Below are 144,179 nucleotides of genomic sequence, written 5' to 3'. Positions count from 1 at the left end.
CGGGTGGTGTCTGGATTTCAGGGGACCTGCAGCTTGAGTGCCCCTATCTTCCTATTCCCAGAGGCCCCATACAGTTTCCTCTTGGGCTGGGGATGTGGGCAAGGGTGGGCAGTACTGGCGGTCTCTCCTGCCCTGCAGTCTCAGGAGTGCCTACCTGTCTGGGTGCTGAGCTCTCTCTCCCATGAGGTTTGGGAGCAGGGAGCTGTGGGCCAGGATCAGTGAGGTTCTGGCCCCAGCTAGAAACCGGAAATGCCTGGTCCCGGAGGATTTTGCCTCTGTGTGTCCTGAGTCCTCCAGGCAGGTTACTTGGAGCAGAAAAGTTGGTCTTACCTCTGGTCTCGGTCCAGGAGTCGCTCCTCAGAGCCAGGTGTCAGCTCTCCGTGAGGGCAGCAACCAGAAGGCACAATTTTTTTTCTTAGTGGGTCACTAGGGATGATAGTGAATGAAACTATTTCTCTTTCTTCCCTTGATTTATGGACCCATGATTCCTGGCTATGGGATAAACTACACCATATATTGGGTGATGATTTATAGCATATACCACTTGGAGAATGTGCCTCAACCTTCCAGGTTGCTGCCACCTAATTGGCACTGTTACTGTGTCTTCAAATAGCCATTCCTTCTTTCTATTAGCTGCTTCATTATGGTGGAGAATGTGGTAAAAACAGTGGATTCCATGATTGTCGGTCCACTGTTGTACTTCTCTGGCTGTTGAGTTCCTTGGTCAAAATCAAGGTACAGTATACAAGACCATGATGGTGAATAAGGCATTCTGTGTGTCCATGGATGGTGCTTTCGCAGAAGCATTATATGTATGAAAGACAAATCCATTACCAGAATAATCTACTCTATTACGGAAAAAGTATTGTCCTTTTATTCAAGGAAGTGGTCAAAAAGAGTCAACCTGCTATCAGGTCTATGGCTGGTTACCCTAGAGAATAGTGGGCTCACTATTGGGTTCAGTGTGGGTCCCTGCTATTGGCAAATCAGGCACACAGCAACAACTGTAGCCAGTTCAGATTTGATAAGTCTATGCTGTTAAGGCCATGAATAATCTATATCTCTACCTCCATGGCCACTTTGTTCATGGGCAGTATTGCAAACCAATATGGTATTTTTGTGGAATAGTCAGACTACTAAAGTAATTTCTAAGTTATAAACCAGGGCTGGAGAATTAATATATCCTTGAGGTAAAACTGAAAAGATATACCTTGACAACTGAAAGCAAATTTTTCCTTGTGGTCCTTATGGACATGTATCGAGAAAAAAGTTTTTGCTAGATCAATAGCTGCATACCATGTATGAGAAGATGTGTTAATCTGTCCTCATAAGGACACCACATCTGATTAAAGCTGCAATCATAGTCACTACTTGATTGCGTTTTCAATAGACAACTCTCACTCTTCACATTCTCCACAATCCACCTGTCTTGGGCACTAGCCAGATAGAAGAGTTAAAACAAGATGTTGTGGCAACTACCAGTCCCTGCACATGCACATTTAAAATCCTTAATGATGGCACTAAGTTCTGTAACTCCTCCAGGGATGCAATATTGGTTTTGATTCACAATTTCCCCTGTCATGAGCTATGCTAATGACTGCCATTTAACCTTTCCAAACATAATATCCCTTATTTCACAGGTCAAGGATCTAACATGAAAATGTCAACTTTTAAGCATATATATCCCAATTATACATTCTGTACTGTGGATATTACCACAGAATAGTTCAGAAACCCACTGGACCTATTGGGAGTTGAACTTCAGGCAAAACTCTATCAATCACTTTACCTCCATAAGACCCTCCTTTAACTGGAGGAGTACAATGTTTCTTGAGGTTTTCCAAAATTAGTGTCAATTCAGAACCAGTATCCAGTAGATACAAGGAGGCCTGATTATTTCCTTTCCCCTAGTGTACAATTATCCTTGTAAAGGGTCATAGATCCCCCTGGAGAAAGGTTAACAGTAAAATCTGTAAGCACTTCATTAAAGTCCTTCATGGTCACCTGGTCATCCCTTTATTTCCCTTTATTCAAGAGTTTCTGGGTCTACAAACTGCCTCTAGGCTGGAAATTGGTTTGTGGCCTGATATTCCCTTTTGCCATTACTGAATGCAGTCTCTTTCATTGTCGGAGAAATTTTCTGCTTAAACAGATCAAACAAAAATGCAGTAGGTTTCTTATCTATTTTAGGTCTGAAAACACCGTGATTGATTAGCCAGTATGAAAAGTCCATATGAGTCATGCTATCATAAAATTAACTTTACTACCAGCATGGAGGTGAGGGGATACCAGACTTTCCTATTGTAAGATGAGATCCAGACAGTAATTTTATCATTATTTTATTGCTTAAAGCTTTTTAGACTTGGTAATCTATCTAGAATTCAAGGTATCTAGAACAAGACCATGAAAGTTCTAATTCACAATTCATTAGCCCCATTTTCACTCTAAGAGAAGATTTATTTAAACATTAATACTAATTCTATTGTAAAGCACTCTGAAGTTCACAAAGCACTGGTAACTCCTCAGATATTAGGTGAAATACTCAGAGCAAGCATTATTATCCATGCTTTAGAAATGAGAACTACGAAGCTTGCAGAGATTAAATAACTTTCCAAAGATCCCATAGCTATTTAGTGGTACAGATAATGTTCTGGTAAAGATCTGCTTAATGTTAAGCAACATATTTTAATTATTAATTTTTATTTTAACTAAAATGTTTTCAGTTTTATTTTGAGATTACTTAAAGGTTAGACTTTGTATAAATTTCTTGCCTCATCCTTTTACCTTCTAGGGGATTTGGGATGAGACTGAGCACTGGGTTAGTACAGTCATGGACTTTATTTGGAATTGTAATATTTAATTGTTAGAGTAAAGTGATTTTGTGTTTTCAGAGGAACATATGGAAAAGACTATTAACTATCTTTTAGAGGCCAGTTAATATTAAGTTCATGGAGATCAATTCTTGTACAAGTTCAGATAACTTGCTAGTATAATTTCAAAGAGATTGCTTGCTTTAATATGTACATTTTTTCTATTCTAACTTCAGAAATTAATCCATGCACCACTATTACATTATTATATATGTTTACTGAAAATATGATTAGGAAGTTCCATATTCTCCCCTATTTATTTCTTATATTATAGATGAGCAATTTTTACAAACTAGAGACACATATTACTATGCTATTATTATTAACTAAATACTACAATTTATATTAGGGATCATGTATCTTGTACATATGAACTATGTGTTTTGACATATGAATGGCATATGTGTATCTTTACTATCATATAACATTATTACAGCCCCCAAAGAACCTGCAGTCAATATATTCATCTACCCTTTCAACTTTTGTTTCTTTTTCCCTCTCTGAAAAACACAGGTCTCATAATTTTGTTTTCTAGAATATGATTCATTTGATTTCATGCTGTACAGCTTCTTCAGATTGGACTCTTTCAATTAGCTATGTATTTTAAAGATTACTTTATATATTTTCATAACTTTCATGCCTTCATTTTATTGTATGGACATCCAAATTGTAATAACTATGAATAAAGATGCTACATTCATGGGAAAAAAGGGATGGTTTTTTCAAACATATATTGGCCTTATAAAGCATTATCTTTTTTCTTTTTCTGAATATTTATTTACATTTCAAATGTTATCCTCTTTCCTTGTTTCACCACCAGAAGCCTACTATCCCATGCCCCTCATCCTGTTTCCATGACAGTACTTCCCCCAACTCTGTCCCACCTCCCTACATTAACAATACCCTACTCTGGAGCATCCAGCCTTGACAGTATTAAGGGCCTCTCCCATTGATGCCTGACAAGGTCATCCTCTGAATCATATGTGGCTGGAAACATAGGGCCATCCATGTGTACTCTTGGGATGGTGGTTTATTCCCTGGGAACTTAGGGGGATCTGGTTGGTTGATATTGTTATTCTTCTTATGGTGTTGCAAACTCCTTTGACTCCTTCAGTCCTTTCTTTAACTCCTCTATTGGGGACCCAGTTCTCAGTTCAATGGGTGGTTGCAAGCATTCACCTCTGTGTTTTTCAGGCTCTGGCAAAGCATCTCAGGAGACAACTATATCAGGTTCCTGTCAGCATGCACTTCTGACATCTGCAAGATTGTATGGGTTTGATGTCCATATAGGGGATGGATCCCCAGGTGGGACAGTCTCTGGATGGTCTCCATATTTCCTTCTGTGAGAATATTTGTTCCCTCTTCTATGAAGGACCCAAGCCTCCACACTTTGATCTTCCTTCTTTATGAGCTTCATGTGGTCTGGAGTTGTATCTTGGATATTCTGGTATTTGGTCTAATATCCACTTATCACTGAGTACTTACCATGCATGTTCTTTTGTGATTGGGTTACCTCACTCAGGATGATATTTTCTAGTTCCGTCAATTTGCTAAAGTATTTCATGAAGTCAATGTTTTTAATAAATGTGTAGTACTCCATTTATATAAACATACCAGCATCTAGTTATTATAAATAAGGCTGCTATGAACATAGTAGAGCATGTGTCCTTTTTATAGGTTGGAATATATTTGAGGTAAATGCCCAGGAGTGGTATAGTTGGGTACTCAAGTAGCACTATTGCAGTTTTCTGAGGAACTACCAGAATGATTTCCAGAATGGTTGTACCAGCTTGCAATCCCACCAACAATAGAGGAGTGTTCCTCTTTCTCCACATCCTCACCAACATCTGCTGTCACCTGAGTTTTTTACCTTAGCCATTCTGACTGGTTTGTGTGAGGTAGAATTTCAGAGTTGTTTTGATTTGCATTTCCCTGATGAATAAGATTGTTGAACATTCCTTTAGGTGCTTCATGGCCATTTGATATTCCTCAGTTGAGAATTATTTGCTTAGCTTGTATTCAATTATTAATAGGGTTATTTGATTCTCTGAAGACTAACTTCTTCAGTTCATTGTATATATTGGATATTAGCCCTCTGTCAGATGTAGGATTGGTCAAGATTTTTTCCCAATCTGTGATTTGCCATTTTGTCATAATCCTTTGCCTTATAGAAGCTCTTCAGTTTTATGAGGTCCCATTTGTTGAATCTTATCTTAGAGCATAAGCCATTAGTGTTCTGTTCAGGAATATTTCCCCTGTACCCATGGGTTCAAGGTTCTTCCACACTATCTCTTCTATTAGTTTCAGTGTATCTGGTTTTATGTGGAGGTGCTTGATCCACTTGGACTTGAGCTTTGTACAAGGAGATAAGAAAGGGTTGATTTGCATTCTTATACATGATGACCTATAGTTGAACCAGCATCATTTGTTAAAAATACTCTCCTTTTTCTTCTGGATATTTTTAGCTCCTTTGTCAAAGATCAAGTGACCATACGTATGTGGGTTCATTTCTGTCTTCAATTCTATTCCATTGATCTACCTGCCTGTCTCTATACCAATAACATACAGTTTTTATCACTACGGCTCTGTAAACAGGCTGAGGTTAGGGATGGTGATTCCTCCAGAAGTTCTTTTATTGTTCAGAATAGTTTATTGTCCTGGATTTTTTGGTACACCAAATAAATTTGCAAATTGCTCTAAGAATTTAGTTGGAATTTTGATGGGGATTGCATTTAATCTGTAGATTGCTTTTAGCAAGATGGCATTTTTACTATATTACTTCAGCCAATCCATGAGCATGGGAGAGCTTTCCATCTTCTGAGATCTTCTTCAATTTCTTTCCTCAGAAACTTGAAGTTCTTGTCATACAGATCTTTCACATGCTCGGTTAGAGTCACACCAAAGTATTTTACATTATTTGTGACTATTATGAAGGGTGTCCTTTCCCTAATTTCTTTCTCAGCCTGTTTATCCTTTGAGTAAAGAAAGGTTACTGATTTTTTAATTAATTTTTTATTCAGCCACTTTGCTGAAGTTGTTTATCAGGCTTAGTAGTTCTCTGGTAGAACCTTTGGGGTCACTTACATATACTATCATATCATCTTCAAATAGTGATATTTTGCCCTCTTCCTTTCCAATTTGTATCCCTTTCACCTCCTTTTGTTGTCTAATTGCTCTGGCTAGGACTTCAAGTACTATATTGCATAGGTAGGGAGAGAGTTTGCACCCTTGTCTAGTCCCTGATTTTAGTGGGATTGCTTCAAGTCCCTCATCATTTAGCTTGATGTTGGCTACTGATTTGCTGTATATTGTATTTGCTATGTTTAGGTATGAGCTTTGAATTCTTGACCTTCCCAAGAATTTAACTATGAAGGGGTGTTGAATTTTGTCAAATGTTTTCTCAGCATCAATGAAATAATCATGTGTGGTTTTTTTCTTTGAGTTTGTTTATACAGTGGATTTTCATAGATTTCCCTGAGATGAAGTCTAATTGATCATTGTAGACGATCGTTTTGAAGAGTTTTGGATTTGGCTTGTGAGAATTTTATAGAGTATTTTCGTATTGATATTCATAATGGAAGTTGGTCTAAAGGTCTCTCTATTTCTTCGGTTTTTGTAGGATTTAGCTATAAGCCTAATTGTGGCTCCATAGAGTAGTGCTCCTTCTGTTTCTATTTTGTAGAACAGTTTGGAGAATATTGGTATTCGGGCTTCTTTGAAGGTCTGATAGAATTCTGCACTAAAAGCATCTGGTCCTGAGCTTTTGGTGGTTGGGAGATTTTAATGATTGCTTCCATTTCTTTAGGGATTATGGGATGGTTTAGATGATTTATCTGATCCTGATTTAACTTTGGAACCTGATATCTGTCTAGAAAATTGTCCATTTCATCCAGATGTTCCAGTTTTGTTGAGTATAGGCCTTATTTTAGGTGTATTTTTTATAGGTGTATTTTGCTGCTTTTTTTCTAGAGCTTTCAGGTGTGCTATGACGCTGCTAGTGTATGTTCTCTCCAGTTTCTTTTTTTGAGGCACTCAGTACTCTGAGTTTTCCTCTTAGCACTGCTTTCTTTGCATCCCACAAGTTTTGGGATGTTTTGCCTTCATTTTCATTTAAATGTAAAAAGTCTTTAATTTCTTTATTTCTTCCTTGGCCATGTTATCATTAAGTAGAGTGTTGTTCTGCTTCCATGGGTACGTGTGCTTCCTGTTGTTTTGTTGTTACTGAAGACCAGCCTTAGTTCATGGTGATCTGACAGGATGCATGGGATTATTTCAGCCTTCTTGTATCTGTTGAGGCCTGTTTTGTGACTGATTATATTGTCGACTTTAGAGAAGGTACCATGAGGAGCTGAAAAGAAGGTATTTTCTTTTTTAGGATGAAGTGTTCTATAGATACTTGTTAAATCAATTTGGTTCATTTTTTTTATGTTAGTTTCACTGTTTCTCTGTTCAGTTTATATTTCCATGATCTGACTTTTGATATGAATGGGGTGCTGAAGTCATCCACTATTATTGAGTGAGGTGCGATGAGTTCTCTGAGGTTTAGTAAGGTTTCTTTTATGAATGTGGGTGCCCTTGTATGTGGAGCATAGGTATTTAGAATTGAGAGTTCATCTTGGTGAATTTTTCCATTGACGAGTATGAAGTGTCCTCCTTTATCTTTTTTGTTTGTTTGATTTTTGCTTACAAAAATTTTTATTGGATATATTTCTTTATTTACAATTCAAATGATATTCCCTTTCCCGGTTTCCTGTTCATAAGCCCTCTATCCCCTTCCCTTCCCCCATAAGGGTGTCCCTCCCATCACCCCCTTACCTCCCCCGCCCCAACATTCCCCTGCATTGGGGGTGCCAAAGGCTTCCCCTTACACTGGTGCCGAACAAGGCTATTCTCTGCTACATATAGAATTGGAGCCCTGGGTCAGTCCATAGTCTTCGTGTAGTGGTTTAGTCCCTGGAAGCTCTGATTGGTTGGCATTATTCTTATGGGGTTGCAAGCCCCTTCAGCTTTTTCAATTCTTCCTCTAATTCCCCCAAAGGGGGTCCTGTTCTCAATTCAGTGGTTTGCTGCTAGCATTCACCTCTGTATTTGACATGTTCTGGTTGTGTCTCTCAGGAGAGCTCTATATCGGTCCCTTTCAGCATGCACTTTCTAGCTTCATCAATCTTATCTAGTTTTGTTAACTGATTATATTTGGGCCACATGTGGGGCAGGCTCGGAATGGCCTTTCCTTCAGCCTCTGCTCTAAACTTTGCCTCCATATCCCCTCCTATGGACAATTTTGTTCCCCCTTTTAAGAAGGAGTGGAAGCATCCACATTTTGCTCATCCTTCTTCTTGAGCTTCCTGTGGTCTGTAGATTGCATCTTGGGTAATTCGAGTTTTGGGGCTAATTAATGAGTGAATACCATGTGTGTTTTTCTGTGATTAGGTTATCTCACTCAGGATGATATTTTAGTTCATCCCATTTGCTTATGAATTTCATGAAGTCACTGTTTTCGATTGCTGAGTAGTACTCCATTGTATAGATGCACCATATATTTTTTTAATCCATTCCTCTGTTGAAGGGCATCTGGGTTCTTTCCAGCTTCTGGCTATTATAAATAAGGCTGCTATGAACATAGTGGACCATGGTGGAAGATGCTTTTGATGTGTTCTTGGATTCAGTTTATGAATATTTTATTTAGTAATTTTGCATCAATATTCATAAAGGAAATTGATCTGAAATTTTCTCTTTCTTTGTTGAGTCTTTTTGTGGTTTTGATATCAAGGTGACTATAGCCTCATAGAATGAGTTTCGCAATGCTCCTTCTGTTTCTTTGAAAGTCTGGTAGAATTCTAGGCTAAAGCAATCTACTCCTGGGCTTGCTCCCTCTTCTTTTATTTTTTCTTTCTTCCTTTCTCTCTTTCTTTCTTTCTTTCTTTCTTTCTTTCTTTGAGGGGGTTTGGGAGACTTTCAAAGACTGCTTCTATTTCCTCAGGGGTTATAGGACTATATAAACTGTTGTATCTATCTAAAAAAAATCATCCTTTTATTTAGATTTTTCATTTTTGTGGAGTACAGGTGTTTTAAGTAAGATCTAATGATTCTTTAAATTTCCTCTGTTTTATGTCTCCCTTCTCATTTCTGGTTTTGTTAATTTGGATACTGCCTCTCTACCTTTTAATTCGTTTAGATAAAGGTTAGTCTATCATTTTGATTTTCTCAAATAACTAGCTCTCAGTTTTGTCGACTCTTTGTCTTGGTCTCTTTTTTTTCTAATTTGTTGTTTTCAGCCCCAAGCTTGACTATTTCTTGTCATCTGCTCCTTTTGGGTGTGTTTGCTTCTTTTGTTCTAGAGCTTTCAATGTACTTTTTTTTTTTTTTTTTTTTTGTTTTTTTTTTTTTTCATTTTTTTTTGCCAGGTTTTTTTTTTAATTATTATTATTAACTTGAGTATTTCTTATATACATTTCGAGTGTTATTCCCTTTCCCGGTTTCGGGGCAAACATCCCCCTCCCCCCCTCTCCTTCCTTATGGGTGTTCCCCTCCCAAACCTCCCCCCATTGCTTCCCTCCCCGCAACAGTCTAGTTCACTGGGGGTTCAGTATTAGCAGGACCCAGGGCTTCCCCTTCCACTGGTGCTCTTACTAGGATATTCATTGCTACCTATGAGGTCAGAGTCCAGGGTCAGTCCATGTATAGTCTTTGGGTAGTGGCTTAGTCCCTGGAAGCTCTGTTTGGTTGGCATTGCTGTACATATGGGGTCTTGAGCTCCTTCAAGCTCTTCCAGTTCTTTCTCTGATTCCTTCAACGGGGGTCCTGTTCTCAGTTCAGTGGTTTCCTGCTGGCATACGCCTCTGTATTTGCTGTATTCTGGCTGTGTCTCTCAGGAGCGATATGCATTCACATTTTGATCATCCGTCTTGAGTTTCATTTGTTCTAGGCATCTAGGGTAATTCAAGCATTTGGGCTAATAGCCACTTATCAATGAGTACATACCATGTATGTCTTTCTGTGATTGGGTTAGCTCACCAGGATGATATTTTCCAGTTCCAACCATTTGCCTACTTAATTTCATAAAGTCATTGTTTTTGATAGCTGAGTAATATTCCATTGTGTAGATGTACCACATTTTCTGTATCCATTCCTCTATTGAAGGGCATCTGGGTTCTTTCCAGCTTCTGGCTATTATAAATAAGGCTGCGATGAACATAGTGGAGCACGTGTCTTTTTTGTATGTTAGGGCATCTTTTGGGTATATGCCCAGGAGAGGTATAGCTGGATCCTCAGGCAGTTCAATGTCCAATTTTCTGAGGAACCTCCAGACTGATTTCCAGAATGGTTGTAGCAGTCTGCAACCCCACCAACAATGGACGAGTGTTCCCCTTTCTCCACATCCTCGCCAGCATTTGCTGTCACCTGAGTTTTTGATCTTAGCCATTCTCACTGGTGTGAGGTGAAATCTCAGGGTTGCTTTGATTTGCATTTCCCTTATGACTAACGATGTTGAACATTTCTTTAGGTGTTTCTCGGCCATTCGGTATTCCTCAGCTGTGAATTCTTTGTTTAGCTCTGAACCCCATTTTTTAAGAGGGTTATTTGTCTCCCTGCGGTCTAACTTCTTGAGTTCTTTGTATATTTTGGATATAAGGCCTCTATCTGTTGTAGGATTGGTAAAGATCTTTTCCCAATCTGTTGGTTGCCGTTTTGTCCTAACCACAGTGTCCTTTGCCTTACAGAAGCTTTGCAGTTTTATGAGATCCCATTTGTCGATTCTTGATCTTAGAGCATAAGCCATGGGTGTTTTGTTCAGGAAATTTTTTCCAGTGCCCATGTGTTCCAAATGCTTCCCCTAGTTTTTCTTCTATTAGTTTGAGTGTATCTGGTTTGATGTGGAGGTCCTTGATCCACTTGGACTTAAGCTTTGTACAGGGTGATAAGCATGGATCGATCTGCATTCTTCTACATGTTGACCTCCAGTTGAACCAGCACCATTTGCTGAAAATGCTATCTTTTTTTTCCATTGATGGTTTTGGCTCCTTTGTCAAAAATCAAGTGCCCATAGGTGTGGGTTCATTTCTGGGTCTTCAATTCTGTTCCATTGGTCTATCTGTCTGTCTCTGTACCAATACCATGCAGTTTTTATCACTATTGCTCTGTAATACTGCTTGAGTTCTGGGATAGTGATTCCCCTGAAGTCCTTTTTTATTGTTGAGGATAGTTTTAGCTATCCTGGGTTTTTGTTATTCCAGATGAATTTGCAAATTGTTCTGTCTAACTCTTTGAAGAATTGGATTGGTATTTTGATGGGGATTGCATTGAATCTGTAGATCGCTTTTTGGTAGAATGGCCATTTTTACTATATTAATCCTGCCAATCCATGAGCATGGGAGATCTTTCCATCTACTGAGATCTTCTTCAATTTCTTTCTTCAGAGTCTTGAAGTTCTTATTGTACAGATCTTTCCCTTGCTTGGTTAAAGTCACACCGAGGTACTTTATATTATTTGGGTCTATTATGAAGGGTGTCATTTCCCTAATTTCTTTCTCGGCCTGTTTCTCTTTTGTGTAGAGGAAGGCTACTGATTTATTTGAGTTAATTTTATACCCAGCCACTTTGCTGAAGTTGTTTATCAGCTTTAGTAGTTCTCTGGTGGAACTTTTGGGATCACTTAAATATACTATCATATCATCTGCAAATAGTGATATTTTGACTTCTTCTTTTCCGATCTGTATCCCCTTGACCTTCTTTTGTTGTCTGATTGCTCTGGCTAGAACTTCAAGAACTATATTGAATAAGTAGGGAGAGAGTGGGCAGCCCTGTCTACTCCCTGATTTTAGTGGGATTGCTTCAAGTTTCTCTCCATTTAGTTTAATGTTAGCCACTGGTTTTCTGTATATGGCTTTTACTATGTTTAGGTATGGGCCTTGAATTCCTATTCTTTACAGGACTTTTATCATGAAGGGGTGTTGAATTTTGTCAAATGCTTTCTCAGCATCTAATGAAATGATCATGTGGTTTTGTTCTTTCAGTTTGTTTATATAATGGATCACGTTGATGGTTTTCCGTATATTAAACCATCCCTGCATGCCTGGGATGAAGCCTACTTGATCATGGTGGATGATTGTTTTGATGTGCTCTTGGATTCGGTTTGCCAGAATTTTATTAACTATTTTTGCATCGATATTCATAAGGGAAATTGGTCTGAAGTTCTCTTTCCTTGTTGGGTCTTTGTGTGGTTTAGGTATAAGAGTAATTGTGGCTTCATAGAAGGAATTCGGTAGTGCTCCATCTGTTTCAATTTTGTGGAATAGTTTGGATAATATTGGTACGAGGTCTTCTATGAAGGTCTGATAGAATTCTGCACTAAACCCGTCTGGACCTGGGCTCTTTTTGGTTGGGAGACCTTTAATGACTTCTTCTATTTCCTTAGGAGTTATGGGGTTGTTTAACTGGTTTATCTGTTCCTGATTTAACTTCGGTACCTGGTATCTGTCTAGGAAATTGTCCATTTTCTGCAGATTTTCAAGTTTTGTTGAATATAGGCTTTTATAGTAAGATCTGATGATTTTTTGAATTTCCTCTGAATCTGTAGTTATGTCTCCTTTTTCATTTCTGATCTTGTTTATTTGGACACACTCTCTGTGTCCTCTCGTTAGTCTGGCTAAGGGTTTATCTATCTTGTTGATTTTCTCAAAGAACCAACTTTTGGTTCTGTTGATTCTTTCTATGGTCCTTTTTGTTTCTACTTGGTTGATTTCAGCTCTGAGTTTGATTATTTCCTGCCTTCTACTCCTCCTGGGTGTATTTGCTTCTTTTTGTTCTAGAGCTTTTAGGTGTGCTGTCAAGCTGCTGACATATGCTCTTTCCTGTTTCTTTCTACAAGCACTCAGCGCTATGAGTTTTCCTCTTAGCACAGCTTTCATTGTGTCCCATAAGTTTGGGTATGTTGTACCTTCATTTTCATTAAATTCTAAAAAGGTTTTAATTTCTTTCTTTATTTCTTCCTTGACCAGGTTATCACTGAGTAGAGCATTGTTCAATTTCCACGTATATGTGGGCATTCTTCCCTTATTGTTATTGAAGACCAGTTTTAGGCCGTGGTGGTCTGATAGCACGCATGGGATTATTTCTATCTTTCTGTACCTGTTGAGGCCCGTTTTTTGACCAATTATATGGTCAATTTTGGAGAAAGTGCCATGAGGAGCTGAGAAGAAGGTATATCCTTTTACTTTAGGATAGAATGTTCTATAAATATCCGTTAAGTCCATTTGGCTCATGACTTCTCTTAGTCTGTCTACATCTCTGTTTAATTTCTGTTTCCATGATCTGTCCATTGATGAGAGTGGGGTGTTGAAATCTCCCACTATTATTGTGTGAGGTGCAATGTGTGTTTTGAGCTTTAGTAAGGTTTCTTTTACGTATGTAGGTGCCCTTGTATTTGGGGCATAGATATTTAGGATTGAGAGTTCATCTTGGTGGATTTTTCCTTTGATGAATATGAAGTGTCCTTCCTTATCTTTTTTGATGACTTTTAGTTGAAAATTGATTTTATCTGATATTAGAATGGCTACTCCAGCTTGCTTCTTCTGACCATTTGCTTGGAAAGTTGTTTTCCAGCCTTTCACTCTGAGGTAGTGTCTGTCTTTGTCTCTGAGGTGTGTTTCCTGTAGTCAGCAGAATGCAGGGTCCTCGTTGCGTATCCAGTTTGGTAATCTATGTCTTTTTATTGGGGAGTTGAGGCCATTGATGTTGAGAGATATTAAGGAATAGTGATTATTGCTTCCGGTTGTATTCATATTTGGATGTGAGGTTATGTTTGTGTGCTTTTCTTCTCTTTGTTTTGTTGCCAAGACGATTAGTTTCTTGCTTCTTCTAGGGTATAGCTTGCCTCCTTATGTTGGGCTTTACCATTTATTATCCTTTGTAGTGCTGGATTTGTAGAAAGATATTGTGTAAATTTGGTTTTGTCATGGAATATCTTGGTTTCTCCATCTATGTTGATTGAGAGTTTTGCAGGATACAGTAACCTGGTCTGGCATTTGTGTTCTCTTAGGGTCTGTATGACATCAGTCCAGGATCTTCTGGCCTTCATAGTTTCTGGCGAAAAGTCTGGTGTGATTCTGATAGGTCTGCCTTTATATGTTACTTGGCCTTTTTCCCTTGCTGCTTTTAATATTCTTTCTTTATTTTGTGCGTTTGGTGTTTTGACTATTATGTGACGGGAGGTGTTTCTTTTCTGGTCCAATCTATTTGGAGTTCTGTAGGCTTCTTGTATGCCTATGGCATCTCTTTTTTTAGGTTAGGGAAGTTTTCTTCTATGATTTTGTTGAAGATATGTACTGGTCCTTTGAGCTGGGAGTCTTCACTCTCTTCTATACCTATTATCCTTAGGTTTGATCTTCTCATTGAGTCCTGGATTTCCTGTATGTTTTGGACCAGTAGCTTTTTCCGCTTTACATTATCTTTGACAGTTGAGTCAATGATTTCTATGGAATCTTCTGCTCCTGAGATTCTCTCTTCCATCTCTTGTATTCTGTTGGTGAAGCTTGTATCTACAGCTCCTTGTCTCTTCTTTTGGTTTTCTATATCCAGGGTTGTTTCCATGTGTTCTTTCTTGATTGCTTCTATTTCCATTTTTAATTCCTTCAACTGTTTGATTGTGTTTTCCTGGAATTCTTTCAGGGATTTTTGTGTCTCCTCCCTATGGGCTTCTACTTGTTTATTTATGTTTTCCTGGAATTCTTTCAGGATTTTTGTGTCTCCTCTCTATGGGCTTCTACTTGTTTATTTATGTTTTCCTGGAATTCTTTTCAGGCATTTTGCGATTCCTCTCTGTAGGCTTCTACTTGTTCTCTAAGGAGTTCTTCGTCTTTCTTGAAGTCCTCCAGCATCATGGTCAAATATGATTTTGAATCTAGATCTTGCTTTTCTGGTGTGTTTGGATATTCCATGTTTGTTTTGATGGGAGAATTGGGCTCGATGGTGCCAGGTAGTCTTAGTTTCTGTTGCTTGGGTTCCTCACGCTTGCCTCTACGCCATCAGATTATCTCTAGTGTTACTTTGTTCTGCTGTTTCTGAGAGTGGCTAAACTGTCCTATAAGCCTGTGTGTCAGGAGTGCTGTAGACCTGTTTTCCTGTTTTCTTTCTGCCAGTTATGGGGACAGAGTGTTCTGCTTTCGGGCGTGTAGTTTTTCCTTTCTACAGGTCTTCAGCTGTTCCTGTGGACCTATGTCTTGAGTTCACCAGGCAGTTCACTTGCAGCAGAAAAGTTGGTCTTACCTGTGGACGCGAGGCTCAAGTTTGCTCGCGGGGTGCTGCCCACGGGCTCTCCGCGGCGGCAGCAACCAGGAAGATCTGTGCCGCCCCTTCCGGGAGGTTCCGTGCACCAGGGTTCCAGATATCTTTTGTTGTTTTCCTCTGGGATCAGTACTGTGTGCAGCGTGCAGTCTCTTCTGGTTTCCCAGGCGTGTCCACCTCTCTGAAGGTTTAGCTCTCCCTCCCACGGGATTTGGGTGCAGAGAACTGTTTATCCAGTCGGTCCCTTCAGGTGCGGTGTCTCAGACGCAGTGGACCTGCTGCTCCTGGGCCCTCCTCTACGGGTACCCAGAGGCCGTTAACAGTTTCCTCCTGGGCCAGGGATGTGGGCAGGGGTGGACAGCGTTGGTGGTCTCCTCCGCTCTGCTGCCTCAGGAGTGCCCGCCCGACCAGGCGGCGAGAACTCCCCTCCAGGGGGCCTGGGAGCAGAGAGCTGCTGAGGGCAGGGATCCGCCAGCCCCGGAGTCTGGCCAAACACCGGAAGTGTCCGGTCCCAGAGGAACTCCGCCTCTGTGAGACCTGAGTTCACCAGGCAAGTCGTTTTTAGCAGAAAAGTTGGTCTTACCTGTGGACCCGAGGCTCAAGTTCGCTCGTGGGGTGCTGCCCACGGGCTCTCCGCGGCGGCAGCAACCAGGAAGATCTGCCTCAATGTACTTTTAAATTGCGAATCCTCCAATTTCTTTATGAAGGCACTTACTGATGTGAACTTTCCTCTTATTATCATTGTTACTGTATCCCATAAGATTGAGTGTGTTGTGCTTCATTTTCATTAAATTCTAGAAAGCCTTTAATTATTTTCTTTAACCCAGTGGTCACTGAGAGAAGAATTGTTTAGTTTGCGTGAGTTTGTAGGATTTCTGTTGTTTATGTTGATGCAGTCCAGGTTCAATCCGTGATGGTTTGATAAGATACAAGGAGTTATTTCAGTTTTCTTGTATCTGTTGAGGCTTGCTTTGTGACCAACTATGTGTTCAGTTTGGAGAGGGTTCCATGAAGTGCTCAGAAGAAGTTATTTCCTTTTGTCTTCGGATGAGGTAGTCTGAAGATTTGTTAGGTCCATATTATTCATAACGTGGGCTAGTTTCATTATTTCCCTGTTTAGTTTCTTCCTCAATGACCTGTCCATTGGTGAGCCTGGAGTGTTGAAGTTTCCAACTATTAATATGTAAGGTTCAATGTGTGATTTAAGCTTTAGTATTATTTCTTTTATGGATGTGGTACTCTTGCATTTGAAGCATCGATGTTCAGAATTGAGATATCATCTTGGTGAACTCTTCCTTTGATGACAATGAAGTATCCTTCCCCATCTCTTTTGGCAAAGTTTGGTTAAAATTCTATGTTATTGGATATGAGAATGGCTACTCCAGCTTGCTCTTTGGGTCTGTTTGCTTAGAAAACTTTCCAGCTCTTTATTTTGAAAGTAATGTCTGTCTTTGTTCCTGAACTGTGTTTCCTGCATACAGCAGAATTATGGATTACTTATTGCAAGACATCTGTCCAGGCCCTACCTTTAGATTTAGAATCTTTGTTGAAAGCTCAGGTGTTATTTATTAAAGGCTAGGTTCACAGCCAAAACTATAAAGCTTTATCTTAAAAATTTATATGGTCCTTGGCTTTAAAATCATGGTTCCATGTTCAAATATTAATTTTGATATAACTTATTTGCCTATTATTTTCTTCATTTTGCATTGTTATTTTATATTTAACATTGGGATATACAGTCAACTTTTCATTCATAGGTTAAGTTATTTGCCACAGCATATTTTATATACTGCTGGACTTGATTTCCTGCTCAAATAGATTCCAAAGTTCCTTCGATATAACATATGAAATAGTCAAACATCAACCACTGTTATGAGATCATATAAATATTTAGAACATGGCCCAACCAGAAAAGGCAGTAGTTTATTTTAAAAATTGGTTTGAATTGTTCTAGACATTACATAAATGCTGTTACGAAAGGTTTAAAAATGGCAACACAACTCTGTGTACAATAGTTACTGAACAGGCACAAAGCCCCAAGCTCAGCTCCAAAATTTGGTCACCCCATTTCTTAATCATTCCAATAAATATATATCTAATCCTACAATTTTCCAGAGTAAAAGGAGAGGCATATCCTATGGTTTATCTTCTTGGAAATTTAGCCTCATCTAATTAATTATTATCACAAACATGATTACCACACAGTCTAATCATAAGTTGTATTTTAGCTTCAGCTTACAATAATTTCCTCCTGCACCTCCTGGATCGTATATCCTCTCCTTATGCAATCTATGTCTTAGCTATACTAACTCACCATTTAAAAGGTAAATCAAACTTCATCACTCAATTACTTTAGCCTGTTATTCCAAATCCAAATACTTAAGACCCACTGTGGTGCCACACACTCGAAACCTCAGTAGAGCCTATTAAAGGGCAGTATGGTCTATCTAGTGAGGCTCTGTTTTCAAACAAAACAAAACAACATCATGAAGTTAAAACTTACCATCCTTACAATAGCCTATGATTTATATGCAAGCTGTCACAACTAATGACTTGATGGCATAGCTTTCCATGAAGAAGAATGCCCCATTCTTTCCTCTATTTAACTAAGGATACATAATTATGTGTTTGCTCATTCCAAGCTCCATTAGACTGAACTTCATCAGAGAGACTCCTCTGTACTTTATGACATTCTCTTCTTCCTAGAGTACAAGCCACTAGCTAACTGCTTGTTTGTTTACTTATCAGTAACATATATAGGCATGTGCATAAATGTAAACCCAAACATAACATATTTTCTTGGTTTATTTATTAGTTATCCCAAGGAATAGATATGATTATAGCTTAAAAATGCTTGAAATAAATACTTGTCAAAAATGAGTGAAAGGGGTCTTTCTCCCAGGTATGTAGTTAATTTCTATTAGGAACCAAAGATTGTCCAAAGCAAAATAATATTTCTTTTGAAATTACACATAACCATAATAATTCTGTAAATGAAAGATAATTATCCTCTTTTTAACCTTTACGATTCCAAGAAATTAAAACTTGAATACAGCTATAGATCATACCAGTCATAAAGCTAGAGTCTACAATGTTTAAAAATCAAGCTTCAACCCTCAGAAACATTGTGTGCCTCTAATAATCACAGACCGCAGTCTGTAGATTTAGGATTAAACACCAAACACCAGTGATAATCATCTAAATAGCTGTTCACAGACTTTTATAACACCTTGTCAAATCTCAGTGATTAGAATTTAGACAAGAACATCATGCTTCTACAGAAAATATTTTATTCTAGGTTGCCAAGCTGTGGAATAACAGCCTTCATCAGAAAAAATGAGTGATGCCTCACCCTTCCAAAATGGAATACGACATAGGCTTTCACAAAAATCACATATATATCTTTAAATATTTACATACTGTACATATTTTCACATACTCCTAAATACATAAAAATTAGGAAACTCATGTAGCACTTGAGTTTCAGATCTGATTTGTTCATCCCTTTGGCTTCTTTTGACACCTAGACCTTCAGAGTGAACAAAAAGAGCACATTTTCCAGGCAGTCTATTTTCTCACTCTACATGTTGTTAATCTCACACACACTAAATTCTGAAATGTTTTGACCAAAGCTTAAAGGTTATTCAGGAAGAGGAATAGTAGTCCTGGAACAGGATGTTGTTCACTAAGGGAACAGTCAGTTCCTTCCTTTCTGGGCCCAGGATGAAGAAACATATCTTTATTTAGGCAAGTGTCAGTCACTCAGAGAATTCTATCCTCAAATGAAACCCTTGGCAAAGATGATTCCTTTGTGTCTTAAAAACACCTAAACTTCATGATTTGTTTTTATTATTATGAGAGTTCTTTACTTTCCAAAGCTTTACTCTATGAAGCCATAGTGTCTGTAGAAAGCAGTAGAGGAAGAAGGTAATCTAACAAAAGCAGGAATAAGTGGCAGCAATATAAAGAGCTGCAGGAATTCAAAATACCATCCCTACCTCTGCTCCATGCAAAACTGCCAAGATTGCAGGGGAAGAAGCCCTATCCACTAAGGCAGTGGTGAGTGCATGGGAGCAGGTCATCTCCAAGACAAGCCAGAGACCAGGGTGTCTAAGTGGGCAACTAACTGAGACTCCTAGAAATCAGGGATATGCATCCTGTAGTGACCACTTTCTATAGCCAGGCAGGACTCCCAGTGGAGAGATAAAGACAGCAACCCACCCACAAAACCTTCACCTAAAATGTGTCCTGCCTACAAGATATGCAGAGACAAAGGCAAAGCAGAGAAAGAGGGAATAGACAACCAATGACTGCCCCAAACTGAGACCCATCTCATGACCAAGCACCAATCCCTGACACTATTCACAATACTCTGTTATGCTTGCACACAGGAACCTAGCATAACTGTCCTCTGAGAGGCTTCTCCCAGCAGCCAATGGAAAAAGATGCAGAGATTCACAGCCAAACATTAGATGGAGCTAGGGAGTCTTGTAAAAGAGTTGGGGGAAGGATTGCGGGACCTGAAAGAGGACAGAAAATCCACAGGCAAAACAAGAGGGTCAACTGACCTACAACTTTGGGGGCTCCCAAAGACCAAATATGGGCCGGAACTAGGCCCCTGCTTATCCACAATATATGTGCAACTTGGTCTTCATCCAGATTCCCCAAACAATTAGTTCAGTGTCTTCCCTGAATCTATTGCCAACCTGTGGATCCAGTTTCCCTAATAGTCTGTCATGTCTGGCCTAAGTGGGAGATGATTTGACTGGTCCTGCAGTGACTTCATGTGTGGGGGATGGGGGTATTATCTCTTCAGAAGAGAAGGGGAAGAGGTAATTAGGGGGAGGATCTATATAAGGGAGTACTAAAAAAGGTGCTGATACTGGGATAAAAAGTGAATAAATAAATTTGAAAAATGAAAAAGTATTTGCTGGTAAATGGAGTACATATAAAATGTTCCACTCATGTAGATGATGCAGTTTTTCTACTATGATAAAGGCTGGTGCTAGGGATAAAATCTCCTTTAATTTCCTGTTTCTTATACCTGTGTTACTTTATTGCTTCATTCAGACTCCTGACATATCATGAGCAGAACAGGAAGAGGTATTTGAGACAACTTGAAGGTGTGGTGTAATATAAAATGTATTTGGCCTATTTCCCAGAGCTTCTAAAGCACTTGGATTTGCTTAATGAGGTAGAATTACCTGTTATTCTTTCTTAACAAACAGAGTTGGATCTGTATTTATGTAAATGGGATGACAGTGGTGGATACCCCAGACAGAGGCATGGTGCTTGTTGCTAGAAATACTGGTTAGACTAGAGTTAGAGCCTAGGTGAAAGTGGGGATGAGCTGGAGTCTATACACTTTTGACTGTGTGCAAGATTCAGTGGACTTCTGCAGTGCCCGATGCATTGGAGATGCCTGGACAGTGAGGACTCAACCAGGGCATGGACTTTGTGTCTCTTCCTGATTCCTTGCCCTGTGAACCATATCATTTGCAATATTGCTTATAAGACCCAGTGAACCAGGCTTTTTGTTTTTTCTGTCTTTACAAGATAATTAAACCCTAAGAAAGAATAATGGAAACTCCAATTTAAAGCTGCAATGCCTAAATGAATGGCACTGGAAAATATCATCCTGAGTGAGGTAACCCAGTCACAAAAGAACATACATGGTATGTACTCACTAGTAAGTGGCTATTAGCCCAAAAGCTTGGAATACCCAAGATACAATTCACAAACCACATGAAGCTCAAGAAGAAGGATGACCAAAATGTGGATGCTTCAGTCCTTAGAAGGGGGAACAAAATACTCATAGAAGGTAGAGGGTGGGAGAGACTTGGGAGGAAGAAAGGAGGAGGAGGGAGAAAGTGGGGCAAGATCGGGTAGGAGAAGAGACAAAGATGATATACAGAGGGTCAGATATTTGAACAGAGGTGTGCACCAATCAGGGATGGGGAACTGGGGGTACCCACCAACAAGTCCCAGATGTCAGTAAAGCAAGAGGCTCCCAGGACCCAACAGGGATGAGATTAGCTGGAATGCCCAACAAAGGGGAAGGAGAATCTAAACATATCCAGAGGTTAGGTAAGGCCCCCAGTTGGGGAATGGAGTCACTTACTCTCAAAATTTTAACCCAGAATGGCTTCTATCTAAAGAAAATATGGAGTCAAAGAGTGGAACATAAACTGAAGGAAAGGCCATCCAGAGACTGCCGCACCTGGGAATCCATCCCATTTGTCACCAAACCCAGCCACTATTGCTGATGCCAAGAAGTGCTTGCTGACAGGATCCTGATATGAATGTCTCTGGAGAGGCTCTGCCAGTGCCTAACAAATACAGATGAGGATGCTTGGAGCTAACTATTAGACTGAGTGTGGGGAACCCAGTGGAGGAGATAGAGAAAGGACTGAAGGAGCTGAGGGGTTGGAAACACCATAGGAAGAACAACAATATCAGCCAACCAGAGCCAGCAGAGCTCCTAGGGGCTAAACTACTAATCAAAGACTACACATCGCTCTAGTCATGTATGTAGCAGAGCATGACATTGTCTGGCATCAATAGGAAGAGAAGCCCTTGGTCCTGTAAAAACTCAATTTCCCCAGTGTAGGGGAATGCCAGGGTGGTAAGGTTGGAGTGGGTGGGTGGAAGGGGGAGCATCCTCATAGAAGCAGGGGAAGAGGAAATGGGAGAGATGGGAAATGGAAAAGAGGATAACATTTGAAATTTAAATACATAAAATATCCAATAAAAAATGCTGCTATGCCTAAAGTATGGGAGACCTCATGTAATATAGTAGTAATGTACTAAATAGGGGATGTGTTGTATGAATTTTTAACCAGTGCTATCAGTGTTACAATTAAATTGAAAAAAAAAAAGAATCCAACAGTTGTTCACTGAAGAATAACTCATGTCTTATTTTATTTTCTTGTTTCTGAGATAAAAAAAAACCTGGCAAAGCAAATTTGCCTTAATGAGAAAAGGTTTGTTTCAATTTACAGTTCAAGGGTATAATTCATCACAGTGGGGCAGTCACAGCAGTGGGAACCAAATCACCTGATCACATTGCATCCCCAGTTAAGAAACAGACAAATGAGTGCTCTTGCCCTTCATAGTGTCATCACTTGTATAGAGCCCAAGAACCCCTGCCTGGGGTGTGGTTCTGCCCAAAATTAAGATGGATCTTCCCACTGCAATTACCGTAATCAAAATAATCCCTCAAAGGCATACTTAGAGGCCCATTCTCTGGTAATTTTCTGTCAAATTGGTGAATAAAACCAGCTGTCACAGTTGGCATGAAGGATTGGGGGGAATATCAGACTTGTATTTTGGATACAAAAAATGTATTATGTAAATAGAATATGCTTTTTATATCTCTTACCAAAAGTAAATAAGCTAAACAAATATCAGTAGAAGTTTGGCCCTGGAGAGGAGCAGACACTCCTGGGAAAACAGAGGAGACTACTATATGCCCACAGCCCTGACTCTAGAGGAAAACGCCTAGCACCATCTGGGTCCCCTGCACACAGGGACCCAGGAGCAGTAGGGGCAGGCCCTTCTGGTTGGCGCCCTCAGGGAGAGCTGAAAGGCAACCCCAAGGAGTGACTTCAGGCCCAAGACCAGAGGTAAGACCAACTTTTCTGTTCCAAGTGACCTGGCCCAAAGCTCCCTGCTCCCAAACCCCGTGGGAGAGAAAGCTGCTCACACAGAAGTGTGGGCAATCCTGAGACTGGATGGCAAAAGAGACTGCCACTTCTGCCCACTTTGACCACATCCCTGGCCCAAGAGGAAACTGTATAGTGCCTCTGGACACAGGAAGATAGGAGCAGTCAAGCTGCAGGAGCCCTGCTGTCCAGACTGTGCCTGGATCTGAACTGAATCAGTCAACCAGCTCCCTGCAACCAAATCCCTTGGAGGCAGGGGTGGGGGTGGGGGGGCAGTGTTGACCTTCAGAGCGGGAGACACTCCTGGGAAAGCAGAGGAGACTACCCTCTGCCCACATTCCTGACTCAAGAGGAAAACGCCTTGTGCCATCTGTGGCCCCTGCTCACAGGGACCTAGGAGAAGTAGTGGCGGCCCTTCTGGTTCCCACCCACAGTGACAGCTGAAAGCAAGGCAGCAGGAATGACTACACACCTGAGGGCAGAACACTCTGTTCCCATAACTGGCTGAAAGAAAACAGGAAAACAGGTCTACAGCAATCCCGACACACAGGCCTACAGGATGGTCAAGCCACTGTCAGAAACAGCAAGACAAGCTAACACTAGAGAAAACCTGATGTCGAGAAGCAAGTGCAGGATTCCAAGCAACAGAAACCAAGACTATATGGCATCATCAGAGCCCAATTCTCCCACCAAAGCAAACTCTAAATATCCAAACACAACAGAAAAGCAAAATCTACATTTAAAATCACATTTTAACATGATGATGGAGGATTTAAGAAGGCCATAAATAACTTCCTTAAGGAAATACAGGATAAAACAAATAAACAACTAGAAGCCCTTAAAGAAGAAACACAAAAATCCCTTAAAGAACTACTGGAAAAAACAACAGGGGTTGGGGATTTAGCTCAGTGGTAGAGCGCTTGCCTAGGAAGCGCAAAGGCCCTGAGTTAGGTCCCAACTCCGAAAAAAAAAAAAAAAAAAAAAAAAAAAAAAAAAACCAGGAGAAGAAAATGAACAATACCATCCAGGAGCTAAAAATGGAAATAGAAAAATAAAGAAAGCACAAAGGGAGACAACCATGGAAAAGAAAACCTAGGCAAGAGACCAGGAGTCACAGATGCGAACATCACTAACACAGTGCAAGAGATAGAAGAGAGAATATCAGGAGCAGAAGATTCCATAGAAAACATTGACACAACTGTCAAAGATGATGTAAAACAGAAAAATCTACTAGCCCTAAACATACAGGAAATCCAGGACACAATGAGAAGATCAAACCTAAGGATAATAGGTATAGAAGAGAGACTCCCAACTTAAAGAACCAGTAAATATCTTCAACAAAATCATAGAAGAAACTTCCCTAACCAAAAGAAAGAGATGCCCATAAACATACAAGAAGACTACAGAACTCCAAATAGATTAGACCAGAAAAGAAACTCCTCCTGTCAGATAATAGTCAAAACACCAAATGCACAAAACAAAGAAAGATATTAAAAGCAGTAAGGGAAAAATGTCAAATAACTTGTAAAGGCAGACCTATCAGAATTACACAAGACTTCTCACCAGAGACTATGAAAGGCAGAAGATTCTGGACAGATGTCATACAGACTCTAAGAGAACAGAAATGCCAGCCCAGGTTACTGTATCAACAAAAGTTTTCAATTAAAATAGATGGAGAAACCAAGATATACCATGACAAAACCAAATTTACACAGTATCTGTCTACAAATCCAGCCCTACAAAGGATAATAAATGGTAAAACCCAACACATGGAGGCAAGCTATACCCTAGAAAAGGCAAGAAACTAATATTTTTGCAACAAAACAAAAAAAGAGAAGCACACAAACATAATCTCACCTCCAAATATGAATATAACAGGAAGCAATAATCACTATTCCGTAATATCTCTCAATATCAATGGACTCAATTCTGCAATAAAAAGACACAGATTAACAAACTGGATACAAATGAGGACCTGGCATTCTGCTGTCTACAGGAAACACACCTCAGAGAAAAAGACAGACACTACCTCAGAGTGAAAGGCTAGAAAACAACTTTCCAAGAGAATGGTCTGAAGAAGTAACCTGCAGTAGCCATTCTAATATCGAATAAAATCGATTTTCAACCAAAAGTCATAAAAAAAAGATAAGGAAGGACACTTCATATTCATCAAAGGAAAAAAATCCACCAAGATGAACTCTTAATCCTAAATATCTATGGTCCAAATACAAGGGCACCTACATACATAAAAGAAATCTTATTAAGCTCAAAGCACACATTGCACCTCACACAATAACAGTTGGAGATTTCAACATCCCACTCTCATCAACAGACAGATCATGGAAACAGAAATTAAACAGAGACGTAGACAGACTAAGAGAAGTCATGAATCAAATAGGCTTAACAGATATTTATAGAACATTCTATCCTAAAACAAAAGGATGTACATTCTTCTCAGCTCCTCATGGTACTTTCTCCAAAATAGACCATATCATTGGTCACAAAACAGGCCACAACAGATACAGAAAGATAAAAATAACCCATGCATCCTATCAGACCACCACGGGCTAAGGTTGGTCTTCAATAACAATAAGGGAAGAACGCCCACATATACATGGAAGTTGAACAATGCTCTACTTAATGATAGCCTGGTCAAGGAAGAAATAAAGAAAGAAATTATAGACTTCTTAGAATTTAATGAAAATGAAGGTACAACATACCCAAACTTATGGGACACAATGAAAGTTGTGCTAAGAAGAAAACTCATAGCTCTGAGTGCCTGCAGAAAGAAACAGGAGAGAGCATATATCAGCAGATTGACAGCACACCTAAAAGCACTAGAACAAAAGAATGAAATATGCCCAGGAGGAGTAGAAGGCAGGAAATAATCAAACTCAGAGCTGAAATCAACCAAGTAGAAACAAAAAGGATTATACAAAGAATCAACATAACCAAAAGCTGGTTCTTTGAGAAAATCAACAAGATAGATAAACCCTTAATCAGACTAACCAGAGGGCACAGAGAATGTGTCTAAATTAACAAAATCAGAAATGAAAAGGGAGACATAACAACAGACCCAGAGGAAATTCAAAAAATCATCAGATCCTACTACAAAAGCCTATATTCAACAAAACTTGAAAATCTGGAGGCAATGGACAATTTCCTAGACACATAGCAGGTACCAAAGTTAAATCAGGAACAGATAAACCATTTAAACAACCCCATAACTCCTAAAGAAATAGAAGCAGTCATTAAAGGTCTCCCAACCAAAAAAGAGCCCGTGTCCAGATGGCTTCAGTGAAGAATTCTATCAGACCTTCATAGAAGACCCCATACCAATACTATCCAAACTATTTCACAAAATTGAAACAGATGGAGCACTCCCGAATTCCTTCTATGAAGCCACAATTACTCTTATACCTAAAGCACACAAAGACTCAACAAAGAAAGAGAACTTCAGACCAAATTTCCTTATGAATATTGACACAAAAATACTCAATAAAATTCTTGCAAACTGAATCCAAGAACACATCAAAACAATCATCCACCATGATCAAGTAGGCTTCATCCCAGGTATGCAGGGATGGTATAATATACAGAAAACCATCAACATAATCCACTATATAAACAAACTGAAAGATAAAAACCATATGATTTCATTAGACGCTGAGAAATCATTTGACAAAATTCAACACCCCTTCATGATAAAAGTCTTGGAAAAAACAGGAATTCAAGGCCCATACCTAAACATAGTAAAAGCCATATACAGCAAACCAGAAGCTAACATTAAACTAAATGGAGAGATTTGAAGCAATTCCACTAAAATCAGGGACTAGACAAGGCTGCCCACTCTCTCCCTATTTATATAATATAGTCCTCAAAGTCCTAGCCAGAACAATCAGACAACAAAAGGAGATCAAAGGAATACAGACTGGAAAGGAAGAAGTCAAAATATCACTACTTGCAGATGATATTATAATATATTTAAGTGACCCGCAAAAGTTCCACCACAGAACTACTAAACCTGATAAACATCTTCAGCAAAGTGGCCAGGTATAAAATTAACTCAAGCAAATCAGTAGCCTTCTTCTACACAAAAGATAAATAAGCTGAGAAAGAAGTTGGAAAATGACACCCTTCATAATAGTGCCAAATTATATAAAATACCTCAGTATAACTTTAACCACGCAAGTGAAAGATCTATATGATAAGAACTTCAAGTCTCTGAAGAAAGAAATTGAAGAAGATCTCCCATGCTCATGGATTGGCAGGACTAATATAGTAAAAATGGCCATTTTACCAAAAGAGATCTACAGATTCAATGCAATCCCAATCAATATTCCAATCCAATAATTCATAGAGTTAGACAGAACAATTTTTAAATTCATCTGGAATAACAAAAACCCAGGATAGCTAAAACTATCCTCAACTATCCTATGACTTCAGGGGGAATCACTATCCCAGATCTCAAGCAGTATTACAGAGCAATAGTGATAAAAACTGCATGGTATTGGTACGGAGACAGACAGATAGACCAGTGGAATAGAATTGAAGACCCAGAAATGACCCACACACCTATGGGCACTTGATTTTTGACAAAGGAGCCAAAACCATCCAATGGAAAAAAGAACATTTTCAGCAAATGGTGCTGGTTCAACTTGAGGTCGGCATGTAGGAGAATGCAGATCGATCCATGCTTATCACCCTGTACAAAGCTTAAGTCCAAGTGGATCAAAGACCTCCACATCAAACCAGATACACTCAAACTAATAGAAGAAAAAGTGGGGAAGAATCTCGAACACATGGGCACCAGAGAAAATTTCCTGAACAAAACGCCAATGGCTTATGCTCTAGGATCAAGAATCAACAAATGGTATCTCATAAAGCTACAAAGCTTCTGTAAGACAAAGGACACTGTTGTTAGCACAAAATGACAACCAACAGATTGGGAAAAGATCTTTACCAATCCTACAACTGATAGAAGGCTTATATCCAAAATATACAAGAACTTACAAAAGTAGACTGCAGGGAAACAAATAACCCTATTAAAAAATGGAGTTCAGAGCTAAACAAAGAATTCACAGCTGAGGAATATTGAATGGCTTTGAAGCACCCAAAAAAAAATGTTCAACATCTTTAGTCATAAGGGAAATGCAAATAAAAGCAATCCTGAGATTCTACCTCACACCAGTGAGAATGGCTAAGATCACAAACTCCAGCGACAGCAGATGCTGGCAAGGATGTGGAGAAAGAAGAACACTCCTCCATTGTTGGTAGGATTTCAGACTGATACAAACGTTCTGGAAATCAGTCTGAAGGTTCCTCAGAAAATTGGACATTGAACTACCTGAGGACCCAGCTATACCTCTCTTGGGCATATACCCAAAAGATGCTCCAACATACAACAAAGACACAGACACATACTCCACTATGTTCATAGCAGCCTTATTTATAATAGCCAGAAACAGGAAAGAACCCAGATGCCCTTCAACAGAGGAATGATGGATACAGAAATGTGGTACATCTACACAATGGAGTAGTACTCAGCTATCAAAAAACAGTGGCTTCATGAAATTCATAGGCAAATGGATGGAACTAGAAAATATCATCCTGAGTGAGGTAACCCAATCACAGAAAAACACACATGGTATTCGCTCACTGATAAGTGGATATTAGCCCAAATGCTCAAATTACCCGAGATGCACAGACCACATGAAATTCAAGAAGGATGACTGAACTGCGGATGTTTTACTCCTTCTTTAAAAGGGGAACAAGAATACCGTTAGGAGGGGATACAGAGGCAAAATTTAGAACAGAGACTGAAGAACGCCCATTCAGAGCCTGCCCCACATGTGGCCCATACATTTACAGCCACCAAACTAGATAAGATAGATGAAGCAAAGAAGTGCAGGCTGACAGAAACCGGATGTAGATCTCTCCTGAGAGACACAGCCAGAATATGGCAAATACACAGGTGAATGCCAGCAGCAAACCATTGAACTGAGAACAGAACCCCCGTTGAAGGATCAGACAAGGGACTGAAAGAGCTGAAGGGGCTCGAGACCCCATATGAACAACAGTGCCAACCAACCAGAGCTTCCAGGCACTAAGCCACTACCCAAAGACCATACATGGACTGATTCTGGGCTCCAAATTCATAAGTAGTGATGAATAGCCTAGCAGTGGAAGGGGAAGCCCTTGGTCCTGCCAAGGCTGGACCCCCAGTGAGCGGGATTGTTGGGGAGAGGATGGTAATGGGGGTATGGATGGGGAGAGGAATACCCATATTGAAGGAGGTGGGGAAGGGTTAGGGGGATGTTGGCCTGGAAACAGGGAAAGGAAATAACATTTGAAATGAAAATAAGAAATACCCAATTCAATAAAGATGAAAAAAAAAAAAAGAAATTTGGCCCTGGTTCTTCCTCTCAGTTCCATGCTCCCAGAAATAAGACTCAGACTCAAAATAAATTTACATATACCTTGTGCATACAGTTAGGCTCTTTGACTAGATCATAACTTATATAATGCATTTACTATAGTCTACATTCTGCCACATCGCTGGTTACCTATGTTCAGGTACTTTGTGTCCTTCTTATCACATCTTTCCAGGTAAATCTTCCATGCCTGGCTCTATATTCTCTCTATCTTCCAGAGGGCCATCTTCTATTCTACCCATATCTGTAGGCCATAGGTTTTTTTAATTGACAGGCGATGCATCCATATCACACAGTTATTCTCTCCACGATTCCCCCTTTATAGTCCAACAAAAGTCTCTTTTTCATTCTAATATGAATTTAATACAATTATAATAATTATGAAAACTATAAGGTATGATATATATTTACAGTGTCCAGTCTGTAGTATTTGACAATTAAGGAAAACTTTCTATTATTTATCCTATGTTGGTATATTCAAAGCTTTTTGCCTAACTCAAATTTTATCCTAACTTGAATTATCAACCTAAAAAGTACTTCTAGATCTAAAGCATCTTCTTAAATTCTAAATAACTCAAGCATAATTATTAGGCTATAATTATCCAGTCTTTAACCCCATCAGAGACTTGAGAAGGGAGTTAATATTACCTAAGTATGCAGTAAATGCAGGTAAGCATTTCAAAAACTATAGAAAAGACAGACAGTTGGTTGCCTGAACAGCTATACACTATTTTTAAACATTGGAGCATCATCTTCAGCTTTATGGTCAATAATAACTGACAGACATTTTTGTGAAGCATGAATTATAAAGGACTTGCTTATCTTGTCTTAGCAATACAGACCACTATACCCAGCAAAACTCTCAATCACCATAGATGGAGAAAACTAGATATTTGAAGACAAATCTAAATTTAAACACTATCTATCCACAAATTCAGCCTTACAGAAGATACTAGAAGGAATACTCCAATCCAAGAAAACACAGGAAATAAGTAATTCCATACTAGCAAAAACAAGGAAAGCACACACACACACACACACACACACACACACACACACACACACAATTCATCAATATCAAAATAACAGGAAATAACAATCATTGGCATTAATAACTCTCAACATCAATGAACTCAATAAAAAAGACACAGTCTAACAGAATGGATGCAAAAACAGGATCCATCATTCTGTCACATACCAGAAACACACCTCAGCAATAAAGATTCACATTACCTCAGAGTAAAGGCCTGGAAAAAAAAGTCTTCCAAGCAAGTGGACCTTAAAAACAAGCTGGAGCAGCCATTCTAATATCTAATAAAGTGGACTTTCAACCAAAATGAATCAAAAAAAGAGAGAGAAGGACACTTCATACTCATCAAAGGAAAAAAATCTACCAAGATATCTCAATTCTGAATATCTATTCCTCGAATAGAAGGGTATCACCATTTAAAGAAACATTGCTAAAACTTAAATTCTACCTGAAACTTCACGTATTAATAGTGGGAAATGTTCATACTCCTCATCAATTGACAGGTAATCTAGAAAAAAAAACTTAAGAGAAATAATGAAACTAATAGACATTATGAATCAAACAAAAACCTAAAAGATATCTGTAGAATAGTTCACCCAAACACAAAACAATATAGTTTCTTTTCAGCATCTCAGAGATACTTCTCTAAAATTGACTGTATATTTGTCACAAAGCAAGCCTAAACAGATACAAAAAATGAAATAATGCCTTGTATCTTATCAGACAACCATGGATTATATTATCAACAACAGCAACAGAAACACTGGAAAGCCTACATACTCGTGGTAATTTAATAACTCTCTATTAATGATATCTGGGTCAGGAACAAATAAAGAAATAAATTAAAGACTTCCTAGAATTCAATGAAAATGAAGGCACAACATACCCAAATTTATAGGGCACAATGAAAACAGTATTAAGAGGAAATTTCATCCCATCAATTGCCTTCATAAAGAAATTGGAGAGATCTTAAAAGCACACTTCAAAGCCAGCATACTTAAGTGGAGTAGATGGCAGGAAATAATCAAAATAAGGTCTGAAACCAATCAGCTAGAAACAAAGAAAACAATACAAAAACTCAATAAAAGCAAGATCTGGTTCTTTGAGGAAATCAACAAGATAGTCAAATGCTTAGCCAAACTAACCAAGAGAAAGAGAAACAGTGCCCAAATAAACAAAATCAATAGGGAAAGCATAACATAACAACAGACATTCAAAGAATCATTAGGTCTTACTATAAAAGCCTGTACTCCGCAAAACTGGAAAATCTCAAGGAAATGGATGATTTTATAGACAGATACCACTTACCAAAGTCATATCAAGATCAGGTAAACAGCCTGATAACCCCTAAAGAAATAGAAGCAGTCACTAAAAGTCTCCCAACCCAAGAAAGTCCAGGACCAGATGGTTTTAGTACAGAATTCTACCAGACTTTAAAAGAAGAGCTAATACCAAACTCTTCAAATTCTCAAACTGTTACACAAAATAGAAACAGAAGGAACACTGCCAAACTCATTCTATGAGGCCACAGTTACACTGATACCTAAACCACACAAAGACACAACAAAAAATGAGAACTTCAGATGGATTTTTTTTACCAACACTAATGCAAAATACTCAGTGAAATACTTAAAAATTAATCCAGGAACATATCAAAAACATCATACAACATGATCAAGTAGGCTTCATCTCAGGGATGCCAGGATGGTTCAGTATATGAAAATCCATCAATGAAATTCGCCATATAAGCAAACTGGAAGAAAAATCACATGATTATCTGACAGATGCTAAAAAGGTTTTGGTAAAATCCTACACCCCATCAAGTTAAAGATATTTAAAAAATCAGGGATACAGGGCACATACCAAAACACAAGCAAAGCCAATAGCCAACATTAAACTAAAAGGAGAGAAATTTAAAGCATTTCCACTAAAATCAAAAACAAGACAAGGCTATCCACTCTCCATGTCTATTCAATATAGTACTTGAAGTTCTAACTGGTACAATAAGAAAACTAAAGAAGATCAAGGGAATAAAAATTGGAAATGAAGAAGTCAAACTATCACTATTTGAAGATGATATGATAGTATACATAAGCAACCTCAAAAATTCTACCAGACAAGTTCTACAGCTGATGAATAGCTTCAGCAAACAGGCTGGATACAAAATTAACTCAAAGAAATTAATAGCACTCATTTATACAAATAATAAGTTAGATGAGAAAGAAATTAGGGAAACAGTCCTCTTTATAATAGCTGAAATGATAAGAAAATATCTTGGTGTAACTCTAACCAAGAAAGTGAAAGATCTGTACGATAAGAACCTCAGGTCCCTGCAGAAAGAAATTGAAGAAGATATCAGAAGATGGAAAGATCTCAATTGCTCACACGAAATATGAACATGAACATGTTTCTCCAATGAGCATAGTGAAAATGGCCATCTTACCAAAAGTGAGCAACAGATTCAACATTGTCCCTATTAAAATTCCAGCACAATTTTTATAAACCTTGAAAGAGCAATTCTCAACTTCATATGAAATAGAAACAATATAGCCAAAACAATCCTGTACAATAAAAGTACTTCAGAAAGAATTACTATCCCTGACCTCAAGCTGTAGCACAAAGCAATAGTGATAAAAACTGCATGGTATTGGTACAGAAACAGATATGTTGATCAGTGAATCTAATCAAAGACCTGGAAATAAATCTATAGACCTATGGACACTTGATTTTTAATAAATAAGCTAAAAGTATGCAATGGAAAAAAGTAAGCATCTTTAGCAAATGGTGGTGGTTTAACTAGATGTCTACATGTAGAAGAACGGAAACAGATCATATTTATCACCCTGCACAAAACTCAAGTCCCAGTGGATCAAGAACTTCGATTTAAAACTGGGTACACTAAATCTCATAGAAGAGAAATAGGAAACACCCTTGAACACATTTGGTATAGGAGGCAGTTTCCTGAACTGAACACCAATGGCTCAGGCTCTATGATCAGTAACTAATAAATCAGATCTCATGAAACTGCAAACATTTGTAAAGCAAAGGACACTATCAATAGGACAAGTCGGCAGCCTTCAGAATGGGAACGGATCCTCATCAACCCCACATCTAACAGAGGGCTAATATCCAAAATTTACAAAGAACTCAAGAAATTAGACACCAACAATCCCAATAACCCAATTTTTAAAAATGGGATACAGAGCTAAACAGAATTCTCCACAAAGAAATCCCAGATGGCTAAGAAGCACTTAAAGAAATTTTCAAAGTCCTTAGTCATGAGGGAAATGCTCGCGGGTTCCATCTTACAACCATCAGAATGGCTTAGACGAACTCTCATGAGATAATGCATGCTCCTCAGGATGCGGAGCAAGAAGAACACTTCTTTACTTCTGCTGGGTGTTTATGCTTATGCAAGTACTCTGGAAATCAATTTTGTGGTTTCTCAGAAAATGGAATATTTCTACCTCAAGAACCAGCTATACCACAAAAACATCATGAATTTTGCAAGCAAAAACTTGAGGATCATTCCGAGTGAGGTAATCTAGTCCCAAAAGGACATGCATGCTGTTTATTTATTTGTATGTGGATATTAGCCATAAAATGCAGGTACTCCACAGACCCAAAGAAGCTGAACAAGAAGGAAGGTCCATGTGAGAAAACGTGAATCTCACTTAGAGGGGGCAATAAAATTGTCATAAGAGGCAAATGGAGGGGGGGAACTAAGAGAGAAAGGGAATGGGAAGGGGGTTCAGAAACAGGTGTGGGGAAGGACAGGAAGAATGTCTAGATGTCCATGAAACTGAGAGGGGGGAAGAAGGTGGGTGGAATCTCCAGGATGAGACAGAGACCTGGGATAAGGAAGGCACCCAAGATCAATGTTGATTCACATCATTAAAATATAGAACCTGAAGCAGTCACCTCCTATAGCAAGGCAGGAATCCCAGGGGATCAGCAGAGACAGCAAACCACCCACAAAACTTTCAACCCCAAATTTATCCTGTGTATAAGAAATTCTAGCACAGGGCATGGAAAAGAGACTTGGGAAATGGACAACCAATAACCGGGCCAACTTGAGAAACATCCCATGGGCAAGCACCAATCCCTGACATATTAAGGATATTCTGTTATGCTCGCAGACAGGAGTATGATGTCCTCTGAGAGGCTCTCCCCAGCAGCTGACTTAGACAGATACAGACACCCATAGCCAAACAGTGGATGGAGCTTGTGGGCTTCTGTAGAAGAATGTGAGGAAGGATTGCAGGCCACCAAAATGGATAACTCCACAGGAAGTTCAACAAAGTCAACTAACCTGGACTCTTTGGCTCTTAGACTCTGGAACACCAACCAAAGAACATACACTGGCTGGACCTAGGCCTCTCAGTACATATGTAGCACATGGACACTTTGGTCTTCATGTGGGTTCCAAACAACTGAAATGGGGAATCTCAAAAGCTGTTGCCTGTATATGAGATATGTTTTTCTAGCTGGTCTGCCTTGCCTGGCCTCAGTGGAAGAGGAAGTGCCTAGCTTTGCACAGACTTAAAGAGCCAGGGTGGAGGAATACCCAGGGGTTGTCCCTCCAGTTCTGGAGAGAAGAAAAGAGCACAGGGGAAGGATTGTGGGAGGGTATGATGGGGAGCAGTGAGCAGGATGTAAAGTGAATAAGTAAAAAATTAAATTAAAAAGAAAAAAAACAGGTTCTACTGACTGAGATGCCATGATCAAGATAAAGGTATAGGGAGAAAGAGTCTAGATTAATACAACTGTCTCAGGATTCAGTCGAGGCCTGGCCCTAGAGATAGTGTATATCATCAAGCTATTCATTACATCCTTTTCCAACTTTCTGAACAGTAACAGGCATACATCTGTTCTGATGAAGACACAAGACAGTCTCTTTAATATTTCTCTAATGCTTCTCTGTTTACATAAGGACCTCATGTTCTCCACAAGCTAGGAAGATGTGGTGGTCCCTCGCAATCATCTACAGGGCTCAGGGATCCCAAATGGAGGGGAACTGTAAGGGGGAAAGCATAGAGTTTATCTGGTCTCTATATCTATATGTGCTGGCTAGAGAGTCAATACATGCATACATATCTTTCTTATCCTACTTCCAAATCCTCCTGAACTCTGCTACAGCTGCATAATGTGTCTTCATTCTGTAACTGATCTATAAATATATAGATTTCCAGAGTGTATGTTATATTTTTAATTATTTATTTGTTATTTTGATTATTAACATTCCAAATGTTATCCTCCATCCCAGTTTCCTCGTTGAAAACCTCCTATCTCATCCCCTTCCCCCTGCCTCCATGAGAGTGTTCCCCCACCCAGCCATCCACCCACTCCCGCCTCACCATTAGCATTCCCCTATGCTGGGGCATCAAGTCTTCACAGGACCAAGGACCTTCCCTCCCTTTGATGCCAGATGAGGCCATCCTCTGCTACATATGCAGGTGGAGCCATGGGTCCCTCCACGTGTATTCTTTGGTTGGTGGTTTAGTCCCTGGGAGCTCTGAGTGGTCTGATTGTTTGACATTATTGTTCTTCCTATGGGGTGGCAAACCCCTTCAGTTCCTTCAGCCCTTTCTCTAACTCCTCCATTGGGGCCCCCTGCTCAGTTCGATGGTATATTACATGAGAATTATCACAGCAATTGGGATTGGTAGGCTAGAACCTGAACTCACCTCACCCAGATTACCAATGTGAGTGAGTTTTATAACAAACTGTGGTCACTGAAATTGCTAAAACTTGTAAACTTGTTATTTAATAAATTCTGGCACTGTAGAAAGACGCAATCATCTTAACCTATGGTTTTTAAATAACACAATCATGGTACTGTCCTAATTTACATTTCTAAGAAAAACACACTAGAATTCTTTCTCCACCAACATTTGCCACCCTCTGCATTTTTGATAATAGTCATCCTAATATGTGTGAAGCAATACCTCATTCTGGTTTGGGTTTTCATGTTCCTGTATGAGTAGTAATGTTAAACCCTTTTCATATACCTGTTCATCTGTTTTCATTGAAGACATACCCATTAAGGTCCATTGACCATTCTTAAAATTTGGGTTTTCTGTTAAGTGTTGCACCAAATGTACTTAAATACCTGCTATGTAGATAGGACCACTTTAATTAGTACATTTAAACCCACCTAATTCTCAGGGACCAAGGAACTTTAGATCCTTATTACCTGCATAAAGCGCAAAGCCAAACAAAAAAGAGGAAATCTTGACATCAAATTCCTTTTTGGGGGAGGTATATTTTATTTATTTACATTTCAAATGTTATCCAATTTCCTGGTTTCTCCTCCAGAACCACCCTATTCCACCCTTTTCCTCATGTGTCTATGAGGATGCTCCCCTCACCCACCCACACACTCCTGCCTCCCCGCCCTGGCATTCCCCAACACTAGGGCATCGAGCCTTCACGGGAGCTTCTCCTACCATAGATGTCCCACAAGGACATCAGATTCTTTCTTTTCACCCCAAGGCTTGACATCCTTTCAGCTCCTTCTTTCTTTGTATTCATTGGTGCTTGCCTTAATCATTTGCAAAGTCTTCTTGCAAACGGCAGCTATTCACCTCTGAGGCTGCACCTCAACTTCATTATTTACTGAATGGCTTCAAAATACTATTTCAGCTATCACACGCTTTAGGCTGTACTTACTTCTTCTCTTTTGCACTCTTGTACTTACCTTTTCTGTCTGTATCAGGCCTCCATGGACTACTTAAATTTCTAGTTGAAGACTATATTCCTCATTCAGTGTCCTCTTCATCCATTTACATTTGTCATTTCACCTTCAATTCTGCCTTTCATCCTTTAGGGTGAGCCAAATTTTACACATCTCACATTGCAAGCTTACACATTCCTAGAAAGTAGCAAATGACCCTGAGTTTTTTCTGGAGAGGCAGACTTGTTCCAGGTGAAGTGAAACACACCAGGAGTTCAACACATACATATATATTGAAATAGTACATTGAAGCCCACTAATGTATATAACTTATGCAGGTTCATCAAAGTATAGAATTCAAATGAAATTCACCATTTAAACTACAAAATTTGGTAGTCATTGAATTTTTGAAAATATCACCAGAATACTTTCATCAGAAGAAATAGAATATTATTCCTCATTCTGTTTCAATTTCTCAACTTTTCTCCTCACAAATACTGGAATATATTCAGTGATTCTCTATTAATAACATTACACATGCAATAAATCATGCTACATGTGGTCCTTGGTGGTCATCTTCATTTAGAATAAAGCTTTCAAAATTCAACTGTGTGTATTCTTTTTAAGGTTGAATAGTATTTCATTTTAAAATGCATTTCTTTACCTATTCCACAGAAAATGAACATCTAGATTATTTCTACATTTTGTTATTCTGATCATGAGCTGTTCTTTGCAAATTTTTAGGTGGCTTTATTATGTTTTCAATTCCGTTTTATATACTTGGAAGTAAAATTATTGAATCACATGGTGATTGTATAGTTAATCCTCGAGGAACTGTCAAATCATTTTGTGGCCACACCTGTTTACCCAGCCATCAGCAGTACAGAAAATCTGATTTCTCCAGGTTTCCACTGAGACATATAATTATCTGAGTTTATTCTAGCTGTCTAGCAAGAAGTGACATATCATTATGTTTGCTCTTGACAACCCCTAGTTCTAAAGATAGGTAGAATTTTTCATGGGCAGACTTTCTCACTTACATATAATACTTGGAGAATTGTCTTTTCAAATCCTTTACCCATTTTTAATGTTCATGGCTTTGGTGGTTCTTGTAATTGAACTTTCCTACTGCGCTACATGCCCAGCACAACTTTTCATTTCTTTGTCAGTTTTTACTTGAGTTATTTGACTTTTTGTGGCTCAGTTCTAAACTCTAGACCCTTATCCACCATATAATTGAAAAAACAGCTTAAGTCTGAAGTACATGTCTACCCATTTTTACTGTATTTGGCCTCCTGGAAGACTTTTAACATTTGAAGTTGTTTTTTGTTAACATGAATTCTGTATGGTATATTTATGACATTTTCATACAATATAATGTATCCTAAATTATATTTATCTTTATGAATATTGATTTTCCCTTTCTTAACCCTTTTCCTCTGCCCAACTATCCCCCCTTCAGTTGTCATCCTTTTTTTCTTTCATTGTTTTGTTTTGTAACTTATTCGATTTAATTAGGGTCACATGTAGGAACATAAGTGTGAGGTTATTTGCAGGAGCCTATACTACTGAAGAAAATGTTTCTACCCCCTCCATCATCCATTAACTGCATTTAAAGTCTCAGGCATCGATGGGTCTGTGAGATCCCCTCAACACTCCATGACAGAATGTCAGAATGTTGGTATGACCAATCTGAGACAATAAACACTGCTGCTGAGACTATAAGAGTGCATCAGCTGTGTCAAACCCAGAGGAAATTGTCTCTCCACATTGGGTATATAGGTGCGGGAGCATTGGCTCAGTAGTTAAGAGCACTGACTGCTCTTCCAGAGGTCCTTAGTTCACTTCCCAGCAACCACATAGTAGCTCACAACCATCTGTAATGGATTCTGATGCCCTTTTCTGGTGTGTCTCAAGACAGCAACAGTGTACTTACATAAAAAAAAAAAGAGTAAATAAATCTATAAAAAAAACTAAAGGCTAACATAAATACTATAGTCCTTGATTATGTTAATGCTTTTCTGGATTCTTAGAAATGTGAAGGAAAAAGTTAAATTTTTACAAATATTTTACTAGGCTTTTCTCCTAAACCTTTTGCGTAGTTTATTGTTTAATATTTGTAACATCAGGAAGTGACAAATAGAGCATCTTCCTGAGCCTGGTTTTGACAAGCATCCCATTAGCACTGAGTTAGGAATGAGTTAGAAGGAAGTACTAGTCCTTCGAGAAAGACTTCCAGTGAGTCATCAGACAGGATACATTGAATCCAATAATTTTTCCCAAAGGAGGATTTTTATACCTTCACTAGGATAGAGCTGTTGCAATATTACAAGGGTTTTCTTCAAATGCTTCTTTAAGGCTTACTGTGTTTGACTATTTGTAGAATTCCAAAACTGTTCTGTTTTGCTTGTACTATATTTATGGAGAGTAAAGCATCAGGTTCCTCTCTTCACCTTTTTTTCTAGAATAGCTTTCTCCTTGTATCCTAGAACTCTCATTTATCATTCAATTCCTACCTTCTTTGCCCAGAATCAAATTACTTTACAAGATTGTCTGCTCTCATCCTCACACCTGTGCATTACCAGCCCTTCTACACATCTGTCTTTATCCTTCTACCCAACGTTCTCTTCATAAAGCCACTAATAATCACTATATCCATGTGCATTTGCTTTACCATAGTTTATTCTTAAAATAACTTCAACATTATGTTTCTTTTATATTACTCCCCAAATACTCAGCTGTCATTACAATGGTGGGCACATTATAGGCACTTATAATATGTCTTAAATGAGATAATAAAGCAATTATGCTGCTCCCATTGTTTCTCAATCTAACATAGGCATCTCATGCATGGCTCATCTCTTTCTTGCCTATATATTTTCCTCAAGATTTAGTGATAGATAGGCAGTTGTCCCCTTTCCTACTTTCAGAATGCTCCTGGGAATTTCACTCATTTTCAAGGTTTTATTTATTCTTTTTATGAAGAAGTCAGAAGAGTAAATTCTAAACTATAAGATGGAGAAGTAGAGTTAAAAGGATTTTTATTGCAATAAAACTATTCTGTTTAACTCAATAATGCCAGATACTCATCATTTTATGGTTGCCCAAACCCACAGATCTCAGAAAGCAAAGGGTGAACTCAATACAAACCACAGACTTGCCTGATAAGCATATTTAAATCTATACTCATGAATGCTAACAAATGTACTAATTTTCTCTTATGGTGTGCTGACAAACAGGGAGGCTACACATGTGCAAGCCAGAGATGTAGAGAAGTCTCCTTACTTCTGTAAATCTAAAGTGAGTTAAATTCAATTCCTTAATCACCCTCTTTGCCGACAGGCATCTTCATGTTCTCCCAAGCGAATACTCCAATCTTTCACCACAGGTCTCAGCCAAAAGGTAGGAGTTCTTTCAATTCCTATCAAAATTCTCATTAATAACACTTTTAACCAATCATGTTGACAAAATTATTATTATTATTATTATTATTATTATTATTATTATTATTATTATTATTTGTATAGATATTTCACCAGGATAAGCATCTAGGCGTCACTGCATGCCTGGTGCTTGTAAGGGCTTGTATTCCGTGGAACTAGAGTTGTGGAACATGGTTATAAGTTGAAGAAAACAAACCTAGTTCCTCTAGAAAAGTGGCTAGTGCTCTTAACCACTGAACCATCTATCTCACCAGCCCCAAAAAATGTATTAAAGAAATTTCTTCTACTGCTTGAGAAAAAATTGATGGAAATCAAGCAAGAAGTTCATTACACTCACGATTCCTTGAGAAAGAGCAGAACCATACAGGGCCATAGGGGCAGTTCCCAGAGCACGGCAGAGAGGAAGAAACAGCCACATACAACGATTTCACTGTGGTTTTAAAGGGGAGGTACCAAGTACAAAGCAAGCTTGCGATTCATGAGTTTGAGTGATTAGCAGTTTGTCCATGGCGGGAGCTACCTAGTACCTGGCCCGGTGATTAAGACACGGGATAAGCCCAATGTGTAAGAGTCTGGCAAGGTAAAACAGAGTGTTGGGTCTGGCCTTTGCATTGGTTTGTGGTTCAAATGCACACTCAAGAATTTATATTTATTCCAGGGATCTGCAATTGATTCAGAAGGCTAGCAGCCAAGCCAAGGTGGTCTGGGAATATTGTATCATTTGTTTGTCCAGTGGAGAATGTCTGTCCAGCATGAGTCTGTAGGGAGACTTATAGCATCAATTCAGACACCACAAATACGGTGAAGCATGATCTATACTTTTATAAAAACTGCAAATGCTTTAATGCTGTGCAAATTGTGAATGTGCCTGGATGTAAAGAAGACATATAACCATCAATGGACAGCTTTGGCATGTGAAAGAAAGCAGCCTGAGAACTCATCATTACATTATCTGCTTCTGTTCAGGGAGCTTCTATCTTTAAAATGCTGTTAATAAACAAGTGCCTCCATCTTCGATTTCTAACATACAAAGCACTAAAAGGTGTGCGTCTCTAAAAAATAGTGGCATTTTATTTGACTGGTTTGTGTGGACTTTTTAGTTATTTTTCTGTCTCAGGTACATGAACAGTTCAGCATCCCTGAATAACAGAATGCTTTGGATCTCACCTGCTGGTTTTAATCAAGTGGGCACAGTAATAATTCGGGCAGTTCATCATGATCTTCCTCCTCTTCCTCCTCTTCTACTCCTCCTTATCCTTTTCCTTCTCTTCTTTCTTCTCCTCCTCCTTCCTCCTCTTTAATTTGTCTTTGGGGTAACTTTCAGATTGTAATATAACTCAAATAGAAATCCTGACCTGAGGACATAGGTAATGCCAAGAAATGTGTTTTTTTTAACAACACATAAATTCTGCTGATATAAAAATCTCTTATAAATGGCATAGTGTGAAAGCTGATGTGTGTGAACCTTAGAAAAGCCAGCCTGAAGAGGCCCCACCTACACAGTGCAGTGTGTGGGTTCTGGGAAGGGCAGATGGCATATGTGATAAGTCTCCTCTTTGACAGCTATAGAAAGATATTCTTCATTGCAGTCAAAGAAATGTCAGCTCTGTGTTCTGAGAAAAAAATAGTACAGCAAGATTGAAGAGCTAGAGCGCTTCTGTAGTTTCTCATTTTTCCAGCCTCCCATCCCATTAAATCTAAGTTTCATGTGCTTCCCTATATTCTTACATTGTGACCTAAAGAACATTAGCACTGAGGCTTCATCACTTTTAGCATAGACTTAGCTCCTCGTATGAGACTGCTAAACCCTAGAAAGCAATATAAACTTGGACAGAAGTCATGGAGCAGATGATGAAGATGACTTAAAAAACATAGGAGTCAGCCTGTTTTTATACAGACTGCAGTAAAATAGTTTACATTTTACTTTTTCTTTGATCTAGCTCCTAACTTATTATACAATCATATATAAATCATTTGACAATGTAACCTTTTGTATAGACTACATGTTTTTACATACAAAAGCATTTAATATAACCCAATTCTTCGCTTTTGTGTTTTTAGTGCTTTTGCACACACTCAACATATATCATGTTGTTATTTCCATGTAAGTCTATTTCAGCAGGAACAAAAAACCTAAATATATCTTGGTAGAAATTGAGTTTTATACAGGTCAGTAATAGCTCTTTGGTTGTTGCTGTCAATGCTGTTTTTAGATAAGACCTTACTGTGTAGCTCAAGATGGCCTCAAAACCTGAAACCCTATTTTCTTGGCTTCTGAGAGCAAGAATAATGTACATCATAGCCAGCATTATTTCCTTAACCAACTGTATAAGAATATCTACATGAAATAGATGGTAATTCAGCTTTAGTCAAGCACTGGGTCGATAAATATGCAATACAACAATAATAGCAATGGATAGATAATACCAAAGAGTGCTGTAGGAATGGGCCAGACTAACCCTTCTGAGACAACCACCTTCCACTACTGATCTGAGGCTAAGGAAGCAAGCCCTGTTCTTTGCTAGCAGCTTCTCTTTTAGAGCTGTGATCAAATCACTACACTGCAGAGTGTCTCTGATGGACAGGCAAGAGAAGACAAAAGGAAATGCTCTACCAATCTACTAGGAGGTCTAAGGCAGGCATGAAAGGTTGAGCTGTTTTGGCCATTAGCATGTACTTGAGCAGAGCTGCCTCCTCTTTAGATTAGTCTCCTCATATTTCAAGTTTGGATGTTAAAACTACATGAAAAAATATGTAATATAAAAGCATAAAAACTGGATAAATAAAATAATGCCAGGCAGTGCTGTAGGAAAAGAGTAGACAAGACCTGTTGAAAATTACTGCTTCCCACGACCATGAGGTTTTCCATCCTTTATGTGTCTGGTCCTGTGGTATGCCTCCACTACATCCATATGATCAAGCAAAGGGTTCAAAAGGGTTACACTAACATGAGAGTTGTAAGATGCCTTTTGTCCCTGAACCATACTTGATTCAAAGCATAGTCATGGCCTGCTAGGGCTTGGCTACTTGCCTAGAAGTTATGCTTCCATCTTAAATGTCCCATGACTCTTTCTAGTTTGTGCAGCCCTTTCCTCATATGTACTTGTCCACTAAGACTTGTACTGCATCATTGTTCTTTAGCCAACTCATGAAATACCACTCCATAGCAAAAACCACATGGTCCCTCCTTTCTCAAAACTGTCTTGGAGTTTCTGATGCTATTTGGAATGCAAAAAAGATAATTTATCATAGAACATAAAAATAATTGTGTGTGTGTGTGTGTGTGTGTGTGTGTTTCACATGTAAAGAAACTCTCAAGATTGCTCAATATGAGAAAGGCATTCTGAACCTCAGGCAGGTCATTGTGAACTGGTTTGTTGTACAGAGTGTCAAGCTTCCATACACAGGCTGAAAACATGCTGGGGAGGAGAAGGAAATATTGACTGGTACTGAATGGGTAGGAGAGTAAGCTTTCCACCTCTGACGAAACACTTGAAATAAACCAGCTGGAAAAGATGAAGGCTTACTGGGATTCATAGTTTGGGAACTTTAGTTCATAGCCAAATGACAAGTTTATCTGGACCTGGGAAAGCACATCACTGTGAGCTCAGGAAAAAAGCTTTTCACCTAGTGACAGCGAGCAAGCAAAGGGGAAAGGAACAGAATCTCAAAATCCCTTCAACAGTACAGATCCAATGATCTAAAGATGTCCCATTAGGCTCCAACCCTTCAAGGTTTGATTGACTCTCAATAAGACTTCTTCATAAGCTTTGTGGGACAACTATAGCAGTAAAGGAGACAAGAGGTTTGACGCCTCTTACAGATTTAAGAAGAAAAATAAGACAGGAGAAAGCAAAGGGACGAAAGAAAGAGGAACTAAAGAATTGCTCATGGAGATCCAACATCCAACAAGCAAAGGAAAATGTTTGTTAAAAATAGCTGATCAAACTGATCATGTATATTTACTCATAGTTGATTTTTAGAAACAAATGTGGTGACATATAATTCAATTTCTGATAAGAACTGTGAACACTAGCCCACCAAGAAGAGAATGGAATGGAGGCTTCTTCTCTTGACTGCCAATAGATTCTTGCACGCTCTTTTTCAAGAAACTTGCCAAGGCTAAGGATCATTTGAAAAATATGCTCAGCACACAATATTTTTGCCAAGCCAAGCATGCTTTTCCATGGAAACACAAAAGACTCTGAAATGAGTAACAGAAATTTCTGGATCTGAGTCTATTTTGGGTTTAATGTCAGTCAAAGACAAACATTATAGGATCTTTTTATTCTGGCACACCAGGCTCTGGTGGAGACTTTTACTAAAGAGAAAGTATTAAAAACTTTTACACTTGTATCTGGAAATTAAACCTCCATGCATTTGTTTAGGCTAATAAAATCGATATGCACTCATCATCCCATTGTACTGGATATCCACATGACAGCAATGTGCATTGGAAGAGGATTGGCCAGAGTGTAAGGATTGGTGCTTACAACTACGTGTAAGGGAGCATAAAGGCATTTGCCTACTCCTATCCTGACACACTGTAGCATGGAGAAGCAAGAGAACTAAGAACAGAGAACTAAGAGAGACTCTAACTTTCTGTCTTCTCTGGAGATTGACACAACAGTTTAGCTCCAGGGCATCTGTGCTGTGTCTTCAAGATCACAGTGGTAGGCAAAGCAGGCATGCGAGGCTTGATAGGCTTCAGGAAGCGAACACTTAAAAGAATCACAGGCAGGCACAGTTGGCTGTTGGCTTGTGATATATTTAGACCCTGATATAGATAAACTAAGCTTAAAATGAGTGTCAGTGTTCTGTATCTTTCTATCCCCAACAACAGTTGTTAAATAGCAAAGAAAACACGGAATGTGAAAAGAGCAAGGAATTCTTTACAGAAATTTGAGCTTTACAAAAGAAGTTACTTTCTAACCTCTACTGACCCAGAATAGCACCCAAACTGCACACAGATGTCATCAACCTATAACCACATGATGCTTCTAAAAATTATGAGATATTTGCCTTGCTTAAGGTTTCTCTTAATCTGCTGTTTTCAGCAAATGATTACCACAACTAGCAAATATGCAGAAATATTACTCTGGTCAGGGACATGGAATAATATATACCTTAAAGGTTAAAGCTACACATTTAGGGTTGGGGATTTAGCTCAGTGGTAGAGCGCTTGCCTAAAAGCTCAAGGCCCTAGGTTCGGTCCCCAGCTCTGAAAAAAAAAAAAAAAAAAAAAAAAACACATTTAGCTTAGGTAATGTAGCACCTGATTACATAAGAAATCCAAGTTATAATAAGGTTTATTACATTTACAGACATGTTAAACTTAAACAGTAGGATAGCAGGTTGAGAACATAGTTTTAAATGATCTCAAGGTATATTATTAACTAGATGGCAAGATCTAAAAAAGTTTCATTTCTGTAAAATGGAAGAATTTTCAGAAATAAAGGTATTCACCATGCTTACTATTTAAATATTAATATCCTTACCTCAAAAAATATAGAAACTATTTTCTCCAACCATCCCCCCTGAATCTTAATTGGAGGCACATACAAAATGTGAAAATGCCTCCTACCAAATTCAAGTCAGCATCAGGAATGCCTGTACGTCATGGGGATTACAGCCACTTCTAAACAACAGCAGAAGCAGAATTCCTAGTGCAAAAACTTACTGGAAAGATTCACATAAAACAAAACACACAAGAAAAAGAGTGGGAAAGTGGCAGAAAGCAAACCATGCAAATACAGGTTACTAGATGGCCTTGTAAAAATAAGCCCAAACCAACTTGGCCATAAGAATCCGTCCCTGACTGGACTCACTATATTCAAGTTCAGCACCAAGTTTAATTAGGATCGTCTAGGAAGCACATGTTGAGGTCCCTGGTATTTCATTTGGCTCATCTTGGTGCAATCACTTAAAGTCAAAACCTGTTGTTGCTGATTATGACGAACTGGCCTAATACTTTTTTTGCATGAAAAAAAAAAAAGAACCACAGTGTGGAAGCCTTTTAAACACATCTCTTAGCAAGCTCAGGAACGAAATCCACAAACAAACATTCCAGAATAAAATGTGCAGTCTTTAAATCTAAGATTCCTCATGGGCTTGCCAGGGAAAGTCAGTGAGTGACATTTGGTACTTGTCTATCTTAGCACAGCCCCAGGATAGCTTAATCAACCCTGGGGATGTCATACTCCGGCCAAAGAAGAAAACACAATCAGAGGAAAGAACAGAAAACTATATTGAAAAACCTCCAAACCACCAATTGGGCTTGCAAGATTAAACTGTAAAGAGAATTTTTAAGAGAGCTCATCTGAAGATTATGTGAGGAGTGTATTTTTTAGTAAAAAAAAAAAAAAAAAAGCCCAGTCCTACTACAAATCTTGTGGCTTAAAATACTTGAGAAATGTATCCAATCAGTGGCCAGATGGGGAGAAAAGAGAGATTGGCAAAGTGCAAGCAAACAAGCAAGGAATAGGATGAAGAGATTATGGCTAAGAGGTGATGTCAGGGTAAGGAGGGGATATCAGCTGGATCCAGAATACTAAGGAGCAGCCAATGAGTCAATCCAGGAACTTACACCAGAAAGATACTTGCTTGTGGCTATTATCAAAGGTCATGCTGCTCAAACGTCCAAAACCTAAGTAAGTTCACTCAGTTCTGTTCAGTTAAGTGAAGTTGAGTAGGAAACACAGGGGACATGATTCAGCCTAAAATCAGCACAGCATCTGATAGGAAATGATGTTGATTCTGAGCATTTCTCCTTTTCTAGCAGGGTACCAGCTGAACTCAGAGCAAGGGAATGTAGCAGTCCTGCTTTATGGCAACCAGAGCCAGGCAGGCTCGGAAGAACCTAGGAACTAGGAATGCTGGCATGCATCAGGGAGGGAGGACATCCACAGGCTTCACCATCCAAGCTGGCCACAGATTTCAAAGAGCACCTCTCTATTGGTAACTCCAAGAATTATGTCTGTAGCCTTGACTACCTCTCTGACTATTCTGCCTGGATGCCAATTTGGTATTTCCCCTGGTATGTCTCATCCTCGTTGTTAATCATGACATAGCTGAAAAGGAACACTTGGTTTTCACCCCCTCTCCAACCTGCTTCTTGCCTCCACATTCCTGGTTCAGGAGAATGATCACCTTGTATCCCACATATATAGCTCAGTGCCATCTGTTCTTCATCTCAGCCAACTGATGTTGAGAGATATCTCCAATTAGCCCTGTTTTCTATGTCTGCACTGTGGATGCTCCAGTCTTTGACACCATTATCTCCCAAGGAAGTTGTCTTTAGTTGGGGTTTCTATTGCCGTCATGAAACATGACCAAAGTTAAGTTGGGGAACCAAGAGTTTAGTTGGCTTGTATATCCATATCATAGTCCATCATTGAAGGAAGTCAGGAAAGGAACTCAAAATAGGACAGGAACCTGGAGGCAGTAGCCATGGAGAAGTGATGCATGTCGAGCAACCTGGCTTGCTCATCCTGCTTTCTTGAGGATACCAGAACCACAAGAGCATGGATAGCACCACACACAATGGTCTGGACCCTCCTTCAGAATCACTAATTAAGTAAATGTCCTACAGCCAGATTTTATAGAGGTATTTTCTCCATCGAGGTTTCCTCCTTCCAGATATCTCTAGATTTTGTTAAATTAACACAAAAGACACAGAGACACTGATGACTCCTAGGCTCTGTCTGCCCTCCTGATATCCCACAAATTTCCATACTGGGATCCACAATGTGGCCTGTCCCACTTTCTTCTTTCTCTGTGACTTGAGGTATAACATATACTGTGCCTTCTGTTTTAGAATTCTCTCCTTAGATAAGTATTCGAAGCAGCAACAGCAGCAGCAGCAGCAGCCCCTTGGTGATCCCATGGGGCTGCACACTGGCCTACTGAGTGGGAAACTGCAGTGCTCAGCAATATTAGAATCTCAGTTGTTCCTGCAGGCAACAATTATTTAGATATCCACAGATGACTGCCATCCTCAAGAGGCCTGGCCACACATCAACTTCAGACCACTCCTCTGATACACATGGACCCATATTGGTTTCTCCATTCCATAGTTACTCGGACAGACTTATTTTAGCTGCCCTGCCCCTACTTTTTACTGTCAGTTCCTCTTGCTGTTCTCTTACCTAGAACATAGTTTCTATGAAACTTGAGGCTCTGTAACATGGCTTATTAATGTCTAGCCACCTACAAGATCTCTGTCAGGAGAAATCAGGTGTAAATAATCAGAGACGTTGGTTCTAGGCTGGAATTCTTAATAAAATTTGATTCAGTGAGTCAGTGAGAGCTGAGAGGACTAGCCTATGCTACCTATGACAGTTCTCTAACTGAAGGGTGTTCAAATCAACATTACCTAGTAGATGCTGCTGCTGTTAATTTGAGAACCCTAAACTCTAAGAGAAATTCAAAAAAGAGGGCAGTATGCATGTGAAGACCTCAAACTTTGGGTTAAGAATGAAATGGGTCAGTCTAAATGCAATGTCTGTGTTTTTATTAAGTCCGGGTGAGACTTAACACGTTCCTTGGTCCAAGTAAGATTGGCATTCCTGACCACCAGATAACAACTTGGATATCAAGACTCCAGTCTAATCTATCCCAAAAGATGATGAGGAAACTGTCAAGCTATATATTCTCCAGAGCTATATAGCAACTTACTATGTTTATTTTTTATTATATACTCTTTTTTGTTATATACTCTTACTGTGTTTATTTTTTAATTGGATATTTCATTTGTTTACATTTCAAATGTTATTCCCTTTCCCAGTTTCCTCTCCAAAACCCCCTATCCCAACCTCCTCCTCCTCCTACTATGAGGGTACTCCTTACCCACTTACCCACTCCCTCTTCACCACTCTAGCATTCCCCTACATTGGAGCATAGAACATTCACAGGACCATGGCTCTCCCTTCTTATTGATGCTAGATAAGACCATCCTCTTACTATGTTTAAAAACTGTCTTCACTTTCTCTGTAACCAGCTATAACTGATTTGGGGAAAAACAATAATAAAATTTGGCCTGAGAGTAGAACTCCCAGGAATCTGGAGATCATGCAACAGTCTGGGCACACAATGGGGACAAAGCATACATGGAAGCCTAGCATTTTTGCACATCAGCCATTTGATCAGACTGGTGCTTGAAATATAAAGAATGGTTATCACATGCAGTAAGAAGAAAGTCTGTTGAAGAACTGAGAGAAGCTGTGCTCACAGAATTTTTCTAGCAGGTTAAAATGGAAAAAAACAGCAAAGTAGAAAAACATATAAACATATAAATATAGAGACATACACAGCCCCATACAAAGAAATCCCATAAAAAACAAAGTCAGAAACCCTAATATGTATGCGAAATGCCTATAATGGTTTAAAATTAAAAAGCCCAGAATAAGCATTACAAAATACCTGACAAAAATACCACTGAAATCTTTGTATGTTGACTATCTAATGGTGGACATGGAACCTCCCTGGTGTGGTTTGTATGCTCACTGAGACTGTTGAAGAAAACTAGTTTTTCCTTTGCAAGCAGTTGTCAATTGGAGATAGCTTCTATGATAGGGACAGAGAATTGTGTCTACCTCCATATCAGTGCTGGGACCCCATCTGTCTTAGATCAGTGCAGACCTTATGCATTCTGCTGGTCTCTGTGGGTTCATACATGCATCAGTTCTGCTGTGACTAAAAGGCTTTGTTTTCTTGGTATCTTTCAACCCCACTGGCTCTTACAATCTTTCTGCCGCCTCCTTTGCTCTGAAAGGAGAGGTTTGATGGAGACATCCCATATAGGACTGGGTTCCTAGTCCTAAGATGCTCCTAGTTCCAATGTTCATCACTCTTTGCACATTGTTTTGCTATGGGTCTCTGTATTGATTCCTATCTAATGCAGGAGGAAGTTTCTGTGACGATGAGTGAGCAAGGCACTTATCTATAAGTATAGTAGAATGCCATTCGGAGTCATTGCTACATTCCTTTAGCAGAACACTAGTATTTAGTTTTCCCTAGATTGGTGATCTATTAGTCTCGGTTTTTTGGCTACCTGAGTAGTATCAAGCATGGCTTCTATCTTATGGAGTGGGTCTTACTCCCACAACTTTTGTGCCACCATTACATCATCATATCCTCCTGGTAGGTCACCATTGTAGATCAAAGGCTTTGTAGCTGGGTTAGTGTTTACATCACAGCAGTGTGGAGGGTACTATCCATCACCATGAACACTTGTCCATGGGAGTGAAGGCTCTAGGTAGACAACAGCTCAACTTCAGTCAGGGTTACATTTCAATTTGCTATAACAAAGAAAAAAGCTCGTCTTCAATATTTGTCTTGTCTCCTCCAGAAAGTGTCATTTGGAGAATAGTAGCATCTGTTGGAATCCATGGCAGACTGTAGATAGTCAAACACATCTCATCTCAAAGTGTTTACTTCGTTTACTTAAGATCATAGCCCATAGCAGCACTCCATGAAGCAGGAGCCTCATGCTGCTTGTACATCTTCTAGTAAATTTTTAGTAGAGTATAGAAATACGTTTACAGTAGGATTAAAATCCTACCGCAACTGTCACTCAAACTCAACAAATTCATAAACTACACACACAAAAAAAATACAGAAGGAAAAATTTGAGAGAAGATCATGCTTAAGGAAAATAGCTTATACCCTTAAACCTCACACATTTCTTTTTCTGTTAAATTTTTAGCCATGAATATGCTTAGTGTTTACATGTGTGTATGCATATAGTTTATTTACTATGGGGTGTGGCATGTGCCAGAACACATACATAGAAATCAGGGAATAACATTAAAAAGACTGTTCTCTCCTTACACATTGTGAGGCCCAGTATCAAACTCTGGTCCTCAAACATAGCTCCTAGCACTTGTACACACAAGACAATCTTGCAACCCAGTTTTTAATATTTTAAATTAGTTTCATGAAACTCTCAAGTCCTTTCTGATTTTAGTATCATAGTTAGCAGTCCTGTACATTAAATATAGTCCTATTTGTGGCATAAGACTGGCTGATTAGTCTGTTTCTAGGACTATTGTAGATGGTGAAGCAATAGGAGCCAAGCAGCAAATGGGAACAGCAATATTTAATGATGGTATTGAGATTTGACATTCATAGAATAATCTATACATTATTGCTTTGAGATTTGGGGTTTGTTGGCTTTTTTAATGTCATATGTACAATTATAATCCTCACCTTTTCTCTGGACTCCCCTCATGCTCTGCCTACTCCTTATATTCAGACTCTTTCTTTCATTATTATTGGTTCATATATAAATGAATGGATATAAATGAAATTTTGGTGGTGTTTATATGCATGTTCTTCTAGTACTGACCACTTGATTTTGGATAAACAACTAGGGGATTTATCTCTGGGATAAACTGATTTTGCCTTTCTCAGAAGCTATTAGTTACTTGTAGCTAGCTCTTCAAATAGTCATGGCTCCTTTAAGAATTCCCCCATTCATGTTGGCATGTGTAGGTATTGTTTAGGCAACCAGGCTATTGAGATTTCATGAGTATAACTTCTCTGTCATATCTGGAAGATTCAATCTCACAGCATATGTACTGGTCCTTGACTCTTACAGTCTTTCTACCACCTTCTTCAGTGTTCTCTGAGCTTTAGGAACAAAGCACCATATTGTCAGTTGCTTTCTGCATTTTGACCAATTTAACTTTTTAATTAACAGTCTGACAGCTACAAAGGAAGTTTTTTTGATGCTGGGTGATGGCTTCTTTGATGTAAATATAAGTGTAAGAATTAAATATGAAGTTAGAGATTACAGTGATTTGAAAAGTTGCAGTAGTGTTTTCTCCCCTAGGTTCCATGACCTCACCAAACATACCACAACCAACTTGGCTAGGAAACAGTCATGATTTCCTATGTATTGAGTGGGCCTTAATTTCAAGTAGACAGATACTGGACACTACCAAGGTATAAATACTACTATTTTACCTTAGGGATAATTTTCCATGCTGGTCGTTATGTGGTTCATAGCTTAAGATGATTGATTCCTTTTCTTCCTTAGCAGTTGGTGAGGAGGGTTCCATGTCAGATCTAGATCAATTACTCCAACCCCATGTCCAAAATGTGCAGTGACTTCATCAATAGTGACTTCTCTTTAACTTCTTAGAGTCTACTAAGAGCAAGAGTAGTAGCCTACATAATCTATATAACTTGAATTTCATTTTTCTGCCTGTGGACATCCAGTTTCTTCAGCACACTTGTTGAATATTTATTCTGTCAGAACACAGTATAAGAATGGAGTGGTGGGAGAATTCTCAGCGCTTGTAAGAAAACTCTCAGAAAACAAGATAAGAGTCTTGTGACACTGTTGTTAAGAAAAAACCGCAACCAACAAATTGGGAAAAGATCTTTACCAATCCTACAAATTATAGAGGGCTTATATCCAAAATATACAAAGAACTCAAGAAGTTAGACTACAGGGAGACAAATAACCCTGTTGAAAAATGGGGTTAACACCCATATAGAAGGGGAGTGGGAGGGGTTGGGGGATGTTTGCCTGGAAACCAGGAAAGGTAATAACAATTGAAATGCAAATAAGAAATATCCAACTTAATAAAGACGGAGGAAAAAAATGGAGTTCAGAGCTAAATAAAGAATTCACAGCTGAGGAATGCCGAATGGCTGAGAAACACCTAAAGAAATGTTCAACATCTTTAGTCATAAGGGAAATGCAAATCAAAACAACCCTGAGATTTCACCTCACACCAGTGAGAATGACTAAGATCAAAAACTCAGGTGACAGCAAATGCTGGCGAGGATGTGGAGAAAGAGGAACACTCCTCCATTGTTGGTGGGATTGCAGACTAGTACAACCATTCTGGAAATGAGTCTGGAGGTTCCTCAGAAAATCGGACATTGAACTACCTAAGGACCCAGCTATACCTCTCTTGGGCATATACCCAAAAGATGCCCCAACATATAACAAAGACACATGCTCCACTATGTTCATAGCAGCCTTGTTTATAATAGCCAGAAGTTGGAAAGAACCCAGATGCCCTTCAATGGAGGAATGGATACAGAAAATGTGGTACATCTACACAATGGAATATTACTCAGCTATCAAAAACAATGACTTTATGAAATTCATAGGCAGATGGTTGGAACTGGAAAATATCATCCTGAGTGAGGTAACCCAATCACAGAAAAACACACATGATATGCACTCATTGATAAGTGGATATTAGCACAAATACTCAAATTACCCTAGATACACAGAACACATGAAACTCAAGAAGGATGACCAAAATGCAAATGCTTCATTCCTTCTTTAAAAGGGGAACAAGAATACCCTTGGGAGGGAATAGGGAGGCAAAGTTTAGAACAGAGGCTGAAGGAACACCCATTCAGAGCCTGCCCCACATGTGGCCCATACATATACAGCCACCAAACTAGATAAGATGGATGAAGCAAAGAAGTGCAGGCTGACAGGAACCAGATATAGATCTCTCCTGAGAGACACAGCCAGAATATGGCAAATACATAGGCGAATACCAGCAGCAAACCACTGAAGTGAGAACGGGACACCCGTTGAAGGATTCAGAGGAAGGACTGAAAAAGCTCAAAGGGTCTTGAGACCCCCTATGAACAAGCCAACCAACCAGAGCTTCCAGGGACTAAGCCACTACCCAAAGACTATACATGGACTGACCCTGGGCTCCAACTGCATAGGTAGCAATGAATAGCCTAGTAAGAGCACCAGTGGAAAGGGAAACACTGGTCCTCCCAGTGAAAGTGATTGTTGGGGGAGGGTGGTAATGGGGGGAGGATGGAGAGGGGAACACCCGTATAGAAGGGGAGTGGGAGAGGTTAGGGGGATGTTTGCCTGGAAACCGGGAAAGGGAATAACAATTGAAATGTAAATAAGAAATACCCGTTAATGAAGATGGAGGAAAAAAAAAAGAGTTTTGTGACATCAGTTACTTCAAACAGGAAATTGTTCTTGGACTATGTGTTTGTGCCCTTCCACGTGTACCAGACAGAAGTGAGTTACTTCACCTGTTGTTATTTATGTGCTTCTGCGGAAAAACACATTTTTGCCACTTGATTGTGTCAAGTGCCTTACTCAGATGACTTAACACTGGGTATGAATTGTTTAATGCTCTGAATAAAGTTGACTATTGCATGAGCTCTTAGTCTGCTTCATATTTAGGGCCCACTCTGTTACATGTAATTTAAAAAGGCACACTTGTTCCTTGCCTGGTGCCGCCAATGGTGGTCTCACCCAGCTCCCATGGCTAGCTTCGCCAAACCTCTAATGACTGCCCAGAGTCTGTGCCCTTTCTCCTGCCCATCTGAGTCACTGTGGATGAAAAACACCAGTCTTAATATTTTAAAACCAGCCAGATAACACAATTGCTGGGTAAAGAATATCCTACCTCATCCTCCTTAGCCTCCTCCACCTGTAGAGGCTACAAACTTTAGGTCCCCAAGAAATACATGTCTTGCTTCCTCCCTGCTCCACAGCCTGGTCTGAATCCCTCCCCTCCTCTCTCCTCCTCTTCCTTCTGGGAACCAGAAATCCTACCTTTTCCTTCTCCCAAGGATTAGCTTCTGCCATCTCTATTAACCAGTTAAAATGGGGAGAAGGTTCACATGAAATCACCTGAGTCCATGACCCACTCTCTGGTACAGCTCCTCATGAGGAGGCATAATTAACATCAAATACAAACAGCACTAGGGCAATCCACAACACAACCCTACCAGATTTATGCTGTCAATTAGAGCAGTAAATAGCAGTCTTTTCTTAAGTATCTGTTTTTGGCCTGTTTGTCAAATATTAGATGATACTGGGACTTATATTTGGGTCTTCTACTATATTTCATTGATCTATAGGTCTCATCTGGACCTGTATCTCTCTGATATAGTTTAATAGCTGGTGTAGTAATCTCTCCGGCATTGTTCTTTTTGTTCAGGATTGCATTGGCTATCTTGGGTCTATCATAGTTCTATATTAATTTGGAGGTTTCTTTCTTTCTTTCTTTCTTTCTTTCTTTCTTTTTTTTTTTTTTTTTGAAAAGTGTTGTAGGGGTAGTTGTGTGGGATTCCATTGAATCTGTAAACTGTTTTTGTTAAGATGGTCATTTCACAATATTAATGCTACCAATACAAAAGTGTAGGAGTTCTTCCCATTTTTTAATATCTTGCTTAATCTTTCTTCAGAGATTTAAATTCTTTATTGTAGAGGTCTTTCACCTCTTTAGTTATGATTGACTATTTATTTCCAGGAAACAGAATGTCTTTATTTATTTTGAATCCTAAGAAAATGTTGTCAGCATTCTGCCAGCATCAGTTACATCATGCTTTTATAATTCCCAACATAATATTTTAATTGATCATTTAAGAATTTCGCACAATGTACCCTGATCACATTCACATCCCATTCTTCCCAAGTCTGCCCTCCCACCCTTGTGCTCCCCCACTCCCCCAAAAAAGATTTAAAAATTACACAAAATCCAATTTGTGTTGCTCATATACACATTGGAGCATTGTCAATGTCCCAGTGGCTAACCCCTTAAAGGTGATTGCATCCTTCCACACCAACTACCAGAAGCCATCAACTGTGAAGAACTAAACTGTGACTATGGGCATATGCCATGGTTTTTAAGGACTCTCTTCAATGGCTTTGTCTGGAGACTGGTTTTTTTTTTTTTTTCTTTATGAGAGTTGGAGGCTGTCACAGAATCCTTCAGTGTTTCTCATTCTCAACCACGAGTTAGTTAAGTTTATAATAAAATATTTTATTGTCTTTGAGGCTGTTGTGAATGAATGTGTGTCCACGATCTCTTTCTCAGTGTGCTTGTTGCTGGTGTTTAAAAAGATTACTGATTTTTTTTTTTATTAACTTGAGTATTTCTTATATACATTTTGAGTGTTATTCCCTTTCCTAGTTTCGGACAAACATCCCCCTCCCCTCCCTTCCTTATGGGTGTTCCTCCCCATCCTCCCCCTTGCCGCCCCTCCCCCAACTATCTAGTTCACTGGGGGTTCAGTCTTAGCAGGACCCAGGGCTTCCCCTTCCACTGGTGCTCTTACTAGGATATTCATTGCTACCTATGAGGTCAGAGTCCAGGGTCAGTCCATGTATAGTCTTTAGGTAGTGGCTTAGTCCCTGGAAGCTCTGGTTATTGGCATTGTTGTACATATGGGGTCTCGAGCCCCTTCAAGCTCTTCCAGTTCTTTCTCTGATTCCTTCAACGGGGGTCCTATTCTTAATTCAGTGGTTTGCTGCTGGCATACGCCTCTGTGTTTGCTGTATTCTGGCTGTGTCTCTCGGGAGAGAAGATTACTGATTTTTAAGTTGTTTTTATATCCTGCCACTTTGCCGAAATTGTTTACCATTTCTAGAAGTTTTCTGGTGGAATTTTTGGAATCTCTTGAATACAGTATCATCTATATCATTTGTATTCTTCTTTCTCTATTTGTATCCCTTCTATTTCTTCTCCTGTCTTACTGCTTCAGCTAATTCTTTGGGCATGATATTGAATGAGTGAGGACAGTAAGCAGCACTATCTCATTCCTGATTTTAATAGGATTGCTTCAAGTTTTCGCTATTTAGTTTAATGCTGACTAAGTTTGTCATATATAGCTGTTATTACATTGAGGCATATTCATTAATTCCAGTCCTTCTGTCCGGTACATTTACCATGAAGTCATGCTGGGGTTTTTTTTAAAGTGTTTTCTGCATTTATTGAGAGATCATATGTTTTTATCTTCAAGTCCATTAATATGATTTATTAACTTGAACATGTCGATAAAGTTAACTGGTTCATGATATATTATTGACCTCTTTTATATGTACATGAATAGCTTATGAGAATTTTAATAAGTCATTTTGCTTTGTTCTTTGGCAAACCTGTGCTTTTCTCTCCTTTTTCTGTTGTCTTTATCTGGATTGGGTATTAGAGTAAAGTGCCTTTATAGAGCTTAGAAGTCCTCCTTTGTTTAATATGTATGTTTTTAATAACTCTATAAGCATTGGATTGACTCTACCTCTTGTTACAGACTCAGGGTCCCCCTAGCTCTTCCATTCCAGTGTCTTAAGATTTACTCTTAGTCCTCCCACAGTCTGTTTGGAGAACCCATTTCTCACTCTATCTTCCTTCCATGGGGACTCAATTTTTTTTTTTAATTAACTTGAGTATTTCTTATGTACATTTCGAGTGTTATTCCCTTTCCCGGTTTCCGGGCAAACATCCCCTTCCCCCCCCCCCCCTTCCTTATGGGTGTTCCCCTCCCCACCCTCCCCCCATTGCCGCCCTCCCCCATCAGTCTAGTTCACTGGGGGGTTCAGTCTTAGCAGGACCCAGGGCTTCCCCTTCCACTGGTGCTCTTACTAGGATATTCATTGCTACCTATGAGGTCAGAGTCCAGGGTCAATCCATGTATAGTCTTTAGGTAGTGGCTTAGTCCCTGGAAGCTCAGGTTGCTTGGCATTGTTGTACATATGGGGTCTCAAGCCACTTCAAGCTCTTCCAGTTCATTCTCTGATTCCTTCAACGGGGGTCCCGTTCTCAGTTCAGTGGTTTGCTGCTGGCATTCGCCTCTGTATTTGCTGTATTCTGGCTGTGTCTCTCAGGATCGATCTACATCCGGCTCCTGTCGGTCTGCACTTCTTTGCTTCATCCATCTTGTCTAATTGGGTGGCTCTATATGTATGGGCCACATGTGGGACTCAATTTCTTGATGTAGACCCATTACCTTTTCAGCATTCCTTCCATTCTTTTGTATCATCCACTGATCCACCAAGGACTCCTACTGTGCACATTGAGCTGGGACGCAGATAACTAGCTCACTCAACCTTCGTCAGAGACACTTTCTCAGAGAAGATTCCACAGCTAGACAATATGCAGGAGTGGGAGACAACCTAGTTAATTCAATGAGGCCTCAATTGCCCTAATACCTAAACCACACAAAGACTCAACAAAGAAAGAGAATTTCAGAACAATTTCCCTCATGAACATCCACACAAAGACATTCAAAAGAATTCTGGCAAACCAAGTCCAAGAATATATTCAAAACATCATTTACCATGATCAAGATGATGATAAACTATCCTAGGGATGTGGGGATGGTTCAATATATATACTTTATCAAAGTAATCCACCAAATTAACTGAAAAAGAAAATCACACGATCTAAAGTGAAAAATCTATGTTCTAATGTGAAAAATCACACCCTTTCATGGTAAAAATCTTAGAGAGATCAGGGATCAAAGTATGTAACTAAACATAATTAAAATATATATATCAAGCCAATAGCTAACATCAAATTAAATAGAAAGAAACTTTGAAGCAATTCCACTAAAATCAGGGACAAGACAAGCTGTCCACTCTTTCCCTGTTTGTATAATATATGTCTTGAAGTTCAAGCTAAAGCAATAAGACAACAAAAAGAGATTAAGGGGATACAAAGTAGAAAGGAAGAAGTCAAGCTATCACTATTTGATGATGATATGATAGTATATATAAGTGATTTCAAAATTCTACCAGAGAACTCCTACATCTGATAAACCTTTAGGAAAGTGAATAGATCAAAAATTAACTCAAAGAAATCATTAGCCCTCCTTTATACAAATGATAAATGGGCTGAGAAAGAAATTAGAAAAAAACATTCTTTACAATAGGCACAAATAATATAAAGTATTTTAGTGTAACTCTAAACAAGCCAGTAAAAATTTGTATAGCAAGAACTTCAAGTCCCTGAATCGAAGAAAATATCGGAAGATTCAATACAATTCTCATCAAAATTGCAACACAATTTTAATAGATCTTGAAAAAATAATTCTCAACTTCATACAGTAAAACAAAACAAAACAAAACCAAAAACCAAGATAACCAAAACAATTCTGAACAATAAAAGAACTTCAGAAAAAAATCACTATCCCTGACCTCAAGCTGTACTACAGAGCAATACTGATGAAAAATAATGGTATTGATACAGAAACAGATGTGTTGATCAATGAATTTAATCAAAGACTTTGAAATAAACCCACAGACCTATAAACACTTGATTTTTGATAAAGAAGCCAAAAGCATACAATGAAAAACAGAAAGCATCTTCAAAAAATGGTGCTGGTCTAACTGAATGCCTATATGTAGAAGAATGAAAATAGATCCATATTTATCAACCTTCACAAAATTCAAGTCCAAATGGATCAAGGACTTCAATATAAAATCAGATACACTAAACCTAATAAACCTCATTGATGCAGGATATAATTTCCTGATCAGAACACCAATGACCCAGACTCTAAGATCCACAATTGATAAATGGAACCTCATGAACATGATAAACTTCTGTAAAGCAAAGGACACTGCCAATAAGGCAAACAGCAAACTAGAGATTGAGAAAAGACCTGCACTAACCCTACATCCAATAGAAGGCTAATATCCAAAATATATAAAGAACTCAAGAAGTTAGACACCAACAAACCAAATAACCCATTTAAAAATGAGGTATAGAGATAGAGACTTCTTAACAGGGAATCCAGAACTACTGGAAAGCACTTTAAGCAATGCTCAGCACCCTTACTCATCAGGGAAATGCAAATCAAATCTACCCTGAGGTTCCACCTTGTACCCATCAGAATGGCTAAGATTAAAAACTCCAGTACATGCTGGTGAGGATGTGAGAAATGGGGACCATTCCTCCATTGCTGGTCAGATTGCAAATTTGTATAACACTCTGGAAATTAATCTGTAGTTTCTCAGAAAATTGGAAATAGTTCTACCTGACAAAATATACTCAAAAGATGTTCCACCATACAACATTGACACTTGCTCCACTATGTTCATAACAGCTTTACTTGTAATAGCCAGAAATTGGAAGCAGCCCAGATGTCCCTCAACTGAAGTATGGATACAAAAAATCCAGTTCATTTACACAATAGAATACTATTCAGCCATTAAAAGAAAGATACCATGAATTTTTCAGGCAAATGGATGAAACTAGCAAATATCATTTTAAGTCAGGTAACCCAGACCCAAAAGTACTCACTAATAAATGAAGATTAACCAGAAACTGCAAGATATCCATGATATACCCCCAGAGACAGAAAGAAGATAAACAAGAAGGAAATCACAAGCAAGGATGCTTGAATCTCACTTAGGGGGAATAAAATAGTCATAGGAGGCAGGTGGGTACTGGATGTGAGGGAAGGGGCAAGGGGAATGTGGTGGTGAAGATCAGATATGTGGAGAGACAGGAGAGAGGGCTAGAGGGCCAGGAGAATAATTAAAATTTTTCAGCTGCAGTTTGGGTTTAGGGGAAATCTCTAAGAAACCCCAGAGACTTTCGATGGGGGAGCCTCCTAGGAGTCAATGGGGGTGACCTGAACCAAGATGCTTAACCTTGGTGACATGGAACCTAAAGAGGCAGAACCCCCAGTGAAGGGATAAGGACACCAACCTACCCACAAGACTTTTGACCCCAAAATTGTTCTGTCTAAAAGAAATGCAAGGAATGTCTTGTCTAAAAGAAATGCAAGGGAAAAGATAGATCAGAGACTGAAAGAATGACCATCCAATAACTGGCCTTAACTTGAGATCCAACCAGTGAGCAAGCACAAGGCCCTGACACTATTCATAATAATACTTTGCTATGCTTGCAGACAAGAACCTGGCATTACTGTCCTCTAAGAGGCTCTACCTAGCACCTGACTGAAACAGATGTGGGGACCCACAGCCTAACATTGGACAAGGTCTGGTACTCTTCTGGAAGGATTAAGGGAAGGATTGTAGACCCTAAAAGGGATAGGAACTCCCCAGAAAGAACAATAGAATCAAGTAACCGGGAAGACTGGGAGCTCTCAGAGACTGAGCCACACTAACCAAGAAGCATGCACAAGCTGGACTGAGGCACCCAGCACAGATGTAGCAGATGTGTAGTTTCCATGGCTGTTTTGTCTGGCTGTAATAGAAGAGGATGTATGTGCCTAAAACTACAGAGACTTGATGTACCAGGGTGGGGGGAATACTCAGGGGAGGCCCACTCTCAGAGAAGAAGGGAAGGGACGTGAGGGAAGGACCAGGAGAGGGACAGAATTTGGGATGTAAATAAATAAATTAATTAAGCCAGAAGATCACAAATAATCATGCAACTCAAGGATTTAGAAAAATAAGAATAAACCAAACCTAAATCTAATAAATAATAAATATTAATTAAAATCATAAGAGAAATTAATTAAACAGAAACAAGGAAAACAATACATAGAACAATGAATATAAGAGCTGGTTCTTTAAGAAGGTAAGGTGACAGACCCTTAATCTAAGTAACCAAAAGAAAGAGAGGACCCAAACTGACAGAATCAGAGATGAATAGGCAAACACTACAACAGTCAGCACAGAAATCAGAATATTATAAAGGAATTCCTGTACTCCATCACCTTTGAAAACCTAAAAAAAAGACAAATTTCAAATTTCTAGATTGAGAAAACTACTAAAACTGAACCAAAAAGTCAAGAACTGAGCTATATCTTTAAAAAAAAAAAGCATATTATATCAAGTTAGAACATCTAAAATAAGTAGTAAAATGTCTCTATATTATTTTGTAAAGTATGCAAGTACATATTAACAATGAGTTATTTTTTATTTTATATATGGCACTTAAGTTGCACACTACTTGCTGAGTTGGAACTGGAACCTTCCTGTGGCAAGGCAGACACATGTGTCCATAGCCGTTACAGATTGCCAGGCATATCATAGATCCCCAGTGTAATATCCAATGACTAGCACAATGAGATTATTCTTATGGAGTTCGTATTCCTCACTGCAAAATATTTGGAATCGACTGTGAGAGATGTTTTGGTAGCTATCTTAGGGTGCTGCAGGAATCGGGTTTCATGGGACAGGACAGGGAGGGTGCTCCTGCATGCATTATCTGTGCATCTTATGCACCCCTGGTGTCCACAGAAGCAGAAAAGGATATCAGTTCCCCTAAAACTGAATGTGGACGTGGTAGTGAGCACCATATGGGTGCTAAGAATTGAACTCATCTGGAAGAGCAGCAAATGCTGTTAATCCCTGAGGAATCTCTCCAGCCTCTGTACTAATACTGAATGTTTCTATTGCTAAAATGTTTGTGTTTATGTCTGGTAAGCATGCAGGTGAAAACTGAAATGACGCTTCACAAAGATATGATTCTGTTCTACTTCAACACTAATTAAAATGATCTTTGAGTGATAAAGATCGTATCCCAAAGTTTCTTTGGAGTGATTTTAGCGACCATCTCATTTATATGTCAACTCATTAAACTACTTCCTGACATTTTCATTAAACTCAATTTTGCTTCTCTCTCTAAAGGCAGAATATATTTTAAAATTTAAGGAGTTAGAATTGTTAATCTACATTAACTTCGAATAACTGACCCTGTGACAGTAATGCAGACTATGTATAATATTTTTTTCTTACCATATTAGAAGAGATGGGAGACAGAAAGTCTACCCTTTTCATTTCAGTCGTATTCACTGTTATTCACAAGAAATGTGGATTTAAATGCAAATTAAAACAGAAATTCCCAAGGCTAGCCTTTCCATTCTCTATTCAAACAAACAGCAAAAATGATTTTCTAGATGAAAGGCAAACTTTAGAGCCCTTTCTAATAAGCCAGAGACCGCGATAACAGCATCTAGCCCTCTGAGAATGTCTGCCAGCAAAGCACTTAGAAATAGACAAAGCCTCTGTGAATGTAAATTGCTTGGGAAATGTAACTCTCCTGAGCTGTTCTGCTTGGGTTGCCAGTTTACTTGGCGGCTTTCTCATCACTTTAAAGGGTCCCCCCAGAGAAGTCTACCCTGTCTGCCATCTAGAATGAGACACCATCTCACTCTGCAACATTCTGCACCTTGTTTGAGTCACTCTTCTCCATCATAGCTCATTGGTTACCAGTCCTGGCCAGGTATTGGTGTTGGCAGTTCTTCCCAACTCTATCTTAGTTCTGGAAATGATGCCTGGAACTCTGCAGCATACCATGGATATTTGGTAGATGGTTTAATATATTTCTTGGAGCACTGGACTGGGATGCCTGAAACCCTGCAGTTTATGGATAATTGCTAGATGGTTTAATATGTCCTGAAGAAGCATATACATATTATTCTACATTGGTAGAAAACCAGGAAACAAAACTCTTCTCTCACACAATTTGTAGTCTTATACAGACAGCAGATAACAAATGAAGAAGATAAGTAAACAGGGATCTGGAAGAAGAGTTGGCATTTTAAATAGTGCAAGTTTCTACTCCATACTTTACATCTTACTTGTTTTACAGATTGTTCTGATACCTAATCTTCTCACATAGCCCAGCGTCTTAAACCACTGCAACTCTTTCTGTTTTGTTTTGTTTTGTTTTGTTTTGTTTTGTTTTGTTTTAGATAGAGATTTTCAAGACCGCAACATTAGTTGGAGGCCTGCTTACAGTTTCAAGCTTTATTTCATTTTCATCAAGGCAGGAAGCATAACATTGGGCAAGGCAAACAGATGCTAGTGAAGTAGTTTAGAGTTACATTCTGATCCTCGTTGCAGAGGGGAAGAGAACTGAGTCTGGCTTGGGTTTTTTGAGACCTCAAAGCTCACTGCCCGTGACATACTTCCTCCAAGACCAAACCTATTCCAACAAGGCCTAACCCTCCTAAACAGTATGCATCGTTCTCAAATATCCTTTTCAAACACCCTTATTAAATAGTGGCATTGCCTGATGACTAAGCATTCAAATATATGAGCCTGTGGAGTCCATTCTCATTTAAAACAGCACGCCCTGTATCTAACTCCTGAGATTCAGAAGAGTCTCATTGAGTAAGAGAAGCCATGTGCTTCTCCACGCATTTAACAAGGAACCATAGGAACATGATGAGAAAAAATATCTCACTTCCTGTGTTTGAAAAAATAAGATTAAACTAGATATTAAAATTTTGTTTAGCTGTAGAAGTACAATAACAACAATGAAGGTTTTCTTCATCACTAGGATCCTAGAAAGCAGAAGGAATGTCCTGCCTAAAAACCCCTGTCCTGAGACCCTAACATCCACCTTCTACGTACAGATGGTACAGACCTAGCCCCTTCAAATTTCCAGCTCATTAATGTCTGCCTGCCCCTCTTACCCCTACTGTTGAATCATGACAAATCCTTATTAACCATATTCTTGCAATTTCATTTTCTTTTTCTTGAGTGCTGCATTTTGGCTCATACTTAGGCAGAGGCAGGAAATAACCACTGCTGGGCATTAATGGAGGAATACCTCAGATAAATTCTTCAACTGCATCACCTTTGAAACCATTTCTCCACCCTCGTTCTTTCCAGGATTTGCTCCTCCCTAAAAATGAATGGTCTCTAAAGGCAATTTGTTCATCTCTGCACCATAGCAATAGGCGGCCTTCCTCCTCATTGCAATAATCCTTTTAATCCTTTCTAGGGTACTAGTTCATCTCATAATGACTCTTTCAAATAAAATCTCTTGGTTCGTTTTTCTTTTGATAAGAACTTAGGTGAAACTAATCCAATTTAAGAGTACTCAAAGTAGTTTCAAAGTAAAAAATAAGTAGAGAGTTCTGACATCAAAAATAGCCTGAAATGTGTTTTTACAGGTTGCTGTGATTTGTGTCTGAGTTTATAGCACTATGGGAGGCAGGGGGTGGAGATTAAGTGGAACCTAGCTGAAGGAAGCTGATCACTGAGTGCCAGGCTTTAAAATGTCCCTGGAAAGCTTCTATCTGGCTTTTTGTTTTCTAATCTACCATGAAATGAACACCTGTCCTCTATCATATACCCCCATGACCACAATTTTCTGGCCAAGCACAGAGAACCAAACAACCATATATTGAAACTTTTGAAACTGAGAACAAAAATAAATGTTTCTTCCATTGAGTTGTTGAAAAAAGTCTGTTGTAGAAAATATTTCATCTTAATCAGGGGCTTCTATTATTATTCAGTTCTCAAATAAAAGACAAACATAACCTTTATATTTATAATAAGTCTTTATTAGCATTGATGCTGGGCATACATCTAGCCTCTATGCTATTAAAATCAATTTGCTATCAATAACCCTGAATTATTATTTACTTTGTTTAACCTGAGCTGCTCTTAACTCCAGTTGACCAGCCCTCATGGGCATGATTTCTTGACTCCTAACCCATGGGATCTTTCTCCTTTCTCCACTTTCTTCACCCTCCTCATAGTTCTCTTCCAACCCAAATCCCAGGAAACTTAAACCCCTCCTATGTCTCTTCTGCCAAGCTATTGGCTGTTAGCATCTTTATTTACCAATCATGGATAATTTGTGGGGACGCAATATCACGTAGCATTAACTGGGTCTGCATGAGGTCTCAGTGAGCAACCAGTATACCCAAAGACCAAACTTCAATAAGGGGACCCTTTTTGTCTAAATAAAAAGGCCCTTTCTCTTATAACAGTAAACAACACTCCTAGAAACAATTATGAAATTATTATGAGAATTATCAGTTAAGAGTTACATTCAAAAGTCCAGTCTCATATGTGGCAATGTAAATAAGGTATTTTATCATCTATTCTATCTTAATAAGTTTAGAGATTTATATATATATATATATATATTATATGTTATATATCATATATGTATATATGTATATATGTAATAAATGGTATATATGTATATATATATCATTTATTATCTTAACCTATATTACCATTCTAAAAACATCTTTTTAGACTTAGAACATTGCAAATCCTAAACAATTTAAGTTTAATTGTGAGACTATAACTATGTAGTCATCAACCCCATCAGAAATCTGAGAAGGAATAGATATTGTGTAAGTATGCAGGAAGTACAGGAACATAACTTCCAAAAATTAAAGAAATGACAGAAAAATATGACTTCTTGGACCCTTCCCAACAGTTTTTATAACATTGGAGCTTCAGCCTTCTGGCCCAGAACATCGGACGATCTTACGTGAAGCGGGAATTACGAAGAACTAGCTTACCTTGTCTTGGCAGAGCTTAGAAATCAACTATCCTGCATTCATTTTGTTCTCTCTGTATATAAAGCTAAGGCATTTTCTTTGTCCAATGGCTAACTTGCCATGATTGAAGAAATTCTATATGGAGGCTAATGATGCCCATGTGGTTCTTTGAAATGGAATAAATAGGGTTACTGTCAGAAGCAAATATATCTCATGGTCAAGAGATCTTTTAATAATGAAATAACTTTAAATACCATATTTTGAGTATCTCTGGCACTTTTGAAGACCATTTGTTTATTTATAGCATCTGAACAACTAAAGAATGCCTGTCTTTGTTACAGATTATCTACACAACCCAGGATTTATATTTATGATAATTCAGAATAATATCTTGTAGGATGTCATACAGGTGAGGCCTCCTTCACAGGATAGAATGAGGCCTGTCATTGGACGAGAAGAAAGGATGGGCAGGAGAAAAGTTTGAGGAAAGAGGAGGACACTGGAATGGAAGAGATGGGAAAGGAAGCCACAGAGAGAACATGGACGCTGACATTAAGATTCCACTCTGTGTATTTACAGGTTGCTATGAATATTCTTAAGGGATGGATGTGTATAGGGCTTTGTATGTTCAGGTGGGCAATTATATCTTATCAATTGGATCAGAGGTTATTGTGTTGTGTGCTCTTTCATATAGTGATTTAAGTTTAAGAGATTATGTAGCAGCTAGAGACACTGGGCCACTACGGAGTTGGGATGTGTGTTTCTGGCAAGATATCTACCAGATATCTTGGGACACTATGGTGCCAGACCTAGTGGGGATAAAAGACAGCCCATTCATGTAGCAATGTAAGTTTAAGAGAGTGTGTGGTGGCTAGAGACACTAAGCCACCACGGAATTGGGATATATGTTTCTGGCAGTGTGATATGGGATGGAGCAGAGTGGGTGAGGCGCTTTGCTGATTGAGATGAAGATATCTATACAGATATCTTGGAGCACTGCAGTGCCGGACCTAGTAGGGGCAAAAAACAGCCTTTTATTTTTTGTAATTTTACAGCTACAATTCTAACTTGACTATGAGTTTTATTGACAGACTAACACAATATTTAATTATTCTAAACAGTTTGTAATAACAGCTATTAAAAGGGCTGGACCTAAACCTTATATATTTAAATGAGTTGCATAGGCACGATGTCTAAGAGTCGAAATATATATATATATATATATATATATATATATATATAATCTTAAATTGTATATAAACATACAAAATTGCATACCAATGTAAGAAGATATGCTTTCAGTTCTGAATCAAAATATAAAGATTTCTACCAATGTAAGATTATATATATAAACACACACACACACACATATATACATATATATATATATATATATAATGCTTTAGTTTAAGAGTAGATTAAATAATGGTCCCTACCATTATATTTCTATATCCTGCTCTTTTCTTCTCAACCTCTTTTCCCTTACCTAAAAAGAAAGAAGGATAGAGAAGAGGAAAGAAAAGATAGAAATCCCTGAATCTGTTTCCTATTTTGTTTCTTCCCTGTCCAAGAACATAATTATTTGTAAACCATCCCCTAAAATGACAATATATCTATAATTCATAAAGCAACCAAAACCATACACCCAAACTTAAGGGACTGGGAAGATGGTCTTATAATTGCTTCCTGCTGAATGAGGGCAAAGAATTCTTTTGTCGGGGCCCAAAAGAAAATAGAAAAAAAAATGGTTTTGTCAAAAGAAAACTAACTGGCATCATTTTTTGTCCATTCTCTATGTGCTGAGAAAGTTTATGGTTTATCCAACACCCTAACTGTAACAGTCTGAATGGCTGGATGAGCAAGCTAGCTGTTCTGGAATGTCCTGAAAGCAGATCTTCAGAGAAAACAACTTCAATGCAGCTGAGGTAGGATGAAGCAAGGAACTAGAGCAGCAGGTTCCAGAGTCTCAGTCTGTCAGAATGTAAATCCTGTCAGGGCCGTCCTCTCGGTGATTCTGTGAATATAAAGCTTTTAGAGGTAATATATTTCTCTATATTAACATGCTACCTGGAATGTGCAATGTGCACAGATCAGTTAAAGATGAATTTTTGCTCCTTGTTTGAGCAGATGAAAGACAAGTCTTTATTTTAAATGGGTTTGACCATGTAATCAAACTGTAGTATAAATATTTAACTGTATAAACTATAATATAAATCTCCATTATGCCATATAAAAGGATAGAATGATGAATCTTGAGGACTCTGTAACCAATAAGATCCATTGGCTGTGCATAGTTGAACTTCTGGCTAGAGACGTTAATATGTCCCAATCAGTTTCAGAACTGTTTCAATAGATAGATTAGCAATATACACTATCAGTGCAATTGGTCTTTTTGGTTTTTTCCTGTGTGCAGAAAGACCTTTAGGGGGTCTTCTCTAACAATTCTGATCCTTATTACTTGGCAAAAATATCAAATGCCTTTCCTTCTTTCCTAACACAAATACAGAGCCTCTCTCCCAAAATAGCATGGGCTGTATGCCATGCAGCAGGCTGAGCAATAGCCATTTCTCTCGAGAAAGCCCATGTTTATAGAGACTGTTTGCTCATGTCAGTGTGACACACATGTTTATGTTAGCTCTCATGAGCTGCCATGGTTCTCCTATGGAAACCCACATTCCAAAGACACAGGCTCAGTGTATCATGAAATTCTATACCATGTTAGCTCTCATGAGCATAGCTTTTCTTTTTCTATTGGATAAAATTGAAAGAATTCTGCCTCTATCCCACTTATGGGTTTCACATTTATCAGTAGAATATACCTTTCCCAGAGCAACAGAAAAGCACTGTTCTTCAATTTGAAATTATGACATAGAAATTGTAAATATGCCTTATAAATATATTCATATTCCCCTTTATCTTATGTAAATAAAAGATTGACGTGTATCAAAATTTAGAAATCTTCCTGTCTTTTCTCCCATGTTTGCTATTATCTAGCTGAGATTCTATGCCACTACTGCAAGATCAAGCTGACCCCCATCCTCAACTTAGAGCTGAGCTCTAGCAGCAGCATCCAGGAAGTATTTAGGTTGGATGGCATCTGAGCCCATGGTATAGCTTAAGGGCTCTGTCACCTGATTTGCCATTTAGTTGGGGGAAAAACACAGCTGTGTCTTAGCTCATGCTATGAACCCAAGAATCATGTGCACCAAATCAGCATGTATTTCAACCCTTGTTCTAAACCCCTCACAGTTTTTGCATGGTTTGGGAAAAAACTGACATGGTTAAGAAACCATCTTTCCCTATCTTTCTATTCTTAAAGGGACAGCATCTATTTTTTATTCAAGAATCTGAATTTTTTAAGTATGTTTTTGCCAGACAGTGGGTGACAATATGTTGTAGAAAATATTTAATTTCAATCAGGGGCTTCTACTCCATTTTGACTATTCAGTTCCCAGATAAAAGACACACATGACCTTTATATTCATAAAAAGCCTTTATTATCATTAATTAATTCTGGGCAGATATCTACCCTGTATGTTATTAATATCTATTTCCTATTGATAACCCTGAGTTATTACTTACTAAGTTTCATCAGGGCTGCTCTTAACTCCAATTTCCCAGCCCTAATGGCCATGATTCTTGACTCCTAACCCATGACGTGTTTCTCCTCTTCTTCTCCCTCTGCATGGTTCTCCTCCATCCCAAAACTCAGGAAATATAAACCCCATCTATGTCTCTTCTGCCCAACTTTATTCACCAACCACGGATAACTGAGGAACATGGCCACATAGCATTGCCTGGGTCTTCATGTGGTCTCTGGGGACAATGAGGACTTAGCACAGCAAGAGACCAAACCTCAACAAAACTCCAATATATTGTAACTAAGAAACACAGCATAACAAGTCCCAAAGTCTCTTGAAGAAGCATTGTTCATCCTACCAACATTATGGAGAGAATCAATACCCTTCTTTGGTCATTTGAATTCATATGTTCCCTCCCACTCTTAAGCTATAGTTTTGCAAAGTTGTGGGCACATTTCAGATATGCCTCAGCAAACAGAAGTAGGTTAGCTGAGTGGAACTTTGTGTGGGTCTCTTCAAACACCGGGGCTGACAGAGTTATGATCCCCGTGAGGCAAGAAGGTAATCCAATTCAACCCAACTCAGTAACCAGTGTTGGTACAAATTTTTAGAATCTGTCACCAGCCCATTTATTTTAGGCATATATGAAGATGTCACAATTTAGAAAAAAATAGTTTTCTGATGTAACTCAATCCTCTGTGCACAAGGAGGTGTAATTACATAAAATCTCTTCTCAAAGTACATGTCACTTTCTTCATGAAGATCGTTTCTAGAGATGTTTTAGGATGCATTGTTATCTTAAGGTCCTGGGGAGGATCTAGTATGATCTTAAACAAACAAATGCCATAAAGGTTATGTGGGCAACTAGCTACCTCTGGTTCTGGCTGTAGGAACTTGAGGGAGCCCATAGCTATATAGATAACTCAAAGGTCACCTAGATCATTAGGTATCTTCAATCCTGATTGTGGGAACTTGGGGTAACAGGAGCCCCTTGCCATATGGCTATCACAAAGGTCACTTAGACTATTGGTCATCTCCAGTCCTGCTTATGAGAGTGTAGTATGGTATATCTCTTTGATAGTGCAAGTATCACCTAGGGGATTAGCCACGCCCATTTCCAGACTTCTAAGTAGAAAACAGGTAATACATATTTTCCTTTGAAAAGACAATCCTGCGTATTTAACATTCCGGGATTCCCTAATGCTATGTGTGAGCACAAGGACCTTTATGCTACCAACAGACCTTAAAAGTGATATACACCTACAGCTCTGGCCTGAGCTCTCTGCTTTTTGGTCAACCCCCAGAATGTCTCCAAAAATCTGATCTTTCCTTTGACACAATGTAAGCTACTTCTGTCATCATGCTTTCTCTGTTATGGTAGACTAAGTAACATAAAACTGTGAACCAAAATAAATCCTTTCTCTTTTAACTTGATTCTATTAGATATTTCATTACAGTGGCAGAAAATAGAACACTTTCCAACTCAATAATTTGGGTAAGCTCCAAATAAGTATGATACCAGTGGTCAGGATCATGTCAGGATGTTTGCAGATTTGTGGCCTCTTCTCCAAAGATTTGAAATAATGTCTAAGACAAATTTGCAAAAGCATTAGGGAAAATTTATTCAAAGCAAAATAATAGAAAAGTCAGGTTACTGGGTCCATGTTGTCACAGAGAGCCATGTCTGGGTTTGTGGTCTCACTAAAGTCAGTCCTATGTTGATATCCACATCCATGTTGCCACCAAATATTGACTGACCTGGAACTCAGATATCTGCATGGCTCAGGAAAGAGCAAGGATTAAAAGCATGTACCACCACCTGAACCTAAGTTTTTCTTTAATTCCTTTTCATTATAAGCATGACTATGCCTTGATATCTGGATTAAAGGCTGGATAGACCATATCAGAAGGTAGAAAGTTTGGAGAAACATTCCCTAATGTCACATGGATTCGGAGACATATCCAAGTCATGATGTCAGCCTCTCCTATTTCTAGAAACCCCCTGTCAACTCCTAAAATACTTATAAAACTCACTTTCCCATGTTAAGTAATTAGCACACAATGCCTAGCATTGACCTCTGTATTTGACATGCTCTGGCTGAGCATCTTAGGAGACAGCTATATCAGACTCATGGACTTCTTGGCTTCATAAATATTATCCAGTTTTGGTAGCTGTATATATATATGGGCTCTATACCCAGGTGGGACAGCTCAAAATGTCTATATATCACCTTGTATGAAAACTTTTGTTCCCCCTTTTAAGAAGGACTGGAGTATCCACAAGTTGGTCGTCCGTCTTGAACTTTATGTGGTCTGTGGATTGTATCTTGAATAATTTGAACCTTTGGGCTAATATCCACTTATCAGTGAGTACATACTACGTATGTATTTTTGCAATTGGTTTATCTCACTCAAGATGATATTTCCTAGTTCCGTCCACTTGCCTATGAATTTCATGAAGTCATTGTTTTTGATAGCAGAGTAATGTACATGTACATTTTCTGTATCCATTCTTCTGTTGAAGGGCATCTGAATTCTTTCCAGATTCCAGTTGTTATAAATAAGGCTGCAATGAACATAGAGGAACATGTGCTCTTGTTGTATATTAGAGCATCATTTGGGTATACGCTCAGGAGTGGTATAGTTGGGTCCTCAGATAGTGAAATGTCCAATATTCTGAGGATGCTCCAGACTGCTTTCCAGAATGGTTGTACCAGCTTGCAATCCCACCAACAATGGAGGAGTTTTCCTCTTTCTCCACATCCTCGCTGGCATCTGTTGTCACCTGAGTTTTTTACCTTAGCCATTCTGATTGGTGTGGGGTGGAATGTCAGGGTTGTTTTGATTTGAATTTCCCTGATGAATAATGATGTTGATCATTTCTTTAGGTACTTCTCAGACATTCGATATTCCTAAGCTGAGAATTCGTTGTTTAGTTCTGTACACATTTTTTAATAGGATTATTTGGCTTTCTGGAGTCTAACATCTTGAGTTCTTTGTATATATTGGATATTAGCCTTCTATTGGATGTAGGATTGGTAAAGATCTTTTCCCGATTTGTTAGTTGCCATTTTGTCCTAATGACAATGTCCTTTGCCTTATAAAAGAAGATTTGCAGTTTTATGAGGTCCCATTTGTCAATTCCTGATTTTAGAGCATAAGCTATTGCTGTTTTGATCAGGAAAATTTCCCCCAGTACCCATGTGTTTGAGGCTTTTCCCCACTTTTTCTTCTATTAGAGTGTATCTCATTTTGTGTGGAGGTCCTTGATCCACTTGGACTTAAGCTTTAAACAGGATGATAAAAATGGGTAATTTGACCTCCAGTTGAACCAGCATCATTTGTTGAAAATGCTAACTTTTTTCACCTGGATGGTTTTAGCTCTTTTTTCAGAAATCAAGTGACCATAGGTGTGTACATTCATTTCTGGGTCTTCAATTCTATTCCACTGATATACCTGCCTGTCTCTATACCAATAACATACAGTTTTTATCACTACTAGTCTGTAATACAGTTTTAGGTCAGGAATGGTGATTCCCCCAAAAGTCCTTTTATTGTTGAGGATAGTTTTAGCTATCCTGGGTTTTTTGTTATTCCAGATGAATTTGCAAATTGTTCTGTCTAACTCTTATGAAGAATTGGATTGGTATTTTGATGGGGATTGCATTGAATCTGTAGATCGCTTTTGGTAAAATGGCCAGTTTTACTATATTAATCCTGCCAATCCATGAGCATGGGAGATCTTTCCATCTTCTGAGATCTTCTTCAATTTCTTTCTTCAGAGGCTTGAAGTTCTTATCATACAGATCTTTCACTTGCTTGGTTAAAGTCACACCAAGGTATTTTATATTGTTTGAGACTATTATGAAGGGTGTCATTTCCCTAATTTCTTTCTTAGCCTGTTCATCCTTTGAATAGAGGAAGGCTACTGATTTGCTGTGTTAATTTTATACTCAACCACTTTGCAGAAGTTGTTTACTAGGCATAGTAGTTCTCTGGTGGAAATTGTGTGGTCACTTAAATATACTATCATATCATCTGCAAATAGTGATATTTTGACCTCTTCCTTTCCAATTTGTATCCCCTTGACCTCCTTTTGTTGTCTGATTGCTCTGACTAGGACTTGAAGTACTATATTGAATAGGTAGAGAAAAAATGGGCAGCCTTGTCTATTCCCTGATTTTAGTGGGATTGCTTCACGTTTCTCTCCATTTAGTTTGATGCTGGCTACTGGTTTCCTATGTATTGCTTTTACTATGTTTAGGTATGGGCCTTAAATTCCTGACCTTTCGAAGATTTTAATCATGAAGGGGTGTTGAATTTTGTCAAATTCTTCCTCAGCATCTAATGAGATAATTGTATGGATTTTTCTTTGCATTTGTTTAATAGTGGATTTTATTGATAGATTTCTATATATTGAACAAACCCTGCATCTGTGGGATGAAGCCTACTTGATCAGAGTGGATGATCATTTTGATGTGCTCTTGGATTCTGTTTGGGAGATTTTTATTCAGTTTTTTTTTTTTTTGCATTGGTATGTATAAGTGAAATTGTACTGAAGTACTCTTTCTTCTTGGGTCCTTAGGTATTAGCATAGTTGTAGCTTCATAGAAAGAATTTAGTAGTGCTTCTTCTGTTTCTCAGCATCTAATGAAATGATCATGTGGTTTTTTTCTTTCAGTTTGTTTCTATAATGGATCACGTTGATATTTTTCCGTATGTTAAACCATCCCTGCATGCCTGGGATGAAGCCTACTTGATCATGGTGGATGATTGTTTTGATGTGCTCTTGGATTCAGTTTGCCAGAATTTTATTGAGTATTTTTGTGTCGATATTCATAAGGGAAATTGGTCTGAAGTTCTCTTTCTTTGGTGGGTCTTTGTGTGGTTTAGGTATAAGAGTAATTGTGGCTTCATAGAAGGAATTCGGTAGTGCTCCATCTGTTTCAATTTTGTAGAATAGTTTGGATAGTATTGGTATGAGGTCTTCTATGAAGGTCTGGTAGAATTCTGCACTAAACACGTCTGGACCTGGGCTCTTTTTGGTTGGGAGACCTTTAATGACTGCTTCTATTTCCTTAGGAGTTATGGGGTTGTTTAACTGGTTTATCTGTTCCTGATTTAACTTCGGTACCTGGTATCTGTCTAGCAAATTGTCCATTTCCTCCAGATTTTCAAGTTTTGTTGAATATAGGCTTTTGTAGTGGGATCTGATGATTTTCTGAATTTTCTTTGATTCTGTAGTTATATCTCCCTTTTCATTTCTGGTTTTGTCAATTTGTACATGCATTCTGTGTCCTCTCATTAGTCTGGCTAAGGGTTTAATCTATCTTGTTGATTTTCTCAAAGAACCAACTTTTGGTTCTATTGATTCTTTCCATGGTCCATTTTCTTTCTACTTGTTTGATTTCAGCTCTGAGTTTGATTATTTCCTGATGTCTACTCCTCCCGGGTGTATTTTCTTCTTTTTCTTCTAGAGCTTTAAGTGTGCTGTCAAGCTGTTGACATATGCTCTCTCCTGTTTCTTTCTGAAACAATGGAGGAGTGTTCCTCTTTCTCCACATCCTCGCTGGCATCTGTTGTCACCTGAGTTTTTTACCTTAGCCATTCTGATTGGTGTGAGGTGGAATGTCAGGGTTGTTTTGATTTGAATTTCCCTGATGAATAATAATGTTGATAATTTCCTTAGGTACTTCTCAGACATTCGATATTCCTAAGCTGAGAATTTGTTGTTTAGTTCTGTACACATTTTTAATAGAATTATTTGGCTCTCTGGAGTCTAACACCTTGAGTTCTTTGTATATATTGGATATTAGCCTTCTATTGGATGTAGGATTGGTAAAGATCTTTTCCTGATCTGTTAGTTGTCATTTTGTCCTAATGACAATGTCCTTTGCCTTATAAAAAAAGATTTGCAGTTTTATGAGGTCCCATTTGTCAATTCCTGATCTTAGAGCATAAGCTATTGCTGCTTTGATCAGGAAATTTTCCCCCAGTACCCATGTGTTTGCGGCTTTTCCCCACTTTTTCTTCAACACCCCTTCATGATAAAAGTCCTGGAAAGAATAGGAATTCAAGGCCCATACCTAAACATAGTAAAAGCCATATACAGCAAACAAGTTGCTAACATTAAACTAAATGGAGAGAAATCCCAAGCAATCTCACTAAAATCAGGGACAAGACGAGCCTGCCAACTCTCTCCCTATTTATTCAATATAGTTCTTCAAATTCTAGCCAGAGCAATCACAAAACAAAAGGAGATAAGGGGATACATATTGGAAAAGAAGAAGTCAAAATATCACTATTTGCAGATGATATGATAGTATATTTAAGTGATCCCAAAAGTTCCACCAGAGAACTACTAAACCTGGTAACTTCAGCAATGTGGCTGGATATAAAGTTAACTCAAATAAATCAGTAGCCTTCCTCTACACAAAAGAGAAACAAGCCGAGAAAGAAATTAGGGAAATGACACACTTCATAGTAGTCCCAAATAATATAAAATACCTCGGTGTGACTTTAACCAAGCAAGTAAAAGATCTGTACAATAAGAACTTCAAGACTCTGAAGAAAGAAATTGAAGAAGACCTCAGAAGATGGCAAGATCTCCCATGCTCATGGATTGGCAGGATTAATATAGTAAAAATGGCTATTTTACCAAAAGCAATCTACAGATTTAATGCAATCCCCATCAAAATACCAATCCAATTCATCAAAGAGTTAGACAGAACAATTTGCAAATTCATCTGGAATAACAACACAGGATAGCTAAAACTATCCTCAACAATAAAAGGACTTCAGGGGGAATCACTATCCCTGAACTCAAGCAGTATTACAGAGCAATAGTGATAAAACTGCACGGTATTGGTACAGAGACAGACAGATAGACCAGTGGAACAGAATTGAAGGCCCAGAAATGAACCCACACACCTATGGTCACTTGATTTTTGACAAAGGAGCCAAAATCATCCAATGGAAAAAAGATAGCATTTTCAGCAAATGGTGATGGTTCAACTGGAGGTCAACATGTAGAAGAATGCAGATCGATCCATGCTTATCACCCTGTACAAAGCTTAAGTCCAAGTGGATAAAGGACCTCCACATCAAACCAGATACACTCAAACTAATAGAAGAAAAAGTGGGGAAGCATCACGAACACATGAGCACTGGAGAAAATTTCCTGAACAAAACACCAATGGCTTATGCTCTAAGATCAAGAATCGACAAATGGAATTTCATAAAACTGCAAAGCTTCTGTAAGGCAAAGGACACTGTGGTTAGGACAAAACAACAACCAATAGATTGGGAAAAGATCTTTACCAATCTTGCATCAGATAGAGAGCTTATGTCCAAAATATACAAATAACACAAGAAGTTAGACCACAGGGAGACAAATAACCCTATTAAAAAATGGAGTTCAGAGCTAAATATAGAATTCAGAGCTGAGGAATGCCAAATGGCTGAGAAACACCTTAAAGACATGTTCAATATCTTTAGCCATAAGGGAAATGCAAATCAAAACAATCCTGAGATTTCACCTCACACCAGTGAGAATGGCTACGATCCAAAACTCAGGTGACAGCAAATGCTGGCGAGGATGTGGAGAAAGAAGAACACTCCTCCATGGTTGGTGGAAATGCAGACTGGTACAACCATTCTGGAAATGAGTCTGGAGTTTCCTCAGAAAATCGGACATTGAACTACCTGAGGACCCAGCTATACCTCTCTTGGGCATATACCCAAAAGATGCCCCAACATATAACAAAGACATGTGCTCCACTATGTTCATAGCAGCCTTATTTATAATAGCCAGAAGCTGGAAAGAACCCAGATGTCCTTCAACAGAGGAATGGATACAAAAAAGTGGTACATCTACACAATGGAATATTACTCAGCTATCAAAAACAATGACTTTATGAAATTCATAGGCAAATGGAGGGAACTGGAAAATATCATCCCGAGTGAGGTAACCCAATCACAGAAAAACACACATGGTATGCATTCATTGATAAGTGGCTATTAGCCCAAATGCTTGAATTGCCCTAGATGCCCAGAACACATGAAACTCAAGAGGGATGACCAAAATGAGAATTCTTCACTCCTTCTTTAAGAGGAGAACATGAATACCCTTGGCAGGGAATAGGGAGGCAAAGTTTAAAACAGAGGCAGAAGAAACACCCATTCAGAGCCTGCCCCACATGTGGCCCATACTTATGCAGCCACCCAATTAGATAAGATGGATGAAGCAAAGAAGTGCAGGCCAACAGGAACCGAATGTAGATCTCTCTTGAGAGACACACCCAGAATACAGCAATTACATAGACGAATGCCAGCAGCAAACCACGGAACCAAGAACGGGACCCCTGTTGAAGGAATCAAAGAAAGGACTGGAAGAGCTTGAAGGGTCTTGAGACCCCCTATGAACAACAATGCCAACAACCAGAGCTTCCAGGGACTAAGCCACTACCCAAAGACTATACATGGATTGGCCCTGGGCTCCAACCTCATAGGTAGCAATGAATAGCCTAGTAAGATCACCAGTGTAAGGGGAAGCCCTTGGTCCTGCTAAGACTGAACCCCCAGTGAACGTGATTGTTGGGGGGAGGCCGTTAATGGGGGGAGGATGGGGAGGGGAACACCAATATAGAAGGGGAAGGGGGGGTTAGGGGGTTGTTGGCCCGGAAACCGGAAAAGGGAATAACATTCGAAATGTAAATAAGAAATACTCAAGTTAATAAAGATTAAAAAAAAAAAGAGTTCATCATGGTGGATTTTTCCTTTGATGAATATGAAGTGTCCTTCCTTATCTTTTTTTGATGGCTTTTGGTTGAAAGTTGATTTTATTCATTATTAGAATGACTACTCCAGCTTCTTTCTTCAGACCATTTGCTTGAAAATTTGTTTTCCAGCATGTTACTTTGAGGTAGTATCTGGCTTTGTCTTTGAGGTGTGTTTCCTGTACGTGGCAAAATGCTGGGTCCTCTTTACATTTCCAGCCTGTTAATCTATGTCTTTTTGTTGGGGAATTGAACCCATTGATATTGAGGGATATTAAGGAATAGTTATTATTGCTTCATGTTATTTTTGCATTTAGAGGTGGAATTATGTTTGTGATTCTCTCTTCTTTTGGTTTACTTGCAAGGAGATTAGTTTCTTCCTTTTTCTAGGGTGTAGTTCCCCTCTTTTTGTTGTAGTTTCCACCTATTATCCTTTGTAGGGCTGGATTTGTAGAAAGATACTGTATAAATTTGGTTTTGTCATGGAATATCTTGGTTTCTCCATCTATATTAATTGAGAGTTTTGCTGGATATAGTAGCCTGAGCTGGCATTTGTGTTCTCTTAGGGTCTGTATGACATCTGTCCAGGATCTTCTGGCTTTTATAGTCTCTGGTGAGAAGTCTGGTGTAATTCTGATAGGTCTGCCTTTATATGTTACTTGACCTTTTTCCCTTACTGCTTTTACTATTCTTTCTTTGTTTTGTGCATTTGGTGTTTTGACTATTATTTGACAGGAGGAGTTTCTTTTCTGGTCCAATCTATTTGGAGTTCTGTAGGCTTCTTGTATGTTTATGGGCATCTCTTCCTTTAAGTTAGGGAAGTTTTTGTCTATGATTTTGTTGAACATATTTACTGGCCCTTTATGTTGATAGTCTTCCCCCTCTTTTTTATCTATTATCCTTAGGTTTGATCTTCTCATTGTGTCCTGGATTTCCTGAATGTTTTGGGTTAGGAACTTTTTGTGTTTTATATTATCACTGATGGTTGTGTCAATGTTTTCTATGTATCTTTTGCCCCTGAGATTCTCTCTTCTATCTCTTGCCTTCTGTTGATGATGCTTGCATCTATGACTCCTGATCTCTTCCCAGGTTTTCTGTCTCCAGGGTTGGCTCCATTTGTGCTTTCTTCATTGTTTCTATTTCCATTTTTAAATCCTGGATGATTTTGTTCAATTCCTTCATCTGTTTGGTTGTGTTTTCCTTTAATACCTTAAGCGATTTTTGTATTTCCTCTTTAAGGGTTTCTACTTGTTTACCTGTGTTGTCCTCTATTTCTTTAAGGGAATTATTTATGTCCTTCTTATAGTCCTCTATCATTATCATGAGATGTGATTTTATATCCAAATCTTTCTTTTCCAGTGTGTTCGGATACTTACTTTTGTGGGAGAACTGGGCTCTGATGATGCCAAGTAGTCTTGGTTTCTGTTGCTTAGGTTCCTATGTTTGCCTCTCGCCATCAGGTTGTCTCTGATATTAGTTTATTTTGCTGTCTCTGACAGTGGCTTGACCCTCCTCTAAGCCTCTGTGTCAGCACTCCTATAGACCTATTTTCTTTCAGCTGAATATGGGAACAGAGAGCTGCTCATAGTTTTTTCTATCCTAAGGCCACCAGGCAGGCCACTTGGAGCAAAAAAGTTGGTCTTACCTCTCATCTCAGACGTGTAGTTGCTTCTGGTGACTGGCTTTTGGTTCTCAGCACAGGCAGAAACTGGAAGGTTTCTGCCACTGTCTGCTCCTATATTCCTGTATCCAGAGGGCACTAGGCAGGTTCCTCTTGAGTCAGGAATGTGGACATTCCTCTGAACTCTCAGGATTTTCTGCATTTCTGAGAGTCTAGCTCTCTCCCACAGAGGATTTGGGTGCAGGGAGCTCTAAAGCCTAGTTTCTAATCTTGGCTTCATGCTATACTCTCAACTCAGATCTCTCCTTTTATCTTGTATCCATTTTTCTAGGCTAGGGGCCCCTCCTTTGTAAAATTTTATACACAAGAACCAAACAACTCGTGACCATGAGCATGGTTTTTAAAAACTACAACCCATAAAACAATTACATTATTACAAAAATTTTTTGTTTTGATAAGCCCCCAGAATGGTAGAAAAGATGAAAAGGTCAAAAGAAACATTTCTTAAATAGTAAATCAAATGTATGTTCTTCATGACCTAAAGATGCTTAAGAACTTTTATGGGATCTAAGTCATGATTGGCAAGTCATATCTCTGAGCTCTATTATGCATCTTCACTGAAATTCACATATCAGTTCAGACTTACGTTATACAAAACTAAAACTCTTCAAGAGTTGTTGACTCATCTGATTTCTAAAATGTATTTCTATTCCAACTGGTAATTACTATATTTACTCAATGTGTGCAGTCATGTGTACATGGTAGTGAACCAGCAATCTACATCAAATGCAATGTCTTTAAGTTACGGATGCATCAAAAGCAAGATTATGTGCAATAAGTTGATGCTTCTGGACCAGAGGCTTATTAGAACCTTGAGTTGTATTTTCCTTGGAACAATGCTTCTGTACTCACTAAGTCAATGTTTACAGCCACTTTCTAGGACATAACTTTCACAAACAATGGAAATTGAAATTTTCTAAGGAAATAACTGAATAATAGAAGAGATATATTTTTAAAACATATTAACTAGCAATGAAACCTTTATGCAAAAAATGTATAGTACAAGTATTAAATTCCTAAAGTCATAGTTTAGCCTGAGATTGATTTAATCAGCCCCCAGGGCATTCAGAAAGCAAGCTGGCCCTGGTAGCCTGCTGCTGCCTCTCAGAAGAGTTGATATTGTAAATCCCTAGAGGAGTGAGTACTTAAGTAGTAAAGATCTATGGAGAAGGCCTTGTCGCTTATCTTAATCTAAAATAATCAGAAAATGTCATTAAATTCATAGCCTGAGTTCAGAGCAAATCTCAATTCGGTGTCTTTTGGAGAATTTGGATCTGACTTTACCAGTATGATCTACCTCTTTTTTTTTCTACTCAAAAACTAGTGGCCAAGTTTGATAGAATCCATTCTATCACCACCTACCTATGGATCCCATTCTCTCCCATATTTTTCTATACTTTCCTCTCTCATTTGCTCCCTTTCCTGTTTTTTTAACTAAGAGTCATGGAGCAGCTAAAATCTGCATGGCATTCCTTTAAGCATCACACAGAAAGGAAGGCCCTTGACCTTCCCTGAAGTGAACAGGGTACTGCAACAGATGATGAGGGCAGAGTCTCAGATGGGAGTGTCAGTTTCCCTGAGAAGTCATGAGAAGAGAGCAAGGTCCAGGTGGGAAGGAGCAGTAAGTGTCCAAGGCACAGAAAATCAGTGTTTCTGCTACATATCCCTGAAATGAAGGTACAAATGAGACCAGCTTTCTGCCAAGTTTAAACTCAAACGAATAGTGCCATTCTGCTTATGGTTCCCCACATTAATTATTTTGACCCCAAGTGTCAAGATGGAATGACAATTTTGATGACTATAAATTTGGTCACAATTTTATTGCCAGAAAAAAACCATGGAAACTGTTCTTTTGTATTCTGGCCTTGAACATAGCTGAGAAGGGGTCATCATCCCTTTTGGACTCTGCTGTATCTTTTTCAATGCTTGAAGAAGGCGCATGTTCTCAGCGGAGTGAAGAAATTCTCACACAGGCTTCTGTGTCAGAAATCTTTTTTTTTTCTGTCTTAATTTAAGCTTGGTGTACTCTGTCAACCTCACACACATGGTTCTTCATCTAGAAAACTTTGACTTAGCTTTATGTTTGTATGATTTCTTCCTGTCTTACATGAACCATGGACTTCCAGTACACTACTTGATTTGGAATATAGAAGACTGTCTTCTATAAAAGTGATCTTTATTTGTAAGTGAGATCATCTCTAAGAAATGTCTGTCTTCACTGTCGTACCTCAATCCATCATTTATCCATGCCTATCCTCTGTGTTCTTCTCAATTTAGATCTCATTATTGTAATGACATTAGGTTCTTTTCATTTCTATGACATTCATTCCAGGTTTATTGACTTTTCTTCAGGTCTATACCTCATTAATTTTCTCCTTCTCATAGTTCTCTAGAGTGTACAGTGCTAAGGTGGAACTGCTCCCGGGTCTTGAGCTTTCCAGACACAGTTCCCCACTCCTTTGCTGGTCTACTTCTTCCCTTTTAGCCACTCTGGGCATCTGCATGGGCATCATACACATACTGCACTGTGTGAACATAGAGTGCAAGAGGGTTCTCTTGGGTTTTTCCAAACATTATAATCTTAAGCCTAGAAATTCTCATCTTTAAGTTTCTTCCCTCTACCAAGACAGTACAGGATAGGTCTAGCAAAGTTTGGGGCTACCAATGCAATGCTCAGTGTTCCTAGGATAACCACAGTCTTAATCATTCCCCAAAGCCAAGAAGGTCCTGGGGATGAATTTCCTTAGTGCATCTGCTCCCAACCAACCAGAGAGAAAAGAAACAAGAACGATACTTAATTCACCTTCATCCGGTGATTTGAGCAAAGACTACAAAGATGCAATGCATTCACACAGTTTTAATAATTTAAGATAAATCAGCCTGTGTTCATCTCCACACTGTCCATATGCAATGCTATTTTCATCTTTGTTTTGAAAATAAAAGAAGTTATCTGAGAAGGCTGGTGAGGTAACTGGAGATAGAAACAGTCTAGCTTCAACATTGTTATCCTAAGACTCCATCCTACATAGGTTCCATCTCTCATCTTTATGAAAATACCTTTCAGCCTCAGTGCCAGAAGTCTCCAGTCCTCCATAGCATTACATGGTGAGAATCCTCATAATACCAGGTCCCTGTTGTGACTGGAACCATTGGACCCCACACTTCATTTTTGAGAATTTTCTCCTTTCTTCCATCAGTTTTTTTTAAGTCAGTGGCTTTAGGTTTTATTCCATTCATTTGTGATTCCTGAAGGTAGGTGAGGGATGGAGACAATTTAGAGAATCTTGGTGTTAGGAGTTTATTTTTATAATCTTTAAATATTCCATTGGGTACAAACTGATGGGATTGTAGAGAAATTCTTTCTTTTACCTGTTTTGCCACAAAAGTCCAAGGGTTAAAGGGTATAAAATGGAAGCGCAGGGGTTTACACCCTTGATATTGCACAGCTACTTAAGAAAATTTTCTCTGTGGATAGAGACAGTCTCAGCAGCTGAGGCTGACTTCATATTGACAGTCTTTGTGCCTCACCTTCCAGAATGCTGGGATCATAGGCAGATGGCACCAGATCCAACTGAGAAGATTCTCAATAGAAGATGACTCAAGTTATGACTTGAAGTAGATACAGGAATTAGACAGCCAATATCATGGTTGAATGGTCTTTAAAGAACAGGTGACAGACAATTTAAAAACCAAAGATCTATGAGAAAAACTATAGTTAACTCAAGAGACCCAAAAGCCTAAGCCTTCAGTGAGAAAGTGAGGCAAGAGAGAATCAATGAGGACATGTCCAGAGGACAGAACAAGGGGAAAAGCATTATCTTTTGGCTCTATCTTTACCTCTTCCAATTAGTGTGTGTGTGTGTGTGTGTGTGTGTGTGTGTGTGTGTGTGTGTGTGTGTGTGTGTGTGTAACAGTGCTATTCACAGAGCAATGGGTGAATGTCATTTGGCATCTCTGCTTTCATTGTGAGTTTTCACTTTGATGGCATCCCCGGACTCTATAATACTGACACCTGAGACGCATAGCATACCTAAAAAGCCAATGGATAGGCTGGGGTGCCGTGTCGATGCATGAATTCCTGGAGTTGAACTACATCAATGATGACATCAAGACAAACAATTTGGTGAAAAAAACAAGGCAATCCTGGAAGTGGTCCAGTCTGATGATGAAAACACTGAACTTGCTCTCGTGAGGCAGCACCAACCTCTAAGGATTCTAAATCCTGAAAAAAAAAAATGCAACTGAAATTGAAGGGAAAAAAAAAGAAACAAATGAAAGTGTCCTGACATAGCGAGCATCCGTTGGAGCAGATTTCAACCTTGATCATGAGTGAGCCTTGGTATTGTGGCCTTCAGTCTACTTCTCCAAGTGGCCAAAAACTTTTTCATTAAAAAAAAGATATCTAGTCAAGACACTTCAGGTTTTATTTGGATCTAATTAACACTATGTGTAATTGAAGGATATCCAGAGCACAAGGAAAGGCAAGAAAACCAACAAATGATCTGTTAGTAATTGACTGGAAACGATATAGAAAATCAAAAAAAAAAAAAAAATCCAGAAGTGTTTGGGAAGGGAAACATCGGACACATGGTGATTAATTTGAGTGCAGTGGATATTTGAATGTAGAACGACTGAACGACTTCATTTTTTTCTTGTTTTGAAACCCAGTGTGCGGCAGGTAAAACTATCGACCAAGAGTGGGAAATACAAATGATGAGCAAGTTGTACCATAAGGAGGAGAATTTGGTAAAAAAAAAAAAAAAATTTGAAAATGGAGTTTTAGTTGCCTACTTAATAACATCCAGGGGAAAAAATATAAGTCTCTTTCTAGAAATAATTACTTTTCCCAATAATTTAGTAGCATTTATATCAGTATATTATATTTAGTAGCAGATATCCAATAACATTTTTATAAGTGGAGAAAATGCATTCGCTTATTTTAGCACTGGATTAGAACCTTGATAATAAGATTTATACCATATACTTTATTTTTTTTTATTAACTTGAGTATTTTTTATTTACATTTCAAATGTTATTCCCTTTCCCGGTCTCTGGGTAAACATCCCCCTAATCCCTCCCTCCCCTTCTTTATGGGTGTTCCCCTCCCCATCCTCCCCCCCATTGCCATCCTCCCCCCAACAATCACGTTCACTGGGGGTTCAGTCTTAGCAGGACCAAGGGCTTCCCCTTACACTGGTGATCTTACTAGGATATTCATTGCTACCTATGAGGTCAGAGTCCAGGGTCAGTCCATGTACAGTCTTTAGGTAGTGGCTTAGTCCCTGGAAGCTCTGGTTGCTTGGCATTGTTGTTCATAAGGGGTCTCGAGCCCCTTCAAGCTCTTCCAGTTCTTTCTCTGATTCCTTCAACGGGGTTCCTATTCTCAGTTCAGTGGTTTGCTGCTGGCATTCGCCTCTGTATTTGCTGTATTCTGGCTGTGTCTCTCAGGAGAGATCTACATCCGGCTCCTGTCAGCCTGCACTTCTTTGCTTCATCCATCTTGTCTAATTGGGTGGCTGTATATGTATGGGCCACATGTGGGGCAGGCTCTGAATGGGTGTTCCTTCTGTCTCTGTTTTAATCTTTGCTTCTCTATTCCCTGCCAAGGGTATTCTTGTTCCCCTTTTAAAGAAGGAGTGAAGCATTCACATTTTGATCATCCATCTTGGGTTTCATGTGTTCTAGGCATCTAGGGTAATTCAAGCATTTGAGCTAATAGCCACTTATCAATGAGTGCATACCATGTGTGTTTTTCTGTGATTGGGTTACCTCACTCAGTCAGGATGATATTTTCCAGTTCCAACCATTTGCCTATGAATTTCATAAAGCCATTGTTTTTGATAACTGAGTAATATTCCATTGTGTAGATGTACCACGTTTTCTGTATCCATTACTCTGTTGAAGGGCATCTGGGTTCTTTCCAGCTTCTGGCTATTATAAATAAGGCTGCTATGAACATAGTGGAGCATGTGTCTTTTTTATATGTTGGGGCACCTTGTGGGTATATGCCCAAGAGAGGTACAGCTGGATCCTCAGGTAGTTCAATGTCCAATTTTCTGAGGAACCTCCAGACTGATTTCCAGAATGGTTGTACCAGTCTGCAATCCCACCAACAATGGAGGAGTGTTCCTCTTTCTCCCCATCCTCGCCAGCATTTGTTGTCACCTGAGTTTTGGATCTTAGCCATTCTCACTGGTGTGAGGTGAAATCTCAGGGTTGTTTTGATTTGCATTTCCCTGATGACTAAAGATGTTGAACATTTCTTTAGGTGTTTCTCAGCCATTCGGCATTCCTCAGCTGTGAATTCTTTGTTTAGTTCTGAACCCCATTTTTTAATAGGGTTATTTGTCTCCCTGCAGTCTAACTTCTTGAGTTCTTTGTATATTTTGGATATAAGCCCTCTATCTGTTGTAAGGATTGGTAAAAGATCTTTTCCCAATCCGTTGTTTTGCCGTTTGTCCTAACCACAGTGTCCTTTGCCTTACAGAAGCTTTGCAGTTTTAAGAGATCCCATTTGTCGATTCTTGATCTTAGAGCATAAGCCATGGGTGTTTTTGTTCAGAAATTTTTCCAGTGCCCATGTGTTCCAAATGCTTCCCTAGTTTTTCTTCTATTAGTTTGAGTGTATCTGGTTTGATGTGGAGGTCCTTTATCCACTTGGACTTAAGCTTTGTACAGGGTGATAAGCATGGATCGATCTGCATTCTTCTACATGTTGACCTCCAGTTGAACCAGCACCATTTGCTGAAAATGCTATCTTTTTTCCATTGAATGGTTTTGGCTCCTTTGTCAAAATCAGGTGCCCATAGGTGTGTGGGTTCATTTCTGGGTCTTCAATTCTATTCCACTGGTCTATCTGTCTGTCTCTGTACCAATACCATGCAGTTTTTATCACTATTGCTCTGTAACACTGCTTGAGTTCAGGGATAGTGATTCCCCCTGAAGTCCTTTATTGTTGAGGATAGCTTTAGCTATCCTGGGTTTTTTGTTATTCCAGATGAATTTGCAAATTGTTCTGTCTAACTCTTTGAAGAATTGGATTGGTATTTTGATGGGGATTGCATTGAATCTGTAGATCACTTTTGGTAAAATGGCCATTTTTACTATATTAATCCTGCCAATCCATGAGCATGGGAGATCTTGCCATCTTCTGAGGTCTTCTTCAATTCCTTTCTTCAGAGTCTTGAAGTTGTTATTGTACAGATCTTTTACTTGCTTGGTTAAAGTCACACCGAGGTACTTTATATTGTTTGGGTCTATTATGAAGGGTGTCGTTTCCCTCATTTCTTTCTCGGCTTGTTTCTCTTTTGTGTAGAGGAAGGCTACTGATTTATTTGAGTTAATTTTATACCCAGCCACTTTGCTGAAGTTGTTTATCAGCTTTAGTAAATCTCTGGTGGAACTTTTGTGGTAACTTAAATATACTATCATACCATCTGCAAATAGTGATATTTTGACTTCTTTACCAATCTGTATCCCCTTGATTTCCTTTTGTTGTCTGATTGCTCTGGCTAGAACTACAAGAACTATATTGAATAAGTAGGGAGGTAGTAGGCAGCCTTGTTTAGTCCCTGATTTTAGTGGGATTGCTTCAAGTTTCTCTCCATTTAGTATAATGTTAGCAACTGGTTTGCTGCATATACTTTATTTTTATAAAGCCTACAGTGACTTATTTTGACTTATCTTGCATGAAACCTTAAGTGTAGTCAGTGCTTAATTCATGACATCACAGGAATTAAAGGTCAGATGAATTATTGGATGGATCTCTGTGTGTGTGTGTGTGTGTGTGTGTGTGTGTGTGTGTGCGCGCGCGCGCGTGGGCGCGCATGGATACATGGGTGGGTGGAGGGATGCATATGTGGATAGGTAAATGGATTGGTGGGTACATGAATGGGTGGGTGGGTGGATGGATAGATGGATGGATGAGTGGATGGACAGGTGGATGAATATGTGGATGGGGATGGAGGGATACATGGACACATATGTGGATTGTGGATAGATGTAGATGTGTATAAATAAGTAGAGGAAGAGATGGTTTTAATTTTCTTTTTTTTTTTTTTTTTCGGAGCTGGGGATCGAACCCAGGGCCTTGCACTTGCTAGGCAAGCGCTCTACCTCTGAGCTAAATCCCCAACCCCTGAAGAGATGGTTTTAAATACCCAGAGAAATAAAGTAAAAGAGAAATTTTAAAAATGGAATTTAACTAACAATTACAAACTATTATTTGCTACCAGAAATCCTTTGTTTTATTTTTTTAATTTGTTTGCTGATGTAGTCATAATTGTCAGCATTAGGAGTAGTAAAGATGATCTTGCTGGTAACTTGGTAAATCAATTCTGTGTGTGTCATTAATTCAAGTCATTTTATCAAGTTATCTCATACCTTTTAAAATTAAAATATCCATTAAGTAACTCAGTTACCTCTGCTGTTTAGTTGATGGCTGGGTTTCCACGAATGTTTCATATTCACCTCACTGTTGCACTTCAACCTTCTAGCATCCTCTGTTGTACTCGTGATGGACTTCACTCCAGGATGAACATAATTCTCATTGTAATTGCTATCACAGATGTCACATGTGATCTAACTAGTCTGTAGGAAATAAAACACTGCCAAAGTCAACAGCAATTTAATACATCAGAAAAACACTTAGTTAAATATCAGCCTAACACCTTAAGACTACTCAAGCCTGACAGAAACCGTGTAGCCAATGCTAAGAAATATTTATAGAAAGAAACACATTGCTCAGAAGTTCAATATAACTGTCACCTTTCATATTCACAGGTGATATTTCAAATTAAAGTATGTCTCATGTTTCTAAATCTCTTGGCCACTTTGACAGCACACCTACCTTGAGAAAAACTTTCATTTAAGTATTTCATCTTTTTTTACCTAAAACATTGGTACTTTCTAAGTCCATATTCTTAATAGTAAAATAAGAAAAAAAGTTACTGTGTGTTTGTAGGATACATGCAAAAATTCACATATATGAATCATCACTAATTGACGTCATTGACAGAAGCTAATTCTCTGCACTACATGGTCTCTTTCCTGCAGGATGAAAACTGTTTCACCATCAAATTTGCCTATCATGTTTTGCTACTTTATAGCTATATTATCTTTATCATTGTTGTGACCAGATGCTGACATAGTGCTGACAAATTAAGTGAGGAAAGATTTATTTTAGCTCACCTGAATTCAACTCACAGAGCCCACTGTCCCAGAGTAAGCTGATGCAAGTGCGGTCAGTAAGGCCTTACTGATCAGTTGCTACCAACTGCTCCCCTTCTATTGCTCCTCTCCATTTCCTTGACACTGTAATCTTCATATTCCTACATTTTTACTGAATTTATTCCATCCCGTAATGTTTTAGTAGCCAGACGTATATAGATGCTCATTACTTTTCAAATTCTATGTGGAGAGGCAGAGGCACATGCTTGCCAAGTACCTGGGTGGGAGTCAGATGGCAACTCGTGGGAGTAGGTTCTCTCTTTCTACATGTGTGTTCTGGCAGTTGAATTCAGGTCGTCAGGCTTGGTGGAAAGTGCCTTTTACCTATTGAGCCATCTCCCCACTCCATCTCATATTTTATAATAAACAATGTTGTCTATGTCTTTACCTACTTTAAAAATATGCATCAACCAGCTGCTTTGGACAAAGCTATGTGTTCTGTTCTCTAGAAACTATCAGTGAGATGGAACAATCTAGTTCTAGTAATAGCCATATGATTCTGTCCTACTATGGGTTCTGTTGCTGTAATAGAACAACATGGACAAGATAACTTTAAAAGTGCTGAGTATTTGTAACTGAAGTTCATAAGTCCAGCCTTTTGGAAGTTTAGAAAATAAAGTTTTCTATGAGTTAAAGACCAGCCAGGAATACAAAGTAATACTCTGTCCTAAAAACAAAACATCTTGTGCCAAAATGACTAAGGTAATTTTTTCTAGCATGTTTGAGGCCCTGAGATCCCTCAGTACTATGAAAGGGAAAGAATATTTTCCTTATAATTTGAGGGCCTTGGAGGTACTGCTATCTGGCATCAAGATACTGGTATCTGTTAAGAGCCATCTTTTGGTGTAACGCAGTAGAAGATATCATATTGTTGGACAGAAGGAATGTCTTAATGAATATGAAGATTGCATACAAACTTTCCCAGAACACATTCAAAACATAGAAAATAGGTATCATACTATTAAATAGGTAAGCAGGGAGAGAGTTTTACTCCTTCACAAACAGAAGAACATCTGTGAAGCACATGCCTCCAGATCTCAGCCTGAAATTCTTTATTAAGACTCTTGAACAATTTTTAGTACTGTCATCTGGAGCCATTTCATCCAATTTTCTAGGAGGCAGGAAAAGAAAGCCCAGCTCGTGTAGCGAGACCACTAAGGCTCACCACCATTTCTGTTCACTTTGCTACACAGTACATATCAGTATTCAAATGTTCTTTCAAATCAAGCTCTGGAAGCATGCTACTGCCTAAAACAGCCTGCTAACTGCTCCTCCATGTTGATTCTATTTCTGGGTTCATGACTGATGAGGAAGAAGTCACATCTCCAGCCTTCTCGGAGCATAGGAATGGTTGTGGCACTATCACATAACAGGTTCTGTGGCATATGCAGTTCCTATCTCCCTGCAGGAAGCTGCTCCCATTATCATCTCATTCTTACTTTCACTGGTCTGAAAAACAGCACCCCACTGAGGGAGATTATTTAAACCACAAAATGGTATCCAACTGCTGAGAAAAAGAAAGCCTGGATCTCAAGGTACTTTCATAGCACAATGCAATACAAGTTATTTGCTCTGAGCTGTTTGGCAAGCCTTTGAGTGTCACATGGCAGAGAAATAATCTCGATGGTTGATACATTTTTATTCATATCTTTGTTACAGTTTTGTTTACACAGAAAGTAATGCACAAGGGAGAGCAATTTCTCAGTAACTCAGCCAAGCAGCAGGCATTACCCTTCTGGAGCCACCAATTTAGTGGTCAGAGTTTCAGGGGCTCATTCATCATGATGAAGCAAAAATCAATGGTCCTTCTAGCCTATCTAAATAAACAGCATGGAGCTAGTTATGCTTTGCAGATATTGCTCTGTAAATTTGAGAATGTCAAGGAACTGGATCCACTCTATGTACTTATAAATTATGAAGAATTTGTTATGCATCTCCCAGGCTTTTAAGGTTACATGACCAGTGCTTGAACAGGAAGAGGAATCACTTAGGAAGAGCTCTGGTAACACAAGGATGGACACAACCTTCCCTAAAACCCCAAACCTGCAGACTGAATTCATCAAATTGTTTGATTTTACTGAGTTTTTCTAACATCTCTCTTATTGAATTTAGTTTTCAAATCATGTATTCTCTTCAAAATTTCATTGTGTTTTCCTTTACTTCGATTAGTTTATTTCTATCCTCTTTGAGTTCCTCCACATATTCACTTGTATCCTCTTTGAATTGCTTGATTATTTGATTGTGTTTACCAAAAGCTTAAAAACTTTATGTATGAATATTCTGCATATACACCTGCATGCCAGAATAGGGCATCAGATCACATTGCAACCGTGGCATGGATGCTAGAAAGAGAACTCAGGACCTTTGGAAGAGTAGGGAGTGTTCTTAACCACTAACCCATCTTTCAAGCACTTACAAATATTCTTTTAATTCTGTGTCCTGGTTTCATCTAGGTAAAATTCCCATTGGAGATTGTTTCTATAAGCCTGGTGGTCTTGGGTGGTGAGAACACATGTTGTCCTCATATTTCATGCTGTTTGTTTTTGTAGCGGGACCTGATCATATGGATTATTTCATTGATTCTGTGTCTATTATGAGATTCTAGATAGTTATGTTGAGTAGAAGTTTGGTTCTGTTATTACTGTTGCCAGAACTCGGTTCATTTCAGATCAAGTAGGAGGACTAAGCAAATTAGTTCTTTAGCTATCCAATGTTGATTATTGATTGAAAAGATTAATTGAGGTGATTCTAATTCAATGTTGACCTCAAGGATGTAGAGTGTCTTATGTGGTGGGCCTCTCAACTAGACCTGGGTCTAGAAAAGTGAGAACAAGACAAGAGACTAGGTAGCCCTGTGGAAAAGACTGAAAGTGTGGCTCCTGGCAGGACTTGGCCTGGAGCAGGTCAGACTCAGCAAAAGATGCAAATTCTAGCTGGTTGTGGAGGGGCAGCATGGGAGACCTTAAAAGTAGAGGACTCTTGGTCAGACTTGGCAAGAAGGGTGGAGGATATTGTTCCTGCTTCGACCTGTGCCAAGAAGGGTAACAGGGAGGGGTGGTGACTACACTTGCATGTAAGAGTCCTGGATCACATTTATCAAGAGCACTGATGAGTGGATACAATTCTCAACTGTAACAGGATATGAGGAAGGAACTGAATCAGACTCACCAAAAGAACTTATAGATGTACTTCTCACTTGAGACTGGAGGGTCAGCATGGAGGACTCAGTAGCATGAGAGAAGTATATAGGACAGAATAAACAAGAACACGCTAACCTCTTTGGCATAAAAAGGGGAAACACAAAAATCCAAGTGTGTTGGTACATGCCTGTAATCCTAGTACTTGTAAAGTGGAAACAGGGTCTGGAATACAATCCCAGCCTCATCTACCTGGTAAGTTTGAGGCCAATCTGCACTATGAGACACTACATCAAAAAACTAAAAACTATGAATGACAAAATTAAACTAAAAATGAAAGGAAGTCCATAAAAGCCTATTCCTAATATTTTAATTAGGAAAAATTTAAGAAATAAATTTAAGAAATAAATTGTGATATAACCTCACTAATGTTATATCATATAATATGTAATAAATGCATAGTTCAATTACCAATACATCAATAGTTATAACCTTACAGAATATGGAAACATAAAATTCCGTGCCCAACAGTAACGTCAGTCAGACAAGCAGAATAAAATTTTTGTTTATAGTAGTACTTTAATTATGGAACTAGCTCTGTATAACACTTTCCTCGAAGTTTAGACATTGTATCCTGAAGAGAAGTTCCTTAAGCACCAAAATAGCAAGCTTCCAGAAGTCCCTAAAACTGATTAAATTCACTAGGCCCCTCTCTACCCAAGTAGACAGTAAAAGCTGGTCATTCTTAAAAATGTGAAACTTGGCAGGAAAGAAGACTTGGATAAGCCAATCTTCAAAGAAGACTCTCAAGCAAGACCAGCTGCCTGGAAGAAGCAAAAACTAGACAAGCTGCCTGGATAAAGTTTAGACCAACAGAGACACAGGAAAGAATGTTCTCCAATCTGTTGAGCTCCTGTAAGCTGTGTGGTGTGTTCCAGGTTCTCAGCTTTGTGAGCTGTCACCCATGTTCTGATGAGTTTTAGTGATGCAGTCATCTGTAAGTCATTTCTGCACCTTTAAATAACCCCTTACCCATATTCCTGTAAGTTACCCAAATATAACTCTCTGGTTCACCAAGTTGGACATTGGTTTGTCACAGGCTCCCTATCTGTGGTGAGGAGACATGTGGCTTGTGTCTCCCTGAGAAATGTTTTGTCAGACAACATGGTTCTATGGAGAATAAAAAAAAGTAAACAAACTGAAAGATGGTAACACCATAAATATGATGGTGTTTCCATTCTTAATTTTTTCAAATTGTTTAAGCAGTGAATCAGTATTCTTTCTTATTTATATTTCTGTCTGAAATATTTTTGAGATAGTGTCTCTCTATGTATCCCTAGCTGTTTTAAAAATCTATGTTGACCAGGTTGGCCTCTAATTCACAGAAACTCACATGTAATGCATGCCTGGCTACATACATTTAGTGATGAGCATATTCATTCTAGAGCCTAATCTCTCTCTCTCTCTCTCTCTCTCTCTCTCTCTCTCTCCCTCTCTCTCTCTCTCTACACACACACACACACACACACACACACACACCTATCATCCTGATGCTAGTGACAATTCAGCCAGCTGGGAAATCTGCTATGACTTTTTTCTTGCTCAAATAAACAAAATATACCCACAGTCATAAATGAAGAGAGCACTGTCATTTGTGGTTGCATGATTTTCTTGCTTAAAGACACTTCTTTGGGGTCCTATAAACAGTATGTTTCCTTTAATAGTTGTATAATTATGTTCTCACTGCTTTGAAATGAAAATAGAATAGAAAGCATTGCCCTGTGATTATGCTTTGGCTCCTTTCTTCCCTTTGGTCTTCCACCTTTCGTACTTGTCATTAACATCTCAACTGAAACATACCAGAGTTTCTGAAGTTCACTTGACCTGGATGTGTCATATCCAGAGCCCTGGTGATCTGAGGTTCTGTGAGGGCAAGGAGTAAATATTCCACCAGACTTTAGAACAAAGGCCATGTTTTTGCAGTTCAGATCCCAGAGAGAGGTGCAAAGGCCTACGACTTCAGCCAGTCCCTAGGTGACACCTCTGCCACTTTACAGACTGTGAAGCTGTTCATATGCCCAGGACAGTTCTCAGAGCATCTACTATTTATGTCATGTTTCTTTCCTCACTCCAGCTCAAGATAGAGGTCTTAGCAGTCCAAAATAACAGTCCTTCTCAAAACCAGATAATTTAGAAATCCAGCCTTGCAAATAGGTGATACGAAGCAGCAGAAGAGTATGGTGGGACTCATCTGATATTCTCAGCTTCAAGAGGAATTAGAGGACTTCCCTTGAATGTTTTGTTTGCTATGTGGGCATTTATTCCACATCACCTCCTTCATTAGACTTTACCAAGTTTTTTAATGTACTTTTTCTGAACAAATATTCTCCTGAAAACTGCTTTCTTTTAGGACAATCATTTCAAAGGACTCTTTACTATAAACTTTTCAACTTCATTTCTTCTTCTGAATTAATAGAATCTGGATCATTGGCTGCATGTTTGTGAAGCTGTAAGTCCAGATAGTTAGAAAACAATTTCCCTTACAATCACCCAACTTATGAACTCAAAAGCTTCAGAAGATGTCAGTCTCTTGGACCAATATGAATAGACAAAAGGCAATAGAACTAACAACAGTACTGGAACATTATGAATTTCTAAGATTCAAAGGATGATAAAATGCTTTTACTGGCCCTTAAAGACAATCTTTTAAGTCATTGAACTAGAAGGTTGTCAGAGAATATAAAGACCTGAGTATGTACAGTAATACAGAGAATAGCTTAGTTTATTTAACCCACAGGGAAAAAAATTCCTTAATCCATTTTGAAATTTAAGTACTGACTCTTTTAATGTAGAGTCAACATTATATCTCCATGATAGAATTAATGGTCTCTCTATCCTTGGAGGAGAGGCATATTGTTTCAAACTAGAGTGAGCAGCTGAATATTGGAGAAAAACAAATAGGCTGTTACTCAGTTATTTCCAATTTCTCCCAGATGCCAGTTTCATTTGTTGCTGAAGAAGACTGAAGGAGGGAATTAACAAGCATGATTGGCTACCTTTTTGTGTGCCAACCATTCCATAAGCAGGCTCTCCCAAGCTGGGATCTCTGACTGGGGCCATTTCTCTGGCCACATCTGCTGCTTTGGCCTCTACCTCCCTAGCACTATCTCATTCCATTGTAAGAGTTGGGAAACTGAAAACCTGTGGCAATATTCCTATGCACACCCCCGAATGTCCCTGTACACTATATCTTATACATAAAGTTGAGGGAAACTTTTAGTTTCTTTGGACACTCAGTCATGTTGTGAGTGAGTGTGTGTGTGTGTGTGTGTGTGTGTATGTTTGAGACTGTCTTATGAAAGGATGTTTTGCTGAAGCAGGCAAGGAGGAAGATGTTTTGCTGAGAATAGATAGATGGTGTTTTTCTGGAAGCTGCCAGGAACAAAGGCATGAGGTTTTTTTCCTGGAACAGACACTTGAGAGAACACAAGATATTTGGAAAGGGTATAAGTATAACCCAACAGACAGCAAATGTTGCTAAGGCATTGGTTCACCTTACCACTATTTTTTCTAATTTAATTTTATTTTTTTTACTTGTTCACTTTACATCCTGCTCACTGTCCTCATCCCAGTCACCCCCTTCATAATCTTTCCCCCAATATCACCCACTTCCTCTCCTTTGAGCAGATGGGTGCCTTCCTGGGTATCCCCTCCCCCCCAATCTGGGACTTCAGGTCTCTGTCACTTTGCCCTTTTTTGCTGGTCTTCATTGGGCTTTGCTGACACTGCTTTTTGCTGATGCCGCTCTTTGCTGCCAACTGTGTGGCATTGGTTCACCTTTCCTTCTTTGCTGATCATCATTTGTCGTGACTTTGTAGAGAGAAATGCATCAAAGAACTTCTTGCAATATTCTTGTGGCTTCCTGCTGCTTCCACAGACTTGCATCAAACTGCTGCTCCTGGTTTGTGAATGATTTTACCAGTGGATCAAGTTACTACTGCTACTGATTTGTATGAAGTGAACTGCTGATATCCTGACAACAAAGATTAGAATTGCCCCAAAGAACCATTTCTAAACAGGCCCACATCCTCCTTTGCGCTATAAATCTTTCCTTTCCACTATAAATCTTTCCTTTCCACTACCTCTGGTGGATGGTAGGCTAGAAGAGAGGTTAAAAAGTAAGTTTTGAAAAATCTAACCATACATAAAATGTCAAAGGGTTAACAGGCTGTCTAGTACTCAATCCCAGATCTTGTGTTTCTCATCACTGCCTAAATGCTGGTTGGCAGTTCATTGCTTTGTTCATTATTCTGGTTGCAAAATCCTCAAGAAACATGAAGGAGGCAAAGTAGACACACAAGAAGGAAGAATGAAATATATTTGGGTAGACTGCATGGGCAATCACTGACCATTTAAACAAGGGTACTCATTCAATAAAAATAGTTCAGCATTCTAGTGACTGCAAGAGCTCATATGCTGGGAGACAAACAAGGCTTCTGAACCTCTTGTCTTGGATCTTTACACCCTATCCCATGCAAAGGCAGGTTCTAGTTTTAGACTGGTAAATTACAGTTATTTTTCTTTCTACTATAGTCTAAAACCATTTGAGAAGTGAGACAACTAGGAATCCATTGGGTGAATGTTGTGTTATCCAGGACTAAGTCATGCTGAAGCTGGGATTCTAGATGCTTATCTAAGGAGCCTACTCATACCCACTGGCACATTCCTTTGGACAACCCTACCTAAGGGAAAATTTAGAACAATACTTAGGATAGTGGGGATACAGAAGAGGTTGAAGGAATCCCTGGTACTTTCTGATATTCAGTATGCAAGCTCCACCCAGTCAATGTGGACAGCTACCTACCAATGTGGTCGCTCAGTGCTTCACTGGAAAAGATTATAGAAAGGACATATGGGAGGCCAACCCTGATCCTCAAGTAAAAGTCTCTTCTTCACCCAGAAACTGAAACCATAGACTGTACCTGTGTGTGTGCTATACCTCATATATCCAAGATACTCTCCATCACACCAAAGCAATCAGCAGTCACACTGCAGTGAAGGTCCAGAGCTATAAAACAGAGCTGTCTGGCTACATACATGTGAAACCTACCACCATAGGTAAGTTTGAGCACAGATACCACTAATCATATCAGGGATCAGCAGAATGAGATACACTTAAAGAAGTATTTACAATAGGGGAAAAAGTGTGTCAGTACACTTCAAGAGAAGAAGTATAGAGGTGAAACCTCACCTCCTAAAAAGGATGAGTAGATCGGGCTCACTTAGCACAAAAATGCTGAACTGCTACAATCTAATGGGATTGGGTCACTATATATCACCAGATCCTGCTCTGTCCAGATACTGTGCTGCATTCAGCAATGACAGTATGAAGGTCACCTGTCAGAGAGGATTTCCACACCTATAAGCAATCATGGCCCATCAAGACAAACTCTCCAATGGAAGTTAGAGCACTAGCTTCTCAATGCTTCTCCCATAGAAATAGGAGGTAGGTGGGGTGTATAACTGAGGGAGGAATGCATTTTAGCCAAGATCTGACTAAGTTAATGACTGTTTCATTGTGAACCAAAATTATCTCTCACCTTAACTTCTAGGATCACAGGTTAAAGAATCCGTCACTTTCCAGCTACCTGAAACTCAAACATAAAAATATCTGCACAAAGATCTATAAACAGTTACCAAAATGAACATTTACAGGCTGTTCTGAACCAAATTTACACTTATAAGATTTTATAATAATTTCATTAGCAAACTTACATATGACCTTCAGTTTTTCTATGTACTGCATGTGCTTTCCTCATATAGTCTTAGCGACAGAGATGGCTGCTTTCCATTTTCCAAGACGGGTGTGTTGCCCAGAAGAGATGAATCCTGGGAATGCTGGAAAACAGGTGTCAAGGAACTGTGTTTAGGCTATTGTATATGATCAAAGAGAACTTGCCCCTTCAGATCTGGTACAGATTAGCTTCTGCTATGGTCCTTCTAAGTTCTTGATCTTTCCTCTCATCCTATTTTGTTGTCAACACTAGGGTGGCCACAAAGGTCACTTACTGAGAGTTTCTTTGATCTGAGTGCCTGGGTCCTGGCTGGATGGACTCATCCCAAGTTTGTCTACTGAGTGATGGAGCTAGGGCTCAGGTCTTTGTTACAGTGTTAACCACTAGAATGGTACATACAAAGATACCTGGAGGTTAACATGGCTGCCAAGCACATGGAGGTGATGGGAGCACTTCATCAGTGTTTGAATTGCTACTGTGACCTTGTCGAATCAATGAAAAGGGCATTTATCATTAGACAGTCTATTTCATACAGAAAACTAGAACTGGAGATGTATGCAAATACTAGAGCCTTTTCAGATTATAATTACTTAACTATCTTAAAATTCAAGTGTCATTTCTTTTGTGTGGCTCCCCTACTCTCCCATGATATAGCTGTCCAGTGCCTGACTCATTCCCACTGGCTACTAAAAACATATGGAATTCCAGGCAGGTACAGTCCCAGTCAAAACTCAATAGCCTTGAATTCTTGGTGCATTTATAACAAAAACATTTGTAAAACTGCTTAGAACTGTGTAGATCAAAATACTTCATGATCTCTTGGTTATCACAACACCTATGTCACTGGTTGTGATTCTGTTCCACAATAGGAAACTACATTTCACTCAAGGGCTATCTCCATCACCTGCCTTAAACTTATCAGTCGTCTTGAAAAACATACCTGGTAGACAAATTCTCTTACAAAGACAACTACAAAGTTGTTGTTTTGTTTTGCTTTGCTTTGTCTTGTTTTGTTTTATAATTTAATGACCACATTTCACATAGCTATTCTGAAAGGTCTGGATGGAAGCAAAACTACCTGTTCATCTCAGACCTTCCAGGCCACAGATTTCCAGACAATAAACTGGATGCTGATCTCTAGATACAGCCAAATTAACCAAGCCATACAGACCTGCCCTGTATGTAAAGTCAGAAAAAGCATTTATCCAACAGATGAATGGCATCCTTAGACCACATTTCTGGGACTGAAGACCTTGGCACCAAAGAAACATTATGATTATTATTTCACAGAGAAAAAGAAAGAGAGAGAACTGAACTGAATCAGTCTAACAGCTCAGTGCACCCAAATCCCATGGGGAAGAGAGCTGGAACCTCAGAAGTGCAGACAATCCTGAGACCTCAAGGAAAACAACTACTTCTGCCCATATTCCCATCTCAAGAGGAATCTGCCTAGTGCCCTCTCTGTCCTCTGGGCACAGGTACCTAGGAGCAGTCAGGGCCAGGATCGATCAGGTTTCTGCCTGCACCAAGAACTGAAAAACAGTCACCAAGAGGGCCTAGGCACCTGAGAGCAGAGGTAAGACCAACGTTTTTGCTACAAGTGACCTGCCTGGTGGCCTCAGGACACACAAAGACAGAAGTAGTCTGGGCCAGGACACTTCTGGTTTCTGGCTATGCCCAGAGCTGAACCAGGCCCACAACCCCATGCACACAAATCCTATAGGGGAGAGAGAAGTCCCTTAGAAGTTGGACAGTCCTGAGGCCTCAGCAGAGATCGACACTTGTGTTCACATTCCTGGCCCAAGAGGAACCTGCCTTGTGGCCTCTGGATACAGGAATACAGGAGCAGTCAGCAGCAGGAAGCTGCTGGTTTCTGTCTCCATCCAGAACTGAACTGAACCAGTCCCACAGCTCCCTGCACCCAAATCCTATGGAGAGAGAGTTGGACCCTAAGAAGTATAGACAATCCTGAGACCTCAGGGGAGAACACCACTTCTGCTCACATTCTTGACCCAAGAGGAACCAGCTAGTACCCTCTGTGCCCTCTGGGCAGAGGGACCTGGGAGCAGTCAGAAGTCAGAGGTTTCAGGCTTCTGCTTGAACTAAGAGTTGAAAGACAGCCACCAGGAGCACCTATACAACTGAGAGCAGAGGTAAGATCAACTCTTCTGCACCAAGAAACCTGCCTGGAGGCTTTAGGTAACACAAACCCAGAAGCAACTTTCTGATCCCAGATCAGGCTGAAAGAAAACAGGTCTACACCTGTGCTGACCACACAGGCCTACAGGAGGGTCAAGCCACTGTCAGAGACAGCAAACAAGCTAACACCAAAAACAACCTGATTGTGAGAGGCAAGCGCAGGAACCTAAACAACAGAAACCAAGACTACTTGGCACTATCAGAGCCCAGTTCTCCCAACAAAGCAAACACTAGATATTCAAAGACATCGAAAAAGCAAAATTTGGATCTGAAATCACATCTCATGATGATGATAGAGGACTTTAAGAAGTACATAAATAACTCCCTTAAAGAAATACAGGACAATACAGGTAAGAAGTAGAAGCCCTTAAAAAAGAAACACAAAAATCCCTTAAGGGATTACAGGAAAACACAGTAAAATAGATGAAGGAATTGAACAAAATTATCCAGGATTTAAAAATGGAAATAGAAACAATAAAGAAAGCACAAAGTCAGACAAAATTAGAGAAAGAAAACCTAGGAAAGAGATCATAGATGCAAGTATCACCAATAGAATGCAAGAGATAGAAGAGAGACTCTGAGAGGAAGAAGATACCTTAGAAAACATTGACACAATAGAAGCAATAAAGAAAGGACACAGGGAAACAACCCTGGATATAGAAAACCAAAGGAAGAGACAGGAAGCCGTAGATACAAGCATCACAAGCAGAATAGAGATAGAAGAGAGAATCTCAGGAGCAGAAGATTCCATACAAATCATCGACACAACAGTAAAAGATAATGTAAAATGGAAAAAGCTACTGGTCCAAAACACACAGGAAATCCAGGACTCAATGAGAAGATCAAACCTAAGGATACTAGGTATAGAAGAGAGTGAAGACTCCCAGCTCAAAGGATCAGTAAATATCTTCAGCAAAATCATAGAAGAAAACTTCCCTAACCTAAAGAAAGAGATGCCCATAAACATACAGGAAGCCTACAGAACTGCAAATAGATTGGATCAGAAAAGGAAATCCTCCCGTCACATAATAGTCAAAACACCAAATGCACAAAATAAAAAAAGAATATTAGAAGCAGTAAGGGAAAAATGTCAAGTAACATATAAAGGCAGCCCTATCAGAATCACATCAGACTTCTCACCAGAGACTATGAAAGCCAGAAGTTCCTGGACAGATGTCATACACAGGCTAAGAAAAGAAAAAGTCCAGCCTATACAGTCCAGGATACAGTCCTTACTGTATCCTGCGAAACTCTCAATTAACATAGATGGAGAAACCAAGATATTCCATGACAAAACCAAATTTACACAAAATTTTTCTACAAATCCAGCACTACAAAGGATAATAAATGGTAAAGCCCAACATAAGGAGGCAGACTACACCCTAGAAAAAGCAAGAAACTAATCATCTTGGCAACAAAACAAAGAGAAGAAAAGCACACAAACCTAAACTCACATCCAAATATGAATATAACAGGAACAGGCAATCACTATTCCTTAATATCTCTCAATATCAATGGTCTCAACTCCCCAATAAAAAGACATAGATTAACAAACTGGATATGCAAGGAGTACCCTGCATTCTGCTGCCTACAGGAAACACACCTCAGAGACAAAGACAGACACTACCTCAGAGTGAAAGGCTGGAAAACAACTTTCCAAGCAAATGGTCTGAAAAGCAAGCTGGAGTAGCCATTCTAATATCAAATAAAATCAATTTTCAACTAAAATTCATCAAACAAGATAAGGAAGGACACTTCATATTTATCAAAGGGAAAATCCACCAAGATGAACTCTCAATCCTCAGTGGAATAGAACTGAAGACCCAGAAATGAACACACACCTACGGTCACTTGGTTTTTGACAAGGGAACTAAAACCTTCCAGTTGGAAATAGTTAGCATTTTCAACAAATGATGCTGGTTCAACTGGAGGTCAGCATGTAGAAGAATGTAAATTGAACCATTATTATCACCCTGTACAAAGCTTAAGTCCAAGTGGATCAAGGAACTCCACATTACACCAGATACACTCAAACTAATAGAAGAAAAAGTGCAGGAGATCCTTGAACACATTGGGCACTGGAGAAAATTTCCTGAACAAAACACCAATGGCTTATGCTCTAAGATCAAGAATCAACTAGTGGGACCTCATAAAACTGCAAAGCTTCTGTAAGGCAAAGGACACTGTCATTAAGACAAAATGGCAACCAGCAGATTGGGAAAAGATCTTTACCAATCCTACATCTGATAGAGGGCTAATATCCAAAATTTACAAAGAAATCAGGAAATTAGACTCCAGAGAGCCAAATAACCCTATTAAAATGAGGTACAGAACTAAACAAAGAATTCTCAGCTGAGGAACTGAAGGGCTGAGAAGTACCTAAAGAAATGTTCAACATCATTAGTCACCAGGGAAATGCAAATCAAAACAACCCTGTGATTCTGCCTCACATCAGACAGAATGGCTAAGGTCAAAAACTCAGGTGACAGCAGATACTAGTGAGGATGTGGAAAAAGAGGAACACTCCTCCATTTTTGATGGGATTGCAAACTTGTACAACCACTCTGGAAATCAGTGAGGAAGGTCCTCCGAAAATTGGACATAGTACTACCTGATGACCCAGCTATGCTACTGCTGGGCATTTATCCAAAAGATGTTCCAACATACAATACAGACCCGTGTCCATTATGTTCATAGCAGCCTTATTTGTAATTGCGAGACACTGGAAAGAACCCAGATGCCCTTCAACAGAGGAATAGATACAGAAAATATGGTACATCTACACAATGGAGTACCACTCAGTTTATCAAAAACAATGACTTCATAAAATTTATAAGCAAATGGATAGAAGTAGAAAATACCATCCTGAATGAGGTAACCCAATCACAAAAAAACACACATGGTATGCATTCACTGATAAGTGGATATTAGCCCAAAACCTCAAATTACCCAAGGTGTAATCCACAGATCACATGAAGCTCAAAAAGAAGGACAACCAAAGCATGGATGCTTCAGTCCTCCTTAAAAGGGGGAACAAAAATATTCATAGGATTGGATATGGAGACAAAGTTTGGAGCAGAGACTGAAGGAATGTCCATTCAGAGCCTGCCCCACCTGACAATCCAGCCCTTATACATACAGCCACCAAAACTAGACAATATTGATGAAGCCAAGAAGTGTAAGCTGACAAGAGCCTGATATAGCTATTTCTTGACAGGCTCAGCCAGAGCATGTCAAATACAGAGGTGAATGCTAGCGGCAAACCATTGAACAGAGAACAATAAGAGAGAATTCCTACTGGAGGAATTAGAGGAAAAATTGAAGGAGTGAAAGGCACTTGCAACCCCATAAGAAGAACAATACCAAGCAACCAGAGCTCCCAGGGACTAAACTACTACCCAAAGACTACACATGGACAGACCCATGGCTCTAGGTACATATGTAGCAGAGGATGGCCTTGTTGGGTACCAATGGGAGGAGAAGCCCTTGATTCTGCCAAGGCTGGACCCCCCCCAATGCAAGGGAATGTTGTGGGGGAGAGGGGATGGTTGGGGATGGGGAACACCCTCATAAAAGAAGGAGAAGTAGATGGGATAGGGGCCTATGGCTTGGAAAACAGGAAAGGAACTAACATTTGAAATGTAAATATATACATATATATACATATTCAATTTTTAAAATTTTTCACAAATAAAAAAGTAAAAACAAAAACAAAAACAAAACCATAAGCCCACAAGATCCTATCTCATTCCTTCCAGAGAGAACAATTTGCAATTACCTGTCATAAACTGCACAGCTTAAAGAAATGACTAAAATTTACTTCTAAAGGTCATTTCAGTGAGAACTTTACACCACAGAGACTAAAAATTATTTTCAATCAATCATTACATCACTATTTTTAACTGATTCATAAAATAATTATTTGGGAAAGGTATTCTATAATTCATTCATCTTTCCAAGTATAGATGTCACTAAAGTTCACAAAAGTTTAACTTAAAAGTATGCGAATGTGCCCAAATTTTGGTTATATCAGAACTAAGATACATTGCTGTTATTTTTACACCTATGTTCTAATTAAATGATCACTCATTTCTTCAGAACTATTAGTTCCCCTCCCTGAAAAAAAAGAAAAAACTGAGCTACCAAACACACACAGTCAATTTAACCAGAAATCCAGAAGTCAGACCTCACTTCTCTCTCTTTTACATCATTCTTATTCCAAATACAAGACTTGAAGGTTTATTTCTTTATATGTTTGCTTGCTTGCCTATCTGCATGTGTCCATACACGTGAATATGTTTGTTTGTTTGTTTTGAGATGCTATAGATTTACCCTGGTATGGCTAGTAGGTGGTAGGTAAGCATTTTCCCACTCTACTGAGATACATACCAGGCCAAAAGTTTCTTTGCTCTGTTTGTTCCTCAATATCTGTCAATTCACTATTCTCCCTATCAGCATTAATATTCAGTCAACAAATAATATAAGTTTATTCACCAGCAAACACTCAGCAGCTGATGGAACATTCTCCAAAACTGATCATACATTAGGACACAAAGGAAATCTCAACAGATATAATAAAATTAAAGTAATATCCTGCATCCTATGTGACTACCATGTACTGGGTATCAAAAACACACAACAAAATTAGCGAAAAGGTACAAAGACATGGATAGTCAAGAACTCAATAGATCAAGCAGGAATTCAGATGTTGAATTCAGAAGCTTAGAGATGAATGAAAATGAAAACACAACATATCCAAATGTATGCAATACAATGGAAAGAGTTTTAATAGACAATAGAAGCTAAATGTCTGAACTGGTCTTCATCATATGACAGAATCCCAAAGAGGTAGGCTCTAATGCCAGTGAAGAAATGGAGTTGCTAGTGAGGGGAAGAACAAGCAAAGAGAGAGCTTCCTTCTTCCATGTCCTTTATATAGGTTGCCAACAGAATGTGCAGCCAGATTAAACATTGATCTACCTACTTCAAAAGATCTGGTGTAAAGGTCTAGCTTCCTACCTTAGAATTAGATAAAAAGTTGGTCTTCCTATTTCACATTATTTAATTAAGGTAAAAATCCATAACAGGGGGTTGGTGATTTAGCTCAGTGGTAGAGCGCTTGCCTAGCAAGCGCAAAGCCCTGGGTTCGGTCCCCAGCTCCGAAAAAAAGAAAAAAAATCCATAACAGGTATACCCAGACACTTGGGTTTTAGTTAATTTTAGGTATAGTCAAGTTGACATTGAAAAATCACATATACTAAGAAAGAATTTAGAGACAGTATTTTTCATGGTAGCCTCAAAAAATTTTCATGAGATAATTCTAATAAAGCAAGTAAATGGCATAAAATAAAAGAAATTTTATGATACTGAAGAAAGAAACTGAAGAAGATACCAGAAGAAGGAACAATTACCCATTCTCATTGACCTGGCTTAGGAGGTCATTTAACAGTGAAAGATTCCTGAGAGGAAGGACCAGAGGATCAAAAATAAAGGATAAAAAAGTTGGTGTCAGGGGTCTTGTACAAGCTCTACCTTATGCCAAGTAGTTTTTGTTTTGTTTTGTTTTGTTTTTGTTTTTGTTTTGTTTTGTTTTTTTGGGTTGGTCTGGTTTGGTTTGGGTTTGTTTGGGGTTTTTTGTTTTGTTTTGTTTTGTTTTGCTTTTTAATGAAGCACAGCATTTTATGTATAGTACATAGTGGAAAATGGAACTGAGTCAGCAGAAAGCCATACAATGGAGAGAAGTCAGCAGGAAGCTAATTAAGCAATAATGCACAGAGGGGATACTGATTTTTAGAATTACATAACAGGCTGAGCATACAGTAGCCTTGGGATAAATAACAATTGCCTCTTAGGGTGAGCAAAAGTCACAGGTACCCCCAAGGCACTAGACAAGGCCAAGTGTGATTCTGTCTTAAAACAAGAAACTATGTTCTTCATTCATCAGGACCTTAATGAAAAACTTGGATCAGTTTGGTAGGGTGGCCATTTTCATCATATTAATTAATCCCACAAAAGCAACAGTTTATAGGATTAATTAATTTGGTGAAAATGGCCTTTCTACCAAAAATCAATCTATAAATTCAATGCAATTACTATCAAAATACTTAATTACTATCATAATTCTTCACAGAAATGGAAAAGACAATTTTCAGCTTCATATGGAAATACGCACACGTACAACAGGATAGATAAGAACAATATAAGAACTGTTGAAGGTACCAACATCCCCAACCTTAAATTGTACTACAGAGCTATAGTAATAAAAACAGCAGGTATCAGCATAAAAACAGTTATGCTGATCAATGAAATCTAATTGAAGATCCAGACATAACTCCACATGTGTACAGGCACTCGATTTTTGACAAAGAAGCCAAATATACACAGTGGAGAAAAAGAAGCATCTTCAACAAATGGTGCTGACCAAATTAAATAACTGCATGTAAAATAATTGAAATAGAAGCATACCTATCACTCTGCACAAAACTCAACTCTAAAAGGATAAAGGACCTCAAAATAAGACGAGATACCATGAATATGACAGAAGAGAGAGTAGGGAATAGGCTTAAACTCATTGGCACAGGAAAAGACTTTCTTAACAAGACATTGATGGTACAGGCATTAAAACCAACAATTAATAAATGGAATCACATGAAGCTAAACAAGCTTCTAAATAATAAAAGACATCGTCATTCAAGCAAAGCAGAAGCCTACAGAATGGGGGTAAAAATTCTTTACCAATTACACAGCTGATACAGCAGTGGTTCTCAACCTGAACATCACAACCTCTTTGGGGTTAACCAACCCTTTCACAGAGACTGCCTAAGTCCATCACAAAACACAGATATTTAAATTATGATTCATAACAGTAGCAAAATTACAGTTATGAAGCAGCAATGAAAATAATTTTATGGTTGGAGATCATGAGAAGTTGTATTAAAGGGTAGCAGCAGTAGGAAGGTTGAGAATCACTGAAATAAAGGGTTAGTATCTATAAAAATAAATAAATAAAATTGAACATTGGGAAAACAAATAACAACTTTTTAAAATGGAGTATAGAACTAAATAGAGTTCCCAAATGATATAATAGTTAATGATATAATAATATAATCTCGTATTATAATGATATAATATGAGAAACACTTAAAGAAATGTCCAACACCCTTATTCATCAAGACAAATAAATTAAAACTACTTTGAAATTTCATCTTACCCCAGTCTGAATGGCCAAGGTCAATAAAGCAAATGACAAAAAGGTTATGCACCGAATGGGGAACACTTCTTCACTGATGAAGCAATTAAAATAGTACAGCCACTATGGAAGTCAGTGTGGATAGTCCTAAGAAGCTGAATGAGGTCTACCACAAGATCCAACTATATCACTCTTGGACTTATTCCCAAAGGACTCTATATATTACTATAGTTATTCTTGATCATCTATGGTCATTGTCAGTCTATTCATAATAGTCAGAAACTGGAAGCAGCCAAGAAATCCATCAACTGATGGATAAATCGTGCAAATGTGGCACAGTTACACAAAGGAATATCATTCAGCTATTAAGAAAAAAGGAAATTATGAAAATTAAAGAAAAGTAGATCAAGATAGAAACAGGGTCCTGAGTGAGATGACCCTGACACCAAAAGACAAATATTTTGGTGTTTCTTTTATATGTCAATATTAACTTTTAAACTTTTGATGTGTTCTTCATTCCAAATAGCTATAGAAGTTAGGTACCATGTAAGGAGCCTGAGGAGGAAGGGATCTTCCCAGGAAGAGGAAATAGATTATAATGCTATGTAAAGATAAAGAGGAAAGTAGAATATAAGTTTTAGATGAAGAGGAGGTAGAAAGGCCAGGTAAAGGAGGAAATAGGTGAAGGACACCTAACTCCAAAGGCTAAATGGAAACCTAATACCAGAGAAGTTCTAAAATATACACATATATGAAATGAATTTAAATGGAGTGACCATATAGTAGGTAAGTGAATGCTTGCCCCAACTAGGTCTGTATCTCACCGTGTAAAACCTCCAATGTCAGGGATGGTTTACATTTTGTTGAATTGTCAGCCAAAGGTGTCCTAGACCTCCCCAAACAGCACAGAGTATTGCCTACTAGAAGCTTCACCACTACTGACTAACACTCATAGTTTTGCAAGGGACTCTGCACCCTACCATACTATCACAATATCACCTAATATAAACCCTGAGACCTTTAACAGTGCTCTGACTATGAGACATACAAATGTTATGGCAGTAACCAACCACTTTTTACTTGGACTTAGGCCCACTCCTTGAGATGAATCTATACCTCAGAGTGTTAAGATGAACAAGAACTTGAGACTTGATTTGATAGGTCATGGAACTACAAAAAAACAAACTATTAGTTTTAAAAAGTCATAGCCATAAAACTATTTCTAATGACATATCGCTATATACACAGATTAGCTCATCACTCAGAGATCTTCTTCCTCCAGCGGATGGTAATTAACACAAAAACACAATTAACAATGTACAGAGAATGAGAAATTTTGGAATACGCAGTCCTAAATGGCATGTCTTGATTGAACCCCTTCCCACAAGGTTCAAAGGGAGGCTGAAAATTTATTAGAACCAGAGGTGTGGTTGGCTCCAAGTAAAGAGTGCCCTCCAGACATAATAGAAGCAGTGCACACATGAACTCACAGAGTCTGTGACACCACACACTGGGCCTGTACAGGTTCAAAACAAAGTACTACCAATGAGAAGGTGAGATGGATACCACTAACAACAAAGCTGTTTGCAATTAGTGCCTGCTGGGAAAGTGAAAGTCAATTTTGTTCAATGGAGGGATATACTGACCACACTCTAAGTTCCATGCCCAGAAGTAGTTGGCCAACACAAAGTGGACATCATTGCTTGCTTTCGCTTGTGAGTTTCTTGTTTTGTGTTGTGTTGGTATTTTTGTCTTATTGGTTTTTCCATTTGTTTTCATTCTGATTTTCTGTTTTGTTTTTGTTTTGAGAGAGAGATCATAAAAGTGGGAAAATGGGGAGGACCTGTGAGGAGTTAGGGAGGGGTAAAGTGTATAATCAAACTGTATTGTATGAAATAAAAATGTCATTACTATAAAAAAAAAAAAGAAAAGGGACATCATTGGGTACCACTAATGATGTACAAAAATTAACTCAAAATGAACACAAACCAAATGTAAAACTTCAAACCATAAAACACATAAAAGGTAAGGTAGGAGAAATACATGATCTTTTTTTGCTAAGCAAAGATGTTTTCCCGCTTGACACCAATATACAGTCCATCAGCGAGGACACTAATAAGTCAGAAGCATCAGAATTCTAAGGATTTGCTCTTTTAAAACTACTGTTCAGAGCCAAAAAAAAAAAAAAAAAAATTCCAGAGCTGGGTGTGGTTTTAACACCTTTAATACCAGCACCCCAGAGTCAGAGGCATACAGAACTATATAACCAGTTCAGGACAGCCGTGTAATAGAGACATCTTGTCTCAAAACAATTTTTAAAATCTTTCTTAAAAAAATAAAAAGAAAGGAGAAGGAAAACAAGAAGGAAGGAAGGGAGGGAGGGAGGAAAGAAAGAGAAAGGAAAGGGCATTCCAACAACAATGAGAAAATATTTCTAAATTTTTATTATATTTAGACTTATAGAGTGTAAAATATGCAATAAGGAATTTTTTAACTTAATGAAAATTCAAGCAAGCCTAAGAATCTCTCCAGAGAAGGCATATACACAACCAAGAAATACATGGAAAGATACTAAGCACCATTAGTTATCAAAGAAATGCAAATAAAATCATAATTAGATATTCACATATAAGAACAAAAAATTTAAAAACTGATGAAATCAATCACTCATGGGTTTATAAAAGAATCTGAACTCATCATTGGTGATGAAAATGCAAAATAATCCAGACACTTTGAGAAACTGTTTAGCACGTGTTTTAAAGATAGATCAACTATCTAACTATTCCACTCCTTTATTCTTTTCCAAAAGAAATATATCTCTTTCCATGCTAAATGGAACCAAATTATATCTATATAATTTGATATATTATATAAATTTATAAATTATATCTATATAATTTTATATATTATATAAATTTATATATTATATCAAATTATATTAGAAACTTCCCAGATGCCAAATGTCCATCAATAGTTGGAAAGGTATACTGTTATGCACCTCTGATAGAGCATGCTACTTGGACAGAGAGAGAGAGAGAGAGAGAGAGAGAGAGAGAGAGAGAGAGAGAGAGAGAGAATCAACTATTCACATATGCACAATGTGGATGAATTACAAAGTAGTTTTTTTTCCCCAGAAGAAAAAGCCACATACAAAAAGAGAATATTTTGTGTGGTCACAATTGATTAGAAAATCTAGATATCATAAATAAAATTACTAAAAGTGAATGAGTGGTTACCTGTGAACAGAAACTGTCCAGAAGGAGGAGAAAGAATGGTGTGGAGTGGAGTAGGGATGGGAGAAATGTTTATTGCCCTGGCTGTGGATTGTATAGTTTGTGTAAACATGTCACATCATATCAAACTGTACTCTTTAAATATGAGCAGTTTATTGTATGCAATTAGACCTCAATGGGACAGTTAAAACTCTCCAGAAATTCCCTGCCCACTCAAAATAAAATTCAATATGCTTATTTGGCTTGTAACACACAGAAAAATCTTGTCTTCAAGTCTTCTTACCCATCTTTCTCTTTGCCTTCTCTTTTGAACAAATATTATCTTCCACTCTTTAATAGAATAACTGTCTCCCCATTATGTGACTTTTATGTATCATGTGATCTTCATCTGCCTGAACTATAATGTATTTCTCTGATGCTCTTTGTTTTAGCTCTGGTCTCAATCTCCCAGAGAGGCTCTTTCTGGTAACCTTAAACTGGCTCCTCCAAGAACTTTTATTTTTGTTTTGGTCTTGGTTTTTGCATGTGTCTGTATGTGCCCCCCCCACCCCATTTATGTGGTTGCTCACATACCTGGGGAATTCTGGAGATCAAAGAATGCCTTCAGGTATCAGTCTTCAAGAACTTCAAACTTTTTTCTTTGAGACAGGGTTTCACATTCATCTGGAATTTTGCTACATAAGCTAAACTAGCTGCCCTCTGAGCTTGCAAGACACCCCTGTCTCTGACACTCATACTGCCACAACTTGGATTATAAACTTATACTGCTGTGACAGTATTTTCTGTGTGGGTTCTGGGAATCAAAGACCTCATGCTTGTAAGGCTATTGCCTTGAGACTGAGATATCATGCAGGCATATTTCTTTCTTTTTTTCTTTCTTTTGTTTTTAAATTTCTGGCTCCCTGTAATTTGGAAGCAGACAGATCTCTGAGTTCAAGCCCAACCTGTCTAGAAAGAGAGTTCCAGGACAGAGAAACCTTGTCTTGAAAAACAAGAAGAGGCACATTACCTTTCTTCTAAAATATTCAGTCATGTCATTAAGAATGTTTGGGATCCCATTCAATTATTTTATTATTGAGTAGGGTCTGGACAAAATACTACATTAAGAGTTGAGTACATGTTAGATCCAGATTCAATAATCTGAATGGTATGTCATAAATGTTCTGTGTCTTCAGCACTACAGACTTATCTTCAACCTCTGAGAGCCAGCAAAGGGTGACAGCATAGCCCATATTGTTTGGGGAGTCATTTCAAGTACCCTGACAAACCATACAAAAGGAGATTTCTCATGCCTGGTACTGGGGCTTTTATTAGTCTGGTTTTTAAGAGAAGGGTTGTCTGCCACGTAGCAAAACTTTGTTTAAGCTACATTATATGTATATATACATACACTTAAATTCATTGTTTTTAATTTTAGGTAAGTACAAAATATGATTCCTTAAGGTTTTTATCAAACAATCTTAGTATTAATTGTCCTCCTTCCAACAGTCTGGTTTCTATATAGTATCAAGATATAATATGCAAGTTGCTAAGGAAGGGAAACAAATTACAGTTCCCATCCAGGTGTGACATCTATGAACCACAATGACCAGCAGAGCAAGATATCCAAAAAGCTGCAATAGTGGCACTTATAGGATGATGACATTATACAGGTAAAGGCAGGTACAAGATAAATGAGGTCTGTCATTGGACAAGAAGGAAGGATGGGCAGGAGAAAAGTTTTAGAGATGGGAGGAGACTGGAGCAAAGAGGGGGAAGCATCCGAGGGAACATGGAGGCAGATGTTAAGATTCCTCTCTGTACATTTACAGGTTGTTATGAATATTCTTAACGAATAAATGTGTACAGGGCTTTGTATGTTTAAGTGGGCAATTATATCTTATCAATTAGATCAGAGGTTATTGTGTTGCATGTTCTTTTGTGTGGTGATTTAATTGAATTCAAGAGAGGGCTTGAATTCAATATGGTGGCTAGAGACATATGTATGTCTGTCATGGTAGCAATCTGTTTTGGGAACTAGATAGGTAGAGAGATTGTTGCCAGACTCAGAGAGTAGCCATCGGCAGTACGATATGGGATAGAGCAAAGCAGGCGAGATGCTTTACTGACTGAGATGAAGGTATCTCCCAGATATCTTGAGGCACTATGGTGCCAGACCTACTGCAGGATAAAAGACAGCATTTTTTTATATTTCTATAGCAACAGGAAGTCACCTGTTGGTGAATGTCAAATTGGTCTTAACACTCTCTCAACAGAGGGTACATCATGCTTCATACTAGAAACCTAGCCAACATCCTGCCTTAGTAATGTGATTATGTTTTAATTAAAATGTATTATTAAAATATGAACTTTAATCACAAGAGGGACACAAGAATGAAAGAAATCAGAGGTGGGAATGATGGCTAACGCAAAGGTCTTACATGTGTGATTTTTTTTTTCAAAATATACGGAAGCCTACTATCTCACTACCCAATTAAAAATTCAACTGGAAGATGATAGAATGCATATGATAGGAAAGAAGAGGGAGGAATACTGGGGTATAAAAGGGTAAGCAGGAATGGAAGTGGAGAGACTTGAAAGTAGTGAATGGGTTGACCAAAATTAAGAATTTATGAAAACCAACTAGTTAGTAAACTAATTTCAAAATATAACTATTTGAAACAGTTTAAAGGAGGTACCCTGACTGAATGGACATCACCACTCCCAAAAGACTTGGGTTATTAAAATCACAGCATAAGACATGGGATGACTCCCTACAAATTATTTGTTAGGGAAGCCCTCAGAAGTCTCCAAAACAACACAGGCTGTTGCCATTTACCTTGATCACATACCGTAACCACATGGTAAGATTCTATTACTGAAGATACCACTTTGGATGCAGGACATAGAAAACTCAATCTCAAACCAACCAGGAACCTTTCTTGTTGCTGACTAGTTTTCATAGTGCTTGAAAGTTGAACCCCACATGCTACAATACCAACGTGATGCCTTGTGCTCTAGTGACAGTTTATGCATGGCAGACACACTATTATGAGCATATGTTATTGGGAATTGTTGGGAGCAATGCCCTTAAAACCCTCCATTATTGGTGTTAATATTATAGTTAGAGTTAAATATGACTGGGTTCATGGAAAATCTCCAGCCAGCTGCAGAAGGCTAATACAAATCTGGTGATCCGTATGCCTAATGATATGACAAACTTGTGACCTTTCTGACAAATACATCTGGTGGTCAGAATGCCTAATGATATGACCTTTCTGAGAAACCAACATCCTGTTGACTAATGATATGACAAACTTGTGACCTTTCTAAGAAACCAACATCCTATTGATGTCAGCTGACCACAGCAGCCAGTGTCCTTAGCTTGTGTAGATGTTTCTCACTTCCTCCTCCCCCTGTTACCCCTGCTATGGTATAAATTCAGCCTTGGGAAAAAATAAAATTCATTGCCTTGATCCGACTCTTGTCTTGGCATCCTTCTTCATGTCTCTTGTCCCTCATTCACTTCCAGTTACCCTCTGGACTCTTGTTGACTGTCCTGCAGGACAGAACAGGGAATATGCCTCATTCTTTTTGAAGCCAGTTTTCAATATTCAAAGAACTAAAAAAAAAATTTAAGTAGGTGAAAAATATGTAGATTAATATTATCCTCACGTTTCTTAATGACAGGAAGGTGTTCAGTGTCACTTAGGAGTTTGAAGATTGAAGATTTTCACAAAAAAGGGTTGTCAATTAATATGGAGTACTCCGACAGGTTCACACTTTGAATGCTTGGTTCCCAGAAGATGGTATTTTATTGAAAAGTTATCCAAGCTTTAGGAGAGGGGGCTTTGATGGTGGAAGTAGATTGCTGAAGGTTGGTTTTCTTGGTTGGTTGTATTGTTCTTAGTCACTTCCTGTCACATATTCTGCTTCTTGATCTGCTATGAAGCAAATAACTCTTCTCTACCACATTCATCTGCCACCATGATGTTGTGGCCAAGTGACTATAGAATGACTCCTCTGAAATTGTAAGCCTAAATAAAATCTTTTCCCTCTACAAATAAAATCTCTTCCCTCTGGGCAGATCAATTGGTTGCCCAATACCAAATGGTTAGCATTGAAAACATATGATTGGCATTATACATGTAGAACTGGTTATATTTAGAAGTGTATGTTTGTATACATACAATATTTATAATATATTTATTATTATATATTTATTATATAATATATTTCTGTTTTATACTATATTTATGTAATATTTCTATATTGTATAATATATGTATATTTGTACATATTACCACACACACAATGGAGTTTTATTCAGCACCAAGAGAATGGCAATTTGTCATTTGCAAGTTATCATTGGGCAAAATATTGTGTTTTAAAAACAGTTTAGCTTCTCTCTTTTTTTATTGGATATTTTATTTATTTATGTTTCAAATGTTATTCCCTTTCCCACCTTTCCCTCTGGAAGCCCCCTATCCCATCCTCCCTCACCCGCTTCTATGAAGGTGCTCCTGCACTAACCTACCCACCCACCCACTCCCACCCTGCACAGGGGCATCAAGCCTTCACAGGACCAGGGTTCCTCCTCTGGTTGATGCCTGACAATGTCATCCTCTGCTACATATGCAGCTGGAGACATCGGTTGCTCCATGTGTACTCTTTTCTTTCTGGTTTAGGCCCTGGGAGCTCTGGGTGTTCTGGTTAGTTAATATTGTTGTTATTCCTATGGGGTTGAAAACCCCTTCAGCTCCTTCAGTCCTTTCTCTAACTCCTCCACTGGGGAACCCGTTCTCAATTCAATGGTTTGCTGTGAGCATCCGCCTCTGTATTTTGTCAGGCTTTGGCAGAGCCTCTCAGGAGACATATAGATTTATATATTTATGACATATGATATTTATAATATATTCGTATTTATTATGTATAGTTAATGAGACTTGCCTTTAGAGACAAACTTCTGGGTTGTTCTATTTCGGTAATGCATGGATATTATTTTAGTACCTAATTTCTAAGCCTCATGACATAAATCACAAGGAGTCTCCTGGTCTCTGGAATTTTGGGAACTTGTTGCATAGTATTGTTCCTGGAAGAGTTAACTATCTTTGAATGACTAAGAAGTTTTCTAGATATATTGACTGTTTTTTCATAACACTAAGAACTAGAACAGGAAATGTCCCATTTTTTATTTCCCTTATGTTCCTGAATTAGTTTCAAGAAATCATGGTACATTTAATGAAGAACTGTTAATTATGTAGTAAGAGTTATGTTTTTCCTCTCAACTATATATCAAGTAATGAACTTAATTAAGAATGGTACAGGGCCTGCTTCTTTGGAGGACATTACGAACTATGTTAAATTTAATGAGCTATGAATCTGTTCCATGAAGTCACACTATTACAGAATCACCAACACCAAACTAAATTTCAAATGGGTTTGAAACTTAATCACTCAGGGTAAGTTTTATAAGGCTTAATGTCTCCTGAGCTATTTAATTATGAACCTCTAGTACACTTATAATTATTATGAATTTTAACTTGGCAACAATACTGGCATTGATTTTATTTTTAATTTATCACCATAATATTGTGGCAGAAATTTTCATACATATTCATATTTCCATATTTCATGTCCTGGTAGTTTGTATGCCATATGTTGTTCTCTGTGGAGTTATTTTGGCTAGATTCCATATTCATGATTTCACTTGACATATACAATACTATGTATAGGATTAACCATTGTCTGTATTTTATAGGTAGAAAATTAAAAAGCAAGGCTAGAGAGGTTATGGAACTTGCTAAGTTCAAATACAAAAGTTGGAGAACCAGGATTTGAACTTATGACTTGTGTCATAACTAGAGCACATGCTTACCAAAGGTGTCTCTAGATGGGACTCTGCCTTGATTCATCACTATATTTATAATACTGTAGTCAGCAAGTACTATGTGTTGAATACTACCTGACTGAGTACATTGTGGATGAAAATTTGCAAAATAAAGACATATGACAATATGGAAATTCTGGAAACAAACTTGGGAGATACATATACATATAGAGAGATATATATATAACAAATGATAAATGATGATAGATAGATAGATAGATAGACAGATAGACAGACAGACAGATGGTATAGATATCATATATGTGTATATATAATGAGTATTTGTCCAACTTATAAGTAATAAAACCAAGTCTGAAAAAACAACAGAGCTGAGTATAAACAGGAAGAGAAGGTCTAAGTCACAGCAGGGCTTTGGTTCCCACCATCAATTCTGTCTTCACCTCATTTTCTCTTACTCCTCTCCAGCAAGAAGAAACCGCAAAACAAGGCCAGGAAATGATGTCAGCACAATGCTGATGATGTCAGGCTTTAGTAACAGCATACATTCTGGCCCTTCCAAAATTCTTCCTTTTGGTGGAAGAATCTAACTAATATGTATTTTTGTCTTCCACTGTTAAACATGAATGATAGAAGTTTGCCATTTGGCTGTGTCAAGCAATACAGGAGATAACATGGCGGCCTCGTATTACAGTTAAGCTTCAGAGCACATCACCAGCCGTCTCATCCACTCTGCCTGCTGCAAGAACAGGCCCTCCTGTTGTGACAAGCTCATGCCACCACTGCCACATCCTGCAGAGTCACCCTCTTCCAAGAACCACATAACAGGAGATAATCAGATGTGAATACCCTTTTTCATTCTAGGTATTTTGCATTTACTTCTTACGTGCATAATGACAACATTTGCTCTGAGTTTGACATTGGGAGCATACATATGTGATAACTATAAATCAGAGATGATTAATGCTGCTCCCAAGAAAGCAAAAGTCATACTTGTCCTTATTCCTCCCACTAACTGAGCTAAAATGCCAGCACACTACTCACACGGGGCTGAAGCCTGGAAGACGGCAGCAGGGAAAGAGGCTTTGAGACTTGAGGAATGATAGAGAACATGTTGTGTTTTCATCTCACATGTCCAGGTTAAATACCAGAGAAGTCAATAACCCAGAAATGTCACGGTCTAACAAAAAATGTGTCTAAGAAACAGCTGCTCTCACAAACTAGGGTAGGGACTGTCCAGAGAAAAAAAAGGAAACATTCGGGGAAAGAAGCAATATGTTACTATTTTAGTCTAGGAAAACACCACAGACTACAGATCACATGTCCAGCTACCCTGCCTGCACAGCAAAGGCCAGAGAAGACAGACGGTGCCATGTGAGGGAGCATTCACTCCACTCTCTTCTTGGGGTGACACTAAAGACAACTACAGCTGAGAACTGTAACTTCCTCTCCGAATGCCTCCCCAAGCCAGTGTCAAGGAAACCATGCTGGCAACCCACAGCTGAGCAGTATAGTCTGTGTGCTAGAGAGTCCACAGAGGTGCACTGAGAGTCAGGACCTCTACCATGCTCAGCAGTAAGTGTCACACATCTGTGACATCAGTGCTAGCGAAAAGTTGGGAGTAATAAGGAGTTATCGAAAAGGATCCAGTTGGAGAGCAGAGCTCCACCCTGATCCCAGAGAAACAAATTTGGACCAACTCCCATATCACAAAATCAGAACTTGCCCAGATAACCAGAGCAAGACCTCAGTGGACTTCCTCCAACTCAGGATGACACCCAACTTCAGATTTTAAGTGAACAGCCCTCATATCAGGAACTATTAGCGTAGCAAGAACGGCAGGGCTGCTTCTATGTAAATGCTGGGGGCCGTGCAACTGCAAAACCATCTCCTAATTGAGGACTGCCTATGACACCAGTATTCCTGCAGGAGGACCTAATTGAGGACTGCCTGAGAGGGCAAGGATTGTTTGGGCAAATAATGCCAGCCAATCAGGAACTGCCATTTAGAGTAGATACTTTCTTGGAACCAATGGAGGCGTGGGTGGAGGGTACTAAAGGAGCTTGTAGCCATGCGCAGGCAAGTTTGCTGCAGCATTTCTCACCCGCTTCCAGAGTATGTTGATTCTGTGCCAACTCACCCCCAACCCCCAGGGGCAGGTAGGGTCGGGAGGAGAGCCATCCAGGGCACAGGCAACATATCAGTTTCTTAAACTGAAAAAGAAAAAAGAGAAGACAATCAAAAGAAGCCAAGAATAGGATATAATAAGAGATGAGAATTGAAAACAATAGTTTTAAAGTTCTTTTTTAAACATATATTAAATATGTATTAATTATATGTAATAATAGCATCACTGTTCATTTCCTTATTTTGATCATGGTCCTTGTCGCTCTCCCAATTGGTCTTTCCAATTAGTTTGCTTCTGCTTTTGTGCCTTTGTGGTTTTCTGCTCTCTCTCTCTCTCTCTCTCTCTCTCTCTCTCTCTCTCTCTCTCTCTCTCTCTCTCTCGGTGTGTGTGTGCGTGTGTGCGTGCGTGTGTGCGTGTGTGTGTGTGTGTGTCCTGGGAGTTTTAAGAAGGTTGTATATAAGAGGTTGGTTGAGCGGTTATTCACATGCAAAGAAATACCTCTCCTTCTCCCAGCAACCATTAACTGGAAACATCATCCAGGAAGGAGGCCCTCCTCAGAGCTACCATTAACCCCCTGTAAATGCTCATCATGAGTTCCCCACCCATGACAGGTTCTTTACAGGCCTGGTCTTGTGCAGGTAATCACAGCTTCTGTAAAGATCAAGTCCAGTGGTATCTCCAGAACATGATGTGCTGCTACACACTACTCCATCCTCAGTTCATATATTCTTTCTTACCCTTCATCCAACATGTTCTCTGAGCCTTGAGTGGAGAAGGAGGCATAGAAATGTCTCCTTTAAGGCTCAGCACTCAGCTGTCATTTAGTCTCAGCACTTTGATCAGCTCTGAATAATGTGGCTACTGCTGCCTCCTGCAAAATCAAGTTCCTCTGGCCAAGGCTGAAAGCAGCACTGATCTGTGTGCATAAACTTCGTTTTTAGAAGGCAATTTGACAGGCACATCATGTCTACTTAACAAAACAGTAGCTGTAGTAAAGCCAGGATTTCTTTTGAGCAGAGCAGTAGCAATGATCACCTCTGAAATCATGCTCTTTGCAAACACCTTTCCCCACACTGAGAAACCAAGGTTCTTTCTTTCTGGGAGTGGAGGATAATAATATACCTTGCAAATATCAATATATATTCATTTACCTGTGTGTATGATAAACACAAATATGCATGGTAAACCAAGTATGGCTGATTGTGCCTGTAAACCCACACTCGGGAGGCTGTAGCCACAAGTTCAAGGTCACCTCGTGCTATGCAGTGGTTTTCAGCCTAGTCTGGGCTAGAGAATAAAACAGAATAATAGGATGTCACTCCTTTGCAGCATACAATTAAGTATCAAAGGCAGGTAATGATTTCAGAGTACTACCATAAATGGCACACTGTACAACACCGCTTCCTATTGTGGTGAATGAAGTTAAATGCTTCCTCCTGGAGAAAAGAGACCGTATCTTAGACCCAAGTAGGAAATGAGACACACAAAGTACAGACTTATAAGAAAATAGGGTGTGGAGGTGCATACAATGTTATCCAGCATTCAAATGGAAAGAGGAGGGTCAGAAGTTTAAGGTCATTCTTGGTTCAAGGTTACCTTTGGCTACATATAAAATCCAAGGCCAGCCTGTACTACATAAAATCTTGTCTCAAAAAATAGTAGTAAAATAATATAAAAATAGACAATTGCCAGGTAGAGATGTTCTTTGGTGGAGTACTCTGCATGGTGTACAGGGAGCTCCAAAGATAGGACATTTGAGTCTTTACAAAAGTGATGGGCTCTGTGGTGGTACAGACACTTTGAGCCAGCCACGATTTTGGAAGGAACCAAAATACACTCACTCGCTGGTTCATAAATCTGGACTTGAGAATTGTTCTGTTGGTTCATTGTCAGTACCTTGCCTAGGATGAACACACATTTCTGATAGCCCCTTTTCTTGTCATTGTGAGCTTGAAGCAACTTAAGAGAGGAAGAATTTTCTTTGTGTCAAAAAAGGAGAGACTACTCTTTGAGATACATACAGAGTCTAACTGCCTCCAAGCTGGCAAAGAGGCCTTGCAGAAAGGATAGTAGTTAGCATGCCTCAGAGCAGGGCCGATGTAAGAGACCACAATGAAACTTAACAGATGGCAAAGATCCAGAACATTAGGACTTTGGAAAAGCCAGCCTTAAGAAGTGCCTGAGTTTTAGTTTCCTAATCTCCCTCTGCTTTGCTGTGTGGCTTTTTTTCTTTTCTGTGTGCCTTACTGCATGTATTTCCTTACCCTTAATAAAAGCCTTTCTTTAATGGGAACAAAATGATTTAGACCAATTTTTGCTGCTTAAATATTCTTGCTTGTGTGATCTTCAACCTAATGGGTATGAGACTTATTCTGTGATCTAAAGTTTGCAAGAAATTCTACACAAGCTTGTTTCCAATGACAGTAAGTAGTCTGTTTTGAGCATTTTTCCAAAAAACTGCTATATGGAAATCTCCACTTCATCCTCTCCTGGGTTCACATCAGGAGTCCTAGGAGAAAGGTATCAGCCCATTACAGCCCATTCGGCTCCTTTAACCAAGTAAATTCAGGAGTGCCCACTTTCCTGTTATGTGCCTTCTTGTGTTAACACTGCTGTGACTGATGTGTGTCTGGTGATTGCCCCTCCCCACAACATAGTTACTCACAAGTCCTCTTTAGACACTAACCTGAGGTCGGCTGGCCAGGGTACACAGAGCATATAACTCCCAGCCTCTTATTCTGCCTCTCATGAGACAAAAGGAATCACTCAAATCCAGAAAAACCAACTCCCTCCATGTTTCTACCCATGAAAGGCATTTCCTCTACCCTTTGCCTTCATCTGAAATCCCTATATATTCACATCAAGAGCTGAAGACTTGGAAAGACTCTACTTCAGATTCCCCACATAAGTTCCCTCAGGTAATAGATCCAATTCAAGCCAAGAAAGAAAGAAAGAAAGAAAGAGAGAGAGAGAGAGAGAGAGAGAGAGAGAGAGAGAGAGAGAAGGAAGGAAGGAAGGAAGGAAGAAAGAAAGAAAGAAGGAAAGAAAGAAAGAAAGAAAGATGTAGAGAGAAAAATAGTATGCAATGTAATATATAAACCATTGTCTTTCTATTAAGAGAATTACTTTTAATACAGATCCTCTGTAGGGGAATTTTAATCCAACAACATAGCTGCTATGGCAAGGGGTCACATCCAACCACCCAGGTCTTTGTGATCCATTTGGAATATAGACACACCACACACTTTTAATCCCTCTGGCTGATCCTGACATGCCCTTGGCACACATCTTTAAGATAAAATTAGTTTGTAGAAGAAAGCAGCCATGTTTGAACATGACATCTAATTGAAAGGCAGACAAAATTATGAATCAGAAAAAGAGTTGACAGAATGAATCAGAGATAGGATATACCCAACTCTCATGAGAACAACACGAGAAAAAGAAGCTATTTAAGAGCAGCACAGAGTGAGTCGGTGCAATAGTGCAGAACAGTGGAGTGGGTTCATGCAGTTCAGTGCAGGTCAGCAAAAGCAGTTGAACCCAGAGATAAGAAGGACCCAGAAGATTAGAACAAATTGCCAGAGTTAGTATATGCCCAAGTAGAACAATTCAGTGAGAAGCTGAGCGATGCCTTACTGAAACAGACAGCTTGGAGAGGAGTTTGAGCCAGAACAGCTGAGTTAAACCAGCCAGCCAGAGTTCAGAAAGCACTAGAAAGGATGGGTTTACTCAGCAGGAAGCCTCCAAGAGGACAATATTTCATCTAGGACCGGCATGCTAACACACATCTTTAATTCTAGCACTTAGGAAACAGAAGGCAGGCAGATCTCTGTGAATTCTGCCTTAAAAATATTGTAAATGAGGAATTTCGTTTGAAAATGATCATGATGAATTAGTTCAGGCTACACGTTTTTCAGGCATTCTGGGGGTAGGGGATATAATCTCAATTTTTTTCTCTATCTTGTGGTTATGGAGCCCAAGTAGTACCTTAGACCCCAGTTAGCCATGGGAGGCGATTTAGCTTCTCCCTGAGAAGAAGTTAACTTCCCAATTCAGTTGTTTATCTGTAAAATTGTTTATCCCCAGCTATGTTTTCAAGATTTTCCCATTAGAAGCAAGGTGAACTTTTTGCCCAAATAGATGACTGAAGAAACTACATTTTTAAAGAGAGGATTTGTTTTTCAAACTGTATACTTCCAGGAAGAAATAATCTTGATAAAACAGCTTTTGTTCCTACAAGACGAATTGTGAAGAACATTTGTAAAACCATAAATCCCTCTTCTGGGGATTTAAATGTTCATGGTAGCAGTAACATGTGGTCACAAACACAAAACTGGCCATAGGTTATAAGAACTGAGCCTGTGTTTAAGCATAGACAAGTCAAGTAATTAACCAGGACACTGTGGTTTCATAAACTTTGAAAGATATTCCTTGCCTTTTCCCAGAGAGAATTTATTGATGACCCCAAAGGGACCATAAAAATCTGGCCAGACAGCAAATCAGAACAGGAGACAAAAAGACAGAGGAAAACAGCTCTCCATACTCAGAATGGGACCAGGAACCTTTCAATCGCATCTCCCAGAAAACCTGAGCATGCGCACCAACTCCTCTGCTTCAGCCTCCCCCTGCCATGTTAAAACAGATGCTGGAAGGGAAATTCCCAGAGACTCTTGCAGGAATGGAAATCTGGTGAAGACCCAAGGCCCAAAGAAAATAAAAATCCCATAGTATTCTTCTGGCCTCGTTCCCTTTCGGCATTGCTGCTTTAACTACAGATCCTCCTCTCTTCTTTTCTCTGAGGCTGACTCCCTAGTTGATAACCAATGGGGAGGAAATATAGGGGATCAACAAAGAAGCAAAATACTGATAAGTATTGACAGATGAAGGTTAGTAATAAGCATCGTCCAGTGTGTTAAGCACCAACTGGGTAATCCCCATGCTAGTCATTGTAGGATAAGCAAAGCTAGCCAACAGAATAACAAGACACAAGCACAACTGTTACACTGTTGCAGATTCAAGTTTATCAAACAAACAAGATTTCCTAGTATGAAGTCTATTGATGACATTTAAATGTGTTGATTTTTTTCTGCTATAGTCTTAGAAAATGAAAAGCTCATCCTAGCATTAAAGCTCTGACACAGTTGATATATTCTTAGCACAGTTAGTAAGGGATTTATGCTAACTCTTTATGAGAAAAGGAATGCAGATGTCATGATTTAATAAGGAAGCAGACCATTTGGCTAAATCATATGACCCCCACTATAAGCAGAGGCAATAAAGATATACTTTAATTTTTTTCTTACTCTTTCCTATTAATGTATATTCCTCCAAAAAGGTGAAAAGGGAATTGTATCTCTTTGTGGAAGCAGCAACCAGTCCAAAGAAATATCCCCACTGTTGCCATAGCGATCACAAATTATAGTGCCATTCTACCAGAAACCTCATTCACTTGGCCGTTGAAGTTCCCCAGTGACAGTAAGCTGAGAAAATTGTAATATCAGTTGGATGAAGATGACATTGCTAAGTCTAAAATACAGAAAGACGATAGCCAAGTCAATGTCTCAGCAGGTCGAGCCTCAGGTCACAGGCAGGGTAGTCACATGCTAAGAATATAATGTCCTAGGTGGGGTCACCTCTATAGCTGTGAAATCTACTTGTGGAAAGTGATAAGAAGAAAAGTTTGTGTCATTTTTCTTCCACTTACCTAGTGGTATTGCCTCAAGAAGTATAGCTAGTAAATTTCAGATGCTCAAGTTGTTATTTATAAATAGGCAGGCAGAAATTGTGACTTAGCAGATAATGTGGACTATCAATGGTACTGGCTGTTCACATCAGACCCCTGAGAATCTTCAGTAAACTTTAATAGTTAGCTTTCATTTTTTAACTTTTGTTATGTGCCATAACCCATTCTTTGTAATTTATTCAGTTAGCTTTCACAATGGCTCCTTTGAGTAGGTACTATGCTTGCCTGTTTGCTTTTTGAGAAATAGACTCACTATGCAATATTGGATATAGTGAAATGGTCTGCATAGACCAAGATGCCTTAAAATCAAATTCAGCCTCCTCTCTCCCTCTCTCTGTCCCCTCCTTTCCCTCTCTATGGTAGAGCGGGGCTAACACAGAGCCAGCATTGGGGCTGGACATGTACCTGAGTGGCAGAACACTTGGCAAGCTGCATGAAGCCTTGGTTTCAATCCATGCCACCACAAAAAGAAATTAAACTTAAAAAGTATATCAAGCAGAATGGAACTGGTCCCACAGCTCTCTGAACCCAAATCCTGTAGGGGAGAAAGTTGGTATCTCAGAAGTGTGGACAATCCTGAGACCTCAGGGGAGACAACTACTTCTGCCCACATTCCTGACCCAATAGGAACTTGCCTAGTGCCCTCTGTGCCCTCTGGGCACAGGAACCTAGGAGCAGTCAGGGGCAGGACCCTTCGAGTTTCTGCCTGTGCTGAGAGCTGAAAGCCAGTCGCCAGGAGCACCAACACACCTGAGAGCAGAGATAAAACCAACCCTGAGATTCCACCTCACACCAGACAGAATGGCTAAGAAAAAAAAAAAAAAAACCCAACTCAGTGACAACAGATCTGGAGAAAATGTGGAGAAAGAGGAACACTCCTCCATTGTTGGTGGGAATGCAAACTGGTATAACCACTCTAGAACTCAATCTGGAGGAGGTGCCTCAGGAAATAGGACTTTGTACTACCTCAGGACCCAATTATACCACTCCTGGCCATATACCCAAATGATGTTCCAACATATAACAAAGACATATGCTCCACTGTGTTCGTAGCAGCCTTATTTATAATAGCCAGAAGCTGAAAACAACCCAGATGTCCTTCAACAGAAGAGTGGATATAGAAAATGTGGTACATCTACACAATGGAGTACTACTCAGCCATCAAAAACAATGACTTCATGAAATTCATAGGCAAATGAATAGAACTAGAAAATATCACCCTGAGTAAGGTAACCCAATAACAAAAAAAATAAATAAATAAATAAACCCACACACATGGCAGGCACTCACTTATAAGTGGACATTAGCCCAAAAGCTCGAATTACCCAAAATACTATCCACAGACCACGTCAAACTCAAGAAGGACAATCAGAATGTGGATGCTTCAGTCCTTCTTAAAAGGGGGAACAAAAATATTCATAGGAGGAGATATGGAAACAAAGCAGAGGCTGAAGGAATTGCCATTCAGAGCCTGCCTTACCTAGGGATCCAGTAGGATACATATTGCCACCAAAACTAAACAATGCTAATGAAGTCAAGAAGTGTATGCTGACAGGAGCCTGATATAGCTGTGTCCTGAGAGGATTAGCCAGAGCATGACAAATACAGAGGCGAGTGCTAGCAGCAAACTAGCATTGAACTGAGAATGCAGTCCCTATTGGAGGAATTAGAGAAAGGATTGAAGGAGCTGAGGGGCTTGCAACCCCATAAGAACAACCCAAGGACTAAACCACTATGCAAAGACTACACATGGACAGACCCATGGCTCCAGCGGCATATGTAGCAGAGGATGACTTTGTTGAGCATCTATGGAAGGAGAAGGCCTTTGTCCTGCCAAGACTGGATCCCCCAGTGTAAGGGAATATCAGGGCAGGAAGGTGGGAAGTGAGGCTGGTTGGGGAGGGAGAACACACTTATAGAAGAAGGGGAGGGAGATTGGATAGGGGGCTCACAGACAGGAAACCAGGAAAGGGAATAACATTTGAAATGTAAATAAAAAAAAATCTAATAAAAGAAATTTTAAAAAGAAGTGTATCAAATTACAATTCACAATTAGTAAGTTTCTGATACACCTGAAATTTAAATTTTATACATGTAAAATATATATGTATATACACACACACATATACATATATATATATACATATATATATATATGGCTTGTAACAGAAATCTGCAAATGAGGGAAACTTTCCTCCTGACAAATAACAGAAACATTGTATGGATACATATGCAAACACCTTCCTCTCTAATGCAGCTCACTGTGGTTAAAATGCCTGGAATCCTCTCACCTCAGAGCTGTTATACTGCTTTGCATCTGTAATTTTTGAAATAGAAAACAAAGTACTATCTGCAAAGTTGCCTTGCTTCTTTAAGTGAAGTAAATCCAGGTTTTCATTTACCCTCACCTTCTGTTCCTAATTTACAGCTCTTAACTTTTTGAGAGGCAACAAAGCAATAATGTGAAGAGACTTTAGGTTGAGAGGAAAAGTTATGTGCAGAGGGAATGGGAGAGAGGCTCTAGCCAGCCTGTATGCCTGTTTCCCATATATAAAGTAACAGCTTTGGATTTGGTCAAATCAAATGCTTCTCAGAACTGGAGTCAGTGATTCCCGCCTGAGAGATCAACTTGAATTTGCTTATGAGAGAGAAAGGCCACAGAGTGTTTTCATTTGAATGCATTTCCCAAGAAGCATGTGTCAGTTACTTAATGCCCGGCATCCCAGTGTTAGAAGAGAGAGTATAGTTAGAGTTATGTATGTCATCATGGCCCCCTTCCATTAACAAATTGAGGATGATTACAAAAAAAGCTACTGAAACTCTGCCCCCTCCTCATGCTGTCTATCCCTTCAGATGCCTACCTCTGTGTTAGGACAGAGAACTCTCACACCAGAGGTCAGAACCTTGATTCAGGGCCCTCGGGCTCTGGAACTGAAGAAGCAGATGCCTTGCTTATTACATGACCAGTGTGAGAAATGAGGTTTGTGGATGGAGATCTGCCTGAGCATTCTGACTGAGAATCCTGGCCTAACATCTCCCTCACTTTAAGTACCTCTGTTTTTGTCACATCCACAGTCTGGGGATAACCATGTAAATGACATCTACATCTTTGTGAAAAGACATCTGTGGAATGGCTAACATCTGCCAGTTACTCTCAGTGAGAACAGAAAAGGAAAGGAGACTCAAGGGTGTGGTGGGAATGAGTATCTGAAGGCAGAGCCCACAAAGCCACTGGCAGAGTCTGGGTGATGTGGGGGATGGCAGAAGAACCGCTGTGTACAGACGAGCAGAGCAACGTTCTCCTGCAGTCACCAATTCCCTTCAGATTCGTTCTGTTCCTTATTAGCTGAGAAATCTGAAAAGCACAATCTGAGAAGAACACTTAAAGACCTGGTTTAAAAATCGTTTAAATGTAAATCCTAGAACAAAAGTTGCTCTCAGGGCTGAAATGATGGTTGGGAGCACCAAATGCTCTTCCACATGACCTGGGTTTGAGTCCCAGCACCCACATGGTGACTTGCAATTGTCTGTAACTCTAGTTCTAGGGAATTTGACACTCTGTTTTGACCTCTGCACTCACCCGGCATGTACACATGGCACATAGACATTAATACAGGCAAAACACGTAGGGTAAGTTGGGTTTTGTTTGTTGGGTTTTAAAGTACAGAGAACCAATGCTGCTGAGTTTCAAGCTATGTGTCCCCTTGCTCCTTGGTGCTGGGGATTTCCCAGAAAGTGATCTTCAAAAGACATGTTGTGAAGTCACCTGAAATGTATGCTTAGATAGAGAAACTTTGTTTGTGGTTCAGGATTTCCCAGAAAGTGATCTTCAAAAGACATGTTGTGAAGTCACCTGAAATGTATGCTTAGATAGAGAAACTTTGTTTGTGGTTCATCTTGGTGTTATTGAATATGTGTTTAGTGTACATGAAGCCCTCCCTGGGTCGAAACCTCTGAACAAAAGCACCAACAACATAATGCAGGCTCCTAGGCTCCACCCAGGCTTCCTAACTCTGTATTTTCTCTACATGTACGATACCATATGGACTACTGAAAGACAAGGGTAACCAAATTCTAATTGGCATGCTACGGTTTCCAACCACCCTGTCATTCTGTCTCCTACGGCATGTGTGGGACAGCAATCAGGGGCATCTTCCTATCACCTTCTTCACACTCTTAGCCACAAACACTTCCTCTATTTTTAAATAACTCATGAATAAATTTATTAAGGATAATTGTTTGATAAAATAGACAGTTTAGCCATTTGTTAATGATGAAAGTAAAGTTCCAAATGTTGCCCTTGCCTTTGTCCCCCACCCCCAGATGGTCCTTGGGGATAGGGCATGAGAAAGTGTGGAATTAATGACATAGATTCCGGGAGCCAGAAGCAAAAGCATTTTAATTTATTGTAATAGTGAGGAATGCCCTTATACCCTCCGCCCACATCCCCTCTCGGACCTTAACTGACTGACTACCGTGGTCACATGCCCTGTCCTTGTTTGACTCCAGGTGTCAGGCAGGTTCCAGGAGTTAGCAAGTATAGTAGTATCTGATGCGCATGTGTGAGCCATTGCAGGCCAGTAGTCAGAACATCCTGACCACCTCTTCTACAGAACAACTGACAGTACAAATGTATACTTTCTGAGTTTGTTTCATTTCTTTCCCTGTAAAATTGCAACATTGATATATATGAAAGGAGGAGAGAATTTGCCCTCTCCATTTCTGGCCCAAACTGCAAATAAACCAATTTTTCTTCACAATTCCTGTCTCTGGGTTTTCTTTTCATGGCATGTCAGATTCTGGTCTCTGATTACATTCTGAGGGCTGGTGGAATACAGGAATCGGGGAACAGAGAGTGGTTGACCAGTTCTCTGGATGTTTTCAATCTGCGTTTTGATTTTCAAGGCTGAATGATTCAATAATACACAGTAATTCCTAATGGGGGTGTAAATTTATGTTCATTAAAGAAATCACAGGTTTAAAAACTTTGAAACACATTCTCAAAGATGCCCTAATGAGAAATTCAAAGGTTTGCTGTATTTCTAAGCGTTAAAATGAATCATTTCAAAAGTATGTTGATTCCAGTGTGAATGCAGTTTGTGTGGAATCAGTGACTGGTGGTCATAGAAACCACTGTACACTATGAGGAGCAGTTTCATCTGGTGGTCCTTCTTGTTCCTGTCCCTATTCTTAACTGCCATAGTGAAGAAGTGGGGTATTAAGAAAGAGGACTTTGTAACCTTAAAGGTTTGAATTTGAGGCATTTTGAGCCAGGACTTGAACATAGGACATAGGACTATGGTTACCTTAAATAGGACCAGGAACTCAAGTGGCAAAGAGATAATAAAAGACTTCAGCAAGGAATAAATGGAGAAAAAAGTAGCCCTTTCTAATTAATACTTTTATATGCCTTCATTTGAAAAGCTCACCTTGCAAGCAAAGATCACCCTTTTTCAATAGCCAGAGAAACTTCCCAGTTGACTGACTGCATAGCAACGGGATTGTGGGGTTTTGTCTACTTACTCTGGAATCTATTTTGCTCCTGAAAACACAGATTCCTTCCAATCATTTCTTTTTCTTTTGTGCTTTAGAAACTGCTATGATCCTTGCTTTCAAAGGACATCCAGTGAAGTACCCAATATTTATATCTTCCTCATCGAGTCAGAGGCTCTGTGCCTTGGGTGGTTCTAAGTAAAGAAAATCTCAGCCACTTTCATTTGCATACAGTGTCTTGACATTGGAATAAAACAATGGAGAGGAAATAATTCTTTCAAATTGTAGAGTATATATTTCATAGTTTTTGTCATCAATGCTAAGTGAAAAAGAGGGCTAAATAGGGATTTTTATCTGTAATACCATTGCAGAGGTCCTCGGGGATCTTTATTATACTTTAATGAAGCAATAACTTAGGGGAATTCTGTTACTGCAGTGATTCGGGTCTGGTATTATTGCTTTAGAGAAATTTAGTTCTAGAAGTCTCATTACTCTCTCATATATCTAGGAATATGCTTAGGCTTACCACTTTAATTTCAAGAGTCAGTTACTAACGTTTAATTATTGCCACCATTGGCTCCTCTCTCAAAACTTGTCCTTCATCTGTTTCTGGGTGTCTATTCCTGAATTCTAAAACCCTTTCCTTCAACTTCTAAAATACCATTGAGTGTTTGCACCATCCGATGGAGGCAAGATAGTCATCATCGCAAACACAATCTGATAACCCTGGTTAGTGTTTTCCTAGTTGTTTATATGTGCAGGGAGAGATGGGGAAAAGAATGGAGGACCTCTCAGACACCACTGGAAGGTAGCAAGTGTGAATAGGAATCTATTAGCTGCACATTTAGGTAAGAGGTGAGTTTGCACACTTGAGTATGAGGAGAGGGAGTCAGGCAGATTTTCTGTATTGTGCTGTGTAGGTAAAACCTAATTCAGGGACTCTTTTGTTTAGATTGCTTGTTTATTTAGTTAACCAAAGGAGGCTTAACCACATTAAGGAGGGTAACCTCCTGTTTTCTGACTTAAAGTTAATCACATCTGAAGGCCTCAGAGTCACTTTAACTTAATTAGGCTGGCATATAACCTTAACCGTGACAGTTACCCGAGTTCTCTCAGAAGCACCCAGAGCAGCCTTTCCAGTTGGTGTTTCTAATCCTTTTTGGCAGAAGTAGTACATGAACAGACTTCAACACATATGTGGAGGTCAAAAGACAATTTGTTAGAAGTCAATTATCTTTTCTACTCTGTGGGTCAAGAGGATTGAACTCAGGACCTCAGACTTGTCAGCAACTGCTTTGGTCCACTAAGCCATCTTATCAGCTCTGTTATTTCTTAAAATTTAGTGTGTATCGTGGAAACAAGAGAAATTCACTCAAGATTAACAGTCACATAACATTTAAATGTGTTTTCACTACCATTATTAATTATACAAAATAATGACTTCATTGTGACAATAATGCGATACCTCAGTACTTTATGGTGGTCTGATTAGATATTTAGACAGAAAGAAGTCTCGGCAGAAAGAGTCCATCAGTATAAGTGGGTTCTCATTGGCATAGTTTCTTGGGATGGACTCTGAGCTCAGCACTGGCAATAGCAGCTGAAAGCTAAGGTCCATGGGGATAACTTCCTGGTACAGCTTCTGGCACAGTTCAGGAGATCATATCATAGTGAGAGAGAAAATGTTCATGAAATATGGAACTTGCTTCCATGGGTGTCTGTTATGTTGCCCAAAGGAGATTTTTCTATGTGGAGAACAACTCGTCTCTACAGAAACGGCACCATGGACTGATGGAAGTGATCAGTGAGTCATACTGAGCTGTATAATGTCACAAGGCAGACAGACAAGGTCAGCGAGAGCAGCCTAAGATTGAAACACGTAGACAGGAGATGAGTGTAAACCTGAGTAAGACATGTCCTACGTGTCCTCACTCTGCTTGGTTCCTGAGGTACCTGCTATCTCTTGCCTTATGAGAAGAATATGTCCCCACTTCAGCAGTGCGCAGGATGTGTGCAGAGCTAGATCTTGAGCAAACTAGATGTAGTCCCTGGCTTAGATATTTGGAGACAAAGAGAACTCTTCTAAAGCATATTAGCTAATATTTCTAGAGCCTTTAAAGTGTACCAGACAGAGCTCTCTTTCTGCAAATATATTTTTTCCTTTTATTACTCTGGTAACTTTAGTTACTTATCATCAAATGCATGCAGCTCTGATTATGGTAATGAGCTTTGTCATCCTTTGTGGGTTTATCAACATTCTCAAGGTCAATCCTTTCTTCAGATGCCATGATAAGAAAAGGGGACAGCAGCAGAATGAGTGCCGTGCCCTGGGTAACTTGTGACTTTTATATTTGCATGTAACTTGGTAGCATATTTTTTTCTTACTCTTACTCCCAATATATGTTTCTGCTTTTGAAGTCAACCAAGGAAAGTGCTTTCTGAAAATATCTAATCAGACCACCATAAAGTACTAAAATATCACATTATTGTCACAATGAAATCATTATTCTGTATAATTAATAATGGTAGTGATTATCAATCTCCAGTGAATTCCTCTTGTTTCTATGATACACACTAAATTTTAAGAAACAGCAGAGCTGATGAGATGGCTTAGTGGGCAAAAGCAGTTGCTGACAAGTCTGAGGTCCTGAGTTCAGTCCTCCTGACCCACAGAGTAGAAAAGAGAATTGACTAATACAAGTTGTCTTTTGACCTCCACATATGTGCTGTATCCTGTGCCTGTTCCACTTCTGCCAAAAATGATAATAAACATGGATAAGTAGATGAAGAAAACATCTTTAAATGAGAAAATATATGTCAGTTATTATGAAACAAAAAGTCTGGCAGTTCCCAGTCAGTGTTACAGTTCAGGTGAACTGAGATTCAGTCACTCTGGTGGATCTACTTCACCAGGAGACAGAAAGTAGACACTATGCTTTTTCACCCAGATGGTGAAGAAAGGATGGAAATAGACCAAAAGGGCTGGGTTATAGCACCAAGGTTGAAATAAAGACATTGAAATAAAGGTATGTGTTGGGGGCCATGCAAGAGGAACAGCAAATGGTTTTAGAATTGATGGTCTGCTGCCCACCAGAGGCAGAGCCCTGAGGATTACGTGTCCTGAGGACTTCATACTCTTGTGGAGTTTTGCTCTGATTGTTGCCCTCGCACCCCTCCTAATGAGCTGTTGTTCACTCTAAGGGGGTTTCCAGCCCCTCACTGGGCAGCATCATAATCTGGAGCAGATTAATGATTCAATCTCCACCCTTGGAAAGAACCTAGAGATGTAAATGATTAGCAATGATGTAGATTGTTAGTAACGTTAGGGTAAGATTTTTTTGTTAGTAACTCTGATGTAGAAAATCTTAGGGAACAATTTGAAGTCCAGAAAGTCATACTCTTAATAGCTGAGCTAGGGAATTTTTTTGAGGTCAGGAACAATAACAATGGCTGTCCGACTACCAGTAGCTGACAGAGACTCTTGCTAAATCTGGGCTGGTGACCAAGGTGATGATTAATTTCTTATATACCCATTTTTGCCCTCAACTTCATGATATGATTTAATAAGAATTGCTGATGAGTAGATGTGTACTCTGAGGATTTAAAGTAGAAATGATTGGTTGTTTTTATATAAACGTTTAGATTTATGATTCTTTTAAGATTTTTATAAGATTGCATTTTAAGATAAATAATAAAATAATCAATCCTTTCTTTGTAACTACAATTTGCAGGTTACCAGTAAAGATAAACTTTTGTCTAAAAAAATTACCTTGTTTCCTTATATTTTGTTAATCTATAACAAGTTGCTTAGCTACAAGTGTGTTCTTGGGAATAATTTGGGTTTTGTTTCGCCTGTAATAAATAAAATGTTTTTCATGTAAAGATATTGGGGCACATACTGTTTTTTAAATACTAATCCACTAGAAGAAAAATAAAATGTAGTCACATTGTAATTTCTATACTGCTTTAAAGATTTTGCTGGAATACATAAGCTGCGAAAGGAAAACTAAAGTTACTGGAGCTTTGCTCCACTCACCAAATGTATGCATATGTGTATACGTAAAATGGTTGGAGCATGTCGAAGTTTTGTTCATTAGCCGTGTGTGTGTGTGTGTGTGTGTGTGTGTGTGTAATTCTTTTCCTCCTTTTTTCTTGCTAGCCCCAGAGAATTTATCACTGGCCTTAGGAGTATTTCACTGGCCCCAGAGAATCAATCATTGTTCACTCAGAGAAAAACCTTCTGAGAGATCAATTGCTGACTGTACACCTGGACTCACTTTGCCCTGGATGTCAAATATGGTCTTTAACGGATATGAATAGATAAAAGAGAAGCTGGCAAGAAATTGGAGACTAGATCAAGTCAAGGCCAGTCAGTTACTTAGAGAAAATAATGAAGAAAGAAAAGTAGATGTAATGAAGACACTGGAGTGACTGAAAATGCTTCTCAGAGTTTCCATGGCAACAGGGTAACACAAGAGACATAGCAAAGGCCATGGGTAATAAGAAAATAGAGGACTGAGAACCCAACTAGCTGCCTAACTTCCTTCACCTAGTCCACCCTCATGGTAGAGGGCTAGGCTAAAGAAAGTTTTGCAGTACCTATCTCGGTCTTTGGTTTGGAAGGGGGAGATGGAATAGCCAAGTGGCTGGAAGCTAAATAAGGCTTTCCCTGAGGGTGTAGAGTCCCAGTCTGCAGGAGAATGGGGATGGAGAAAAGGCAGGCACCCTGTCCACACTGAAGCTCAGCGGGACATGGAAGTCAGCAGGAACAACTCAGGAAGGATGAGACTCGGGCAGCAGAAGGGGCATGAGTGGCATCAACAATGGACTTACTGGAGTTTATTTGTTGCAGCGCCCAGAACAGTAGGAAGATCTTGGAGAGAGGGGAGCAGAGGAAGCCAGGGCTGAGAATTCTGAACTAATGAGATATATAGCAGAATTAGGTCTAGGGACCACCCTGATAATCACTGCAATGTGGATAGTATTTAAGTCAGGATAGCTTTAATGAAACAGGTTATTCTACATAATGGTCGGGACTCATTCTATTAGCATAAGACCATAAAAGATGGAAATCCTGAAAAAATGAGAATTGTGCCCTTGGTGGCTGTTAGGATCCAACTGCCACATCAGGTCTGTTGACCTTCCCTTGGATTCAAACCAGTAGCCCCTACAATTACATGAGCCAAGTGCTTCAAAGCCTTTCTTCATATATGCATTCAGTGTGGGCTCTACCTCCTTGGACAAACCTGATGAACGTACATAATTGTTATGTTCTAGAACATTTTCCAAGTAATCTGTGATTATTATTTCACTTTTACCTTCTAAGGAGACTGGGACTTTCTGGAATTGGTGCTGGGTAAATGGATACAGTGCTCTTCAGGAAGCACTAACAACATCTCTCCCTATGAATGAATCCTTGGACAAGGTTTAAATACTTAGACTAAGTAGCAGTGTCCAAGTTTCTGAGCAGGAATTAGACTGTGCATTCACTTCTGTGCATCTTCAGGATGATACCATATCTAGAGGAATATAAGTCCTAACTTTGCAGATAGAAGAATGCTTCCTATCATTTAAAGAAGTTCAAATAGCATAGGACAGCATTTAGCTGGCCAACCACAATACAGATCACCAATGATAAATAAACACGATACTTATGGCTATGGTTTATTACAGTGAAGACACCAAATAAACTCACCAAAGGAGAAAGACACATGGGGAAATCAAGAAAACTTTCAGAATCTTCTCCCTGTAGAACCACAAAGGACACACTGTGCCTTCAGTATCATGCCCAGATAGTACCATTCAACACTATCTGCCCCGGAAGCTCTTTAGGAGCTCAATGCCCTGAGGTTTATGGCTTCAGGAGTGTAACATCAGGCTTCCATGACAGCTGTTCTTCTATATGAGTAACAATATCTGAACAGTGTTCTGCACTTACCTACTTTTATCCCTTAAGGAGTTTGGAACCTTGAAATCCAAGTTGTCAGGGACCAAATGAGGCCAACCCCATACCAAGACCCAGAGAGCAGTGTTGCCTGTTGTGTTCCTGCACACAAGCTTGTCTTTATTACTCATGCATTTCTGAAGCCTTGGCATCAAGGGTCTTGCTTATCACTAAGGAACTGCCTTGCTATGATTATCCAATGCCTAGAGATAGGAAAGGATTCGTCTCTTCTCTAGGCTCACCTTTTGGACATAAACAATTACAACCACACCCACACCCTAGTCACTTCATCTGCTGAGTTCTTACACTCAGGTCACTATTGTGTGTCAATATCCAGCTCAGAAATCACCACCTTCACATGCTGCTTAACATAATTTTTTCTAATGTTGGATTCAGGATCTTGTAGGACAACACCACTGTCTTGAAAGTCAAGCACACTCTGAATGGTAAAGGCTGTTGAGTACATTCTTGTGTATTGTCAAAGCTAGACCGGATGAACTATCTGGCCTCCAGAAATACACTGTGATGCTTGGAGGTAAGGGAAGTCCACTGACCACAGAGGAGCTTTCTGCAGAGGACTGAGGTCAAGCACCTACTATAAAAAGTTATTGATCCATCTTTTTATAGTGCAAGTAGAAGAACGCACAGTCCAACCCCTCCCTAGCAATGCCACTCATGTTTCCTCTTATTACCTTTAACAATTTATCTCTTCCACCACAACCATCCGTAATAACAACATCTACATTTACAAGAAGAGCAAACTTAATGTGTATTATATACATTAGTATAATTAAAACTCAAGCAGAAATCTTTTAGCTGCCTATCATCCCCACCAGGGAACTGATGCAGTTCAAAGGTAGCACGCCCTGAGAGAATCATTTAAGACACAGTGTGTTTGTAGCAGAACTGAGCATGGGTGCTTTTGGCCCTGTCTTGGAGAGCAGTAAGAAAACCCTGTGAAGCTTGTGGTTGGACGTTGGTTAGGACTGACATGAATTGAAATCTGAGCTCAGCATCTAGTTGTGAGACTTCTGGTAGATTTCCTCAGTTTCTTCACCTGTACTTGCATATTTTTACTTCTTCATGTAAGGGATGGAAAATTTAAGTAAATAGAGCTTTTGACAGGAGAGCCATGGGCAGCTATAAGTCAATGCTCATTCTTTCACTTGTCTGAATGACAGGGCCAGGGCATGTTTAAACATCAGAAACTATGAAACTATGAAAAGTTGACTCATATCTGGGCATAGTGGCAAATGACTTTAATTCCAGGACTCAGAAGGCAGAGACAGGAGGATCAAGGCCTTGGATTGAAGGCCAGCCTGGTCTACGTATTGAAGTCCGGGACAACTAGGAACAAAAACTCTGCCTTAAAATACACACAAAAAGTTGACTAATAGACTACATTCATGATAAATACAAGTTACATTGTCTAATCTATATGTGCATGTGTAACTGGAGAATTTTGTAAAAGTAGTTATTATCATGACACATAGCTCTGACATCAGCTTATCAGGGCATTGATTAGCTAATGTTAACCCATCCCAGTTTTTCCAAAAAGAATTTTATCTGACAATAATCAGTAAAATAAGTGTAAGTAAAGTAAGGTTTGGGCATATTGGAGCAACTTCTAAAGAGCCATTATTGTTCTATATTAAGAGTTAGAGAATAAAATAGGAAAAGAAGCCATTGATCAAAGTATTACAGAGAATGAAGACTTGTGGCATAGAAACAGCAAGGGATGTGGGAGACATCTGGCAGGACTGTATGTGAGCGCCAGGAGTGATTACATCAATGTGGAACCACGTCTTGGTTATCAGAAGTCTCAGCCTCAGGGTTGATGTGAAGTCCAAAAACTTCCAATACAAAACTGGTAGTTTCCTTTCTTCTGGGTTTAAGAAACTAGCTCTAAGACTTATAAAGATAAAGGAATGCAAAGATCAAGAATAGCTAAGACACCCTGGCTGTACTGGGGGTCCCCAAAAGCATCTTAGGACCAAGCAGTCCTGCTTGGTTCCTGATCTGACTTCCTCAGATGAACTGTGATGTGAAAGTTCAGGCTGAATAAACCTTTTTCTTCCCCAAGTTTCTTTGGTCATGACGCTTCATCTCAGCAATAGTAACCCTAACTAAGACATGTGGTTTCTACATCTTAGCTATTGTGAATACTGTTGCACTGAACATCTGTACAAATATCTATTCAATCTGTTTCAAATTCTTTGAGATATGTGCCCTGAAATGGAATTGCAAGGTCATCATCTGTTTATTTGAAGAATCTTCATACTATCTTCCAGCAGCTACAACGTGTTTTCTCCAGTGATACACAGAAGTTATAGTTTCGTACTGTCTTCTGTGTATTTTCTTGTTTTTTATTAAAAGAACTATATTGCGTCTTTGGTTTACAGGACTGTTGCAAAAGGATTTGTGAGTGTTTTTAAATGGGGAGCAGAATTCTGGAATTCTGCCTGCAATTCCAAGTAACTTTTTGTTATGGAAATTGAGAAAGGGTGCGTATAAATTCATTTAGAATTCATTTAAAACAGTTTTCAGAAACTATTTGTGATTGTTTGTGTATGCTTGGCCAGGGCCTTATTGGAGTAGGTGTGTCACTGTGGGTGTGGACTATAAGATCCTCATCCTAGCTACCTGGAAGTCAGTCTTCCACTAGAAGCCTTCAGATGAAGGTGTAGAACTCTCGGCTTCTCCTGCAGTGTGCCTGCCTGGATGCTTCCGTCTTCGTGCCTTGATGATACCAGACTAAACGTCTGAACATGTAAGCCAGCCCCAATTAAATGTTGTCTTTTATAAGATTTGCCTTGGTCATGGTGTCTGTTCACAGCAGTAAACCCCTAAGACACTACTGAAATTTGCAGATATATATTCTTTGAGTTGTGGAATGTTTTCTATCTTTATTACTAATATAATGCAGGGTTACATGTTGATTCTAAATAGACTTTAATTTTCTATTTTTCTGAAATACAGCTTAGACATTCCTATTTACTGAGCTATTTATTTTCATCATTTATATTTTATTTACAAAATTTCTTATTTGATATTCTTCATATCCATCTGTTTTTCAATCCAAACCCCATCTATTTGGTCATATTTTTTTTCTTGTTTGTTCATGTTGGGGCTGTCCCATTTGCATTGTGTCACCAGTAACCTTTGTCTGTGAGAGTTTCATTTTTTGGCTTTTGGCTTTTTCATACACCTTTTCATCCAATGAGCTAGAGTTTTCATTTACAGACTTATCTCCAGTGAAAATTTTGTTCTTTCCTTCTGTTCACTGTAAGAAGCCTTGTCTACTAGGTCTGGTGCTGGCAGTTTAGGAGTGTGCTCTCCTCAGAGTGTGCTCTCCTCACAGGGTGTGCTCTCTTCACAGGGAGTGATCTGACAGGGGTAGATTTTTGGTTCAGCTTCCACTCTCCTCAGAAAGCCTGTCTCTAGTCTCAGCACTGGTGAAAGGAACTCTGTTGGACCGTGTGACCTTGCTGAGGTCTGGCTACCTCTACTTGATTCCAGCTCTAGGGTTTGGCTGGTTTGTGGATAAAGGCTTCCCTCTCTATACCTGCTCTGCCCATATTCTCCATTTTGAAAACTCAAGCCTAAGAACAAATAGGATTATGGCATTTTGAATGTGGCCACATCTATTAAGTAACTTAAAAACTAACACAGACAGGAAAGGCAGAGATTGCATACTGAGACTCCGGTGTCTTTATACACAGTCTCTAGTTGTGTATGGCAGTTTATTTTCCAAACAGATTACATATTCTTTCTTACATTTTTCTCCTTCAAATACCTTCCCCAATGTGAACTACTATTCACTGGTATAATTTGTTTTATTAAAAAATATCTGTTGACTTTTCACAACACTTGTTAAGAAAAAGCAGATTAGATCTTGCTGAGATAGGTCCCATGGATAAAAGTGTCTTGATGCCTGGTGACCTGAGTTCAAGTCCAGGAACCTATGTAAAGGTGCAGGGAGAGATCTGACTCTATCTATGACATTGTCCTCTGACCTTCACATTGCACGCTGTGGTGCTGCCTCCTACTCTTCCTTTTGCTGAGTGCTGACGTTCTTCTATTTGCCCCCAGAACGTCCTTCAGGTCATGTGCTACAAACTCAATCTTCAAGTTTACATACTTAATGGGATTTAAAATGCTTAATCGGATTTAAAAGTGGGCTTTTTAGAAGAATTATGATTGGTTAAGTTCATGAGGTTTAAGTTCCAATGATGGCATCAACAGCTTTATGTAAGAAAGAAGAGAAAGTCACCTCAAAGCTACTTGTGTGCTCTGTCTGGCTGGACAATGAATGCCCTCTGTCATTGTTATGATGCAGCAGAAAAACCCTCACTGGGAGAGGAACAGATGCTAAAGTTACACCCTTGGGCTTCCCAGCCAACGGAACTGTTCCTTATAAATTGCCTATTCTAGGGTATTTTGTGACCAGAAAATAGATTAAGATACCCAGACTAGATACAAGAAGATGAAACCCTTGCTTGTTCAGAGAATTTATGATCACAAACTTCCAGGGAAGATAATGAGACCATTGAGAGTAGGCCCTGGTGATGCCAGCACATGCCACAGTACTGGAGCATGAAGAATCTCTGGCTATGTCCTCATTTGAGTAATAATTGAATGCACCTAACATGACTATCCCTGATGCTGTCGAACCTGTTGTGGGTTACCTTCATGAAGAAGGGGTCTCTAAGCACAGGAGTCAGAGTCAGACTGTGTCTGCTCATTGTGTTAATTTTTACTTGCTCACTCCTGAGAAGAAAGTTAACATTGAGTAAGACACCCTAAGTCCACATGGGAGTTTAAACTGTCATTAATTAACAAATAACTAATTCTAGAATTCCAGACATGAACTGAACTGACAACAATGCATTCAAGCTCAGTGTCGAAAGCAAATCTGATGCTGCATGTCTAGTTGGAAATGGAAGCAGACCTGATGGGGGGTTTGTTCAGAGAGTGTGAGTGGGAGGCAGCAGCCAGATCAAAAATGTAAAGTTTGATTACTGACTCAGTCTTACAGATCAAAAGGTAAGAAAAGATTAGCGAAACTAAGTGCTCTGTAAAGTGGAGTCGATAATGTGCATTTCACAGGGAGTTTTTGAGGGCTTTAAGTGTTGTCCACATGAGTTTAAGACATATTTTTTCTTCAGGCTTTTCTTCAGTAAAATAAGAGTTTAGATTGTTTTAGCATGTACTTTACCTTTGGCTAACACCTCATACAAACAGAACCCAGTTGTGGACAGAGTAACTGTTTGGATTGGCAAGTCTATAAAGACTTTCTGAGAAGAAGAAGAAAATGGGAAAGAGACTATGTAGTAAGAAATTCGGTTTCTTTACAAACACGGTTATGTTATATGAATATGTGTTTGTTTTAATCCTAAATGTGGGATATGGGACTGCTTCAAATTATCCACAGTCACTGACTGTCTCAGGCTCTAGGAGGGGTTGAATTTTGACATCTGTGGATAGTTTATATTTAGAATTCTGGGGACTCTTGAGAAGGTATAAATGTGAGAGCCCCAAAAGGGCCTGTAGCACCTGTTGCTGTCCCTGCTCCTGCTGCTCTCTGATGTTCCTAGTTCCTGCTTCTGGGTTTGCTATTGCTGGATTGCTGGATTGCTGGATTGCTGGATTGCTGGATTGCTGGATTGCTGGATTGCTGGATTGCTGGATTGCTGGATTGCTGGATTGCTGGATTGCTGGATTGCTGGATTGCTGTTTTGCTGAATTGCAGATTGGAGATATCCTCATGACAAAGATTGGACTTGGCCCCATGGAAATTGATACCCCTAATCAGCAGGATTCTAAAGAAGTCTACACGACTTTTCTCCTCCATCCTTCTTTCCCTCCTACCTAATGTCGTGGTGTGTTTGGAAGGGATTGGGGTGGAATAAGGGCTTGAAATGTAGTAGATGTTAGAACCCAATAAAGTAATGCAAAGAGTACACCTATAAGAATACATTTATAGAAATCCACCAATGTAAACCTCATACCTTTACCTGTTCTTGGAAAGGAAGCCAAGCCTAGGAGAGGGTTGGTTATATGGTTTACCCTTTTTCTGTGCATTGAACGCTGGGGCAGGCCTGGAGATACTGACATAAAGAGCTCAGTTGGCAGAAAGATATCCTCCTTTGGGAATTTTTGCTTCTTATGCCACAAAAGTATATAACTAGACCAGATCTGAAACATAAAATGCTACGTAAGCTCAAGACAGAGTGAGCTTTTAAAATTCCAGGGATAATAACATTAGGTCTTGTGGTTGGTATGCTCTAAAAGGGCCACTATGACCCCACATTTTTGTGTTTGTACCCCTGTGTCATCTGATTTTTGAGTGTCTTGGGGACCTGTGGTGTGTTTATTATCAATAAAATATGACAAAAGTGATGGAGGACATTCCTGTTTTGTTGCCTTAGAATATTACATGAGTTTTGTAAACTCTTTCCCTTGCTATAGTTGTAAATCGAGCTAGTGTTTTGTAGAGTTGCCCCATAGAGAGGCCCAAGTGTCTGGAGTTGAGGGTGGCTTCAGGTTGACATTAAAAAAAAAAAAAAAAAAAAAAAAAAAAAAAACCTAGGACCTCATCCATTAACCTGCAAGGTACTGATATTTGCCCAGTCATCAAATCCTGGGAACAGAGTATTCTCCAGCTGAGCTTAGAGATGAGGCTGCAGTCATAGCCAACACCTTGGTAGCAGCCTATGAAAAGCCCTAGAGGAGGAGGCTGAAGCTGAACCAGGACAGGATTTCCATTCCGTATGCATGGGGGTTGCAGATATGTTCCCTTTTAAACTTCTAAATTTGCACTGCTTTTACAATTGCTGATACAGGTCTAATAGAAATTAGGGAAAGTTCTGGAAAGCTAGTGAAGACAAGGATATTTCAGAAAAGTGCCAAATCCAAATGACAATCCTGAGAAGCACATGCTTCAGAAAGCAGGGCAGGTTCAGCATGACTTTGCCTAGAAAGGTCGGAGAGCATCAGGGTTAAATGACTAGAGAAGAAATAGAAAGGCTCATTACAAAAAGCACTGAACAATGCACTGAGGGGCTGCGGCTGTATCCTGAAGACTGTAAGTCAGTTTTGACCTGGGATTTCTATTTAAGGAGAAACCCCATCAGTGCCACAGAGGATAACAGGAAAAGGGGAGATGGTCCAGAGGAGGACTCAACATGAATGCATTCAGTAAGTATGTCCCTCACTAAAAATTGTGTCTTTAGTCTTAGGTTGCAGGAATACCTTTTCCCACATTGTAAGATGCTTCCAGTGTTGATAAAGTGTTGATAAAGGGACTCTGTGAAAGTCTTCAGACAGTAACCTTGGCAACATCGTAACACACAGGAAAGTAAAGTAATATCTGGAGTCCATTCTGTATGTGTGGATTGCTTCTTTCTCCAAGGCAGCAGACATACGGTGTAATTAAATTAGTGAAAGGGACTGACTGGAAACTGGCTTAGCCAAAGCAGTGAAAGGGGACAAAGCTGATCAGATTAAAAGTCTCCTGCCTCTGTGCTTCACTCACAGGACAACTGCCGATCCCAGTTGAGAACTTTTATTTATAGGGAAGTATAGTGACAATTCTGGAATTTTGATTTCTTAAAAAAAAATCACAGAAATATTATTTAAGAATGTACTTTCATTTTAATCCCAGGTGTGGGGATGTGGGTTGTTTTGGACTGTCCACAGCAGCTGACCATGATTTGCTTTGTGCTCTAGCAGGAATGTGGGTTTGCTGGCTGTAGATAATTTCTGTGATTGTATAATGTTTGGAATCTTGGAAACTTTCGAGAGGGTATATAAATGCTAGGGCACCAATAGGCAGGGTTGGTTGTTAGTTGTTGGTTCTTC

This window comes from Rattus rattus, chromosome 1 (genome assembly GCF_011064425.1).
Source record: "Rattus rattus isolate New Zealand chromosome 1, Rrattus_CSIRO_v1, whole genome shotgun sequence".
NCBI lineage: Eukaryota > Metazoa > Chordata > Mammalia > Rodentia > Muridae > Rattus > Rattus rattus.
The sequence above is the reverse complement of the archived record's forward strand: the minus strand, read 5'-3'. Positions refer to the sequence as shown.